This window comes from Andrographis paniculata, unplaced genomic scaffold (assembly GCF_009805555.1).
Source record: "Andrographis paniculata isolate CXL003 unplaced genomic scaffold, ASM980555v1 Contig83END, whole genome shotgun sequence".
Lineage (NCBI taxonomy): Eukaryota > Viridiplantae > Streptophyta > Magnoliopsida > Lamiales > Acanthaceae > Andrographis > Andrographis paniculata.
In genome coordinates this window covers 2,397,991-2,512,500 of record NW_026137621.1, presented here as the reverse complement: position 1 = coordinate 2,512,500, position 114,510 = coordinate 2,397,991, and the positions used below count along the sequence as shown (strand labels likewise).

General features: G+C 30.6%; 8 protein-coding genes across 11 annotated transcripts; 4 read left to right on the top strand and 4 right to left on the bottom strand.

The window, feature by feature from the left end:
• The first annotated feature begins 10,531 nt into the window (after window positions 1-10,531).
• LOC127241693 (uncharacterized) lies at window positions 10,532-13,952 on the top strand. Its single transcript, XM_051260869.1, has 6 exons — window positions 10,532-10,976; window positions 11,080-12,279; window positions 12,362-12,495; window positions 12,575-12,650; window positions 12,745-13,128; window positions 13,456-13,952. The coding sequence occupies exons 1-6, from the start codon at window positions 10,532-10,534 to the stop codon at window positions 13,950-13,952; spliced, it is 2,736 nt and encodes a 911-aa protein (XP_051116826.1).
• A 2,243-nt stretch (window positions 13,953-16,195) lies between these two features.
• LOC127241731 (uncharacterized) lies at window positions 16,196-22,993 on the bottom strand. 3 transcript variants are annotated; one of them, XM_051260906.1, is made up of 14 exons: window positions 22,775-22,993; window positions 22,397-22,554; window positions 22,210-22,250; window positions 21,638-21,909; window positions 21,481-21,555; window positions 21,346-21,404; window positions 21,125-21,260; window positions 19,918-20,014; window positions 19,770-19,836; window positions 19,340-19,438; window positions 17,852-17,941; window positions 17,099-17,253; window positions 16,752-16,853; window positions 16,196-16,649 (listed from the first exon to the last, which is right to left on the bottom strand). In XM_051260906.1, the coding sequence occupies exons 4-14, from the start codon at window positions 21,888-21,890 to the stop codon at window positions 16,520-16,522; spliced, it is 1,263 nt and encodes a 420-aa protein (XP_051116863.1). In that variant the 5' UTR covers window positions 21,891-21,909; window positions 22,210-22,250; window positions 22,397-22,554; window positions 22,775-22,993; the 3' UTR covers window positions 16,196-16,519. The 3 variants fall into 3 exon arrangements, with proteins under 3 accessions (XP_051116863.1, XP_051116861.1, XP_051116862.1); XM_051260904.1 differs by lacking the exon at window positions 22,397-22,554; XM_051260905.1 differs by lacking the exons at window positions 22,210-22,250; window positions 22,397-22,554.
• Window positions 22,994-27,274: 4,281 nt separating this feature from the next.
• On the top strand, window positions 27,275-32,628 carry LOC127241819 (uncharacterized). 2 transcript variants are annotated; one of them, XM_051261043.1, is made up of 3 exons: window positions 27,275-27,384; window positions 29,367-29,722; window positions 30,221-32,628. In XM_051261043.1, the coding sequence occupies exons 2-3, from the start codon at window positions 29,376-29,378 to the stop codon at window positions 32,472-32,474; spliced, it is 2,601 nt and encodes an 866-aa protein (XP_051117000.1). In that variant the 5' UTR covers window positions 27,275-27,384; window positions 29,367-29,375; the 3' UTR covers window positions 32,475-32,628. The 2 variants fall into 2 exon arrangements, with proteins under 2 accessions (XP_051117000.1, XP_051116999.1); XM_051261042.1 differs by lacking the exon at window positions 27,275-27,384 and adding an exon at window positions 27,391-28,485.
• Window positions 32,629-35,756: 3,128 nt separating this feature from the next.
• Window positions 35,757-38,842, bottom strand: LOC127241881 (uncharacterized). Its single transcript, XM_051261136.1, has 4 exons — window positions 38,531-38,842; window positions 36,865-36,997; window positions 36,653-36,767; window positions 35,757-36,116 (listed from the first exon to the last, which is right to left on the bottom strand). The coding sequence occupies exons 1-4, from the start codon at window positions 38,749-38,751 to the stop codon at window positions 36,061-36,063; spliced, it is 525 nt and encodes a 174-aa protein (XP_051117093.1). The 5' UTR covers window positions 38,752-38,842; the 3' UTR covers window positions 35,757-36,060.
• A 3,973-nt stretch (window positions 38,843-42,815) lies between these two features.
• Window positions 42,816-56,657, bottom strand: LOC127241801 (6,7,8-trihydroxycoumarin synthase-like). The gene is made up of 3 exons (XM_051261020.1): window positions 56,056-56,657; window positions 55,152-55,473; window positions 42,816-43,522 (listed from the first exon to the last, which is right to left on the bottom strand). The coding sequence occupies exons 1-3, from the start codon at window positions 56,631-56,633 to the stop codon at window positions 42,905-42,907; spliced, it is 1,518 nt and encodes a 505-aa protein (XP_051116977.1). The 5' UTR covers window positions 56,634-56,657; the 3' UTR covers window positions 42,816-42,904.
• Window positions 56,658-73,703: 17,046 nt separating this feature from the next.
• On the bottom strand, window positions 73,704-81,274 carry LOC127241861 (probable sugar phosphate/phosphate translocator At3g17430). Its single transcript, XM_051261093.1, has 10 exons — window positions 80,971-81,274; window positions 79,018-79,307; window positions 77,565-77,672; window positions 76,574-76,605; window positions 76,443-76,493; window positions 76,027-76,088; window positions 75,662-75,923; window positions 75,029-75,294; window positions 74,850-74,944; window positions 73,704-74,237 (listed from the first exon to the last, which is right to left on the bottom strand). Exons 2-10 carry the CDS (start codon window positions 79,102-79,104, stop codon window positions 74,064-74,066), a joined length of 1,137 nt encoding a protein of 378 aa, XP_051117050.1. The 5' UTR covers window positions 79,105-79,307; window positions 80,971-81,274; the 3' UTR covers window positions 73,704-74,063.
• Window positions 81,275-93,103: 11,829 nt separating this feature from the next.
• Window positions 93,104-102,004, top strand: LOC127241783 (acetolactate synthase small subunit 1, chloroplastic-like). The gene is made up of 12 exons (XM_051260994.1): window positions 93,104-93,434; window positions 93,974-94,187; window positions 94,334-94,417; window positions 94,581-94,649; window positions 96,265-96,348; window positions 96,441-96,593; window positions 98,929-99,015; window positions 99,390-99,494; window positions 99,578-99,700; window positions 100,220-100,372; window positions 101,230-101,295; window positions 101,621-102,004. Exons 1-12 carry the CDS (start codon window positions 93,190-93,192, stop codon window positions 101,702-101,704), a joined length of 1,467 nt encoding a protein of 488 aa, XP_051116951.1. The 5' UTR covers window positions 93,104-93,189; the 3' UTR covers window positions 101,705-102,004.
• Window positions 102,005-103,957: 1,953 nt separating this feature from the next.
• Window positions 103,958-106,593, top strand: LOC127241756 (protein IQ-DOMAIN 14-like). The gene is made up of 4 exons (XM_051260955.1): window positions 103,958-104,543; window positions 104,639-105,037; window positions 105,126-105,320; window positions 105,625-106,593. The coding sequence occupies exons 1-4, from the start codon at window positions 104,307-104,309 to the stop codon at window positions 106,420-106,422; spliced, it is 1,629 nt and encodes a 542-aa protein (XP_051116912.1). The 5' UTR covers window positions 103,958-104,306; the 3' UTR covers window positions 106,423-106,593.
• The last annotated feature ends 7,917 nt before the right edge of the window (window positions 106,594-114,510 follow it).

Genomic DNA, 114,510 nt, shown 5'->3' with positions numbered 1-114,510 from the left:
TTGCATAATCAAATTTAAAATTTTAAAAGTTAAACATAAATTTTCACTATATATATATCAGTGGAAAAAATAAAAACCACTTGTAAGAATATAAGGACTAACGATAAAAAATTTTGTGTAAATAAAATATAAAAGAGATAATTGTTATAAAAAATTTTGTTCACCCCATTGCCATTCGAACATGATGAACGAATTATATGCACAAATAAAACATGAAAAAGATAAGATAAATTTTCACGTGAAAATCCTTTAAGATAAAGAACAAAAAAGCCACGTCCATACTAAAGTAGAAAAATCTCTATAATCAAATTAAATATAAAAATTTTCAAATATGCATGTAAATACGCTCAATCACCACTCAATCAACCAACGAAAACATTAATTTAAGGAAAAATAAGATTAAAAAAACAAACCTAAAAAATTTGTCACGTTCTATAAAATTATAATCGAATTACAGAGACTCAATCAAAAATTTCACCGTTGGATTAAAATGCAACATATTACAAATATTTTATTAAAATTTCATCTTGATTCGACAGTTAACGAAACGAAGATCACTATTTTTCCGAATCTGTGCAGTGTTATCGCATTTTTATTTTTATTGCAGATGATTTTGGCTTGATTATTTGGTTTAATCTCCTAGGTATATATATTGATATACCACACTCTAATTTATCTATTTTTTCGTTATTTATTATCGCAATAAATCTCAATTTTATTAAATTATTTGTTGCAAAAATTAAAATCCCTTATCAAATATATACTATATGATTATGGTGGTTAAACCCCTAAATGTGAAATTATGCCTTTAAAAAATCTGCAATGTTCTTTTAGATTTTCTACATAATAAAAATAAAATAAAATAAAATAAAATAAAATCTTTATATCTACTAGGTTGCAGGCTATTAGGCAATACCGAAGTTACTTAATAAATAATTATCAAAGTAGTATTTTTATTCCTAACTTTTATCTATTTAATATAAATTATATTTTCTTTGAGGGTTTGTTTGATTTACTGAGTTTTTTTTTATGGAATTGAAATTTTACAGTAGAATTGTAATTAAGATTTATAGTATTTATAATTTGAAATCCTATATTATGTATTTGGTGGTAAAATTATCTAAATTTATATTTTTCAAATCCAATTTGTTTAGCGGATTAATTGAAGGATTTCGATTTTTTAGATTTTAAATAACATAATTATCCTTCAACGAATTTTATTTATTGTGATAAATTAAATTTTACATCAATCTTTTTTTTTTGTAAATTATATTTATTTTTTTACTAAATATGTGTTTTAATAAAAAAAATTTATTACGATTTTCGATTAATATTAAAAAATATAATATATATATATATAGATTCATAGAAAATATATAATATAATCTATACACAAAAATTACAACAATTTAACGTAAAATATTATTTTTTATAGTAACGACATTCTTTACCATATATAATATAAAAAAAAGTACTTTAAACTAATTAAGAATACAAAACTAATACATAAAATCGATGCCAGATTAGGATTAGGGTACAATTTCTTATCTTCTTACGTTACGAGAGTTCATGTCTTCTCAACCAATTCCGGCCAGCTTGCGGCGGCGATGATTTTTGGTTTTCAGTTACCAGAAGCCCACCGAAGGTTGTGTTGGATATTTAATAACGAATCTGAGATTGTGGCCATAAAATCAAATCATCAAATCTGATAATAGTTTCGAATATCATATTCAGATAAATCCGACCCTTGCGTGGGACGCGATTTCCTTAAGCGAATTTTGGCCCTCCACTGATCGCCTCCAATGGACGTTCTGTTTCAATATTCAACTACTGTTTCCAATGGAGTTATCGGACTTGGCTGCCGCACTGTTAGCCTAATCAACGGCGGCGAGGTGGACATGGACATTGTAACCGTAGTGTACGCAGGAGCACGTGAGGGGAAAATTCCACAACCTCCGCCTGGCTTCTCTCTGCGCAGAGGAGTTTATAGAGAGGATTTTTTGGTGGCGCTGCTGTCACCGGGGGCGGCCGGCGAGATGCTGCTGGTGAGCGTTTCAGTGGATCGATATGCAATTATAAATGATCAATCACTGTCGTACAAGTTGACGGAAATGGGAGGTGTTGAGGTGCACCGGATTAATCTCCGCCACGGCAGCTTGCCGGAGAAGCTTAGGAGCATCGGGCGGCAGGCGGTGTTCGTTGGCGGAGGTTGCGACGCCGTAAAAATACAATCAACTAGTAAAAATATAAGGAACGATAAAAAATTATGTGTAAATAAAATATAAAACAGATATGATAATTTTCACATGAAATATCTTTCACCCCACTAAAAGAACATGGTGAACCATAATAAATTGTGTGCACAAATAAAACATGAAGACATAAGACAATTTTTCACGCGAAAACCCATCATGATAAAGGAAAAAAAACCACGTCGATACCAAAGTATAAAATTCTTTATAATCAAATTAAATGTAAGAAATTTTCTAATATGCATATAATCACTCTCAATCACCGCTCAATCCACCAATGAAAACCATAATTTAAGAAAAAAATCAAGTTTAAGAAAACAAACTTAAAAAAACTATCACGTTCTGTAAAAATTTGATCGAATTACAGACATCTAATAAAAATCCCACCGTCGGATTGAAAACGCAACAAATTACGAATACTTCGGAAAAATTTCAGCTCGATCCGACGATTGACAAAGCGAAGATCGCCATTTTTCGAATGATTTCATATATTTCACGGGCAAACGGTTATATGCTGACTTCGATCAGCCTCTTCGACGACGTTGATGGCATCTTGGAGGGTGTTTGCCCTGTTCAACAAAGAGGCCTATTCGATGTACGAAACGATGCCCTTTTTGCAGATGCCATGTCATCTGATTTCACTAAGTCCAACCTTCTCGGATGGATTATGCCTACGGTATAGAAAATAATTGTTATCTCTATTTTTTGGATATGAGAAATTATATTAGTAATTTTAAAAAATTATTTTCGGTTGAATTTTTTACTTTTATCAATAGATAAAGTATATATATCATGTGTTAATATATATTATATTTTTTTAATAATGTTCCAATAGTAAAAAATATTAAGTGAACAAACTCACCAATATTGGATTATGTATTATTTTAGTTTTTGTTTTTGTTAAATATTGTACACTTTTATCATATACTATATCATACCCATTGAATATAAAAATAATTATTGTGAGTGATATATTAAAAATTTTGGAAAAAAAGTATTGAAAAAAAAAAGGGAAAATTTTTGTGTAGTGAATATAAAAATAATGAATGTGAATGATATATTAAAATTTTTGGGAAAAAGTATTGAAAAAAAAAACACAACAAGAACAAACCCTTAATTAAATTACAATTTAAATATAATTGTAATTTAATTTTATATGTAATATTTAAATTAAAATTAAAACAGGTGTATGAAATATAAAAAATATAAATTTTAATTATACTAGATAATTTGATATTTAAAAATAATTATAAAGTTTTAAACTAAATTGTAAATACAATTTATTTGAAGCTAAATTATACTTTTTATTTATATATATAGTTACAATTAAAATAAAATCTAAAATATAATTGATTTATTATAGAATTTAGTAAATATATTTTCAATAATTTTAAATTTTCAAATATATATATAATTTGTAAAATTTTCAAATAAGTTAAAAATATTTAATAGAAGTAAATTACACATATTTGCTTGTTTTCTTTAAAAATTTTAACAATTAAAAAAAAATAACATTTTATTGAAAGTTTATTCAAACACAACATCGAACTTCTCGTTGGATGTCCCTCAAATGAGAAATTACAATCTTTTTTATTGTGCATTAGATTCTATATTTTGGGCAAAATATTCAAGAAATTTAGATTTAGTCGAATCAAACAATATAACATCTAAAAACATGGAGTTGTTTTGTACTTTGAATCTGCCTCTTTGGTCAATCTTATAGCAATCCTTAAAGATGCGATCAGCGGACGAAATCCTCAAACAACTGTTCGACCATGAAACATATATAAAATCATTCGGAAATTCTTTGTTATCAAAAAATTCATCACCATCGATACCGCGTCACAATATACACCAACGAATCTCACATAGGACAGAAATTGATGATTTATACTTGTGTGCATATCCATCCATCGTAGCTCACCACCAACGTCGGAATATCGCATCTCTGTGACAACTTGTCAGCAAGTTGCATCCCGTCCACCACGAAATTAGACTCCATCAAACATGTTTTTCTCTTTTGATAACTCTTGAAAGTATGCCCAACAAGCCCACAATATTTGCAAGTTCTTCTTACTTTTTGTCTTGGCAGAGTACCACCACTGACTTTTTTTCTTGTGATAGACCTTTCTCCATTATTTCGTTGGAGTCACGTCTCCCAGCCTTCTTAGGCCTTCCAGCAACTCGTCTGACACTAGGAGGAAGTGGTGGAAGCAATTCAGTTTTTGGTCACATTTTTTGACCATCCATTGCACCAATAGAATATGGATATACTTTATTGAATATCTCAACATTGTATATTTCGTCAACAAAGTCCTCCGGATTTAATTGTTGCCCACATATAGCACTCATCGCATGGCGACACGAGATGCCGCATAACTCCAATTTTCTACAACTGCAAGATTTTTGTAGAATGTCAACAACAAATCGATTCCCATCCGAACAATAAATCTCGTAACGCCAATCATCGACTTTAATGGGTGCGCAAGAAAAAGCCGCATGAATGTTTTTCTCCATAATTCTTACTATCTTCGGGCAAAAGCGCATATCCCCCCATTTTCAATGTGCCATCTCCCTTCGCTTCTGAAGCCGTGTTAATATATATTTTCTAATTTACTTCAACATCGGCAATATCGACAGTTCTCTTGCATCTAATATTATACTATTGAATGACTCATATTTCTTTGCAAGCCACGTCAACTTAACATTCTTTACATTCAAGTCGCACATACAATCATGGTTGCAATTATATGTTCTGAGTTGAAAAGATGTTTGATCATTCACCTTTAATGCGTTCATTTCCCAATTGCAATTCTCAACGGCACATCGGACATAAACTCTTCTTTTATCATTTTTGACAAATTTCAAACTTCTCATTGTCTTGACAGCGTGATTCTGAACTACATTTTTTAATTCTTTTTTCGAGCTAAAAATCGTTCCAAGACTAAAAACGGGATCATACTTTAACATTGGATCGTAAATGGCATACAACTCTATCTCATCAACATCGGACTCGACAAATTTGGTTAAATCTTTCTCTTGAGAATCACCAAGTGACATCTCATCTTCAGAATTTTGGTGTATTATGAGCCTTTGATTTTCATTAAACTCATTCATATCCACATTGCTCTCAAACAATAACTGATCAATTTTATCATCTTCTGAATCTTGTTCCTCCATTATATAACCAGAATCCTCAAAATCCGATTCACTAAGCATTTCATTCCACTCATCTTCTCCTCTAATTTTATTACAATCTATATCTATATCTTCATCGTACATTTTTTCAACACATTTTCCCTTATCGTAATTCATTTCTATGATAATGAATTTTCTCCTACAATACTAGTTATAATATAATACATATTCAATACACTAGTTATAAAATACAAAAAATTATGCATTAATCAATAAAAAAGTACATTATATAAAACTTATCTCTATAATGTTCATTTTTTTCATACAATATAATTCATTAATCACAAAAAAATACATGCTACACATATTATCCTTTTTAAAATTATGAAAAGAAAAAAAGTAAAAAAATAAAATTTACCTCTTTACTCCAAAGAAATAAAATATAATAGGTAGAATGTGGGGTTGGAATGTTGAAATGTAGGAATGAAATGCGGGGTTGGAACGTTGAAAATGTGAGGTTGGAATGTTGGGGGATTTGGAAGCAAAAACGTTGTTGTCCACTGTGTGGTTGTGTTTGTTGGGTTTTGAAGTGGGGACATGTAAGGTTAGGGTTTTTTTATGTGAATGAGGTCAAACACGGCCGTGTAAATATATACACGGCCGTGTGTGAAAAAAGTGAAGAACAACTGGTGTTCTGACTTTGAACACGGGTGTGTTTGTACAAATACGGCCGTGTTGTAACACGCCCACTGAAATGGGTGTGTTCTGCGGTTGAGGCAAACACGGGCTTGTGTTTGTTCAACACGGCAGTGGTTTATGTGACACGGCTGTGTTCGGCTATATATAATGTCAATCTTATAAATGTCATTGTATTTGTATTATAAGAGATTAATAGGGATATTTTGTTTTCTTTTATTTGTACTACATAGTATACAATCATTAATATTTAAAAACCAACATACAAAAAAAGTTAATAGTACAACAGAGGTAGTATTATTTTTATTTTTTAATTTAAAAATTTAATTATAAATATATTATTATTATTATTATTATTATTATTATTATTATTATTTTGCCCTATACACAATTTACACATTCAAAACTGCCGCAGCAGATTCTCCTCTTTATTCTTATTCTTCCCAATTCTTTCCTTTATTATCGATCGTCATGGCCCTCCTCCTTCTTTCCTCCTCGTCATAGGACGAATGGAGTATTAAACAATAAAAAATATATAGAAATATGTATAAATATCTACGTGTCTACCAAGTCAGCACTACGTGGATAATTTTTATTTTTTATATAAAATTAAAAATATATAATATATAAATTATTAAAGGTCAAGTGGCACTGACCACACGGATATTTGATAATTTTTAGTTTTTATTTTATTTATTTTTAATTTTTTATTTTTTATTTTTAATTTTAAATTTTATTTTTATATTTTATAATTTTTATTTTTATTTTTATTTTTTTTAATTTTTATATTTTAAAATAAACATAAAAATAAAAATTATCCACGTGACGCTAAGTTGGCCGACATGTCTCCGCCGATATGTCGTGCAGATGTCACATAGGCATCAATGATTAAATTTGCAAAAAAGATTCATTTATAAAACTATTTTAATATAGTGTCCAATTATGAAGCTAAAATGATAAAATTGGCCGAGAATAAAAAACAATATTAATTTTAGCTATTTTCATATCAAGCTTTATTATAAAAAATAATAATAATAAAATAATTATTATTTAAAATATAAAATCAAAGTAAATATCATTTTATATAATTACTAGTACATAACACAAATTATACGTTAGCATTATAATATATCATTATCCCTTTTTATATATATATATATAGTAGATCTATAGATAAGACCAAATCTAAAGATAAATATATTTGAATCTAAAATCTCGAATATCTAAAGTATCTCTAACATTCCTCCTCAAACTCAAGTGGTATAACATAAACCAACTTAAGTTTGATAAGAAAGTTGAATAGAGACACAAAGAAAAAAACAGTTGTTTGTCTGTCGTTGCCGCCGTCACTCTACCGTATCAAAGTCAGAAACAATGCTTTCAACTAAATTAGAGTAAAAAAATAACATAACTCACAATGGAGCCGAAAACGTATGACTCTCTGCCGGAGCCGGACTCTCTATTGGAGCCAAAAACCACATGACTCTCTACTGGAGCCGAAAACGACTGGAGTATTCTCCACAAAGTTGAAAATAACAAGACTCTTATTGCAATAAAAAAACATGGCTCTGGATAAACGCAGCAGATGGATCATAGAATCGCAAACAGATTTCAGATCGCACGCACACAACAAATAAACAACGAGATCATAAATCTATCTTTTTAGTAATATTTTAAATCTTCTAATAATATATACTCCCTCCGTCCCAGATACCGTGTCTGCTACATTGTAGACACGATATTTTAGGAGGGATGTAATTAGTAGATAATTAAGAATTTTAGGAGTGGTGTAATTAGTAGATAATTAAGAATGTATTAGTGAAAATAATTATTCTATAATATAAATAATTAAGATAACTAATTAGTTTAATTAAAATTAAAAAATAAAATAAAATTTAAAAATTTAAAATGAGATTAAAGTGTGTAATCATTTTCAAAAAAAGAAAGTGACATGGTATGGTACGCGGGACGGACACAAACGGCAACGTGGACATGGTATCTGGTCTGGGATGGAGGGAATAGTAAATTACATATTAGCATATTTTTTTAAGTAATTTTAACAATTAAAAATTTTTAATTTTATTATATTTCAACAATTAAAAAACAAAAAAGAAAACTATTTTTTTAAAGTTTATTCATACACAAAATCGAACTTCTACTTGGATTGCCCTAAAATGAGAAACTACAATCCTATTTTTTTGTATTAGTTTCTATATTTCGGGCATAAACTACCCAAGAAGTTTGGACGTAGACCGATAATACCCTACAAAATTCATGAGAGCAATACCGTTTTGTACATCGAATCTGCCTCTTTGCTGAACCGTGGAGATAGTCTAAACGATGCCATTGTCACTGGCTCCGGTCGAAACCGTCAAATAACCGTTCTCCATGAAATATATGAAACCATTCCGAACTTTACCGTTATCAATATTGTTCACCACCATCGATACCGCGTCGCAACCTCCGCCAACACCGCCTGCCGCCCGAGCTCCAAAGCTTCTCCGGCGAGCTGCGGCCGTAAACATTAATCTGGTCCACCTCAACATCTCCGATTTCCATCCACCTATATGACCGATGCTTTATACTTGTGTGTAGATCCACCGTAGCGCTCACTAGCAGCATCTCGCCGGACACCGCCGCCGGTGACAGCAGCGCCACCAAAAAATCATCTCTATAAACTCCTCTATGCAGGGAGAAGCCATCCGGAAGTTGTGGAATTTCCCTCTCACGTGCTCAGCCAGAATATTTTTTTGGCGGGGCCGAAATTTTTTCATGCAAATAATATATAATAATTTTGAAATTATATAATATAATAAATTTTTTTAAAAATAATTACAAAAAAATAGTTTATTTTATATGATTTTTTTCAAATATTTCTAAATATTTGAAGTATTTTAACCAATTTTTAAAATATTTAAGTTAAATATAAATAATACTAATATTTTTATTAAATTTATAGGGGCAGCTAATTATTTAAATTTTAAAAATTATGCAAATACTACATAATAAAAATACAAAATTTAATTAATTAGGAGGGCGAACACCCTTTAGCCCCTGCAAGCTCCTACGTGCTCCCCCTCAGTACACCATGGTCACAATCTCCATCTCCACCTCGCCGCCGTTTATTAGGCTAACAGTGCGGCAGCCATGTCCGATAACTCCATTGGAAACAGTAGTTGAATATCGCAGATCATTACAGAAGACAATCAGCTTGCCTCTATGAAACAGGACGTCCATCGGGTTTTCATTGACGATCTCCGTATCCACGGCCGTCCAATGCGGATCGTCTGGCGTGCAGATGATCAACCTCCGTTGGGCACCTGGGTACTGAATACCGAAAATCATCGCCGCCGTGAGTTCGCCGGAATTCGTGGAGAAGACATGAACTCTCGTAACGTAACAAGATAAGAAGTTTAGCCCTAACCGTAAGCCGGCATTGACAGCGGTCTGGAGAAATTCCAATGACGACAGCGGAGGAAGATTCCTAATCATGGTTCGCCGGATCGGCCGAGTCCGGTCCGACTCGGCCGATCCGGAACAGGACCGTTCCGGTTCGTCAAAAATATCCGATATTTGCCCAAAATTTTCCCATCCATTCATATCTTATCTATAAAACCCATTATAAATCTTATTCTTACCGATTTTCTACTTTTTATTCGTATTATTCGAACAATTCATCTCAATTCGATCAGATCGGAGAAGAAAACATTTACCAGTGCGCTGAAGAAGAATCGTGGAGGAAAGACCTCTGTTCTGCGTTCGCGTCTGAAGAAGAATTGTGGGGGAGGGGAAGAAGAAGTGGGAGGATTCTGCGTTCGCGTCGGTGAAGAAAATCGTGGGGGAGGGGAAGTTGTTCGCGTCTGAACGAAATCGTGGGGGAGGGGGAAAATTCTGCGTTCTGCGTTCTGGGTTCTGCGTCCTGGGGGAGGGGAAGAGTTCTGGGTTCTGCGTTCTGGGGGAGGGGAAGAAAGGAGGAAGGTAAATTTAATTATTATATTATTTTAATTAATTTAAATATTTATAAATTTGAATTATTTTTTATTAATTTGTTTATTTAATTTATAGGTTTAATTATTTTAGATTTAATTATTTAGAATAATTTGTTTAATTTATTGATAAATTTAGTTTAATTGTGTTGGATTGTATTTAATTTTTATTTAATCTATATAAATTGAGTTCATTAAAATTAATATTTTAGAATAACTTATAATCTTATTATTTAAAATTAATATTATTTTAGACAAAATTTGTATTAATTGTAAATTTATTGTAAAAAATTAATATTTTAACTATATTTTTTATATAAACAAATTAGTTATCTACTTAAATTTTTGTATAAGTTTGATTTATTAATAAACTAATATATAATTTGTCTATTTAATTAATGAATTACTATTTATAAATATTTTAACAATTGTATTATTCAATTACAGAGTTTGTGTAAAATGGCACCGCGAGATATTGGTTGGGATCATGCTACTCCTATCAGCAATGATAGAAAACAAGCAAAATGCAATTATTGTGGTAAAATTGTTCACGGCGGAATTACTAGGATGAAACAACATATAGCACATGTTACAGGTCAAGTTGAAGCATGCACGAGAGCTCCAAAAGAAATAAGAGAGTTATTAAAAAAACACTTGATCCAAGGAAAAAGTATGCGAGCAGCACATAAAAAAAAGTTAGAAGCATTGCAAAATTCTATTCGTTTGGAAGATGATTCTGATGAGGAAGAAGATGAAGTTTTTGAAATAAATGAAGATGAGATAGATGCTCTTGAAAGAAAACACTTAAAAAGAGCAATGGCTGAAAGCAGAAATATGGAATTTATGGAGCAGCAGCGTAGACATTCTGTTTCCGGAGATCTACCAAGCTTGAATTTTAAAGCCGGTATATTTATTAAATTTATAAAATATATTTAAATATTAGTATATTTTTTTTGAGATAACAACCATATATGATCATATGCTTTTTTTTTTTTTTATCTTTGTAGGAGGAAGCAGCTCGAATACAAAAGGAAGTAAAAGAAATTTTTTCGAAAGCTCTATGAAAAAGACAGAATGTTTGCATCAAAAAAAACTTGATCCATACATGTTTCAATCGAAGAATAAGTCTTTGAAAAATATGTTTTCAAAAGATAATGCAAAAAAAGTGGGTAGAGCAATTTCAAAATTTTTTCATTTTAATGCAATACCATTTCACGCTGCCGATAGTGGTCCTTACTACCAAACGATGATTGACACGATTGCATCGGTTGGACCTGGAGTTAAAGGACCTACTGGTAAACAAATTGGTGGTGAATATTTAAACGAGGAGATGCAAGAAGTTGTACAGTATGTTGATTCTTTAAAGCAGAAATGGAAAACATACGGATGTACAATTATGTGTGATGGTTGGAGTACTCGTACAAAACATCCAATCATAAATTTTATGGTGTACTGTGATAGAGATATGATATATCACAGTTCGGTTGATTGTACAAATAAGGCGAAGACTGCGGACTTTGTCTACACCCTAATGGATAAGGTGGTGGAATCAGTAGGGGTTGACAATATTGTACAAATTGTAACTGATAGTGAAGCTAGTATGAAGGCGGCTGGGAAAAAACTGATGAGGAAAAGGAAGCACATTTTTTGGTCTCCATGCGCAGCGCATTGCATTGATTTGATGTTAGAAGACATCGGAGATATATTGTCAATGAAAGATACGATAAAAGAAGCCAGAAGAATTACAGGATTTATATACAACAGTGATAAAGTGGTTAATTTGATGAAAACATATACGAATGGCCGAGATCTGTTGCGACCAGGCATAACAAGATTTGCAACCGAGTTTGTTGCAATGGAAAGTCTTCTGAGATATGCAACCGATTTGAAAAGAATGTGTACTTCTAGAGAATGGGTTGAGTACAATAATACCTCGAGGAGAAGACATGAAGCCGGAGATATATCAGACTTGATTTTGAATGAAAGATTTTGGAAACGGATACGCCGAGTCTGTGGGGTCATGGAACCCTTAGTGAAGGTTTTAAAAGTAGTTGATCAAGATAAAAAACCTACACTACCTATCATTTATGAGGCAATGGATAGGGCAAAAATGGCAATAAAAACCGCGGTGAAAGATTTTCAACAATATTGGGATATCATCGATGAAAGATGGTATAATCAATTGCATCAAGATTTGCATGCAGCAGGTAACTATTCTTGTTATTTTTTTGTTTTTATATTGTGCTAATCGTTTGTTTTATTTTTTAATTTTATATACATTTCATGCAGCTTATTTTTTAAATCCTGGTCTTCAATACTCCGGCACTTGTGAATTTGATTCATCGGAGGTTCGAAAAGGAGTAAAAGAAGTTATCAAAAGACTCGAGCCAGATTTGGATATACAAGTAAAGGCTATGAATGAGGTAAATTATGTGAAATTTATAAATAATATATAAATATATATATTAATTTCTAATAATTTTACTATTATATTGTCTATAGATAAACATATTTGTTAACAAAATTGGAGAGTTTGGAAGTGCACTTGCTATTAGAGCTGTATCTACATCTTTACCAGGTATGTATTATGAAATTTATCATTTAATTATATTTTTAAATATACTTGTTATAAAATGTTGCATTATTAATAATTTTTTATTTATTTTTAATAGCTGACTGGTGGAATATGTACGGTGATGAAGCTCCTAATTTAAGAAAAATTGCATTAAAAGTTTTGAGTCAAACTTGCACATCATTGGGTTGTGAGCGGAATTGGAGTACGTGGGCTTTGATCCATACTAAACTTCGGAATAGATTAGCTATTGAGAAACTGCATAAGCTAGTCTATGTCTACTACAACATGCGTCTTCGGGTAAAAAATTTTATGCAAAGGACAGACACAGACGATTTTTATGACCCAATTGATTTGAATCATATTTTTGATGAAAATGATATTTTAGATGAATGGGTTAGAGAAAATGAATCTCCACTTATTCGTGATAGTGATTTGAATTGGTTGGATGAGGCTATTGAAGAAAGTGGAGATCGAGGTCAAAGTGAGCATAATGATCATGACAGTGATATGCTTTTATCTCAATTTATAGCTGATGAAAAAAAGAAGGCGAAAGAGAAAAAATCAGAAAACAAAAATACGGCCAAGAAAAAAAAAGCAATCATATTGGAATCTTCATCTTCATCGACTAATGGTGAAGATAAGAATAATAACAATGATGATGATGATGATGATGATGGTGGTGGTGGTGGTGGTGGTGGTAGTGGGAGCTACAGGGATAGCCGATACTCAAGTGATATGGGATGGGCTCAAGGAAATGAAAATTATTATGCTACCCAAAACACTGATCATGGATATCGTCCTGGTATAGAAGCTCAAAGAGATTTTCTAAATAGTTTAACAGAATTTTCAAGTGAAGCCGATGCTTCAAATTTTTCAGATACTAGGAGATATTCTGGAGTTCACGAATATATGCAAGACTTGAATATAGGTTATTCCTATGGAGATTCTTCTCATAGCTCGAGTAATAGATTGGGGAGACAGGAGTGGGACCAACCAAATGCATATCATAATCCCTATTACTCAGGATACGGTTTATCTAATCTACCCAGACATCTTCAGGATACAGCCAATCTTCCTATATTTGGATCCAACCAACCAGTTGGAACATATTACGGAGGGATTACATCTGGTTCGGGTAGTATTGATGATCGTAGACAAAATTATGGTTCATCAAGCAGAAGCAATGATAATAGAGAATATCGAGGTTTTGATGTATATGGAAGGGGTTCATTCAGAGAAAATCAATATGGTTCGAACATCTCTCCTTATCCAAGCAATATGAATCCAGAACAAGGATATTCGTAATATAATCGATCAGCAGATGAAAATGATTTTGAACCTCCACGACATTCCACATGGTATTGAATGGTAAGTATAAATATTTAGTATAAACGTAGTTTGAACATTTTATAAAATTTTATTTGTATTTTTTTTCTAATTATTTTTATTTATATAATGCAGATGATAAAGATGAAATCTTGACATTGACGGACACAAGGTACATCATTTTGTTATTAAAATAAATTTATTAGTATAATGACAATATGCAAAACATAAAATTTAGCATTTACATTTATATATATATATATATATCCGCTAATTTAGTTGAAATATTATTCATTTTAAATTTTGATCTATTATAAATTATAATATATTTTTTCAATAATATATATTTTTAAATTAATTATATTTATAATTTGATGTATTTTAATTAATTATTTATTATTTTTTTGAAAAAATATAAATTTTATATAAAAAAATCATATAGGCCGATATTTGACCGATACGCCGCGACCGATACGCCGCTACGTATCTGGAACGGTAAAGGCCGATCCGCGACGCCGATCCGCGACGGCGAACCATGTTCCTAATATCTCCGCACAGCGGATTCCATAGCAGAATCTTCCCAATTTCCGCGACGCTATTGCCGCCGCCGCCGATGAACAGCCATCCCCGGGAAGATCCGCAGCAGCATTGCCCATTCTTGGGATACTCGAAAGTGTATTCTTTCTTGCTTGGGCTTAAAAGTTTAATTTTCTTGGGATTGATTTCTTGATCGAAGCTGTTCGACAGGATCTTCCATGGCGGCTCCGACGGCGGTAATTGGCGCAGAGTAGCATACCATTCCCTTGAAACAGTTCTCACGCGAATTCGATCGACTGTCCATAATTTCTGTAGTATCATCTCGGCGATGTGGTTGGGAATTCCGTCGATGAGAAGAATATCGGAGGAGTAACTTGATGCCATTGTCAATCATTTCTAATTGAATTTCTAGATTTAAATAAACATATATATATATATATATGAATTTCTAGATTTAAATAAACAATATATATAAATATATAGAGGGGAGGTTAGTAAAATTCTAGTGGGATTAAGTTTAATTGTTTTGTATTAAAAAAAATAAAATAAAAATAGAATAAAATAAAATATATAATTAGAGATAAAATAAAACTATTATTAAAATATTAATTTGATCTTTTATTTAATAGTATATTTATATTTGAAAAAAAAATAATGTATTTACAATTCTCTCTTTATTTTTCACAAACATTATATCAGACCATTATATTGTTCACAGAGATTGACACTATTTTTCCATCCAACATACATTCATTTATTGGGATATCATCTTATAAATAAATGGCAAAACTGCAAAAAAAAACCCGTGGTTTACCAAATCTGCTGAAACTCTCCGTAGTCCTAAAACTCCGTTAAATTTTAGCTATCAGACCGTTATATTTCTCTCTCCTTTGTTCTTTCTTCCTCTCTTCTGCACAACTTCTTTCTTCCATCATTTTTTCTTCTCAATTTATCTTCTCTCCGCTTCTTTTTTTTTTCTCAATTTTTCTCTTCTTCTTCTCCAGCCAGTTTCACCCGCTTCTTTCTTTTCTTTTTTTTCCTCCAATTTTTTTTTCTTCTTCTTCATCTCCAATTGTTCTTTGAAGAATGAAGAGCAAAAGAATAAGAGAGAAAGAAGTTGATAGGCAGAAACTGCTGGAGCAAGGAAGAAGAAGGAATAAACAATTTTATTTTTCTTTCTCTATCTCTTTTTCTCCAATTTTTCTTCTGCAAGTTGTTTTTTCTTTTTACATTGATTTCAAATCTTAATGTCAAATTGAATTTTTAAATTTCAAGTATTTCTGGGTTTGGTAAAACAGAAGAAGAAATCGACAGTGAATAATAACTTATGCATTCTCATCTTCATGTCCATGTCCGATCAATTAATTGTGATAAATTTGGTAAAATTTATGTTGCTAAAGTTTAGCAGATTTAAAATAAAAAAAAAATAATGAGAAAGAAGAATAAATAAGAAGAATAAAGAAGAAGAAGAAATATATTATGGACCAAAAATCGCGTGATATACAATCCTAATAGAGGGGGAATTTGTTTGCAACATTTTACAAACCACAAGTAGGTTTTTTGGAGTTTTAGGACTACGGAAGTTTTCAGCCGATTTGGTAAACCACGGGGGTTTTTGCTGTTTTGCCTAAATAAATATATATCTTTATATATATAATTATGAAGATGTTGCACAATGCATTCAATCATGATCACTTTTTAGTGAGTGAGTGAAACCTTCACCTTCCATTTCACTATAACAAATTTACAATTCAGTTCACAATCCAACTACTAACTTATAAGTAAACTTAATTTTTATTCAAAGAAAACATACTTCCTTCACCAAAATGCACATTTCACAACAAACAAAACAACAATGGCAATGTGAGCCTTAATTAGTCACACAACAATTTATTGCACAAACACAACAACGTACCAAGGCCCGGGCCCGAGTCTTACGCCATTCGCTTTGCACGAACGCGAGCGACACCACCAGCCATCATGATATGCCGTTGCTTGTGGGAGAATTATTACTCCTTTGACTTGTCAGAGGTTGTTATTGCTTGGTTACTCCAAGAGTCATCCACAAGAGGTAGCTGATATTCATCGGGTTTGAGGGCCAAAGCAAAGTCCGGCAATGTTGGTGTTGCTTCTGTGTTACTGCACAAAACACACAATGAAGATATAAGCAAAACTAATACCACTGCTCGCAATTCATTTAAGTTAATGCCAAGTGAATTCTAACTTGGAGAAAGGGCTTACTTATCATGAGAGAGAAGATCCTGCTTCGATTGCACCTTGGAAGAAGTATCCTTCGGAATTTTTTCAGACAGATACTTCATTGTACCCCAAAGCGGAGGGCTCCTGCTCAAAACTTACGATATTAATGATCTCCCAGCACATTATACTAATCAAAAGAATGAAGAAGGAAAGGGTAGTGACTGTAAGGTTCAAAAAGTAATGAGTCACAGCTACAAAGGCAAATATACAGATTCCAGTTTAAATGATAGGTAGCCATTATACGAAAATCATGTAATTAAAATGTGGTGACAGTTTGGTGAGATTCTCTACTTAAAATGCCGATAATGTTTCATCAAAACAAGGATTACCTTGAGACAGGAATGGATGAATTGAAAGTTTCAGAAGCTTTCTTGCTTTCTTTAAGATATTCTTCTGCTGCTTTCAAAGAAGCAATGGCCATTCCATGAGACTTCTCTGTATTCCCCTCATCAAGAATTAGACCATGATAGTAGTATGCCGCAGCCTAGGAAAACATCAAAATCTTACGTTGGAGATTTTGGAATAGTACTGAATATTATGCATGCCAACTATAAGAAGTATTGTTATAATTAGGAGATTTCCTTCACGGATCTGTATACAGCTTAGCTACATCGATTTAAACTTGCAGGATATACTGAGGCAGATACAAGGAACTCTTACACTCTATTTACTTATGTTTTCAATTTTGTTTACATGCTATTCATCACCAATTTCCTTTTCGAAAAATATTACATGGAATATACATTTTTCATTTAAAATATTAAATCAAGAGCATATTTTCATTCAAAGCATCACATCCAACGCTTATTTATATTACATCAAACACCTACTTTCTATTCAACCTTTTACTATTTTCAAACCAACTCAAAACTCCTAACTTATCTCATTCGCAACCTTAGGTAAAAAAGGGTATGGAGTCCCTAACAAAAGGCCAGGCTCTGCTTGAACAAAGATTCTAGCAGCCATAATTTAAGGAAGAATCTAACATACACGCAATTTATTTACACCTGTTGAAGAGGGAAACTTGAAACAAAAAAAAAAAAAAGAAAGAGAGAAAAACAGACAGGAAGACTGCTGCATACCTTCGCCTCAACATATTTCCACTTAACAAATAGTCCATGCTTTTGTCCCCAACCATTTGCCAGAGGAAGGTTGGTAATGTTATCTTGTGCCTACAAAAAGACAAAGGCGGTAACCCATCTTCAGATCGATTTACTTTCAGTTAGAAAAAGATGATGCAACTACAAATAATCCATGGCAATCAACAGAAATGATGTGGCAAAGGATGATAACCAGGCAACCATACTGCATCTCTTATGGTTATGAATTACCTTACCTTAAATCAATCCAACTAGAGGTGACATCAAGTTCGTAAGAGATGCCACACCAGTAAATTAGTCAATAATCTAAGATAATTGATTTGTTTTTTGATAAGAAGTGGTCTGAACATCGACGCATCCCTTTGGTTAGACAGTGAGTACTTTTACATATTATTGTCCAATAGAACTTAATAAACCCCTATTCCCTCTTGCTTTCTTGTATTAGATTATCCATAAATTCAATTGCACAGGAATGCCTACTCTATAGCAGACCTCAACTTAGATATCTCCATGGTTCCAGTTCAACAAAAATAAGAAATAAATAATATTACAAAAAAAAAAGGAACCACAAACAAAATGTATATGTACAATTTTTATTCTCGTTCTGGTTGATACAGTTAGCTCTAATTCATATGCTACTATGCTAGTCTAATTGATTTTATTTTTTTTAAACTAGGATATCTACCATACTAATAAAATTTTACATGAAAATAATGCCATAGATAAAAACTCTAAAAATAAAAAATAAAATATACCATAATAGCTATTGATATAAAGCAAAAAATAATTTAAATTGTACTGAATTTATGATAACTATTTTGTAAAGAAAAAATTAGACACAATTATTGGAACTTTTTTTAAAAAAAATAAAATCATATTAGCTATTGAAATGCATTTTAAATATAAAAATTAAATTCATTGAGAGAGTAAAAATCATATGCACATCAATCAACATACAAAACATAATAATATTTATTGACAAATTACATAATATATAAGTATTATTTATTTCATAATCCCAGAACAGGATCAAACATCATGTTCTAATTTCAGTTTTTTGGGTACTGGAACCAAAAAATAATATTCATCTTCAGTTCCAATTCGATCCATTCCAGTTCCTAAATCCAACTTGAAACATGGGTACCGCCATGTTAGTTTGAGGAACATCACCCATATGCCACATTTAAGGTGAGAAACAAGAACGAGAAGTAAGGCGTATTTGCACAGAGTATTACAAAAGGGGGAAAACAAACTTGGCAAACACATGGTAATAATGATATTCCTCATAAAAAGAACAATACCATGCTATAAATCAGGCTTTTTAGCACCAACAGACGAGCATGGTTAAAGCATCTCCGAGCAAAATATTGTCATATAATCAAGGCTACGTGCAAGCCAACTGAGAGAACCAAAATATAGAATATCTATTTGTTCAGCAGTAGGCACAAACAGTAAGGAAATGAGCAATACCTGCTGCCAGTATTTGACCATCTCGCATGCAAGTCTTCTTTTCACAGCAAGTGTGGCCTTTGTACTGTCTATCGCAACCCCAAGCTGAATGTCGACACTCTGGTGAAGAGAGGAATATCATCCAAACAGAAGATAACTTGCTACAACTTAAGCAATCATTACTGGTTTTAATTATCTTGCAAGTAAGGAAAATTCACGACCTCAGATGCTTCAACTCATTTAATAACCTCAATCAACATTTTCACTTTCAATTTCATCAAGGTTGTGTGCACTGGATCAGTCACTATTCCTACTTTTATTAGCCATAAAGAAGTGGTAGACAGTAGTTTAAAATGCATCTTCTCAGAGATACAATTATGCAACTTGAAAATGCTGCATCTATCTATGTAAAGGTGATGTGTGAATGGCTGAGAATGTAATATTTACTTACCTGCCCTATTGCTTGTAGGCAGAGTGCCCGCAGGACTCCTTCTGCAAGGTCCACTGGGAGGTTTGTCCTGGAAAACACAAAGTAGAAAGGAGTGAATCCACCACAGCAGAGATTGCGCAATTTGGTGAAGTAGCTATAAACAAGATACCTAAGTACATTAGGCAACTGTGGGAGAACATTGGAGAGAGCACAGTCAAGGTAGCCAGCAGCCTTTAAGAGCAAATCGATAGAAGATCGCCGACTCTCTGTTGGCAAGGGCAAGATCTTAGCAGAACAATAACTGATTGAAGCATACAGTTGGAAAATTAGCATCTACAAAAGAGGTTCAAAAGCTCGTCTACATCTAAAAATTAACCAATACCGCGGCCCCCCTTCATTGTCAATTCCATCCACATTTGCCCTCATACACCTTTGACTATGGATGAAGCACCCAAGAATCAATGCATGAAAACCAATGTTCCCACTAAAAATACCCTTATTCCACACTTCCAAGTCATCCCACATTTTCTTTACCATAAGCCTCCAAGAGAGTACTTAGAGACAAAGTCAAGCATATCTTACACAATATTCTTGGTTTTACTCAATTCTTAAAAGACACCCCCAAAGTATCACTAGCATAATGAATTTCTCGAGCCCCATATCCATCTCCCCAAAGAGATCTTAAGGAATTTCGCTCTCTAGCTTTCCTTCTGACGCCGGTCTTGCTTAAAATGAGTAATCTACTTTTCATGATCATCAAGCACACCCACTTCAATCTCATTATCACTTGCTACCAGTAATTTACTGGCAAGTCTTCTAACCTCAACTCTCTCATGTGATCTCTCCTTTACCATCCCCTCAGTTTATCTAAGCTGCCTAATTTACATATGCTATGTGCTGGTAAGTGTGGGAAGCAAAACATACGAGGGTCCTCTTATGTAAAAACTTTGTTACAATTAGAAACAACAACCCCCATATATGCTATCAGCTTTTACTAGCAAGGCATAGGGAATAAATGAATCCTAGGGCATGTAATTGAACAACTTAGAACAATCTGGACTCTGTTTGGATTATTTTACCATAATTTTCAATTATTACAGCATTTGTTCAAGCGTACAAACATGCAAATAAAATATTTGATAACCTTCACGTCTGGTCCTAACATTATAAAATGTGCCTTTCAAGATAATTCTTAAGTCTGATTGCAGAATGCCCGAAGATGCATTACTAACAGCAAAAATTAACTTTAGAAAAAATAAAGAGGGAACGAAGCCTTGAAAATTTTTGGGAACACATCAACGGAGAGAAAAACAAGATGCATAAATTTTCGATAAAATATCCGGAGTTAAAATCACAGCTTTTGTCAGTACACCTACCTTCAGATACTTTTGGCTGATAACCATCAGCAGATGCTTTTGGAAGGAGTAAGAGATTTGCTTGTAATAAGGATACTGTTGCCATCAAGTGTAAAACAGATAACACTTCATACCACGCATTAGACATTGAGGTTTCCTGGAGATATACACGAAGATAATGAGATGACAGAATGACTCAGAGGAGAAAGTTTTGGTCTTAAAAGTGGGAATCTTAGCTTCACCTCTGCTTCATCCTCTTGATTGACCCAAACAAACTGTACTTTGTGTTGCAAAATACTGCCTACAAAACAGTTAATGCTCAAAAAATTTGAATTTCAAGGAGATCTCAACAAGTGGAATGCATCGTACATTCTTACCATCTTTAACCAATCCCAGAAGAACAGGTAAATAGTCTTCTAGAGCCTGAAGAAGATCTCCAAGCATGGAATCTCCTGCAGAAACAGATGGAATGTCATCAAATCAGAGGGTATACATATTGTTAAAACATTCAGACATACTACAGATCATACAAACCATGTTGAGTAGCTGTTTTGCGTCTCGTTCTTGTAATCGTTGCAACCTCTTGCCCTACCAATACAACTATTCTGGTTCTAAGAGCAGAGAGGCGTTCCACTAAGCTTTTAGTTAGACAGTCACCCAGCGACTCAGAGAAATCAACAGGCTTGGGAATCCGTATCCCAGGAAAAAATACCGTGAGCTCCCCAATGTATGCTGGTATCCTTCGGTTTCCACTTATTTCTGTTGGAGTAGAGAAAAGGCATCCCATTTCCCTCAAGTTCTTTAATCTGTCAACAAAACCATCTCTTTAAATGGACCACAGTAAGCATGAAGATATATCAATAAGGCATGATCAATAGATGTACATATTCATCCATTTCTTGTCCATGGCACGCGAGACAGCTAGATTTTTTCAGAACCATCCACAAGATAACAATAAAAAATTGAAAAGATTCAATACTATCAACTCAACTCAGGAAAAAAAGAAAAAACAAAAGTCAGCAGATTTAAGGCAATACTTAATAGACAAAAAATCTCAAACAGTGTATTATTTGTATTAAATAAGAGGGGGGAAAAAAAGCGCTTACCAAAGTCTTTAATGATCAAGTGCATATAGTTTAGTCAATCTCTGACATTTCTCGGCATTAAAACCCAATCAGCATCAAGACATTGAAAACAATAAATCATCAAAAAGAAATTAACCAAAAAGAGCAAACAAAAGAATAAAATGTCACAATAAAATCATGTGAAAATGTCATCTCCCTCAGCGCTTACTCTTTTTCAGACACCTCTAAATGCAGTCCTTCTCAATCTAACCGCGACCCTTTTCACCTCTCAACTATTTGAACAAGTAAGACTTCACCATGCTTAAAATTCCTCATTAATTAGAAGCTTTCGAGCCAAGCAATATCATGAGTAAAGAATCACCAATGCTACGCCCAAACAAGCAAACAAAGAATACAAGCGAAGCTACAATTTTCGGTGTCCATAAGAAATAAATACCAAAACAACAATAATTATAAAAAAAACCCCAAAATCACTGACAACAACAATAGACAGAACGGAATCTGCTTCAACTCTTAATAGCTAGGCTTTAAAAGAACTCAGCTGAACGATTAAAGGAAAACAGAAGCCTAGTCAAAATTAGCGAACCTGGCAACTAAAAATTTCCATCAGAACAGCGTTGTTCAAGGGAGAAAACCCAGAAAGCCATGATTGGTGTTGGTGGGGAGAGAAGTTGAATGGAGTCCAGCAAAATTCAAAGCTAGTAGACCTGTGTCCGATGGTAGTGGGAATTACCTACAGAAGAGGGGATTGCAATTTGCAGAGCGATCTGATGAAAATAGCCTTTTTGTTTTTGTTAGGAACTGTGAATTGGAATCAAATTATTCTCTCAGTTGTCAATTTTCATTTTAGTTTCCATAAATTTCAAATTTTGAAAATTATTTCAATCTAAACATACGGATAAATTTTTTATAAAATATTTTAAATATATAATAGACGTTTGGACATAATATATTTTCTCCCTCCATAAACTAATATTCTACTTTTCTATTAGACATCTAACAATTATAGTACTATTTTTTTAAAACATAAATTTTATATTTTTATCTTTTAATTATTTATTATTTTTAATCTCTGTTATAAAACAAATTTGTCAATACAATCACCTAAAATATCTTGGAAATATACTTTAGACAATAAAAATTGAATTGAGGGAGTATTTAAAATATTTTATTTTTTGAATTTATTAATGAGATAAAATCATAAAAACAAATTAGAATTCATCAACGGTTTTTGAATTATAAATACTATTAGAAAATTTTGAATTTAAATTAAATTTTTAATATAATATAATAATTAATCCTATATTTAAAAAATTGAATAGTCAACATAGACAAACACACCCAACTCCAAAAACTATTATCTAAACTAAGAGTGTATTTTTTTAACAAAATTTTTACAGCATTATTTTTTTTACTATCAAAATATATATATATATATACACCCCACAGTATATAATATTTACTTTGTTGGCTCTATTAATTAATAATGTAATATAAAATTATATTGTAAAATTTCAAACTAGAAATATTAGACGAACACATTTTGATAGATATGTTTGGCCAGTGGTTTACAAGGTATTAGACTCGGCCGAGGGTTTACCCAGTGCGTATTTGAGTAGCTGCTAGTTTGCAAGGTATTAGGTTCGGTCGGGAGTTTAACCAGTGCGCACTTGAAAAAAATAATGTATATATATAGTACTTTATTTGTCTCACTTATTATGTCCACATTTCCATTTCCGTTTGTTCTACTTTGTCATTTTCCTTTTTTTAGAAAAAAATTATACACTTTAATCTTATTTTAAAAAATTTAATTTTTAATTTTTAATTTTAATTATATTAATTAGTTATCTTAATCTTAATCTTAATCTATAATTATTTTTATTATACTATAATTATTTTCACTAATAAATTTTTAATTATTTACTAATTATATTCCTTCTAAATTCTCGTGTCTACAGTAATGTGGACAAAATATCCGAGACGGAAGGAGTATGTATATATGTATGTATGTGAATGTATATATATAAATACTACCTCCCTCCTTTTCGAATGGGTTTTTGGAGTTTTTGTAAAAAAAATAAGAAATAATAGTAGTATTTTATTGGTTAGTGGAAGTGTGTAAGAGATTTTGCTATTTTTGTCCTTCGATTTTTTGTATAGAATAATTGTATATGTAACGATATGTTTGTAATTTAAATAAAAGTTAAAGAACATTTTGGTATTAGCGTATGATCATTCTTTCTAAAATTGATACTTTGAAATATGACGGACGAAAATAGTAAAAATAATAGTACTTTAAATTGGAATTAAGAAAATAATATATATCATATATGATATATATATAATGTATATATATGACTTTGTGTGAGGAGAGACCTAATGGGATTTGATAAGGATGGAGCAGGTAGTTTTCTACTATTCAAAATTAAATAAAATTAAATAAAATTAAATATCAAATCAAATACTTCTTTAATTCAGTAATTGCACCTTATATTTAACATAATAAATACCTTTAAACTTACAATAATACAAATTTTATTAATTTTATATTACGCATAATTGCACCTTATATTTAACATAATAAATACCTTTAAACTTACAATAATACAAATTTTATTAATTTTATATTACGCATTATGATATTCTTCTCGAATGTCAAAGGAATTGAGGGCTTTGTTACATCAGCATTCCCAATATGATATAAATAAATGTTGAGGTAATATTATAAATTTTACATTTATTTTAAATACTATAAAAATAAAAATATATATATGTTTAATTTGATATTTTTAGAGAAAAAATATTAATTGAATAATATAAATTCCACGAAAATCTCCAAATAAAATACTAACCTTTGTGACAAGTAAAATCAAACTTAAAAAAAAAGGTAAAATAAAATTGACACATTAAAATAGCAAAGAATAAGGCTATTGTTTGAGTTGTTACAATATAAAACTAAAATTATTTATTTTAATCTTAAAAATATGCATACATATATAGTTATATATAAATCATCACAAAAATTCTACAAATTTCTAAGCTAACACGGTTACTATAAATATAATATATTTTTTCTAAATATATCTTAACACTTTTCTTTAAACTAAAAGTATAATCGAATAGATTTGGATTTGCCAAAAGTGATTGAAAGTTATATAGCTAAGATCTTTTACAAACGAACTTAAATATGTTAAAATGGCCGAAAATGATGTACCCGGGATCATAGACTGGATCATAGTTGAAAACAGAACATTCAACACCTTTAAAATTAAAAACAAGACTCTTTCACTCTTAACAGAGCTAGAGTCGAAAAAAGTGTCCCTCATTCACAACGAAACTACTTAGAGTCAGAAACAAAACGTGTTTGCTCTTAATAGAGTTAGAGTTGTAAACATGACTTTTAACGAAATTAAAATCGAAAGTAGAACTCTGACGGTAAAGATCGAAGTGGCAGCGACGAAGACGGCATGAAGATGATAGCATGAGCGTTGATATAAACATATACATCAATAAAATATATGAAATATAACGGGTCATTGATGTATCCGAAGATAATTTAACTTTAATACTTGTAGTAATATGAAACTAAAATTATCTATTTCAATTATAAGAATATTTATAATGATATATAAATGTCTTTACAAGACAAAAATTCTACAATCTTTTGAATTAAATTATAAATATATCTTAATATGAGTTGCACAGTAAAAAAAACCCCAAATCGGGGTTGCTCCATGCTTGGCCGACATAAATACTGCAGTCGGTAGTTATTTGACAATTTGTTTTTTTTTTTTATTTAAAATATAAATTTCTTGTACGCCATGCAAGAATCCAATAATATAAATAAATATAAACTTCAAATATATATATATATAGATATAATATAAATTCATAATCAAATTATACTATTATTAATTTTAAAAATACACATTTATATTATTATTGTTACGGAAATTTCAGAAAATTAAAAAGAAGCAAGCAATGATACAAATTGGAGGAGAGATGTACTATTTTATGTAAAATTGCACAAAAAATATACTTGAAATTAAAATTTGTGTTATATTGTTAAAATTAAAATTTAATTATAAAAGTACATGGAGTAATAATTTAACGATGATTAGATGTAAAGAATTACATTTTTACGTGATTATTTATTTTAATATTTTATAAAAAATATATTTTAATTAAAAATAATGCAAAATAAATAGTATCAATTCTTAAACATGTAAACACTAGAAAATTAATAATAAAATCTCAATTTCATATCATTAATATTCTTAATATCTAACAATTACTTATGTTACTCCATCAATCCCAACTCTTATGAATATAGTATTTTTCTTTTAATTAGTGACAATATGTATGATAATTTTGATGTTTTTAATTTTGATTTTTGTATTTTCGTCCACTTATATTAATAAGTTGATATTTTTTTTTATATTAATTTTTATATTACAATATAGTACAGATTAAAAAAAAAATATTTCTATTAGTGTCTTATAATACAAATTTAATAATATTATAAATATGAAAATATTTTTAATGTATATAAGTAGAATTATGCAAAAGATAAATATAAACTTATGAAGTGGACAAAGAGAATATAAATTAATTATATGTGTAATGATACGTTTGTCATTTATATAAATATTAAAGAGTATTTTGATAGTAATACGTTACAATATTAATTTTAGTATAATAAAAAATAAATATTTTTTCCTTAAAATGATAAAAATACTAAAAAAGAATACTTTTTTCTTAGTTGAAATTTATGCTCGGAACACGAGTTTTAAATTGAATAAAAAATAATTAAAAAAAAGTTGTAGGAAAAATAAAGATAAAAATGTTTTTATAACAAAATAAATTGAATATAAATTTAAATAATAATAATAAAGTACTACATACTATTTATTATTGGATAATTATTGCATCATTCACACCAAAGACAATTTATTGAAAATATATCAATTTATTTTAAGCGATGAAAATATATTCACAATACAAATAATAAGAGTTGCCATAAGGTCCTTATATAAACCCTAATATTCCAATCCAGCCCCAGATATTTTTGGGCTCCTTTACATATTCAGCATCTCTGCCCTATTTCCCAAATTCCAAATCGGCCCCCATTTCTAGGGTTTTCCTCCATCGCCCCACCAGAACCTTTTTTTCACGCCATTCTTCCATCCTACTCCGGTGAGCTTAGCTTCCTCTGCTCCCTGTATCCGGCCTTCGTTGTTCAATTCAATCTCTTCGTGTAACTGATTTTCTGTTTTTTTGATGAACTGAATGATGTAATTGATGATATATATGTGAAATTCCACTGCCTGCATTTGTCAATTGTGTGTTATGAGCATGTTCCTGCAGTTGCTTCGATCAATTAAAAATCTCATGTTATGGATGGACTTGTTTTGTGGCTCAACGGTAACCAGTTTCATTGTCGTGTTAATGCTTCAATTCTCTTCCTTTCTCTGTTTCAATTCTTTTATTTTTGTGGATTGTACCGTTTTTTCATCAGAGAGATAATTTGATTTCGCGCATCACTGCGTTAGCCTTAGATTTTGAGGCGTGTGTGTTTGCGTGCGTTTCTTTATGGAATTTTTTTGGTGATCCTTGATAATGGTGATCTGGACTATGAAAGAGAATTGATTTACTCTGTAATATCATGATTTTATGATTCAGAGAGACAGAGAGTGCATAACGGACTTATACTACGATCTTAGGTATAGAGTTGGCATTATTGATTTAATTTTGCAATGTACTTGGTTTTGTGTGATCTTACCATGTGTTGTTTCTAAGATATCTTTTCCATTTAATGGTGTTTTGAGTGCAAAATTCTGAAAAAAAAAATTAAATTTTGTTTTGGTATAGTTTTTTATTTTATTTTATATTTCTTTTCGATTTTGATTTCTAGGGTATACGGGCTCGAACGGTAGACCTTTATTGTCCTAAGTGTAGTTGGGCACGACAAAGTTAGGTTATACTTGCAAGTGATGTATTTTAATTTACAGTGAGGTAGTTACAAATTTACAATAACAAACATAGTGATTATTGGTGGATTGGGGATTATGGCACTCAATTGGAAAGTGTTGCACAATGCAGCACGTGCCCGTTTGTTTCACTAACCCTGCAATTAAGAGCCTCAAGCCACGATATATGCCACGTGTATAAAGTTTGCCCTTTATACATATATGTATCATGTTTCTGTTATTAATTGAGGAACTTGTATGATGGAATGCTCGTCAGTTGGATGTCCACCGGTTAACTTTCATGCTAGATGGTGATCAAGGAAGCTTTGTAAGTCAAAAACGATAGATTAGTGTCTGCTTATCCATGAACTTTTTGTATACTAGGTGATCATGCTCATATTTCATGCTATAGCTGTTCCGCTTGTTTGATCTCCCTTAGGGTCTGTCAGAACCGTTCTAAACATATATATTTCTAATTGCATAACAGTCCTTATTCTGGAAATATGAAGGCAGACATTTGCTTTTTTCCGTAAAATTTAATCTAGAAAACACTAAAAAAGGATTAGCATTTTTTATAGGTAGTTTTTTATATTCAAAGCGACCATCCACACACAAATACTATGATAGTGTGGTGGTCCATCTCCCCTTCCCTACTTAACCGTATTGAAGATTCATTTAGTTAAAGCAGCTTCATAGGAATAAGAACAATGTGGTATACTCAGTATTGTTATATCTAACTGCAATTTAATTCACAAAATTTTGAATGTGCAATGCCAATATCATTTGATAGGCTTAAATAGACATTTTGGGTATCATGTTCTCATTGTTTACTGTTGGGTCATGATTGTGTTATAATTACTTGTCAAGTTTGTGTTTTGCTCGGCAAATTACATGCATGATACTTTTTATGATCTGAGATTAATGTGCTCGTGCCAAATTGAGTAATGCTAGAACAGAAGGATCAAACTCTGGTTTTCGTGCGACAGTTCTTCCCAAAGGAAATGAAAAAAATAAAGTCTAATTAGTGCAACAGTCTTTTCCCTTTTTCAGACCTCTCTCTCTCTCTCTCTCTCTCTCTCTTCAGATATATATATATATATATATGTGAATGCCACTCTGATTTTAGTAATGAGTCATGCTGTGGAAGTAGAATACAAGACTGTGACGTCTATTTAGCTGATCGATTCCTTGTTCTTGGTTTTCTTGAAGATACTTTCCATGGCAAAGGGGAAGCTTATATTAATTTGCCAATCTGGTGGTAAATTCATTACCAACAGCGATGGTACCTTGTCTTACGAAGCTGGAGAGGCTAATGCTGTAAATGTCAATCATGACACCCTATTCGAGGACCTGAGGTTGAAGCTAGCAGAAATGTCTAATTTGGATCAGAAAACAGTTTCGATTAAATACTTCCTTCCAGGAAACAGGCGGCATCTCATCACTTTGAGAAATGAAAAAGACCTAAAGAGAATGTTGGGTTTCCATGAAAATTCAGTGACTGCTGATATTTTCGTGGATGGAAAAGAAGGATTCGATCATGATGCTGCAAAATTAGAGTCTAGCAGGTATTTAACACAATTCCATATTTAGTATATAGCAGTAGCTCTTTTTTTGCATTATGAATACTTTTTGGTGTGTTTGTTTGTGGGTTTGAATTTTTTAATAGTAAAAAGTTGAATTTAAATAGTTGTTTGATGTGATATAAATAGATGATGTGGTGTTTTGAATGTAAAATAGATTTATAATAATGGAGAAAAAAGAAAAAAGGAAAAGTAATGGTTTTATTTGATATTTTGGAAGAAAAACAAAATCTGAATAGTAAAAGTTAAAACCCGCAAAAGAACACAACTTTTTTATGTTTTAGTTTGGACTCGATACGTATATTAACAGAAGCGAGGATGGGGAAGGTAATGAAGACTAATATACGCATATCTGTGGCTTTGTAATAATTAATTTTCTGGCTATCTTCTGTTCCGTTACACATTTGTTGGTTGCTATATATGTCAGCTGATTTATTTGTTCTCGGGTACGTCTTCCATAAACACATGATGATATACTTGCAGGGACAGTAGCGTGAAGCTTGCCGAGACAGTAAACCATATTTCGATACCTGCCTCTGCTTCTACTCTGGTCGCTGATAATGTTAAGAGTCCAGATTGCCATACCGATGCTTCACCTGATGATACCGAACCACCTGTTTGTATCCCTGCCGATGTCTCAAGCCATGACCAGCCACACTCTGCTGCACCACTTTCTGAACACGATACTGAAAATGGTGCCGACTATAAGCCACTGTTGTTCGTCAATTCTAACGCTGATCAGAGCCCAGGTGGTGTAGACATGAATGGTAGCCCAGCAGATACTGTCAAGAAGCGGAGGCGCACTGCATCATGGGCACTTGGTTCCCTCGGGACGACGATAGTTTCTGTTTCCGAAAACGACGGCAGCAAGCGAAGGAGGAAAAACAACCAGGAGGACCAAAACGACGACGCAGTTGCAGGAACGAATGATCTCGAAAATCCGTCCACCGTATCTTTCTCGGCCGATTCTTTACCGGAAAAGTTAGTAGCCTCGTGGAGAGACTGCATTACAGGCGTCGGACAGGATTTCAAGAGCGTGAAAGAGTTTCGACAGGCGCTGCAAAAGTATGCTATCGCTCACCGGTTTGTCTATAAATTGAAGAAGAACGACTCTAATCGTGCAAGCGGTATCTGCGTCGAAGAGGGCTGTTCTTGGAGCATCCACGCCTCGTGGGTTCTTGCTTCTCAGACATTTACAGTTAAGAAGTTCAACGATTCGCATACCTGCGGAGGGGCGTCTTGGAAGCACGCTCATCCCGCGAAGAAGCTGTTGGTAAGCGTTATTAAAGATAAGTTACGGGATTCTCCGCACCACAATCCGAAGGCTATTGCTCAAAGCATTTCGCAGGACTTTGGGCTCGAACTAAAGTACACACAAGTACGACGAGGTATCGAGGATGCTCGGGAGCAACTCCACGGTTCGTACAAAGAGTCGTACAATCGCTTGCCGTGGTTTTGTCGGAAGTTCGTCGAGATGAATCCGGGTAGCGTCGTCAACCTGATTACTAATGACGAGAAAAGACTCCGGTACCTTTTCGTCTCGTTTAATCCCTTTGTCCGAAGCTTCCAGACTGCTTGCCGGCCTATTCTCTTCCTCGACGCCGTATCTATGAAGTCAAAATATCAAGAGAGCTTGTTACTAGCGCTCGCCGTCGACGCCGACGACAGATTCTTTCCGGTCGCGTTTACGATAGTCGATTCTGAAAACGAGCACAGTTGGCATTGGTTTCTCGAGCAGCTGAAATCGGAGGTAACGACTCCCTCGCCGATAACTTTCGTCTCGGATATGGAGAAGGGACTAAGCAAATCGTTACACGAGATATTCCCGAATCATTATCACGGTTACGATATTTATCGTCTTACGGAAAGCTTCAAGAGTAACTTGAAGGGTCCGTACCATGGCGAAGGACGAGGCGTCTTGCCTGCGAAATTTCTCGCCGCGTCCCGCGCAGTTCGACACAGTGCTTTCCGATCTTCCATGGAGCAGATGAAACAGATTTCGTCGAACGCTTATGACTGGGTGAATCAGATCGAGCCGAGAAGCTGGGCGAGCTTCGCGTTCTGCGGCGAGCAGTACAATCATGTCGTACAGAATGTCGCGGAACCGTATGCGAAGCGGATCGACGAAATCCAGGATTCGACGATAACGCAGAAAATCGAAGCCGTGGTTAAAATGATTGAAGAAATGATCATCGGTCGTCGGACGGAGTCGAGCCAATGGACATCGAAGCTGACGCCGACGAACGAAAACAAGATTCGAGCGGCGAGCCTCAAGGCTCAAGGGCTGAGAGTGTTCATCTCGTCCGACGTACTCTTCGAGGTTCACGACGACTCGACGCACGTCATCAATATTGAGCGGCGGGAATGCACTTGCCTCGAGTGGAAATGCAACGGGATCCCGTGCTGCCATGCCATCGGCGCGTTCAACTACTTGGGGAAGAATGTGTACGAGTACTGTCCGAACTACTGCAGCGTCGAGAGTTTCTGCCTGACGTATTCCGAGCCGATCAACCCTGTCCCCGATTTTTCGAAAGAAGATTCCGATCTGGGCGAGGTGCAAGTGCTTCCGCCGGCAGCTGTGGCTGCCCCGAGATCGACGACGACGACGACGACTCAACAGAAGAAGGAACAAACGAAAACGACGATGACTGCGGCGGAGGATCCCGACAAAAGGACCGTTACTTGCTCGAAGTGTAAAGAGGCTGGGCACAATAAGGCTTCGTGTAAAGCCGTTTGATTGTGTTTTTTTGGCAATGTAAAGAGAAAACTATTAAGTACAAATTTCATGTACATTACTATAAGTAGATGGATATGCCAATTTAAGAGATAGGGTTTATTGGAATATTATCTAAGAATTAGACAGTGGTTCTTCTGGATAAATGATTTTTTTGTTACATATGTTTTTATATATATATATATATATCTTTTATCAAAATAAAAAAAAGCCTCACACGTACTAAATAAATTTTTTTTTAACAGATCTGAAGAAAAGTTGATAAAATTGAGGCTGTCTATTCTAATTGAGGCTAAGTCCATTATAAATTGCAACGTAATAGCTTCATTTCAGAGATTAATAATAAAATTGGAACAACAGCTACCTTGCTTTTTTATTTCGTAAACCATTTTATTTCATTTTTTTTAATTAAAAAAAATATGTTGACACATCATGTCCACGTCATCTTTCAAAGGCTTTTTTAACATAGGTCATTGTAAATGCTCGAGAAAGAGAGCGTATATATAGAGCTTGTATATAAAATCTTCTATCGTAAATCAAGGTTTCTATTCTTTATTGTCATGAAATTTTATGTGCACTGACTTTCTTTAAGATGTTAAAATAGTGCGACCAATTTTAAGACTTCAATCTGAGTAAATTTTCAGTCAAATCTAATAGCTTGTAAATAAGACCAAAAAGTATCAAAAATTTGAATTTATGATTTTATGATTACGAATTCACTCCACATTAATAGCTCATTTTTTACGGGGATCGCTAGAGTAATAAGTTACCTTCCTTACCTGCACAAAATAAAACAAAGAAGTTAATTCAAAATTCATAACAACTGCAATACAAGATTAAACCCATATCTAAATATTGCTTTCAACAATACTCGTCTCAATAGTGTTGTTTTATCATTTTTTTTTTTAATTTTAGAATAATAGTCTTATTTTTATAAAAAAAATCATATCACCGTAAAATTATTACTATTTTCTTTATTATTATTACATAAATATCAATTTTTTTATGCTTAAATTAAAATACACTTACCAGGTAAATAAAAAAAATTTACTCCTAATTTCCACTCATTATCATTATAATAACATTTCTTAAATCTTATGCCAAAAAAAATATTCATTTTTTTGGGACGAATATAGTATATTATAGTGTACAATCTTTATACACGTCCCAAACCTAAGAAACGATCAAATTATTTTTCTATTTTTCAAATTTGATCAATCATTTTTAATATGTATATGTATTTATGAATATATAAAAAATTAAATTTATGTTAATATTTGGTGTTAAAATTTGTAAAGTAACTATATCACTTCGACTATGTTATATCAGCACACATGATAATACTTTAATACTAAAACAATCTTCAGCAATTATAAATTAGATATAAGATTTGTTTATATAAGCTTCAGCTAAATAATCAAATAATACTTGGAGCTACATTCAGGATTAAAATATATAAATATATATTATCCAAAGTTTGTAGCAAAGTATGTGCTTGGTAGCAACTGCAATGGTTGCAGTCTAAAAAGGCTTCCAAATTTATTAAAAAACTGAATATTTTAATCTTAAATCATCGGCCTCCATTAAAATGAGCATAATGGTTCTTGAATTTTTTAAACGTAGAGAAACTTCATATGAATTTGTTAAGTTCTTCACCACACGATAATGAAAGAAACAAGAGACAATGGGTTTAAATATCCGACGCCTCATGTTATCTGCCACATATATTTCGCCTAATGTGACTTGTCTGTTGGGTCTAATTTATATGGTATTAAATTCGACCGAAGATTTACTCAGATGAGATAGAGGATAGGGAGAAAATTTAATAATAGAAAAACATAGAAAAATTTACCCACTATGCACTTTCGATACCGGTTAATGCCGCTGCCGTCTCTTTTTCACTCTAAAATTAGGCCATTGTGTAGCAATATAGAACCGAATCAAATTCAAATACATATTTAACCAAAAAATAAAAAATCAAATTAAAAATTTAGCAAATAATCTAATGACCAAAAAAATATAGCCCCACTTAAACCAGTTGCGAAGATGAACAATATTGTGGTCACGTGGTAGTGTGGGATTGGACTTGTAACCGTGAGGTCATGGATTCAAACCCCGACGCCTCAGGTAACCTACCACACATGGTTCGTCGTCTAATGTGACTTGCCTGTCAGCCTAATTTGTAGGGTATTAGGTTCAATCAAGAATTTATCTAGTACACACTTTTGAATAGCGACTACAGATTCTCACGTCATAATAATAATAATAAAAAAAAAAGAAAAAAAAAATCGATGTTGTGTGACAGTGCAGCCGCGGGGCAGAAAGATGGCTGGATGGGGTGAAACGAGTTTTAAGGTTTGAGTTGGATTTGAATTGAGCCTCATTGACTAATTTTACTAATAATTATAGATAATAATAATAATAATAATAATAATAATAATAATTTAATCTATACAGCAAAAATTTAAAAAATAATACTCCTTTCATCCTATATTAATAATCTATCCATTTTTCTATTACCCTTTCAATTTATATTATACAATACTATAAGGTTAATTTAGTCTTTCTACATTTATTTCCACTGTGCAAATAGATAAATATGGAAAGGAGGGAGCATATTGTATAAAAATATCCAGTTCGATTAACCAAATCAAAAAAATAATATTAAAAATCGAAATCGAATCGAACAAATATCAAATATACAGTATTTGTATATTCGAACTGAATTTGCTCGTTAACCGAAAATTCAATTTAGTTCGGTTCAGATCTACAATTTGGTTCGAATTTTTTGCCCGCCCCTAGCTCTAAGGGGTGGGCATCAGGTCGGATATTTCTACTTCAGGTAGATCAGGCTGTACACCTGAAATTTCCAGTAGTATTTTATATGGCCTGAACCTGACCCAAACTTTTCAAATACCTGAAAAGGCATCTTTGAATTCAAGTACCCTAATTTTTTTACTTTTATTTTATTTTTGTATTTAAAATATAGTTATTTACATTCGACAAAAATGGCAAAATCATCAAACTAAGTACAAGTCTTGATCCTGTAATGACTGTAGAGAACCTTCAACCTAAGTCTATGAATTGATCTAAGACATTGATTGTAGCCATTGCTGTAAACATCGGGTTTTATTACACATTCTATCAATAAAGAAGTGATACACGTGAATGCCAGATACCCGACTTCGAAGATGAATAAGTATATAGGATTAGGATTCAACTTTCGCATAAATGGGGTATGATAAAATATCGAACCAAATTCAAATTCTATCCAATAACTACTACTATACCAATCAGAATTAATGAATTGAGTCTAACATTAGTTGATCCAATTATAAGAATGTCATAACCAAAGGCATGAAAATCGACTAGGAAAAATGGACAGAAATCCGCAAGAACTTTCTCAAGACAAATAATACTTACTTTAGCGCTAGCAACGACTAAATATGTCCTACACAACATCGCATGGCAATCAGGCAAAGAAAAACAGATAAAAGGAGGATATTTACCTCGCATGTATAACTGAGGTTAAGTTTCATCCAATCAACATTTAAGTGCGTCGTGAACTTTCAGAGCTTACCATTATCGTTCACGCTTCTTCGCCATTCCCTATGGCTTCTCCTGATCTTCTGGCTTCCTCTCGTTCTGCAGATATATGAACTATGATCAGCATAGATATACAGATGAGCAAACCAGACCGTTAACTACAATGCCAGTTAAAGTATTACGAATGTTTTTGTCTTGGAACAAAGTCAATATTGAATACTGACTGGCTTTCTTTCTTGATTCTAATCAAATGCTTGTCAGAAAAAGGGGAAGATGGTAATCTGTAATGAGTAAATTTATGTTCTCGAATATGATAAATCACTTGAGCTGACACATAATTTGAATTAAATAGTTGTTTAATTCATGCCAGCAGTTAGGTTCATCTGAAATTTATTTTCCAGCAGAAGCTTCAAACACCATTAGAAGTTACCCATCCATTCTCACGTAAACTGTTGAAAATTTAAAGGAGTTTCTAATTACTAATGCACTATTCATGAAAACACTGATAAGCAACAAAGTGATGTCTATTCATGTAACTAAGAAACAAATTCATGTCACAAACATCCAAGAAAATAGTTGAGCAGCAATGTATTGGTGACATGGAAAATAATGCAAGTAGAGGCAAATCACCGTACCCATAAGTGTTAACATTGCTTTTTGAGTGCGTCGTTCAAGCTTGTCTAGTCTCTTCTGCACATCCCTCCTCAGGTCCCAATTAGGTTTCTTTGGAGCTATGTGTAGAAAGGGATCCTGGATCATGTCCTTGGCATTTAGAACTCATCAACAATTACATAATATAAAAAGAATAAAAATCAGGAAAGGAAGTCTATAGGGCTCCATTAAGCACCTCTTTCTTCTCTTCTGGAGGAGGATCAGCCACAACTGGATCTTCAAATTTAGGTAACACTGGCGGGGCAAGTTTACCCTCTTGTAGTAGCTTGTCATGAGGAAGGTAATTACGAAATTTCATATTGACATTTCTGCAAGCAATAAAAAGTAGTTATGCAAACTTAAATTATTACAAGCTGTGCTTCATTACACAATCATGAAGGAGACAATAAAGCATTAAGAACAATCCCAACATTTTTTCCAAAACTTCAGACATCAAGCCAAAGAGTGGTTAAGACTAAAGTGACTACAATTTACCTCATTATATTTATGGTGTTACCCTTTTAGCTTGCATATTGGGGTTTGGGGGTAATTAACACATCTATATTCATCACGGAAACATCCAATTACAATACTGGCACAATAACACCAACAAATGTGTGAAACCTTACCACATGATAATAACCTAAACAATTTTGCTAGACCATTAAAATTTCCATGGAAATTGTATTGAGAAGTAATGTATATGGAACTTGTGACGAGTCTATTTCTGTCGGGGGTCCTGGATATGTAACTACTCAAGATATCATCTTACCGCCTTATAGAGAAATCGTCAACAATACACAACATATAGCTAGCTTGACAGAGCCAATTAGTTTGTGTATAGGATTAAAACTCTAGAGAAATCACGGCTATCTTCGAAAAATGCCGCACAACTTGAAAGATGGAAGTTATCCTATAGATGGTGTATTCAATTCCTTAGGAGAATAACTAGAATTGTATTCAAAAGGATAAATCGATGGAATTAGACACATTGATATTATCCCACTGTCTAACCAGCTACATTTTTTGTGAAATTGTCTTTCTTTCGTATTTTTAGTTTTGATGTTTTGAGGTAAATGTAGTTATTGGATACGGTGATTGAATGCAAAATGGGTGTTAGATGTGATTTTTTTCCGAGGATAAATGAAAGATTGAATAGTAAAAGATTAGGGATAAATAGACCCCAAGATTCCAACTTATTTAACTAAATCATTGTAAAGCAGCCTTCAGTCCATCGTTTCTCCCATTGCATCTCAGGTGACTTACATTACAATATACCTTATTGAAAGTGCCAATAATACAAAATCCAAATTGCCTACTTATAAGACGGCATTTTTTATATTCCTTAAACAAAGCCATTCAAGAAACAAATACTGTCAGTGTATCAACTCTTGAAAATCTTACAACCACATTTGTAGCTAAACATGCCTCAGCACATCTCACAAACGTTAGAACAATATACCTTTCAAAATAAACAAAGTTCTAAAGAAATCAAGACAAACACACTGCCAGAAAGACGTAACAAAACTTGTTCATAAGAAACATAATACTATTATCATTAGATCTTAACTATAACATATAAATTCCATGAACAAAAACACGTCTGCATAATCAAATTTCAAAGCATACACGGAATGAAAAAATAAATAAATAAAAAAAAAAAAAAATCGACATCCTTCAGCAAGGCCTATTCCAATCGCGGAGTTTGTTATCACGCCAGTGCAGTCTAGCAAAAGTCGGAGCGATTTCTCGCAACATCACTAACGAAATTGGGTTAAGGGGGTTCAATTCGAGAGAGAAATAGCAGTTGAGAGAAAAATAAGAGAGACCAAGAATTGGGGAATGGAGAAGCAGAAACTTACGTCTCATCTTTATCTTCTTCGCCATTTTCTTCTTCCTCTTCTTCTTTTTCCGGCTCCAGGTATCGTTGTGGCTGCTGATTTTCAGCATCGTGACGAGGTTCGCCAGTTGATGCGTTATCATCGGGAGTGGTGAGGAGTTCCTGAGCAGCTTTTAGCGCACGAAGCCTCTCTCTGCGCGCTTCCGCCGCAGCCTGGACGGAATCCTCGTCTCCGCTGCCCATGAAAGCTTTAACTTCGGCGAAAGGTGAAGAAGGGTTTCTCTTTAAAAATTGTCTCGGCCGCTTCAATTCGAATGCAAAATTGTTAGAAAGAGTCCCCAAATTGACTCTTCAGCCTCAATGCCCTTTTCTTTTTTTTTTTTTTTTTTTTTTTTTTTTTTTTTTTAAGATAAAATTAAAATATAATACTTTCTCCGTCTACTTCTAAAATCACATTTATTTTTTTATTTAATATTAAAAATATTTTTATATATATAATATTTTTTACAAATATCTGTCTTATTTTATAATTTTTTTAATTTATATTAAATTTTGATATAATAAAATGTATTCATATATCATTGTAAAAAAACTAAATAATATCCATAAAACCGAACAGATATAGTAGTATTTTACTAGCATGAATTAATTAATTGTATATATAATAAATTTTTAATATAAAAAAATAATAATTTAAAATGACGCAGACGAAAAATATATATATATTTGACTTCAAGTTAAAATTCTTAATATAAATAATAATTTTTATATAGAATTCTTATTATTATTATTATATGTAAATATGTAGAGGATATATATTATTATTGTGTAATTATATTTATATACTCTCTCATTCCTATAAACATGAGTATTATTTTTTAGTTTTGTCTGTCTCAAAACTATTTTTTAGTTTTGTTTCAAAAGACTCAAAATGTATTTTTTTTAATTTAATAATTATTTAACTTATTTAATATAATAAATATTTTTATAATTTACAATATATTATATAAATATTATAATTTTTATATTATATCGTACTAATAGGAATATTTTTGTATTTTTTTACTACAAATTAATATAATACTAATATTAAAAAATTTTAAATACAAAAAACAAATGATACTTTTGTTTCAAAACGAAAATAGTATTACTTGTTTTATGTTAGATATTAATAAATATATAGTTAATATAAAAAAAATAAAAATTCCACCACTATCTATTAAATTTTTAATTCTTTTAAGAATATATTTTGGTATATATATATATATTCTATTTTTAATAATATTAATCGAAATAGATAGAATATATGTTATACTATATTTTATGATATATGGAGTACATATTTATATATATTTGTTATACTATTAATGAAAAAAAATTGATGGAAAAATACACTTATTTTCTTTTTTTTTTTTTTACTTTTAATCATTAGATTTTATATTAAAAAAAATTCTATAAAAAATATAATACTACATCAAATATTACTCTTTTCACCGGATAAATTAGTATATTTGGGTTTGACACGAAAATTTAAAAATAAATAAATATTTTATTAGAAAAGTAAAAAAAAGAAAAAAATAGTTCAAAATATTTTTTAAAATTTAATTAGAAATAAAAAGAATGAAAAGAAAGAATGCAATAAATATAATTGTATTTGTTGTAACTAAGTATTGAATGAAATATAAGTATTTAAATATTGACTTTGTAAAAATTAATAATAAAATAAATTTAACAGCGGCCAAAAAAATAATAAAAATAAATTTGACGGATAAAAAAATATTTTAATAAAAATTTTCGAATTTTAAGTCCATTTTAATATGAAAAGAAACACATTTGTTAAGTTGAGCTTTGTGGTGTATTCTTTTTGTTTTTTCTTTCTAACATATTTTTCAACAAAAAATTAATATATTACATACTTAATTATTTTTATATTACCTATACAATTATTTATACTTTATGTAAAAAATATATTTTTAAACTATTTTACAAAACAAACACGTGTTTCAGTATATTTGGAATGTAAAAATTTTAAATTTTAATAATTATTTGATATAATGTAAATAGATATTTGTTATAATATTTTAAATAAATATTGTATATAATATTATATTTTTTAAAACACAATAAAATAAATGAGTGTCAATGGTAAATATAGATATGTGAGAACACAATCAAATAAACTTAAATTTTTTGTTTAATATACTTTCTAATAGATAAAATTCTCATTCAAAATGACATGCTATTAAAAATTTATTTCTATCAATTTTAAATCAAAATTTTATTGCTTTTAAATAACAAATCAAAATTCATACCTTAAACAATACACTCTTTTTCAATAAATTTCAATAAATTATATAGATACGTTCTCCAATAAACTAACGTAATTTTGACAACTTGAAAGTGTTAAATATTACAATTGTGAACCTTTAAAGTAGAATTTGTTCATAAAATAAAAAAGAATTACATTGCATACCAGGGCCGGTATTGGGCCCGAGCGGGAATGGCGCCATGGTAAATATGAGTCTATTATATATTTATGTTATATATATAAATTAAAAGGATTATAGTTTTTGATAGTATAGTGATTAATTTTTAATATTAAGATCTTAAGTTCAAATTTTATATGTCTATGATATTTATAAATATTTTTTTATACTATTTTTTATTTAAAAAAATCCTAGAAAATTATTTTATTTAATTATAAATAAAAATATATTATTTATATATATTTAGAGGTCTATATTTTATTTTACCTCAGCCCTTTCGAAAGTTAGGATCGACCCAATGCATAACACACGTATGCATGCATATAAGTGCAAAATAATAGTAATAATAATAATAATATAAAAACATCACACTACTGTAATAAATACACTATTGTAATAAACTTTATGCAAATAAAAAAGCATCACACTATTGTAATAAACTTTATACTGTGAATATATATATATATATATATATATAAAAAGTTGACTATGACGATATGATGAATGCTCCAACATTGCAAATTTAGATGGATTAACACAATATTAAAGTTTTGATTTATTAATCAATATATTTTTCAAGATTGATATAATGCAAGTTTGGCATAAAAATAGTGTAATCAAAGGATGGCCACGACAAAGGGATATTTTTGCCATAATAAATTTCTTATTTCTAGTGGAAACAGATAATGATTCCATGAGAAATAGTGAAATATGTACTAATAATTTCTTATTTCTAGTTAAAATAGATAATGGTTCCACGAAAAATAGTGAAATCTGTACTAACTTATTTGTTTTTTTTGTAGTAAATATTTTATGTACTATTCAACCAAATTACGAAAAACTAAAAGTTACAGCGAACATTTTATATATAGTATATTTCCTATGAAAAAAAAGTCTAATATCTACTATACAACACACTATGATTGACACACCATAAACAAATAGGATCTCTCGATATTTTACTCATGCTTAAGAGCTAATTGAGTGTTCATCATACGTTCGATCAACTCACAATCCAATCGATTTCCGCAAGAAACTCACCGGCATACAACAAGCTCAAGTTCTTGCATAATCCGAATAATATGTGTCACCTTCTAGTTTTCATTTTGATCTCATTGTATTTTGGTTTTTTAGGTCGACCACGAACTTACTTTGAACAAAGCTATTTTCCGACATGACGAATAGCTTCAGATGAGAGAAATCAAAGACACTAACTTTGCTCTCATGACATAGTTCGATTGGAATTGCTGAACGCTACTTGAATCTCAATGCAATGCCGATTCAACAACATTTCGCAAACATCCTTGCTTCAATAAGTATGCCTTTGTCCTTGAGCCCAAGTAATCAATATTCTAATATTCTTCATCTAACCTATCTTTAACATAAATTTAATCATATTATTTTGCACCAATTTTGTTCTTGTAGATTGATCAATTTGAGAGTTCCTTTCGAACGATATCTTCGGAAAAAAAAAAAAAAAAAAGTGTCAATTGAATTAGGTCATGTAGAAGACCAACTTAAGATGGGAAGGTCGTTGGTCTTGTGGTATAGATCACGTAAAAAACATTGTGTACCTATTAGCATTATCCATATTTGCATATCATTATATGCATCCTTTATTTAAAAATAGAAAATAAAAAATATATTGTTATCATGTAGAAATTCAAGATATTGCATCTTACAAGATCCAACATTGAAAAATTCTTTTTACTTTGTATTTTTTTTAGTGGCACAAGATCTCATAAATATTATCATAAATACAATATATGCACACATTAATTTATAAAAAATTAATAATTCAATACAAAATATTATGTTCTATATTATCAATACGAATTTTCATATATAAAATAAAAATATATCCATCCAAAAACACAAAATGAACACACCCATAGCTAATTCAAGAATGTCTAAATAATAGTATATTTCATCGGAACAATGTAAAGAGGATTTTTCTTTTGCATAGAAATTCCCAACAATGGATCCGTATCGATATCTTGAGCGCAAATATTCTCGGGCAGTTCCCAATCGAAAGGGTAGACAAGATTCGCCACCGTGAGCTCCACAGTGGCAAGTCCCATGTGCATACCGGGGCAAATTCTTCTACCCGATCCAAATGGTATCATGTTGTAATTATCTTGCCCTTTTATGTCGACATTCTTGCCCAAGAATCTCTCGGGCAAGAATTCATCGGGGTTTTCCCAATACTCGGGATCTCTTGAAATGGCCCATGCATTAACGTAGACAAGTGTCTTTGGCTCGATCTTGTAGCCTTCGAGAGTACATGTCTCGATAGTTTCCCTAGGCACGAGTAGAGGCGCAGGAGGGTACAATCGGAGAGATTCGCTTATGACTGCTTTTAGATAGGGAAGCTTAGGTAAATCTTCTTCGTCGACATATCCTTTCGAACCAATTGTGGATCTCATTTCTATCTGCAATTTCTTCATCACATTTGGTGTCTTCATCAAACCAGTCATTGTCCAAACTATTGCAGCGGCAGTTGTATCGGTTGCTGCAATGATAATGTTCTGCCATTCAAAGTTCAAATCAATATTATTCATCTCATACAATATTCAATAAAAATATATTATTCATAAAATATTATATTAAAATAATATACAAATAAAAATTTAAAACTGCATCATATTTCAAATCATAGTCAAACAAAACCTATAAAGTGTGTTCTTTGTCGGGTTTAGTGTTTGGGAATATTAGTACTTCTTCCTTCTAGGATAATTATGTGTTTTTATTTGGCCATAAAGATTAAAAAAGTTATATTTTAATATAAAATAGAATAGGTAAATAGTAAATTGAAAATATTATATGAAATTTATTAACGAATTGATAAAAGACAATGGTTTGTATAGAAAAAACAATGACAAATTGAACATTATTGATTAAAGTATTGTATAAATAATTATGCATGAGTTTAGCCGGCAATCAAAGAAAGACGAAGAAACATAAATCTATTTCGAGTAAAGGATGGTCTAGTAGTGTGAGGGTGGACTCGTGATAGTGTGAGGGTGGACTCGTGACCGTGAGGTCATGGGTTCAAATCCCGACGCCTCCAAATCACCTTATTCATCTTTCGGATAGTGGCTGCGGATTTCCACGTAGTCAAAAAAAGAAAAAAAATTGAACAAACATAATTTTGGACATCAAATCTTCTATTCCCAAACTTTTCTACTCCTCCTATTTCAACCAATGAAATGGACATAAAGAAGAAAGATAATATAAGTAGGTATTAGAATTTGTATAGTTTAAAGCTATTCTCTTAACAAAGTATCTATTATTTTTTGCGTCATTATATTTAACATTAAAATAGCATTAAATTTATATGAGTTTGTTCACTTTATATTTTTGCATAAATATATTTTTTTATACTCCCTCCGTCCCATCGGAAGAGTGACATTTGCTTTTTGCATGTAGATTTTTTAATATTAGTATTATATTGGATTGTAGTAAAAAAAAAATAAAAATACCCTTATTAGTATTGTGTAATATAAAATGAATGATATTTGTATAATATAATGTAAGTTGAAAGGGTAATTATTATGTTAGATAGGTAGTACAATTACTAAATTAGGAAATAATAACCTAGTTTTGGGACGAACAAAAATAGAAAATGTTAATCTTTCAATGGGTCGGAGGGAGTATTAGATATAAGAAATTGTGTTGATAATATAAAAATTAATATTTTGGATTGCAATGTTGATTGTTTATAGGTGGATAAAATATCCTCCCTCCGTCCCACAATTCATTTACTATTTGAATCATTGTACTTAACATAAAAAATATCCTTATATTTGTATAATTTTCTGTACAAATGTTATTATATTAGTATTTTAATACACTAATAGATACATTTTTGTCATTTTACCTTAATTTGTAATATGTTTTGATATAATAATTAATATTCTAAGATCAACATGCAAAAAGTAAATAAATACTTAGTTACGGAATAGAGAGAATATATATTATATATATTGTGTTAATTCCGTGCATATTGTATTTTTTAACAATATTTATGAAAAATCGTTCAATTTAAAAATATTAGGTGAACAAACTGATATAAATTATTTAAATTTATTTTCGTATACTCCCTCCAACAGATTAAGGCAAGGTGGATGGAGTATTAGGCAACATGGGTCAATTGATCCACCAAAAAAATTAAAAATAATACTAATTATTATTAAAATTATAATTACACTCTTAAATCGATTTATTAATATTTTGTTTATATTAAGAATAATGACATTTTTAATTTTCACAATCTATCAAAATAAAAATAAAAATAATACTCAATTATCACTAAACTTACATATTTACCCATAATTTAATTCATTACTTCTATATTTATTTTTTCATCTTATTTTTCTTTTATTCTAATTTTCAGCCATAATTTAATTTTATCTGCTCTTTGTTTTTTTCATTCTTGAATCTTCACTTAGGTCTTAATTTACACCAATACCTCCTACAGGTAATTAATTTTATTTATTATTTTATTATTTTAAAATGAATTGAAGGTAATTTGGCAGATGACCGTTGTTTATTAGGACTTTTTTTTTTTTTTTTTTTTTATGGTATGTGAAATTTTTTGTATCATTATCTTTTTTTTTTTAACTTTAAATCTTTTAGAGTTAATTATGGTTTGTGGGATTTTCAAGAATTTATCATTCAATACAATTTGTATTATATTATCAATGATTTTATGTCTTTGTGTTTGTGATATTGTTGTGATATGGTTTGCTGATGTATTATTATTATTATTATTATTATTATTATTATTATTGAATTTTAGCTTTTCAAAATGAAGAGTTTCAACTTTTTATTTTTTTAAAAAAAGTTCACCCAGACAAAGAAAAAAGTCATTTGAAGTAAGTTCTCCAAAATCTTCTCAATTAAAATGAATTTTTATTGGATGAGCACAAAGACATTCAAAATCAAGATGAACAATGCATCAAAGTTGATTCAACTCTATGGCATCAAGTAAGATTTAGTCAATGTAATGTTTATAATCTTCCACATGATCCGGGAAAGAGAAGAAAAATTGTTGATTTTCATCCGAATGATAGAGATATGATTAGAAGAGCATATATTTAAAGGCAACCTTGTCAATTTGAAAATCATTTTTTCCTCAAGTTGTATTTTCAGGTAACAACCATCGCTTTCTCCCTAAATGGTTTGAGAAACACAAATTTTGGCTTGAATATAATATTGAAAAGGATGCAACATTTTTGTGTTTTACTTATTTAAGGATGATCACTCAACTGGTGGAGATGTTTTTGTTGGTGTAGATTGTAGAACTTGGAATAGAAGTGAAGCACTTGTTAAACATATCGGTGGAATTAAGAGTGTTCACAATCAAGCATTGGGAAGATTGTATGATTTCAAGAATCAAAAGTCTTCAGATGTATCTGTTTTGTCTAAATATTTGAGCAATCACTAAGTGCTTATCGTTTGCGGTTAGAAGCTTCAATTGAATGCTTGAAATGATTTTTTCTTCAAGGATTGACTTTTCATGGTCATGATGAGAGTGAAAGATCATTGAATAAAGGTAATTTTTTAGAACTTTTGCATCTACTTTCAACACATAATTCCGATTACCAAAAAGTGGTTTTGAAAAATGCTTCTGGAAATTGTCAATTAATTAGTCCTTCAATTCAAAAGGATATAATAATGCTTGTGCAAAAGAGACAACTAAAGAAATTATTGAAGAACTTGATGGTGGTTTCTTTTTTATTCTTGCTGATGAGTCTGTAGACATTGCTGATAACGAGCAAATGGCTCTTTGCTTGCGATATGTTAGTAAAAGAGGAGAAGTACATGAGATATTTCTTGGTATTGTGCATGTCGGTAATACTACTTCTTTGACTCTAAAGGATGCAATGGAGTCACTGCTAATGAAACACTTTTTAAGTCTATCTAGTGTTCGAGGCCAAGGATATGATGTGCTAGTAACATGCGATGGTCAATTAATGGTTTGCAGACTTTAATTCTGAAAGAATCTTCAAGTGCTTATTATGTCTATTGTTTTGCTCATCAACTTCAATTAACTCTTATTTCTGTTGCTCAAAGAATGGAGATGTTAGTTGGTTACCTTTGTTGAATTTTGTGGGGGGTTCACCCAAAATAAAAGAATTTTTTCAAGAAAGACAAGCTGAAATTTCCGTGCAAGCATTGTCTTTGGGGGAAATAGAATCAGGAACAGGTTTAAATCAAGAGCTTGGATTAAGTAGACCTGAAGATACTCGTTGGGGATCATCTTTTAAAACAATTTTATGTGATTCATTTGTTTCCTTCTATTATTCAATTACTTGATGCCATTGGAGAAGTTTATGACATGAAAGACAAGAATAAAGCTAAGTCACTTACACACTTAATGTTGTCGCTTGATTTCGATTTCGTGGCGCACTTGATGTTGTCAATATTTGAAATTACAATGAACTAAGTTTGGCTTTGTAGAAAAAAAAGAACAAGACATTGTAAATGCGATGTCAATGGTTGATGTAACTAAGAAAAACCTTCAAAATTTGAGAAAGAATGGATGGAACGATTTCATGGGAAAAGTTACATTATTTATGGTTAAGCATGAGATGGAGATTCTTGATATGAAGAAAAAATATGTTGTTGTGAGGAGGAGGTGTTATGGTGGAAATAAGTCTCCACAAGTGATAAATCTCCATCATTTTTTAGTTGAAGTATTTTTCAGTGTAATCGATTTACAATTGCAATAACTTGAAAATCGATTAATGAGGTAAGTAAAGAATTACTGATGTATATGTCTTGCTTTCTTTCCTATAATCATTTTTCTACTTTTGATAAAAAGAGGTTGCGGCAGCTTGCAAAATTTTATCCTACAGAATTTTCAGAAGCATAGTTGATGGTTTTTTAATATTCATTGGGTAATTTCATTATTGATATTCGATGTGATGAGATATTTTGAGATTTGAAGGATCTAAATTAATTTTGTATGAAACTTGTTGAGACAAAGAAGAATAAAACATATTCAAGAGTCTACTTACTAATGAAATTAATGATCAATTATTGAATGACTATCATCAAGAACAAATTACGGAATAACATGAGAGATCAATTATTGAATGATTGTTTAGTTATTTTTTTTAGAAATAGATGTGTTTACGAAAGTTAGTATCAACGATATTGTCCGTCGATACCGGAATATGAGATCTCGTTTTGAACCGTTGTAGCTATTTTGATGTATTAGTGATTGTTAATTTGAAGTTCCACACTTTTTATGCAAATTTTTGTTGATGAACTTTATTCTTTTTAATTTAAATTAATTATATTAATTATCGACCAATCGAATTCAAAATTCTAGATCTGCCACTGGCCTCTGTCCCACATTTTTCATCCGTTGTTTTTATTTCTGTCTGTCTCACTTTATTTGTCAGGAAATATAATAATACATTTTAATTACATTTTAAATTTCATAATTCATAATTTATAATTTTTTAAAATTTTAATTATACTATTTAGTTATCTTAATCTTAATTTATAATTAGTTTTATTATAAAATAATTATTTTAGTAATATACTCCCTCCCGTCCCAAAAGAAGTGTCTTATTGAGAGTTGGCACGGGAATTAAGAAATAATAGTATTTAATTGAAAGTTGATATAAATTAGAATGTAAATGACTAAAATGCCCTTACTTTTTGAATGATTTTAAAGAATATTTTAGAGTAATAATTAGGGATGGTATGAAAAAGTATGAATTATTTTGTTATAAAGTGAGGACCACGGCTACTAAATAAGGAAACAAGACAATTGTTTTGGGACGGACGAAAATGGAAAAACAAGACAAATCTTTTGGGACGGAGGGAGATTTCTTAATTACTTACTAATTATATTTACTCAAATTATCGTATCTACAATAAATTAGACACAAAAGGTAAAACGGAAAGAGTATTATATTTATTATTATTATTATTTTTTATAAAATTCTAATGTAATATGAGATTTTATGAAAAAAATATTACAACACAGTAAACATAAAAATAACTTAATAAAAATTAATTTAAGCGTATTTTTTTTATAAAAAATACTCTTAATTGTTTTGGGGTTTGGATTTTGAGTTGGGATTTGAATAGTAAAAATTTTGAATTTGAATAGTTATATAATGTGATATAAATAGGTGTTGATGTGATGTTTTGAATGTAAAATTAATTTTTAGTATAATATGAAAAATGAAAAATAGGTGTTTGATTTGGTGTTTTTGGGGAAAAAATGGGATGAATAGTGGATTGAAAATCCAATTCCCCAAACAAACACAAAATAAAAAAAAATAATAATAATATAAAACGTAAATTCTTAAAATATTATTTATATTATTTAAATTTTATTTGTACTTTTGAAAAAATATAAAATTATTTAATAAATAAGTTAAAAAATAATGCTAATACAAATTAATTATTTTTATTTTTTGAAGAAAAAAAATTACTTAAATAATAAAAATATTGTTAAAATGGAACAAATGATTTGATCACAATTTTGGGGACATGCAATAGTAAAAATAAAATAATGCTTAATACTGTATAATATAAATAAATACTTGATATAATATATTGAATGAAAAAATAAAATTATATTTTGAAAATTTGGGATTATGAATAGATAATCATTTATTTTGAAAATATTATATAAATATTTATTTTTTATTATAAAATATTATATTAATACTAACATTTTATTTCTTTTAAAATTCTTCAATATTTTGAAAACTTCTATCTAAAGAAAATTTGATAATATACCAAGGGTGTGTTTGTTGGAAGGATTGGATTTTAAATCTACTATTCATTCAATTTTCTCTCAAAAAATATCAAATCAAACACTTATTTTTCATTTTTTATATTATACTAAAAATCAATTTTACATTCAATTTTAACTATTCAAATCTCAACTCAAAATCCAAACCCCAAATTATTGGACTCAACAACATTGTGGGTTTGTTTGTCCAATTATAAAATACTTCAATTATGGATTTTATTTTTTTTACAAATACTTTTATTTTATTATAACACCATTACTTTTATATTAAAAAAAAAAAAACAAGATCAAAATTATATTTAACCATTTTTAACTATCGACTATAATTAAAATGTTATAATTTTTTAAACTCTGCATAAAGTAGATGTATACTTTTGGAATGAACGGAGAAAGTATATATAATCACTACAAAAAAATAATATATTTATAACGGAATTCCGTCCCTAAAGTTCACGTAGCTAACGTAATTTCATTCCTAATTCCGTCTCTAATGTCATTAGTAACGGAAAAAGTAGATTTAGAGACAAAAAAATTTTGTTACAAAAATAATTTTTTTTTGTAGTGAATTGATGTGTTTACTTATTTTTTGAATAAATATATTTTTTTATACTCTCTCCGTACGGCTCTAAAGGTCTCATTTATTTTCTGCGTCATTGTACGTAACATTAAAAATATCATTGTATTTGTATTTTTTGCACAAATGTCATTATAACAATATTATAAGACACTAATAGAATTATTTGTCATTTTCCTTTAATTTGTATTACATAGTATATAATTATTAATATTCAAAAAATAATACGCAAAAACTAAATTGGACCTTTAAGAACCGGACGGAGGTAGTATTAGATATGAAAAATTATTTCATTAATATAAAAAATAATATTTTGTGTTAAATTATTGATTTTTGTGTATGAATAGAATATATATTGTATCATAATAAATATATTGTATTTTTAGTAATATTTATTAGAAATCATACTGTTAAAACATAAGTTAGATGAACAAACTCAACATATATATTTATGTATTATCTCATAAAAAATCAATGTTTAATATAATAAAATATTATTTTTATATTATTGACACAATTTTTTATATTTGCAAAAAAAAAAAAATCTATGTATTTTTAGTATTATGTGATATTATATTCTTAAAAAAAAATTTAATATAAAATATAGATAATTGTATGAATAATATAAAAATAATAGTGTGCTTAGTATATTAATTGTTTTGAAAAAAATATGTTACAAAAATTTTTGGTAAAAAAACCAACCATTGATTTTATTTTAATTTGTATATTTAATCTACTATAAAAACAATCAGGTTTGTTTGTTTAGTGATTTTTTATGAAAGTTAAGGTAAAGTATAGAAGAATATGTTGTTAATATAAAATAATAATATTTTATATTAAATATTACTCTATTTGTCCTATTTATCATATCAATTTTTCTATTTTCTTCTATTCCATTTATTTTGTCATTTTTATTTTTTGAAAAAGAATTATACACTTTAATCTTATTTTAAAAAATTTAATTTATAAATTTTTAAATTTTAATTATACTAATAAATTATCTTAATCTTAATTTATAATTATTTTTATTATACAATAGTTATTTTCTCTAATATATTTTTAATTATTTACTAATTACACCTCTACTAAATTTTCATGTCTACAGTAAAACGGACAAAATATCCAAGACGAAAGAAATAGTTTTTATAAAATATAAAATAAAAAATCAAATATAATGTGAATTTTGGAAAAAAAAAAAAAAAAAAGAAAAAAGTATTAACAAACAAACGCTCATTCTTCATATATTTTAAATTTATTTTTATTAACTATTTTACGCCATATTCTAAAAATCAATACAATAGTAATATTTTTACTAATAAATGTGGTAGTTGCACCTAACACCACCAGGACATGGCAGGACGGCAGTGGTGTTATATAAGTACTCCCTGGACTTTATCAATTTATGTCTTCCTCGTCCTACGCTTCACGTACACGTTGTCGTTTTTGTCCGTCTCATATACTATATTATTTATTTTTTTTGGGAAAATAATTATACACTTTAATTTTATTTTAAATTGTTAATTTTTTTATTTTAATTAAACTAATTATTAAACTAATTAGTTATCTTAATTTTAATTTATAATTATTTATATTATAGTATAATTATTTTCACTAATATATTTTTAATTATCTACTAATTACATTTGTCATAAAATAATGTGTCTACAGTGTACTAGACACGGTATGTGGGATGGAGGTAGTACAATTTTTACTGGTATCTGTCAAATATTTTATATTATTTTTCTAAAAAGAAATTACATGTTTTAATTTTTTTAATTCATAAGTTTTGAAATTTTAATTAAATTAATCGATTATTTTAAAATTAATTTAAAATTATTTATTTTATATTATAATTAAAGGTTTGTTTATTGTTTTATTTGAAAATTTTTTATATGAAGTAGAGTAAATTGAATTGGTAATATTAAAAATATAAAATTTTATGTTAATTTTTATAAGAGGATAAAATATATATATATGTCGAATAAAAAAGAGGTTTCGGCAAATAAATCATAATTTTATTATTATATTTTTAATTATTTACTAATTATAAAATTCTTAAATTTTCGTATTTACAGTAAATGTGACATTATATTTGGGATGAATAGACTAATTATATCACTCCTTCAGTCCCATAACTATGTATCTATTTGTTTTTTGTGCGGAGTTTTAGAAATATTAGTATTATATTGGGATGTAGTAGGAATAAAGTAGAAATTACTAAAATAATATTATTAATATTGTGTAATATAAAAGTAATGACATTTGTGTAATATATTATAAGTTGTAAGAGTATTTGTAATATTATGTAGATAATACAATTATTAAAAAAAATAGATATTTTGTTATGAGACGGACTAAAATAAAAAATAGATAGTTTATTATGAGACACGGGGAGTACATAATTTATATTTATAAATATTTATATATACTACTTCCTTCCGGTAACAATAACTCACTTTTTTTTTTTAACCCAGTTATTTAAATAATACTCAATTTGTCCCTTATCTATCTATATGTTTACTTTTTGCACGAAATTTAAGAAATATTATAATTATATTAGAGTGTAGTATGAATAAAATAGAAAATACTAAAATAATCTAATAAGTATATAAATATAATAATATTTATGTAATATATTGTAAGTTGTAAGAGTATTTTTAGTATTAATAGAAAATACACTTACTAAAAAATGAAATGGATACTTCGTTATGAGACGGACCAAAATAGAAAAATGAATATATTATTAAGGGACTGAAGAAGTATAAATTATTAAGTTATTAATCGTTAATACGATATTATTTTATTATCTTTTACATGACTATAGTTGTTGGTATTTTAAAAATATAAATAAATAATATTATATCTTAATAAAATAAATACAATATTAATATTTTTGTAAATAATAAAATTTTATATAATATAAATAAAATATATATTTATTTATAATTAAGTTAGATTAATTTTATAAAAAAATTGAGTGTTCTAAATGTATATAATAACATTTATTTCTTGAACCATATAAATAAAGAAATTATGATCGGATACGTGCAAGATAATAAATATTTATTTAAATTAATTTATATTTCTTAAATATATTTAAAATATATTTATAAGAAAGAGAGATAGTATATGTATTTCTCCATCAAAAGTTTCTTATATATTTTTTAAATAATATTATGTTTTTATTGTTTTTTTTTTGTTAGGAATTCTTAAACACATTTGTTTGGGCATAAAAAATTAAAAATAACAATATTTTAATATAAAAGTGAAATATTGTGAAAGATCTATTAAAAAGCTGATTAAAAAATATTAGTTAGATAAGTACAAAAAATAATGACAAATAAGTTATAATTGTGATTTTAAATTGAAATAGATATTATTTATTTCACAAAATTTTTAATAAAAATAAATACTTTTCTTTCATAAAACATAAATTTAAAATCAACATTTTATTTTAAATCAATTTCAAATTACAATCAAACAAATTTTATTACTTTGTTAATATAGATCTAGGTAATAAAATTATAAATTGATAAAACTTTTTACTATAATTAAGTCACATAAATTTAAGGTGGGTTTGTTTGAGAGGTTTGTTTGGATTTCCACTATTCATCTTTTTTTTTTTTTTTTTTTTCCAAAAACATCAAATCAAACACTTATTTTTCATTTTTTATATTATACTAAAAATCAATTTTACCTTCAAAACATCACATCAACACCTATTTATATCACATCATACACCTATTTTGAGTTGGGATTTGAATAGTAAAAATTTTGAATTTGAATAGTTGTATGATGTGATAGAAATAAGTGTTGATGTGATGTTTTGAATGTAAAATTGATTTTTAGTATAATATAAAAAATAAAAAATAAATGTTTGATTTGATATTTTTGGAGAAAACAATAGGATGAATAGTAAAAATCCAAACAAATCCCTCAAACAACCAACCCCTAATGGACAATTTTTTTTTTATTCTTACTTTTTAAAAGGACTACGTGATTGTCCTGAATGATTGGAATACAATATTTACATATATAGATTTAATATAAATAATAGTATATAATCTATCCATTTTAAAAATAGATAATTTAATATAAAATATTATTTATATATATATATTTAGTATATATTTCAAACTAGAATCATAAAACAAACACATTCATATTTTGATTATATATTTTACTATTTCAATTTTTTTTAAAAAAAATATCAAATTAAACAAGTATATTATTAAATTTTACATTCAAAACATCACATCAATACATATTTATATCACATCTAACAACTATTTCAATTCAAAATTTTACTATTCAAAACTAAAACTTAAAACTCAAATCTCACAAGTAAACGCACCCGTTCTCTTTTTATTTCTATTCAAAAAGAGTTTTATTTCTCTTTAGTAAATATACGGACATATTGTGTTTACTTGTCAGGTTTTACACCTGATTTTACTATTCTAATTTTTTTTTTTCCAAAAACATCAAATCAAACACCCAATTTTTATTTATTTTACTACAATAAAATTTAATTTTACATTCAAAACATCACGTCAACACATATTTATATCACATCAAACAATTATTTCAACTCAAAATTTTACTATTCAAAATCAAAATCAAAACTCAAAACTAAAACCTCACATGTAAACACTTGTGTTTTTCTTCTTTCTTTTTTAATTCTTTTTATTATAAAAACTTATTATTATTACTCGTATATATTAAAACTTATACTCAGAAGTATGCATATTTTTATGTTAGAAATCGAAAATAAAAAACCTCTTAAGAAGAAAATTACCATCAACAAAGCTTTGATGTGATCCCAATTAAGCTCAATCGACCCCAACTTCTCTTCTTTAAGTTTGATCAACACATCAAGAATATCTTCATCCAAATCGACGTTCTTCGCCCGGTCCGGATCAACATGTTCATCGATGAGCTCTTGGTAGAACAAATCCAACTTTTTGCATGTAGCATCAAGCCGATTTAGCGAGCCATTGAGCTTGTCGACCCAACCAAACCAAGGGAAGTAATCCGACACAAAGGAAGTGGCAGCCACGGCCTCGGCATCGTGCATGAGCTCATTAAACCTTCGCATTTCTCGCCCCTCCTCGTCATACCTTGATGTAAAAGAATTACACGCAAAGAAAGAAAAGTTAAAATAATTCCAGAAAACAGTATATTCCATCTTACTCAAATAAATTTGAAAATTTACATCTACATAGAAACTTCGCATTTCTCGCCCCTCCTCGTCATACCTTGATGAAAAAGAATCACACACAAATAAAGAAAATTTAAAATAATTCAAGAAAACAGTATATTCCATCTTATTCAAATAAATTTGAAAATTTACATCTACGTAGAAACTATTTTATATGCCCTTCCTTTTTTTTTTTTTTACTTTTGTTCGTTAAATTTACCTTATTACTAGTTTGACAAAGTAAGATATAGTATTTAACTATTATCCTTCATTCAATATACAACAAATGTTATGGAGTTATTACATATTATCTATGTTCTCTTTAAATCTCCATAAATATTCTAACTATTGTATACTTTTTAATAAAATATTCATATTTCTTAATCAGAATCTGGATTTAAAATGGGCTAAAATTTTTGGGACGGGGAGGGTAATTACATAATAAATCATAACAACATTTGATAATCTTATACAACTTAGATTTAAATTCAAATAAACATACCTCTTACCAAAAGCGCTTCGATAAATCAAAGTGCTTGTAAGCGCCATGGCCAAATCATTCAAGTTAACAACATGTCCACATGAAGAAGCTACGCGCTTAATCATTCGATGTATAATTTCATCCTTTCGAATCGGATAAAACGATTGGATCTTCTTGACACTGAATAGATGGACGGCTGTGATCTTCCTCATTTCCCTCCAGTACTCGTTGTAGGGCGAAAAGGCTATGTCGACGCCATTGTAGGAGAGCTTCTGCTGCCCCCGAAGCTTCGGACGGCTGCAGAAGACAAGATCGTGAGTTTTAAGCACATTTTTCGCGAATTTCGCTGATGAAATGATGAGCACAGGGACAGAACCCAGCTTCATTTGCATTATGGGGCCATATTTTTTGGCAAGTTTCCATAGAAAGATGTGAGGGATTCCTGCAGTGGCGAATTGGTGAAGGTTTCCAATCAATGGCAGCCCTGGAGGGCCTGGTGGAATTAGGGTTTTGGCAGATCTTTGGCTAATTTTGTGGAGAAGATAAACAAAAATTATTGGCAGAAGAAGAAAGATTGAGAAGAGAATTATTTCCATCATTGCTATGGAAATGGAGAGTAGAGCTTTAATTTGCACAGAAATTGAAGTTGATCCTCTATATATATATATATATATATAGTACTCTTTGACGGGTTACGCATTGTCTGTACGGTACTTTATATATATATATATATTATCTGTATTTTTCTACAATGCCGAATTATTGAATATTATCAATTGAAACAAGGAAATATAAAATAAAAACAATCCACACAACTATAAATAAAAAAAAAAAAAAAAAAAAACACCAAAATTGGTATTATATTATTAAATCCGAAAAGAGAAATACAAAGATAGTAATTTGATATTATATTATTAAATCCGAAAAGAGACATAAAAAATCTCATATATTCTAACATTTTGTTCGGTTTGAAGTTACAGTGTAAAAGTTCATATTTTACTCTCAACATAAAACAAGTATATATAACATCAGACAACGATAAGATCAGAGTAAAAAGCATTATGGTTGACCCTAAATGTGCCCAATAGACTTGCCCAAACGATTTAAACCGTCGATTATGGTTTGCCAAAATATCAAACCGAAATCGAACATTTCAAATGACAATTTCAGTTACGGTTTTGATGGTTTCAGTTACGGTTTAAAAACCGTCGGTTACGATTTGAATGGCCGGCTTATATATATTCATTTTAATATTTTTCTTTTTTATTTTCTATTTTTTCTGATTTATATTATATTTAAAAATAATTAATTTCAATTTTAATATTATTTAAAAATATTTGTTATCTATTTATTATATAAAAAATAAGTAATTAATTAAATTTTTACAATATAATAATAATTAAATTAATAAATTTTGGAAGTAATTAAATTATAGAAATATTGATATATTAGATAATAAAATAATTTAAATTAAATACTATTATATAATAAAAATTTAAAAATTTAAAAAATAAAGAAAAAATAATATTATAACATATTATATTTCAGTATCATTAATAATTATTTATTTTTATTAATATTATATTTATTTTTATTTTTTTAAGAAAAATTAATTATAAATATATTATTATTATTAGTATTATAAATTACATAATTTTGTCATAATCAATTCATTTACATAATTACACATTCCACCGAATTTTCCTTTTTCTTTTTCTTTTTAAGTCTTTCCTTTCTTCCGCATCTATCATCCTTGGTTCCTTCTTTCCTTCTCCTCTTTCTTCTTATTCACCTACCATGTTCTGCATGCGCAGCGGTGTCACGGCGATGGCCAAATTTTAAAAATAATAAATGAATAAATGGTTGAACGAGATGTTTAACCCATTTAAAACAAAAATTATAAATAAAATGGTTGAACAATCGATTCAGCCATTTGCAAACTTTGGTCAATTGTGTTGAGATGCAAATAGATCCAATGTGCGCAATCGGTAATCCCTGAAGAAGCTACCTAATTTTTACCCATAAATAGCATAGAGGTGAGACTGAAGGCAAATCAGTGATGTATGTCATTCCGTGCTTCCTTTCATGCAATTCGCAATCGGTGAGTTTAGAGTTACAACGATCTTAATTTTTTTAATTTTAAATATATTATTATTATTATTATTATTATAAATACATAATTTTGTCTTAATCGATTCATTCACACAATTATATATGTAAAGCCACCGTAGCCGGGTTCTCTTCTTTCTTCTTCTTCTCAATTTTTTCTTTTCTTCCACATCGATCATCCTCGGTCCTCTTCCTTCTTTTTCTTTCCTCATTTTCTTTCTTCTTCTTCACCTACCTTGTTCTATTGCGCCTGTGGTGTCGTGGTGAGACCAGATTTTAAAAAAAATATATAGTTGAAGTTCAGCCAATTTAAAACAATAAAAAGAAAATTATGGACGAACTGGTTAAGCCATTTGCAGACCATCGATCATCTGCGTTGGGATGCAAACAGATGCTTCGCGCGCACAATCGGTGATCCCTGAAGAAGCTACCTAATTTTACCAAAAAATAAGTGAGATTGAAGAAAATCGATGATACAGGACAGGTCATCCCCAATTCGTACGTCCCCTACACGCAGGGAGTTCAAAGTTAGGCGATCTTGATGATTTTTTTTTTTTTTTTTTTTTTTTTGTGCCCAACAAATTTAAGTAGGAATTGACAACTTTAGACACTTCTCCACAATATTACCTCTTCGCAGCGCTTGGCAAAACAACAACACCCACTTGCACTTATAAAAATAAGGGTAGATAAAATAATTCATGCAGTAACCTCTACGGTATTCTTATATATTAGTGTTTTTAGATATATATATATTCTTTTTAAAAAAAATTTACTAAAAATTACTAATATATCTTTTCTAGATTGATGGGCCTACTCCCTTTTTTACTACCCCTCTATACCCAACAATTAAAAAATAATATGTATAATTTATTTTTTATTTTAATTTTATAAATATATTTTCAAATTAGTTCTTAATTTGTAATTTAATACTTATTTATATTAGATAACCTATTATATTAACCAATATGTTTAATAATTAAACTAATTTATATAAAAAATAATTTATTAATTTACACTATCTAAAATAAGGTATTTCTGACCGATTAAAAAATAACATATTGGTTAATATAATAGATTATTTAATATAATAGGAATTAAATTGCAAATTAAGAACTAATTTGCAAATATATTTATAAAATAACTATAAAAAGATAAATCACACATATTATTTTTTAATGGGTGGGTATAGAGGGTTAAGGAAAAGGGGAGTAGGCTAGTTCAACCATTTTTCTTTATTTAGGTACGTTTCATTGGGTGAGTTTGAAAATTCTAATTTGAATTTTAATATTAAAATAATATATGACAATATATTTTGTGAAAAAAAAATATATATTATCTTTTAAGAAAAACGAATATGCAAATAATAAAAATTTGAAATTTAAAGACAAAAGAAACAAATCCTTACTGATTTTTTTAGCTAGATTATAAAATTTGTGTCTAATGAAATTACACATAGATCATTGTTTTAAACTCTCTTCGTCCATCTGTAAAGGTCATATTTACCTTTTGTATCATTATATTAACATTAAAAATATCTTTATATTTGTATAATTTTCTTTTTTTTTACAAATATCCTTCTATTAGTATTATAAAACACTAATGAAAATATTTTTGCAATTTTATCTTCATTTGTATTATATTTTAATATAATAATTAATATTCAAATATCAACATGCAAAAAAATTAAATGAGACGCTTAGGGTCATTAGTCATCTTCTTTCTTTGTTCATATTCTTTTTTTTATTCCCTCGCCCTACTGCTATACGATAGGAAAATAAAGAATAAGATGTGAGGTTCCAATTGTAACTTCATTTATTTTATAATAATAATAATAATAATAATAATAATAATATTAAGCATCACTTCGAATTGAATATTGAAAATTATCATCGGTCCCTCTGGATTTCGATACGAGTTTAATTTGGGACATCTTTCGGTTATTTACGGCTTTGAAGAAACCTATATTTTTTATTTTATTATATTTTATGCGTGTTGCAATTAGAGCCGACAACGAGTCGATTCGTATCGGATTAACTACTTTAAACGGGTTAAATTACTCAATTTTAATCCGACTCGTTTATTATCGTGTCGGGTTCGGGTTGATTCGTGTTGACCCGTATACATAATTAAGTCTAATTTCTTGATTCAAATTAAATAATTTTTTGTTTTGTTGTCGTGTTATGTTAGTTTTTATTGGTTTGAGCGTAAATTAGGTTGAATTATTTAAAATTGAATTTAGTTTAAATTAATTTATGAAAAATTTATTAAATTACGATTATTTTATATATATAATAAATATATTAATTAATATTAATATATTATATTCGGGTAGTCGTATCGGGTTCGAGTTGAAAGTCTCAACCCTAACCCGACCCGTTTATTATCGTGTCGGGTTCGTGTCAACCTGTATACATAATCGGGTTAAAATCTTTGACCCAAACCCAATTATTTCGTATCGGGTCGTATCGGATCAATTTTTGCCAACTCTAATTGCAATATATATTTAAAAGTGTGTTTCTTCAACCCCAAATTATTTGCACAGTAAAAACTGTCCACGGCTTGGGAGACACGTTTTGTTTTTTATTTTTTAAAAAAATATTAAAATGTAATTTAATATTTATTATAATTATAGGGGGAAAATATATACAATATATATGTCATTTTATAAAGAATAAATTTTCTATAATACAAATAAATAAAAATCTAAATATATATATATATGATATAATATAAATTCATAATCAAATCATACAATATAAATTTTATCAATTAAATTTAATAAATATTTATATTATTTTATTCATTATCCATCAAATCAATACACATCAAAATTTCTCAAACCCCATTTAAACTCATTCTAAAATTCAAATGAAAATCAAACTCAAACCTAAATTTCCATAAACCCCCAAAAAAAAACACACCCTGATATACTCCTTCGGTCATTTATCTTTCCATTATTGTTTCACATATATTCTAAAATATTAAAATTGTATAGGTCGATAGTTCACTAGAGATAGAGAAGTCTTTTCCTTACCTCTAAATTTATTTGTTTTTAATGACATTATTTATTTTTTCACATATATTTTAAAAAATTAAAATTGTATAGATAGATAGTTCAAAAAAGTCCTTTTCTTACCTGTAAATTGATTTGTTTTTAATGACATTATTTATAATTTTGTATAATTATATAGATATTTTTTATTTAAATTAAAAAATAAAATTACTAAAAAAATGGATTAAATAACAAAATTGATAGATAGATAATAGGCGGAGGTAGTATTTTCTTTTATATCAGATATTGTTATTATTTGGTTATGTTCATGAAATTATGTTATTATTTTAATTTAGTGAAATTGTATCACGCCTATTTATAGATCTTTTAAATGAAAAATTCTTATATTTTTTATTTTGATATATGAAAAAAAATTCTCTCTCGGTTGACAGAAGAATACAAATACAATAATTTTCTTTTGTATGGTTGAAGACCGCCACAGACGGACAGACAACAGAAACACAACAATTTTGTCTGATCGGTTCAGATATGTAATAAAGGCAAAAGGAATAGATGGAGAAAGTTAATTTGTATATATATGGAGAAACACCTCATGCCAAATTAGTACAAACGGAATTAAATTGTTCGAATTGCATGGTCAACATTGTAGTTGTATAATCAATATGGGACAACAATGGTTGGCCAGTGAGCACATTTGAAAGATATAATTTAGAAAAAGAAATTATTGTTTGTGCTCTCACTCATGTCTCCTTCTATTTTCAAGTTTTGTACTTAGATTTAATTAACTCTAAAACTCACATAAGTTGTTGGAGGACAGAGTTTTCGGAAGTCCAATTAGAGTAGACCAGCTTTCAGCTGCATTTCTCTTTGCTTGTTGTAGACAACTAGTGTTATTAGGGATTAATGACGACTAGTTACATGTGGGATTTGCAAAGTAGGTTGTTATAGAGAAAATACGTTGAAGGAGTTTCTGATTGTTTTGTTTTGTAATCAACACTAATTATACTTGAAGTACTCTTGATTGATATCCATATATAAGTTGGTTTATAAGCGAATTGGGTTAACAAAAACTTGTCTCATTTATTAATTTGGTGTTATTGCATTTATATCATTGACAGAGTGTTGTTATTATTGTGAGTTTTTCACGTTTTAGAGAGTTGGCCTCTTTTAAGGAGTTCAAAGAAGTTTGGTCGAGCCTCATTCTTCAATCAGAGCAGTGTGCTTTAAATCGTTGAATAGATCAACTCACGATTCCAAAAATAAAAGCCATATTTTCTGAGCATATGCAGTTGGTTGAATCAAATGAGAAAAATGTCATTTTTCAATCGAAATGATAAGCGAGAAACGTGCTACCAAACATGGGTATGGAAAATTTCAAAATACAAGTAGTCAATATGATGTAACTACATCAAGCTCACAATGAAGATACATTGAGTAGAAACCAACAAGTTACAGCAAACCAAAGGAAAGTTTGATGATGGATTCAAAAAGAAATTTATTTTTCCTGTTAAATTTGAGACAGTGCAAGAACTTACCTATTATGGATGTAGTGGAGTTGGGCACATTAAATCTGAATCTGAATATGCAACCATAAAGAAAAGAGTGAAAAGAGCTTATCAAGCTACTTAAAGTGACAATAATGATGAAGTTTTGTTGAAGATGAAGAATAGTCCAAGAATGATAAATTAGTTGCTTTCATGGCTAATGAAGGTGAACCCAGAAAAGATGATGATGGTCCTTCTACTAAAGTAGCTGAGGAATCAAGATAACTAAATGTTGACGAATTGATTGAAGCCTATGAAGAGATGGTTGCTGAAACAGAAAAAAAAAATGGTGACATATAAAGAACTCTTCGACATTATCTATCAGTTGGGGGATAAAAAAGAAAAATTAGATAATGAGATTGAGAATTTGAAAAAGGACGTTAAAGAGAAATCAATTGAATCTGAAGGTCTAAAAGCTAAAAATCAGAAGTTGAAATAGGAGAATGATAAACTTTGAAAGAGAAAGAGAAATTAGATGAAGTTCTTTATGTTGGGAAACCCTTTGGAGATTACAAAGGATTAGGTTTCTATGAGTCTTCTCAAAGTAAACCAACAATATTTTTTCGTGGTTGTCTTCTTACTAAGGTCAAAATTCCAAAAAAAAAAAAAAAAAAAACAATTTTAGTTGTGAAGTAGAACTCAAAGAAAAACAAGAACATAAATTGAAATATAAATCTTAGAAGAATACAGGATGTCATACCGTTGTCATCGCGAACTAATGGTTGCAAATATTGTAGATATCCTAGAAATACAACATAAAAATATTTCAGATTGGCAAATGATGTAATAAATGGGCAGAATCTTCAGTTTTGATGTAGATGCCCAAAAAAAGTAAAAAATTAGAAGGCAAATATTCTTACGAAGACATTTGATGCGGATCGATTTGAGAAGGTTCGACGTTATTTGGATATGCATTCGTACCCTAGTTGATTATGCATGCCTGGATGTAAAGTAAATTTTTCAATATATTTATGTTGACAGGGAGATAAAAAAAAATGAAAAAAATCCAAAATGAAAAAATATTGAGAAGAGATTTGATTGAGCAATAGTGAGAACTATGTTTGATATTTCTTTAGTAGAAGGTTGAGTAGTGGACGTCGTGGTTGTGGATTAACTCGACATGGAGGACATTTCGGTTCTACACCGGATTTCGAAGAATTTTCAGGTTCTGTGATTATGGAACAACCCATTGTTATTATTGTTCCAATTGAATAAGAACTTATTCAGAAACAACAATAAAATGTTGTTGAAACTGCAACAACTCAACCTATTGAGGGTCTTGATGATGCTAGAACCATTGTTGGTGATGCTGCGAGTTTGCTACTGCAACCATTTCTCAATAAATTGAAAAAAAATTTGTTTCTTAAAATGGAATCGTGGAAACTAATGTTGAACTTCTATGGATTAATGATGAAGCTTAAGTGTTGCAATAGATGAGCATGTGACAGAACTTTCTTTTGGAATTACTGAAAGTTTGCACTAAGATAAAAAATGATACAATTAAACATGATGCTCCATCAACAGTTGGTGATAAAAGAAGCAAAGGAAATACCAAAAATCCTGCTAGTGAGGATGTACAATCCTTCTGAAAATTTTTGTTTTTTATTGTCCCTGCTCCTACAAAAGGAAGCAATGCAGAAAAGAGATGATCATTTTTTGAGGTGAAGTTGCTAAGTTTTGTTCATTGTTGTTTGTTTTGTTGATTTTTTATTGTTGTTTCATCTGTTACTATATTTCTTGGAAGTTTGTAGTTGTTACAACTATATTATTGTGAAGGCTGCTTGTAGTTTTGTATTTCTGTTGGCACATAATATTTAGACTTATTCATATATTGCTATTTGGATGATTGGGTGCATGAGTGTCTTAATTACTGCACTTTAATTTTGTGACATGATATATCAAAAAAGAAGAGAATGTTAAATAGAAAAAATCTGTGATTTTTTATTTTGGCATATGGACAAAATTTTCTCATACCTACATCGATTGTCAGAAGAACACAAATACAACAATTGTCTTTTTTCTTATTGCATGCAATCACAACAGACAGCATCATCGTAACCATTTAGTTCAGATATGTAATAGAAACAAAATAGATGAATGGAAAAAGTCAATTCATAGTCGTACTTAGAGAAATTTTATATTTTTAGATATAGATGAAATATAAAGATTTTTATTTATTGATTTTTTTATGTGTGAGAACGCTATTCATTTCATTTTTTTCACTCAAAACATCAAATTAAACATCTATTTTTTATTTTTTATATTATATGAAAAATCAATTTTCCATTCAAAACATCACATCAACACTTATTTATATCACATCATACAATTATTCAAATTCAAAATTTTTACTATTCAAATCTCAATTCAAAATCCAAACTCCCAAACAAACACACCCTAGGATCCGCGTAGCCCTTTTGATTTTTTATTTTTCTTATTAAATTTTTTATGTGGTCCTACCACTAAAAATAATACTCCTTCTATTCTATGTAAATTGTTTGTTAGTATAATGACAGAAATTTAGATAAACTATAATTAATACATAATTAAAAGTATATTAGTAAAAATAATTATAGATTAAGATTAAAATAGCTAAATAGTTTAATTAAAATTTAAAAAATTATAAATGATAGATTTTAAAAAGTAATTAAAATGTATAATTATATTTTTAAAATATTAAATGACAAGTTATTTGAGATGAACCAAAATAGACTATGAACATTCTATGTGAAAAAAAAAAGGGGAAAGAAAGAGAGAGAGAAAAAAAAGAGAAATGAGGAAACTGTATGGGAAAAGCGGTTGCATTATTATTACAGATAATTGGTGTGCACTCCCTCGTTTACTTATTTAGTTTAATATTAGTCTCTATTTTAGATTTTCTCCAGTAAAAATTGAATGTACTTCTAAAATATTTTAAATGCTTCCAAATTTATTTTATATACTTACAACACATTTTGTTTAAATTTCCACGTAGTTCCGAATCTTCGGTTTACCAGTTTTCGAACCTCTTGTTACGGTTTATATATTTGTCAAAGTGCAAACTGCTGGTTCAAACCGTCGGTTTACGGTTTCAACCGGCGGTTCGGCCATTATTTTTTTTTTTTTTAATTTTGAACCTGCACGCCGGCGCCGGCTGCGATTGTGGATTATGGAATCTTATGGGCGGGCGGCGACAGTGAAAAAGAAGCAGGAGGAAAGAAGAAAAAAAATTGAAAAAGAAGAAAAAAAAAAAAAAAGAAACGAACCCTTGCAACTGTCGTTGCGGTGGAGCATATGACTTTATATTGCAGGTATATAACAATTACACTATGGTATATCTTTAGTGTACATATGCAACAATATCCTCGGGTACAAACACCGCCGGTAGTCAATGTATAATTTGTGGTTAATTAAATATTATATATAGCTGCAGGTATTTTAGAATGCAGTTGATATCAATCAATTTTCCAACGAAGAAGACAATTAAAGCACTCCGTGAGACCACTACCTCTATCAGTGGGGTATATGCATGAATGTTAAACTGGTATATGCATGAATGTTAAACTGGTATATGCATAAATGTTAAAATGGTATATGCATAAATGTTTAGGATGTGTATTTGAATAATTTATTTTTTATACATATAGTTTTTAGGTGTGTTGTTATAATTATAACCGTTGAATAAGAAAAAAAGATTGACTCTATCTGTTTTTATTGGTTAATTTACTTTTTTTAATAAAATTATATTTATATTTATTTTATTTTCACGTTTTAAAATATTAAAAAAAATAAAAATATTAGTAAAGATTAAAAAAAGCTATACAAAATTGTGACTTGTATATTTAATATAAATCTTTGATAGAAAAAATTATTTAATTTTATTTTCTTGTAAATTTTATTTTCTATAGACTAAGGATTTGTTTTTTTTTTGAAAAAATTTCAACATATTTTTCTACAAAAATTAATATATTTACGCACACTCATGATGTTTATATTATCTATACATTTTTTTTTATATTTCACATAAAAAAAAAAAAATCCTTCAAATCAAAACACAAAACAAACAAACCCTAACCTTTATACATAGTAAGTATTTAAAATGTATAAAATACTATAAATAAATTTTATTACTAGTATTAATATTTAAAAAATTGTATCTTATATATACGATTTTAAATATTTGATAGAATAATTATATAGATAGATAGATAGATAGATATTTATTGTGCTAATATTATATTGAATCATATAATAAAGTTTATATTATGTATAATATTTTTATAATATTTACGTAATATTTTATATTTCCTCCGTTCCAAAAAAATTATCTTGTTTTTCCATTTTTGTCTGTTCCAAAACAATTGTTTTGTTTTCTTATTTAGTAATCGTGGTCCCCACTTTATAACAAAATTATTTCTACTTTTTCAAACTACTCCTAATTATTAATCTAACCTACTTTTTAAAATCCTTCAAAAAGCAAGGCTTTTTAGTTTTTTACATTCTACTTTATACCTAACTTTCAATTAAATACTATTATTCCTTAATTCTCGTGTCAACATCCAATAAGACGTCTCTTTTGGGACGGGGGAAGTATTATATTAAATATAATTATGAATTTTGTACAAAAATAATATAAATTATTAATATCAATTTTTTTCATTTTATAGGTAGAATTAAAATAGTAAGTAAACTAATATTGACAAAATGATATGTATAATCATGGTTGTATTTGAAATCTATATATCTAATTTTCTATTGCAATTTTTTGTTTTAATATAAATTTGTAACTTATATTGATTGAATGAATATATATATATATACACACATACATATATACATATCATGATTTTATTTAAATTCTACATACCAATTTTGGATTGTATTTCAATAAATTAGTCACATTGTAATTTTTACATTATGTACATTTTATTTTACAATTAGATTCCAATAATACAATAATGTTAGTGCAAATTTAAAAATCTCAAAGAATATGAATAAATTTGAGGGAAAATAAGAGCGATCGATTACATGAAGGAGAAAAATTTTCAATATATTATGGTACATAAACGAGAATGAAGGATATAGGATTTTTTTAGGATATGAGAAGTATGTAGTTTTTTTTTTTTTTTTTTGTTTCATCCCATAATAAAACGTAATTATAATTATTTATTATTATTATTATTTTTTATTTTTAAATACACATATAAAAGTACACAAAACGTAAATAAAGGTATAACAGTAGAACAATTTAGGTAGAGTGAGACGTAGTATAGGTAGAGCGGAATGTGCTATAAGTATATAAAAAAAAATGTTAAAAGTATTTAAATATATTTTAAGGGTACATCGTATTTATACTATACTATTTAATGAAAAAATAAAAAAAATTGGGATTAAATTTAAATTAATATTGAAAATGAAGGAGTGCAAATCAATTTTTTAATAATAGGGACTGAATGTAAATTCTACACTACTGACAGGGAGTGCAGACCAAGTCTCCCTTATTATTATTTGTTATCTGTATTTTTTAATTGTATATTATATTTAACTTTATAATATAATTTATTATTATATAAATGGTTTGTTTATTTGTAGGATTTTGGTTTTGTATTTTAATTTTGATTTATTATGAGAATTTATAATTTTAAAAAGATGAAAAAAAAATATTTAGAAGTGTTTGATAAATAAGTATTAGTTGATAGTTGATTCAATTAGATAGTTTAATTAGCATAACATATTAGTTACTTATGCTAAAATATTTGGTAAAATAGTTGTTTACACTAAAATGACAATTAAGACCATTTTATATTTTATTTTTAAAATGATTAATTGCATTCTTTTGGTATATATGATTTTTATAATTTTATTATTAACTTTTGAAAATTATGAAATTCTTATCAAAATATTTATTTTTGCTGTTTTTAAAAATATTTTTAAAGAAAATAAATGTATTTTTATTAAAAAAATATTTCACTAGAAATAGTGTAAAATATAAAAGAGTCTTGTATATGTATTTTTCATTAGGTTAATAATTAATTATTTTTTATTAAAATTATAAATTTAAATAAATTTATTTTGATATAGTCATCTTTAATCAAAATCAATTGTTTATTTAATCAAATTTTATTTAAATAAATTTACAACAAAGAGCAAATCAATTGTTTATTTAATCAAATTTTTATACACGAATATGACAATAATAGCAAAATTATTCGATTAAAACAAAAAATGAATTGAATGTAAAAGAATATAATAAAAATAGAAATGTTCACTTGAGAAATACTATGACAATATTAAAAAGAAACACTTAGGATTTTGTGAATTGTTCAACCCAATTAAACTCAATTTTCAATTACATTTTTTTAATGTATTAATTTATTTATACTATTTTTATATTTAAATTTTATATATTTATTATTTTAAATAATACTCCCTCTATCCCATATATTTTGGGCGCTTTAGATAAAGTATAATTAATAGATAATTAAAAAGTGTATTAGTAAAAATAATTATAGATTAAGATTAAGATAAATAAATAATTTAATTAAGATTAAAAAAAATTATAAAACTTAAAATTTAAAATATGATTAAAGTGGATAATCATATTTCCAAAAAAAAGAAAGAACAAATTACGTTGGACGGACGAAAATAGAAAATAAAGATAAATTATATGAGACGGAGAAAGTAGCGATTAATTTTAATAATTTAAAAATTATATAAATAGTTTGTTAAATATACATTAATACGATATTTTATTAAAAAAAAATCAATAAAATAATTAATTTATCGATTGGACGTGCATATCACGACTCCCCATTAGTACATTGATAAATAAAAAAATATAATACTCAACTTAAATTAATGTTTGTTCAGCTTTTCACTTATATTGTTTAATTAAATTAGTGCACACGGTTTATTATTTTTTTGATCCAAATCCAATAAAATATTAATACGTATCTTTTAGAATCTATCACAAAGATAAGATAGCTACATAAAACTTCATTTAAGCATGCACAAATATATAATATACTTATATATGTGTTAGGAAAATTATGGTTTGTTTGGTTGTGTTTTTTCTTTTTTTTTCTTTTTTTTTTTTTTAGATTATAGTAATTATTTGATGTTATATAAATAAATATTTAATTTAATATCTGGAATAAGAAGATTTTGTATGTAATCTAAGTAAATACACAATGATTGGGAAAATTGCAAAAAAATCCCACACGTATGCCTCATTGTCATTTTTGTCCTGTATTTATCTCCCTGACAAAATATATCTCACATGTTTACAAAAGTCGTTATTTATGTCATTTGACCGCGCATGCGCGCGCGTGATTGCGCGTAAGGGCGCGTGGTGTGAATTTCACGCGTGAGAAAATGACATAAATAACGACTTTTGTAAACATGTGGGATATATTTTGCTAGGGAGATAAATACATGACAAAAGTGATAATAGGGTATAAATGTGGGATATTTTTTGCAATTTACTCCGCAATGATTGTATGATAGTGATATTTGAGGGAGTTACAAATTAACATTAAAAATAGATAAATAATAATAATAATAATAATAATAATAATTTGAAAAAACATAATCAAACAAACCTTTTTTACTAGTGAAAAATATTGAAGATAAACAATTGTATATGGTATTTTAAATATAAATAATTCTTAAATTTGATACCAACTTAAGTTTGATGTAAATAAATATAAGTTTAAAGATATTTATAATGTGTAATATAGTTATATTTACAAGAAAATAAGATGTATATTTTGTGTTTAGAATTGTTGAGATTTTTTAGATATTTAATTTAAAAATTAAAAATAAAATTGAGATATTTTAAATCTTTAATTTTAGATTTAGTAGATTTATATTTAAATTTGTTTTTATTTACTTATATTTGAGTATATATTATATATAGGATCAATTGTATTCTTTAACTGCGAATAGAGAGAGAAATTATATTTTAAAATAAAAATGATTTTAATGTGATGTGAATAAATATTGAAATAATATTTTTAAAATAGAAAAATTTTAATTTTATGCTGAATTCAATTTATCTATTTTGGCATTTTTGATTTGTTCAAAATATATATATCAAAATGTAAAATTGTACATTCATCATATTCAAAATATACATATAAAAAGTAAATATATATATATATACACCAAATGAAAATAATATAATATATTAAATAAAGATATTTATTATATAATTTCTTTTTTTACTTAATATTATAAAGTTGAAAGTAGCTGTTAAATGTTCTTTTGGCATGTTTATGATTTGGAATTGATATTTTAAGTTGAAAATTTTGTTACTATGATATTATACATTGAAAATTAATAATAATAATAATAATAATAATAAGTGTTTAGTTAATAGTGATTTTATTTTATTTTATTATAATTTTAGGTTTAAAAGTTAATATAAAATTTTATGAAATAAAATTATACTCGTATATTTATAAGAGTGCATGATCATTGTATAGTAAAAAAAATAAAGGTACAATATTTTTGTCAAAATCTAAATAAACGTTATATAAAAATAAATAAATAAAAAGTCAAGACTTTGTATAATTATTATTTCCTACTTCCAATAGTAAATTTTTTATTTGTCAATTTTAGTCTATTCAAATAAAAAATTTTCATTTCCTTTTTAAAGCAACTCTCAACTAAATATTAAATTACTTTTGGTTTTTACTTTTCAAAGGTAAAATAAATATTATATTACTTTATTACGCTATATATTTATAAAATATTAATTTACGTTAATCTGTGTGCAAAACTCAAATAAAAAATCTACTAGTGAAAACATAAAATATAATTTGTATTTGAGAAAATTGTAAAAAATATCTCAAGTATATATTCTATTATCATTTTTGTCTTATATTATTTTATGCAATTCTTAATAAAAAAATATATTAATATTGTCAATAAACATATTTTTTTTTTCAAATCTAAAAATTATAAAAAAAAAAAAATCAATATTTTATAACACTTTCACATTTTTTAATAACTAATAAAAAAAATTTTCAAACTCAAAAGAGAAAAATTCAATATTTAATATATATATATATATATTCAATTGTCATTTTACATATAAACCGTTAATATTGAACAATTATTTTACCAAATATTTAAATACAAATAATTAAATACATACAACCAATTGAATCAACTAATTAAATCAATTAATTAAATCAGCTAACACCCTAATTGCATCAATTAAGAACTAAAAATGATAAGTTGACTCTCAAATGCACCTTTTATGTTTCTTTTTTTTATTTCCATTATCTTAGTTGAGTAAAGAAAATCTTGAAAAAAAAAATAGCCAAGAGATACTTAAAGAAAATCAACAAAACTATATAAATTTTAATATTTTTATCAAATAAAATTAAAAAAATAAAACTAGAGGACAAATCAATGGAACAATATCAATTTTTCTTTTTTTTTTACATAAAAAATAAAAAATTAAAGGATTAAATTAATTTAAAAAATACATTATTTTGTTACTTTTTATACACACACAAAAAAAAATATTTGCCTTAAAAAAATATACTCACTTTACTTTAATCTATATACTAAAAGTACTCATATTATATTCACTCTCTCCATCTATTTACGGGAATGATATGACAAATTCTATATTTGTTTTTAGAAAAAGAAAATATTTTTGGTCCCAATATAAACAAAATTCATCAATTTTGATCATAATATAAAAATATTATCAATTTTGGTCTCAATATAACTAAAATTCATCATTTTTTGTCCCAATATAACCAAAACTCATCAATTTTGGTCCAAATATAAAAATCTTATTAATTTTGGTCTCAATATAACTAAAACTCATCATTTTTTGTCCCAATATAAATTTTTTATCAATTTTAGTCTCAATATTACCAAAACTCATCATTTTTTGTCCCAATATAATCAAACCTTATCTTTTTTGGTCCCACCGTTAACAAACCGACTGAAAATGCTGACGTGGACTTGCAAGATTGTGCAATTTCTTCAAATATAAATATAAGGTTTGATTTCTTTTCATGTAGCATTTTCCGTCGGTTTGTCGACGGTGGGACCAAAAAATATAAGGTTTGATTATATTATGACAAAAATTATGAGTTTTGATTATATTAAGACTAAAATTGATAAAAATTTTATATTTGGACAAAAAATATGAGTTTTGGTTATATTGAGACAAAAAATGATGAGTTTTGATTATATTGGAACCAAAATAGATAATATTTTTATACTGAGACAAAAATTGATATATTTTGATTATATTATGACAAAAAATGATTTTTTTTTAATTCTATATTTAATTAAAAACTATATATTAGTCCTATAAGGAATTATGGTAGTGAGGTGAACTTGTTACCATGGTCTATAGAATTATAAGTTCAAAGTCTCAATGTCTCCAACTTTATCTCAATGAATAGACGGATTTCAAGTATAATGATTCATAATTGTCGATCAACAAACAAGCATGCTCGTTGCGGAGCTAGAATTTTTCTTATGATTAACATAATTTGTATGAAATTATTAAGTTTTAAGACAATTTTTAAAATTTTATGCCTCTTTCTTATCTAATGAAGTATATTCTAAATGCAATTTTTAATTTTTTTTTTTGTATAATCCGGTGCTGATCGAAAATTTGGATACCCAGAACATCGGATATTTGAGAATCTTCGGATTGGATTTGGGTATCTGATAATTTTCGGATCAGATATGGATTGAATTTTTTACTATCCGAATGAACACCCTTACAAAAAATTATACTACCTCCGTCCACCGCTAATCTATTCATTTACCTTTTGCATGTTAATATTTGAATATTAATTATTATATAAAAAATAGTACAAATCTAGAAAAAATGACAAAAATATTTCTTATAATATTAACGTAATGACATCTATACAAAAAATTATACAAATATAAAGATATTTTTAATGTTAAAAACAATAACGGCCAAATACAAATGGACTGATGTGTATTTATAAAAAAAAATAATTGAATAGTAAAATTAATTGGCAAGTAAACAAAACTTGATTAAAAGTAGTGTTGAAATTGAATAACCTCAGCACCATGAATATTTCCAAAACTTTGTGGTAGAACATAGGAGGTGATAATGTGACAAAACATTGAGAACACAAGGCTTCACAAACTACTACCTGTTTGCCATCACAACATACAACACCTAATGAAGCTTAACTACAAACACTTTTGCTACATTTGTACGATGACGAATCGAAGAGTCGATCTCCTGCAGTAGACATATTGGTAAAGAATGACAAAATTTCAGGGAAATGATTGAAGCACCCAAGAGCATTCTAACTAGGACTGAGTAAAGAAGGGAAGAAGGAATCGATATCTGATGAGCCGTGGTGTTAGCTGGGCTTTGTCCTCGACGAAAGGCCCTTTGTATAAGGAATAAATGGTGTTTCTTCATCTCCTTTTGCCTCTAGATGGTTTAGATTCCTTCCAATCTTTCCTCCGGTGCTATTCAATTGATTATCGTCTGGAAAATGCAGATCAGATGCCTTCTTGTCCAACTTAAGGTCCTGCAAATAATGAAAAGACAAATAATCAATCATCGTGTATATTGTAGACACCTAAATTCGTGAAAATTTAAGCTTACAGTTATATATATTATAGGTTTTTAACACACCCCTCATGTGCAAATGGAATTCATACATGTGGAGATTCTGATACTACATTAAATGACCATTTCATCTAAAACTTTATAAGAAAATGCAGAATTATACGTATGATAGTCTTCCAACCAAAAGGATTCCGACATAAAATACAGAAAATTTAAAAGAAAATTATGAAGTAAGAATAAGATTAAAATTGTTTTCTGGTGGCTTGTTTCTTCATGCGGATTATTGACATTTTTGTGATGTACAGAGAGAAGTTATTATTTACCCCATCTGCATTCCTGGTAACATAATTTTTTGTTTATGTGAGAAAGACAAAAAATAGCACTTCCCTAGTATTGTATAGTCGAAACAAGAGTCTTTCTTAAGCATGTTAGAGTAACACAATCATCATTAGACAGAAAATGGAACAAAGCAAGATATTTGGCTGCAAAGTTTTTAAAGAACAGCGATCAAACTGTCTTTAGAGATAAAAGGAATAATGGGATCTCATTGAATATAAGAAAGAAGTTTTACCTTTGCTGCTCGATCGATAAGACTCTCTCCAGGCATTTGGGATGAACCTACATCCTTGGCCTTTAGGTAATTATACATCACAACACCACACAAGGCTGTAGAGATAATGAAAATTTTAGCATGCCTTAAGAACTGAAAACTTCGAAAAATAGAGATCAACTGTGGATTGAGAATATTACCAATTGCATAACCAATAATATTTAGTTTGGTGATTGTTGACTCTGGAAAAAGTATAGTTGCAAGGGCAATTAGTATCCAGTCCTTTAAAACTCCAGACACCCGAATGGTCACTGCACTGGTTCTACCAATTACTAGAAAGATCGAGAAATTCAAAGCCAATGCACATAGTGCATTTGAGAAAAATATCCAAATGTTGAACTGGATCTGTGATATTCCCATTTCAGGCATCTCCAAAAGGTACCAGGGAACAAAGAGAAACACGAAACTGCACACAAAAAGGCAACACAAATATTCATACAAGTAGCTTGAAAAAGCCATTCAATATAGCAACTGCAGGGTAGGTCTTCCAAATTTTAAACGCTACAGGAACATAATAAGTTCAATATTCTTCGCCTTATAAAAACATTAGTTTAATACTTTATAAGCGAATTAAAATACTTAGGGTGTGTTCTTTTTGAACTTTTTAGCATTCTTTATGTGATGTTTTGTACGGGAAAATAATTTTTTTTAATATGAGAGAGTTAAATATTAGAAAAAGTGTAAAAGATAAGAAAGCCTTTGCTTTAATTATTTACATAAAATGGCTCTTCATATGTGTGAATGTCAATTTCCAAACATGGAAGACAGCATACCTGCAAGGAGCAATGTAATATAAACTTGTGATGGGATTGAGTGTTAATCCCTTCTTCTGAAGTAGAACTTGTGTTAGAACCAGCCTAAGAGCTTCAGCAAATATTCCTGTAACTTGATAGACTGTGCCGACTATGTTGAAATGAATTTCCCCATATGAAGATATGACAACGCCTAAACTAACCAAGACCATGTTTAGGAAGACGTCACATCTGAGTTTATCAGTGCCGCAGATAACAGCCATCAGGAAAGTAGCAACTGGCACTGTCATTAAGTGATTGCACAAAGACAGAGAGACAGGGGGGAAATTTGTCAGTAAAACTTTGTAGGATAAATTGAATCAAGCTTACAAGATAGGTGGGCATACTTAGGGCTTTAAGCATCTGGATAAATGCCACCGAGATGAACAAGTAAGCAGTATTTCCAAACCTGTAACGCAATATGGTTTAATTAGCAAGCACTTAAATAAATGCCTAATACACTGTCTCTTAAAAAAAAAAAAAAAAAGAAAAGAAAGAGACGAAATTGGACACAACCGTAAGCTTGGGATAAATAAAGCAAAAACTATGAAACATTACTCATTCTTCTAAACTTGGATAAAATATATGGGTTTGTTTAGATAAGGGGTTTTTGGAAATTTGGAAGTTTGGAAAAAGTAAAAAGTTAGTATTTGATTTGATGTTTTGTAAGAGAAAAAAATGTATTTGATGTGATATTTTTCTAAGAATGACTACTGTCAAATGAGTGAAAGTGTGTTGTGTAAACAGAGCATATATTTCTTACCATAGACTTGAGGCAAAGAAGGCACTGATAGGAATAACACATGTTGCATATCTGCATATTCAAGGAGAAAGGACTAACATACACTGATACTAAACGAAATACTGCAAATAGTTATAGCGGAAATTTCTTACATTTGAAAAGTCATCTTCACAGGTGATACAAGCTGCATAAATAAAGTCAGTCAGAATTAATGAGCTTAAAAGACATAGAAATGCAAAATAATTTGTGCTAAGAGAAAAACAAATAGATATTTACAAAGAGAGCATATATGACTCAACACAAGGTTCAAATATAACTATGGCATAAATTCAGCAGGAACTTCATTTGATAAAGCATTGAATAACTCAAACTAGAGCATAAGTACACAACGAATTATGTGCAAGAAAGGGTACTTGTTTAGATCAGAGCTCACAAGGAAAATAAACTTTATAAATAATTACGCAATTTATAAGGATGCTACACTATAAGGGCAAAAAGTGTCTACTTGCATCTCATGAGATTCCTAGATAATTCAACATTGGTTTGGGAATAGACTCACGGATCCAGATTGTCACTGCACTTGTGAAGGGGAAACTTGCACAATAATATTTATGCTAGCTTCAATCCAATAAAGTTAATGCTTATGATTGCCCCCATAAGCTTTATATATATATAGATATATATATATATATATTGTGTTTTTCATATGCAATAAGCAATCACAGACGCAACCAGGTATATTCTATTAATAACCTGCAGCATGTGTCGCTAGAATGCGATGGTCTAGCAGATGTAAAATGTAAAATGTAGATGTACATTTGATCCACAGAGTTAACTCTGAAGCCCTTGAGATATAAGTATAGCCCCAAAAAATGTACAAGGAAAGCACGACTTCTGTCATAAATTATTTGATTATATAGTTTCTAATGAAATATGATAGGCCCAGTTCTGTGAGCTACCTTAAACAATAATAAACTCAGAATAACAAGAAGAGTAAACATGCAAGTTCAGGAGTTTCAGATAATCCAACATCATCACACAAAGATTTTACTGTTCAGGGGGAAAAAATGCAAGATTCAAACCCAGCAACAAAAACTATAATATATTAAGTGAATAGAAGGGGGGACGCAAGAGAATCATTACCTTAAATACACGGATCAGAAAGAATGCTACCAAACCCGAGAAACCCATGTGAATCATGGTAAGTGTAATAGGAAATGGGAAGTTGAAATATTTGGGGGAGAGAACCCACTGCATACAAGCAAAAGATTTAGCAAGGAAGATGGGAGCTTACATGAATTGCAGACACAAACAAGCCAAGAATAGTTTTCAAGATACAATTTACTGCACAGGATAAGAAATCCAAAGTGAAACTTTAAATAGGAAGTGAAAGAAACCTAGTAACTTGTGAAAAAAGCATACTCGTTGTTGTTTGGAAAAAGTTAAGGGTAAATTTCATTATGCTCTCCTGTGATTTCATCAAAAGTCACAATTCTCCACTCTGGTTTAAAAATTGCATAAAGCTTACTTGAGTTTCCTAAAGCTCTACACAGAACCCCAACTGTTAAAATTGAACAAATGATATGTTCCTCCCATTAGGAATTTAGGACTACAACCAAACCAAGAGTTAGTTTAGTCAGATATGCACTATTAGTTGCATTTGTAACCTGTGAAACATATTATCCGCTAAATTTTATGGATCATAGGCTCCATATAGAGTTATCGAGGATATAGATAGGTCTCAAGCAATTTTTAACTTAGAGGAGAGAATAAAGACTTTAGAGCATAATGAAATTTATCCAAAAGTTATGAACAAGTATAAAAGATAATTTAGGAAAATGGCATCTGTATCTAATGTTGAATGTTCTATGCTTTAAAACAGGAGACGTTTTATCTGAAAATCCATTAGCAATCGTGAATCGGACACCAGTTCTATGGCATTGAAATATAAATAAAACTACTTACATATATTTAGCTCAGCACAACAGTGGATATAGAATTAAAGCAGCAAAGTGTCTACAGCAAGAAATGTGTAAGATATCTACACAACTTATGTAAAGGCTCACGTCATTACATAGCTTATATCAGAAACAAATTTATAAGATTTACATGTAACAACTCCTTATTACTTTCTAAAGTTAATAATACCTTCATCAATTTCTTTGAAGAGAAAATTGGTAGCAGCTGACATTCAGCTGTCATATCTAACGAGACAAAGACTCATCTGAATCTAGGGCAGATAGCACTCAAAAAGGAAATTTTATTCTAATAAAACTGAGATTTTCAAGTTAGGCAATCTGGGTAGGCAATTATTTCACTTGAAACCAGGTGAGATTGTCAGAATTAATATTATAACTATTTTCCATTATATTCTTAAACAGGCGATGCTTGCTAGTAAGCCCATATCTTACATGCTCAATTAAAAACACGTCAACAATCAAAAGAAAAAAGCCTCTAGAGATAGCATCAACAAATAGCTAAGAAACAAATATTATCAGAAAATAGGCCGTACTCATATCCAGTAAAACAGAGGGAGACTGTGCAACGGTATAAATTAAAAAGGCTCTTCCACATACATTAGAAAGAGATTACATACCTTGTTATATAGAATAACTCCCGAGGATAGCAAAATATATAATAAAAGATACGCATAGGTCACTAAAACTTGCTGACTGATCATCATCTCAATCCAGATTCCCTTAAGCTTTTAGCAAACAAATGACAACAGCATGTGAAATAGAGAGTTTAAACGTTCTAGCTGAGGAGTTTTCTGAGAAAAAATACTATGGCTTTTATCCACATTTATCATTCACCCCTGTGCACCACGTGTGAATACAACTTGTCCAATGGAAAAGTAGTAACATCGAGATAAAAAGCCGTTGGAGCCTGCAAAAGGATAACATAATTAAGCAATATTAGGTCGTGTTTGATCTCTCCATTTGCATATAAAACACACAATATCAAACTAATAATATATCGACCTAAGACAAAAAACTCAGCCCACAAACAACTAACTTTCCTTCAATATAATATACTTGATACCACGCTGATAGATGCACTGGGAACTTTGCTTTAGTAAATGAATGATGTGGATTTAATCATTCTTTTTGTGAAAGTACTCTTAATAGTTTGATGATCACAAAAATACTAGTAACTAGAACCATTGGCTTTTTGCCCATCCAAAACTATATAACTACAATATAGTCTACCAGTCCCCTTTGAGCTGGAGCATATAATTGCATGCCCAAGCTTGTCACATGAAAACTTGATCCTAGGACTGTTAAGATATTTTTAGAGGGTGTTGTCCACCGACATTGGAAGACAGTGGTAACACATTCAAATAACACGTCCCCTCGGATGAAATGGCAATCAATCTTGATATGTTTTGTTCACTCGTGGAATATAAATTAGAAGCAATATGCACTGCAACCTAATTAGTACAAAATAATTCTGTTAGATTAACACAATCTACATAAATCCATATCTTGACATAGTTAGAATTATTAGATAGATAGATTATCTCCTATACCTATATTATATTAATCTAACAAATCATATCTCTGAGATACTGACAAACTTTAGTTGTAAACGTAGCTACTTGAGGTTCCTAAAGTCAAAGCTTGAGACTCTAGTTAAGCACTAAATTTAGCAACAACAGTTTGCCTCTGCTCTTCCATGATACTATATTACCACCAACAAAGACAAAAATATATGTTAGTGTGCTTATAAAAGCGTGGCCTCATTCACACAAGTAATCATTTCAAAATCTTGTATGGTAGCACTAAACCAGTCAAAGCAAACATGAGAAGATTGCATTAAATAACACAAAAAACATCTAAGCTTACAAACATCGAATCTTGCCCTGAAGGACAAAAGAAGACAAAATTAAAAAGACAGTAGGCAGTAAGGACCACAATAACCCATAACCCAGACATGCAGGGGGATATTTATGGTGTACAGAGAGAGTTCAAGTGGTTTCAATGAGGTGGTAATATTTCCACTCTGCAATCTAATCCTCCTGAGGAATTTAGGCACAAGAGGATTGATGGGTAATATCAAAGTGCACTGTCATTGCGTAGAACCTTAACCAGCAAGCTAAATTGACTTAGAATTTTAACATAAGAGAAATATATATATATATATATATATTCTCATTTCTATTGGTTAGTACATTGTTAGATGCCTTCTACAAGACCTCAAGCACTTCCAAACTTTTAGGGCAAGGAAACCCCTAACTTTTGTTAGCATTTATTATTTATACCCATAGATATATATATATATCATTCACAGTATAAAGAAACTACATTTGTGCCGATGCACCGAGTAGAAGGGCAAAGGTGAATTAATGCACCAAATAAAAGTGCAATCCTGAAGATGCATTTCATATATGACTGACTATAAGAACCCACCAGTAGAACAGCGACCATAAACTGCTATAACACCATAGCAGCAGCATCAGTGAGACAATACATCGAACACATAATGTGCAAAATATATATAATAGTACATCAAAACACAAGGGAAGACACTCAGTAACCAATAGACTTACAAGCTCAACTGAGTCGTCCAGGACTCAGCATACGGCAGTGATAATGATGTGCCAATGGGTCTCAAGAGATCAACAAGAACATTAAAGTTCGAAATCTTGCCACTCAAGTTCGTTCTTGGGAAACGAAGCCTTAGATCTTCAACAAACTGTAGGCCGAGATTTAGGCGAAATGCGAAACTGGTGGGATTGGAAAAAGCTGAAAAGGTGTGGAAAATCTAGCGTCACGGTGATTGTACGAAATATAAAAATTAACTCCTCAGATCGTGAGCTTCACTTTAGCTTTATGTCCTTTTCTTTTTTTTCTTGTTTGGGGCGTGTTTGTTTTGGTTCTGGTGATTTTGAGTTTTAGTTGTTATTACGTCTCTTTGTTTTGTATTTGGTGTATTTTATTTCCGTACTTCCATTAAAAATTATTTTCAGTCTTTTTCACTAAAAAAAATAAAAATACTACACTTACATCCGGTTTGTTTAATCTTTTTGAATATTAATTATTATATCAAAATCTAATATAAATTTAAAAAAAAAAAATTGCAAAAATATTTTCCATTCTTATAATACTAAAGACATTTTCACAAAAATAATTATATAAATATAAAAATATTTTTAATGTTAATTACAATGAAGATGTGACCTCAGAGACGGATGAAAAAACTATTATTTTTTATAGTAAAAATAAAAATACATTAAAAATTTCATACACTTTCATTAGTTAATACTTAGTCTAGCTTCAAGAAATAGTAAATAGTGTTTTGGGGGTTGAATATAATATAAATAAATATATTTGTAATTTTAGTGGTTTAGAAACAGACATTATGAACTTATTCCCAATATGGGCGCGTGTAGATCAAACATCATTAAAAAAGGCAACCGAAGGATTAGATGCGTAGTTGTTTATAAAACCACGAGCGACTTTGACCTAATTTTGAAAGTATAAGAGATTTGGCCAATTTCGTGAAATTATATGTAGGTTTCGTACAATTTTGCCAATTTTTATACTTCCTCCGTCCCAAAACTATAGTCTAAGTTGTGTTTGACACGGGATTTAAGAAATATTGATATTATATTGATAGTAGATAAAAAGTACGGGTAAAAATTTTTTTTACCCTTGTGAGTGTATTAATGTAAAAAGTAATGGCAATTGTGTAATAATAATGAAAAAGTAAGAATAGTTTTGTAGTGATATGATTATTTATGAAAATTAGACCATTGTTTTAGGACGGATAAAAATGGTAAATATGACTATTGTATTGAGACTAATGGAATATTAAAGATGAGAAATTATATCGATAATATAAAATATAATACTAGTATATGATATTAATATGTGTATATATTATATTTTTTATACTCCATCTATCTCAAAAGAGATGTCATATACTTTATAGGAAAAAAATATTAATATTTTGTTTTAAAAAATTGTATAAACTAAATAATTTTTTTATTTTAAATAAACAATAAACACACATATATTGGGTGGGTTTGTTTTGTATTTTGGTTTGAATTTTTTTTTTTTTTTTTTATGTGAGATAGAATTGTGTAGGTAATATAAAAATAATAGGTTAAATTTTACAAAACCAAGTTATGATTTTACAAAATTGTGTTAAATCTTCGTACTTCTAAAACTGCGTTAAACTTTTTCATAATTTATAAATTTTGTATCTAACTCCCTCAATTGTCTTTATTCAACAGTGTTTTGATCCACATGTGTCTAAATTGTGAATGAATTTACAAATCTTAAATCACTAAAATTATGAATATATTCATTCCCCTTTCTTTAGCATCAAAGAACTATAGCAAAAACTTTTAAAATCAAAAAATAAAACAATTATTTCTATGTATATTTTTTGTTTCTTCGGGTCATATATAAAAATAATTAGTATATTTTTAATTTCAAAAGTTTAGAATTGAAGATTGTGAAACTTTGAGTGCATGCAAATCAAAGACCTTTAAATAAGGACGGTTGAAGGATTAGGGGCAGAGTTTATAAAACTATCAGAGAAAGCCCAATGCAATTTTAAAAGTACAGAGAATTTGATGCAATTTTGCAAAATCGCAGATAATTTTTTACAATTTTGCCAAAATAATAAGTGTAATATATTAATTTTTTATTTTTTTTTAAAAAAATGTGAAAATTATGGGTAAAAGAACAAAGCCAATTTACTTTTAGTTTTCAAAAGTTTGTTTGTACTATATATATATATATATTGTATTATCTTACAAAAAAATTAATACTCCGTTTCGCCCGGTCCAAAGGGTCCTCATAGTAAATTAAGAAATAATAATATTTTATTACTTAGTGGAAGTGTGTAAGAGGTTTTGATATTTTTGCTATTTGACTTTGTGCAAAAAGTAATTGTATGTGTAATGGTATATTAGGTAAAAGTTAACGGTATTTTAGTATTGGTTTATGATTACTTTTACTAAAATAAAAAAGTGATATTTTTAAATGAGACAAACAAAAATAATAAAAAATATATTTTGAGTTTGAACGAATAGAATATTTGATATAAAATATTATTTTCAACAAAAATATGCACATTGAATCAAGCAAATCTAGAGTATATGGTTTGTTTGTTTTGAAGTGTAAATATATATATTTTTTCTATGTTTGAGCTAATAAAATATAAATAAAATATTTTCGATGTCTCTAGATTTATTTATCATACATAATTAGTCCAATATGATTTAGGAATATATTATTATATAGTTTTCGAACTATAAGTTCGAACGAGGTTTATAATATATTTGTTATATAAATATAAGGACAGATTAAAAGATTTTATTACAAAATCGAGTAACAAACAAAATATTGAACTAGTTTTTGTTAGGCTCAGCCCTTAACAAACTCGAAATATAAATCGACACATAAAAGCCACACCTAACTAGCGACTATACGGAAGACCGGCCCGAAACCCGCAAAACACAAAGAAAATAACCCTACAGACAACACAACAAGACAAACAAATGCCTACAACGTTGAACAAGCTCCTTGCGGCTATCAACAACAATAAACTGGAGTAATATGTGCCTAAGGATCTCCACAATTTTACAGGAGAAAAAATACCATCGTGAAACGCCGTCGGAAGGTGAGACAATGAGAGATTGGGTGAGGCTAGAGAGAGCGAGAAGTTAGGGTGAGAATGAGAGAGTGAGTGAATGAGGCTGCATCATTACTATCTGTTTGTATATACCTAGAGTCAAAAGGAAGTCAACGACCAAGATTAAAGATCCAGATCAGATGGTCAATGATGAATCTCATAAAAAGATACGGATCCAATGGCAGGTTGGGTCAGGAACCGGGTAAGGGATAAGGTACCGTGAGTGCGGGGTCAAGCACGGGTCACAGCAGGTAAGTGGGAGCGGTTCGGACAGGTCAGTGGATGTGGGTCGCGGGCCAAGGCCAGTGTCCTATTGGGCGGCTTAATTGGTGTGTATGCCTTATCTAGGGTGGATCCAATTGGATAAAAAAAATCAACAATATTATTTTTTATTTATATATATATACAAAAAAGCATTCTATTATCCAATAATTATTACTCTCTCCGTCTCACTTATCATATCCACCTTTCAATTTCCGTTTGTCACTTTTTAAATTTTAATTAGATTAATTAGTTATCTTAATTTTAATTTATAATTATTTTAACTAATACATTCTTAATTCTTTACTAATTATACTCTTTTTAAATTACCGTGTCTACCGTAACATATACATAATATCCGAAACGGAGCTCCCTCAGTCCTATTTACCAAAGTGTTACATCTATATTGTTATTTAAGAAAATAAAAAAACTACTCCCTCCGTTTCAATACAATAGTCTTGTTTACCATTTTTGTCCGTCCCAAAACAATAATCTTATTTTCATAAATAACCATATCACCATAAAACTACCCATACTTTTTCGTTTTTATTACACAATTGCCACTACTTTTTACTGTAAAACACTTACAAGGGTAAAAAAGTCTTTTATCCATAATTTTTACCAACCACCAATATAATATCAATATTTTTTAAATCTTGTGCCCAACCCAGTTAAGATTATATTTATGGGACGAAGGGAGTATACAATTTAATTTAATTTTTAAATTTTTACTTTATAATTCTTTCTAAATTTATTAATTTATTATTTTAATTTATAATTATTTATTATATGCGTAAGGCTCACTCCAACCGTCTCCAATTATAGAGGAATAATTGGAGCAAAATTGTTTCAATCGAATCCATTTTTTTGCTCTGTATTTGAAGAAATGTATAGTGTTTCTTCATTTTTGGATGAACAGTGTAGCATTACTTCAAATTTGGAATAAAAGTTTTTATTTTATTTTGTATATTTTGTATTTTAAATGAATTTTTTATATTTAGTATTATTTTATAAATTATAAATTAGATATAATTATTTATATTATTATTAAAAATTACATAATATAAAATAAATTAACATTATATTACTGTAGGCATTGAAAATTGAATGCCTAAATAAATTAAATATCATGTATTTTGGAGGAAAATAAAATTTCAATAAAAAAATATATTATATTTAATTATGTTTAATTTTTGTACAATAAATATCAACCATTAATGCAAAAATCTGCTTAAAATGAAAGATATTGTAGAAATATTACGTGCATAAATAGAGTCATAATAGATTTGACAGCAAAATAAATTAATCTTGTCAGTAAATGAAGTATATAAATTAATATTTTTCAAAAAAAGACAATAATATAAAGATTTTGGCGAGAAATGAAGGTGCACAATCAAATCCGTCAAGAATGGAAAACAAAATCTGATGGAAAAGGAAATATTATAAAATTTTCGTATTGGCCAATAAGGACACGCCACGTGACACCATTCAAAAAGGAAGCCGAGGCCACCCCTCCCCTATAAATAAGAGCCATGGCCAGTTCATTAGGGACAACGAAGTTACATCGAGGATTCAAACAAAAGGATAAGCCTGTAGACTCTCTCTGTATTGTTCTTCATGTTCTTCGTGTCATTCGAAGCGTTCTTCGTCAAAAGTCACTGATTTGGACAAATGATCCAATATTGGTTGAAGAATCGATGAAGTTAACGTTCTTCGTCGTATTTCCGAGCCGGATGAAGGATCAAAGCTCACAAAGCCGTTGAGGAATTCGTAAAAGCCAATGGAAGGTTTCCAAAGTTCCTATCAAAGCTTCAAGAAGTTCATTGTGTTCTTCAATAAAGCATCAACTAGGCCCTCTTCGATCGAAAAGTCAAAGGGACACGCAACCAAAAGTATTATGGAGCATCAAATCCACCTCTTCAAGGATCAAAGCTCCAAACGTCGTTGAAGAATCCATCAAAGCCAAGGAAGAGCATTCAAAGTTGATCCCAAAGCTTCAAGGTGTTTATCGCATTCTTCACTAAAGTATCAACCAGATCTTCTTCAATCCAAAAGTCAAAGGGACACGCTGCAAAAAGTGTTATGGAGCACAAAATCCACTTCTTCAAGGATCAAAGCTCCAAAAGCCGATGAAGAATCCATCAAAACCAAGGAAGAGCATCCAAAGTTCATCCCAAAGCTTCAAGGTGTTCATCGCGTTCTTCACCAAACCATCAACCAGGCCCTCTTTGATCCAAAAGTTAAAGGGACACGTCGCCAAAAGTGTTATGGAGCATCAAATCCACCTCTTCAAAGATCAAAGCTCCATGAGCTGTTGAGGAATTCATCAAAGCCAATGAAAAGGATCCAAAGTTCATCCCAAAGCTTCAAAGTGTTCATCGCGTTCTTCACCAAAGCATCAACTCGGCCTTATTCGATTTAAAAGTCAAAGGGACACGCTGCAAAAAGTGTTATGATGACCAAATCAATCTTCTCAAAGATCAAAGCTGCGGATCGTCCAAAGAAGACATCAAATCCAAATCCGACGATCGAACCGTCCACACGGAGACCGAAGCTCTCCAAAAGGCGGAAAAGGCAAACCAAAGATCAAAGCCGCGGATCATCGAAATACGACATCAAATCCAAAGCTGACGATCAAATCGCTAACATGGAGACCAAATCCCTCCGAAAAGCGGTAAATCCAAACCAAAGATCAAAAACTCGGATCGTCTAAAGAAGACATCAAATCCAAAGCCAATGATCAAATCGCCCACACGAAAACCGAAGCTCTTCAAAAGAAGGAAAAGACAAACCAAAGATCAAAGCTGCGGATCATATAAAGAAGACATCAAATCCAAAGCCGACGATCAAATCGCCAACATGGAGACCAAAGTCCTCCAAAAGCGGCAAAACCAAACCAAAGATCAAAGCCTCGGATCATTTAAAGAAGACATCAAATCCAAAGTCAATGATCATATCGCCTATACGGAGACCAAAGCTCTCCAAAAGGCGGCAAAGCCAAATCAAAGATCAAAGCCTCGGACCGTCCAAAGAAGACATCAAGTTCATAGCCGAGGATCGAATCACCTACACGGAGACCAAAGCCCTTCAAAAGGCGGCAAAGCCAAATAAAAGATTAAAGCCTTGGATCGTCTAAAGAAGACATCAAATCCAAAGGCGACGATCAAATCGCCCCCCACGGAGACCAAAGCCCTCCGAAAGACGGCAAAACCAAATTAAAGATCAAAGTCTCGGATCATCCAAATAAGACACTAAATGCAAAGCTGACGATCGAATCGCCCATACGGAGACCTAAGCTCTCCAAAAGGCGGCAAGCCAAATCAAAGATCAAAGCCTCGGATCGTCCAAAGAAGACACCAAATCCAAAGCTGATGATCAAATCGCCCACATGGAGACCAAAGTCCTCCAAAATGAGTCAAAGCCAAATCAAAGATTAAAGCCTCGGACCATCCAAAGAGGACATCAAATCCAAATCCAACAATCAAATTGCTTACACGGAGACCAAAGCCCTCCAATGGTTGGCAAAATCAAACTGAAGACCAAATCTCTTCGGAGTAAAGAAGCCATCGAGAATAGGACCCGTTTTAAATCCAAATCAAATATAATTTGTACAAATTTTGTGTTTATTAAAAATAACACAATTTTTTGTCCACAGAGTTTTGGCACGCCCAGTGGGACTTCTCTACCTTTCATCTCTTTTTCTGATGAACTTTCAACAACCAATGGCTTCCTACAAGATCAAGACTTCCAATGTTGCGTCAAAAGTTGCCGCTCAAGCCGCCGCCACTAAATGAGTTGTTGCATCCACCTCATCAAAAAACTCAAGCGTTTCAACAAATGTTGGAATGACAACAAGAAGCATGACCAAAAGAGTATTGTTGTTCTCTGAACACACTCATCCAAAAATCACATAGCAAAGTTCACTCTATGAAGAATACGACAACTTCAAGAGTACTCCCGTATCATTAACCCCTCAACAAACTGCAAGTCATCCAACCACATCAAGCTCTGTTCCGGTGATGACTACCAACGCTTCAAATATTGAGGACCCAAAGACCGCGGATCAAAGTCTGCTCTGCAAGGAAGATCAAAGCTTCAAAGGCACTTTCATGCCACCTACTCATCGGTCAATTTCAAGTCATTCAACCGCATCAAGCTCTACTCTGGTGATAACTATTAATGCTTCAAATATAGAAGACCAACTTGCAACATTGGCTAAAATCGTTGAAGGGATGTCTCAACACATGCAACAACAAGACGCCCACATCAAAAAACTTCTCATAAAGCTGGACAAGCCTGAAGAATCCAATCATGCCATTGAAAAGCAACCATCTTCCCCAACGGTCCAAAATAAAGCGGCAACATCTGTGGAGCAACGTCATGGCAAAGAAAAGGTGGCAGAGCCAAATCAATTTCAAGGACCATCCAACTCCTTCATCCATATATCTCAACTTGACAAATACATCAAGGGGGCAATCAAAAGAGAATTCGAAGGGAGTTCAAGGCCGATGCACACTTACGCCAAGCCTTACACTGGAAGGATTGACGCCCTCAAAATGCCAACGGACTATCAACCACCAAACTTTCAACAATTTGACGGCAAATGTAATCCAAAGCAACATATAGTACACTTTTTCGAGACATGCAACGATGCTGGAACATATGGAGACCTCATAGTCAAACAATTTGTGCGGTCACTAAATGGCAACGCCTTCGACTGGTACATCAACTTAGAGGTTGGTTTCATAGATAATTGGAAATAATTAAAGTACGAGTTCTTGAATCGGTTCTATAATACAAGGAGAACCGTCAGCATGACCGAACTCACTAACTGCTGCCAATGGAAAGACGGATCAGTAATTTACTACATCAACCGCTGGAGAAGTCTAAGCCTCAACTGCAAAGATTGTCTGTCCGAGGCTTCTAACATAGAAATGTGCATTCAAGGAATGCAGTGGGGCTTGAAATACATCCTAAAAGGGATCTGACCCCATACTTTTGAGGAACTCGCCACTCGCGCTCATGATATGGAATTGAGCATGATATCTAGTGGAATAGATGGACTACCTACTGAAGATTTCTTAGAAGACGAGAAATACAACACTTCAAACAGTGGGGGCAGTCATACCTTCAACACTCCTATAAATGGGGGTAGACTTTCTGTAATCTCCTAGAAACGAGGATAAACTTTCTACCCACTCCAAGAAACGAGGGTAAACTTTCTGTAATCTCCTAGAAACGAGGATAAACTTTCTACAGCTTCCTAGAAACGAGAATAAACTTTCTGCAATATCTTGGAAACGAGGATAAACTTTCTACAACCTTCTAAAAACAAGGATAAACTTTCTCCAATCTTCTAGAAACGAGGTTAAACTTTTTACAAGACTCCTTAACACGAGAATAAATTGTTTAACAAAAACAAACAAATTCAATTTGTTTTGAACTACGTTATGACTTGATTCCTTCACCGGATACGTAGGAAACTTGGAATATAACTCCGAGTACAGTCAATTATGTCAAAAAAAAAGAAGTCCAAAAAAAATTGGACTTAAAAAAAAAATCATTTGGACAAAAAAAAATCTTGTCCCAAAAAAAAGAAAGAAAGAAAAAGCCATTTGAAAAAAATATTGGCTAAAAAAACATACAAAAAAAGATAGCTATAAAAAATAAAATTTTAGTCCAAAAGAAAATAGACTGACTTGATATTTCGAGACTTATGCAAGCTTTAAACGCTTTGCGTCAGCTTAAACTAGTTTCGAGGGGGCATTTTGTAGGCATTGAAAATTGAATGCTTAAATAAATTAAATATCATGTATTTTGGAAGAAAATAAAATTCCAATAAAATAAATATATGGTATTTAATTATGTTTAATTTTTGTACAATAAATATCAACCATTAATGCAAAAATCTGCTTAAAATGAAAGATATTATAGAAATATAACGTGCATAAATAGAGCCATAATAAATTTGGCCGCAAAATAAATTAATCTTATCAATAAAGGAAATATATAAATTAATATCATCCAAAAAAAGACAATAATATAAAGATTTTTTACGAGAAAAGAAGATGCATAATCAAATCCGTCAAGAATGGAAAACAACATCTAACGAAAAATGAAAGATTATAAAATCTTCTTGTTGGCCAATTAGGACACGCCACTTGACACCATTAAAAAAAGGAAGCCGAGGCCACCTCTCTCCTATAAATAGGAGCCATGGCCAGTTCATTTGGGACAACGAAGTTACATCGAGGATTCAAACAAAAGGATAAGCCTGTAGACTTTCTCTGTATTGTTCTTCATGTTCTTCGTATCATTCGAAGCGTTCTTCGTTGAAAGTCATTGATTTGGACAAATGATCCAATATTGGTTGACAAATCGATAAATTTAACGTTCTTCGTCGTATTTCCGAGCCGGATGAATGATCAAAGCTCACAAGCCGTTGAGGAATTCGTAAAAGCCAATGGAAGGTCTTCAAAGTTCCTATCAAAGCTTTAAGAAGTTCATTGCGTTCTTCAATAAAGCATCAACTAGTCCCTCTTCGATCCAAAAGTCAAAGGGACACGCCACCAAAAGTGTTATGAAGCACTAAATCCACCTCTTCAAGGATCAAAGCTCCAAAAGCGGTTGAAGAATCCATCAAAGCTATGGAAAAACATCCAAAGTTGATCCCAAAGCTTCAAGGTGTTCATCGCATTCTTCACCAAAGTATCAACCAGGCCCTTTTCGATCTAAAAGTCAAAGGGATACGTTGCCAAAAGTGTTATGGAGCACAAAATCCACTTATTCAAGGATCAAAACTCCAAAATCCGTTGAAGAATCCATCAAAGTCAAGGAAGAGCATCCAAAGTTCATCCTAAAGCTTCGAAGTGTTCATTGCGTTCTTCACCAAAGCATCAACCAGACCCTCTTTGATCCAAAAGTCAAAGGGACACGCCGCCAAAAGTGTTATGGAGCACCAAATCCACCTCTTCAAGGATCAAAGCTCCAAAATCGTTGAAGAATTCATCAAAGCCAATGCAAAACATCCAAAGTTCATCCCAAAGCTTCAAGGTGTTCATCACGTTCTTCACCAAAGCATCAACTCGGCCTTCTTCGATCCAAAAGTCAAAGGAACACGCCGCTAAGAGTGTTATGGAGCACCAAATCCACTTTCTCAAAGATCAAAGCTGCGGATCGTCCAAAAAAGACATCAAATCCAAAGCCGACGATCGAATCGCTAACATGGAGACCAAAGCCCTCCGAAAGGTGGTAAAGCCAAACCAAAGATTAAAACCTCGAATCGTCTAAAGAAAACATCAAATCCAAAGCTAATGATCAAATCGCCAACACGGAGATCGAAGCTCTTCAAAAGGAGGAAAAGACAAACCAAAGATCAAAGATGCGGATCGTCTAAAGAAAACATCAAATCCAAAGCCGACGATCAAATCGTCAACATGAAGACCAAAATCCTCCAAAAGAGGCAAAACCAAACCAAAAATCAAAGCCTCGGATCGTCTAAAGAAGACATCAAATCCAAAGTCGATGATCATATCGCCTACACGGAGACCAAAACTCTCCAAAAGGCGGCAAAGCCAAATCAAAGATCAAAGCCTCGGACCGTCTAAAGAAGACATCAAGTCCAAAGCCGACGATCGAATTGCCCACACAAAGATCAAAGCCCTTCAAAAGGCGGCAAAGCCAAATCAAAGATCAAAGCCTCGGATCTTCTAAAGAAGACATCAAATCCAAAGACGACGATCAAATCGCCCCTCACGGAGACCAAAGCCCTCCGAAAGACGGGAAAGCCAAATCAAAGATCAAAACCTCGGATCGTCCAAAGAAGACACCAAATCCAAAGCTGACGATCGAATCGTCCACATGGAGACCAAAGCTCTCCAAAAGGCGGCAAAACTAAATCAAAGATCAAAGCATCGGATCTTCCAAAGAAGACACCAAATCCAAAGCTGATGATCAAATCACCCACACAGAGACCAAAGTCCTCCAAAATGCGTCAAAGCCAAATCAAAGATCAAAGTCTCGAATCGTCCAAATAGAACATCAAATCCAAATAGGTCAAAGCTGACATTGGAGACCAAAGCCCTCCAATATCTGACAAAATCAAACTAAAGACCAAATCTCTTCGGATCATAGAAGCCATCGAAAACCAAATTGAAAAACAAATCGACCAGGAAAGAGAATCAAATGAGAATATAACCCACTTTAAATCCAAATCAAATATAATTTATACAAATTTTTTGTTTATTAAAAATAACACAATTTTTTTCTCAATTACATATAAAAATATTTTTGAAGTTGATATGTAAATAAATAAAAATTGAATAAATATTATATAATTGTTTAAAAATATAGAATATATCTAAAATATTCTTTTTAGAGAAAAAATAAAGTGAATTTAAATGGAGTTAAAATTAAAAAAAAAAATTGAAAATTCTTCTAATAAAAAATAGAGAAATCGATTGGATTATCTAATATAAAATTTTACTAATTTAAAAAATGTCAAAATACAACTAAACAACTACTTCCTCGTCCGTCTAATTTCTATTGTCCTAAAATATATTTGTAGGGTTTTTTTAGGTAATTTGTTTTTTTTATGAATCGGAAAATTTGCCATTTAATTATTCAGTAGAGATTAAAAGTAATAAATGAATAGATGACAGAGATATAAAATTTGTGTTTAAAGAAAATAAAATAATAATAGTTGAACGTTCAAATAAAAAAATAAAAATATTTATTTTTATTTTTATGTTTTTTTAAGTTTCAGACATCAGATTCCCAGACAGGGGTGTGGTGACTGGTGATACCTAGTTTGAGGAAGCTAGCAGCAATCAGCAGATACACGCGCCAACTCACTCTTCCAATGGCGGCCGTCTCCGCCCACCCTACACCATTTCAGACGTCGGCGCGTTCCTACGCCCTACCCTCTAAGTCTGATGCTCGCCTCTGCTCCTCGCTAAATTTTTCATCAAATCGCAAAAGGAGTGCTGCAATTTCTGCTCAAATTGCTGGGAATGGGGATAGTAAACAGCAAAACGACGCCGCTCTTTCCGTTACAGATTCTCCTCTCGCCGCCGCCGCCGCGACCAATTCAACCGCTGCAACAAAGTGCATTTCTTGTTTGCAGTTTCTATTAAGTTTTTCTCTTTGATGTTTGGACTCTGATGAACATCTGCACTTAAATTTTGTGATTTGGAGCTATATGAATGAATTGATACACGACGAGGGCTTTGAATGTGGCAATTTCTTGTTTTATGTCGTTCTTTTGATAACATCTTATTTCTTGAACGAACTTATTACATTTTGGATGGTAAATTGTCTTGGAATAGTTGGGAACTTTGATTCTAGAATTCGACCAAAGTATTGCTTTTGGGTTGAATAGCGTTGAATTTGGTTCCTGTCTATAAGAAACATTATTGTTATTATATTATCATTTGTATATATATATATATATATATATTTTGGTTAAGGTATAGTTTGATGCGTGACAATGATGATCTTGTTTTCCATATCCCAGTTAAATATGTTTCATTATAATTATTTATTGTTTAAAGTTATTATCTTTGTTCCTTTAAGATATGGTTTTGTTGTGAGATACTTCTGGGACATATACGTAACATTATTTGCTTTCATTTATGTCTTTCCAGGATCAAGCGCCATACTGTTTCAGTTTTTGTTGGTGATGAAAGTGGAATGATTAATCGAATTGCGGGAGTTTTTGCTCGGAGAGGATATAATATTGAATCTCTTGCTGTGGGACTTAACAAGGATAAGGCTCTTTTCACAATAGTTGTATCTGGAACTGAAAAAGTGTTAGAACAAGTAATGAAGCAGCTCCAGAAGCTTGTGAATGTATTGAAGGTCATGATCTTATATTTGATCATTCACAATGCTCTAACTAAGCTGATTGCTGCTCTCTGCTTACTTCAGAATTTTATCAATTATGCATTTACTTTTACTACTGTTTTAGTGGATTGCTTATTTGTTTGTCAATAATTGAGAACCAGGTTGAAGACATTTCAAAGGAGCCACAAGTGGAGCGTGAATTAATGCTCATAAAAATTGATGCAGACCCAAGATACCGTGTTGAGGTGTTCATCATTGTTTCTTTGCATCTTAATTGTTTGATTTCTTCGTTACTTGGGGGGCACTTGTTTTATACAGTAACAGGGGATTGCAGGCTTGTTATATTCATGATCTATTTCAAGTTTCCTTTTTATAGTAAATATTAATTATTTTGCCTCTATTCCTCAGGTCATGTGGCTAGTGGACATTTTCAGGGCAAAAATTGTGGACATCTCTGATTACTCACTAACAATTGAGGTGATAACTAATTACATGAGTCAGAATTTGAATTATTGTAGTAACTTATCTTCTATCTCTTCTAGGTTATCCTATTAATGTGTACCCACAATCTACACATGCACACTCACGCTCTATTGTCCATTTCATATCACTGACTCTCTAGGTTTGTCCATGTGCTCTGATCTTTGGGTCATAGCACAGTCCAACTTATTTATTTGATGCGGATGCTCATTTATTGTAACCAGCTTCTCCTTTGTGTTCCCCTCAACGATTCTATCCCCTGTGGCAAAAAATTTAGTGCCTTAGTCACATAATAAGAAATATAATGTTTTTGTTTACCTTTGGGACACCAAATTCCAACATGTTGATTGACAACTGTCACCTTCCATAACTTAGTACTGATAACTGATTAAAAAATGGTAATTGGTCTTCAAAAATCTAATAATGAATCGGTAAACATATCTGTAACCTTTTAGGTTGAAGGTACACAACGTGTGCATCACCATTTAGTAATCATATGACTTGAGAACATTCCTATAAACTGTCATGTGCAGAGGTGTTCAAATTTCCATTTTACGCCTTAGCCAGAATCAGCTCACAAAGTTCTCTTCTGATTTTCCTGTAGGTGGAGCCATAATTGATGTTGCTGATTCATTTAAGTGATGTTATCTTTTTTAAGTAATTATTGAAGTATAGAATTACACTTAACTCATTAGATTGTTTATTTTGGTATGCTTGAAGTTTCAAATTTTCAACATAATACGTTTTCTTTTAGTATCTGTAATTAATGTCTCACTATGTTTTTATTAAGATGATATTTTGGTTGAAAGGGTCTTATCCGAAAGATTATATTGTACACCATAATATTAGTAATATACAAATAAGTGTCTTGTATATTATTGAATTCATTTAATATATTGAATTGCTTATGTTTTGGATCCATGTAAATTTGATGGCATATAGAAAATATTCATATTGAAAGATAACAGGTATTAGTGTATTTTAAGAATTCATTGTAAAAATGGATTTGTTTATCTATTTGTTTATTTTTAATTTGACACATTCTACAAAATATATTTAATACACTTATCATTTGCTTCCTGTTTTTGGTTGTTGTCTCACTCTCTCTCTTTCAATTAAGATTGTGTTTTTACTACTTTCATTTGTTTAACTTTTCAAAGTTTTAATTAATAGATATAAATTCAATTTTGAAATTGAAGCAGCAACCCTATCTATATTAGAGCCAGAATTTGAACCAGTTGTTCAAAACCTTGATGTAACAGGCACCCTGAAGTTTTCGTTTCAATTCTTCCTTTAAAGTACCAATAATGGTTCTGGAAACTTTACTTACACACTTCAGGTGTCCTTTATCTCGAATCCACAAAGAGTAGAGGGTGACAACAGACCAATCATATGTTTATTCACACCATGCATCCTGCATATGGAAACTGTGCTAGATAATGAAAATGCCTTTGTACATATAATCTAATGATGTTGTTTGATGCATAAGTTTGTGAGCATAGCCTGTTATGACACTTATATTGGAACTGTTGTTGGTATTGTGGACATACTACTAGCAAATCAAATGTGTCACACTGACTTACCGTTTAATTTTCTAATATAATGCACATAGGTGACAGGGGATCCTGGGAAGATGGTTGCAGTGCAAAGGAATTTGAGTAAATTTGGTATAAGAGAGATTGCCAGGACCGGAAAAGTAAATACAAAATGAATAAAATGTCTTTTTTCTTGTAATATTTTGTTTCGTATTCTAAAGGATGCAATTATGCCTTTTTGCTTTCGATTTAGATTGCCTTGAGAAGAGAAAAGATGGGTGAATCTGCTCCGTTTTGGCGGTTCTCAGCGGCTTCATATCCAGATCTTGAAGAAACAAGGCCTGCAAATACTGTCGCAAGGACTATACGACAAACTCCCACTGGAGAGTCTAATACATCTGCTGGGGTATGATAGTTAAGCAGTCTTAAAGCATGTTATATGAAGTCTTTGTCGTATCTTCCTTAATATATTTCTCATAACAACTTCATCCTGAATTTCCTAACAAAATACATTTGGCATTTTGAGAAGTTGTGGAAAGGTTTTGAACTATTTTCCTATTTTTGTTTTGCTTGAGTCTGTTTCTTCTTGCACCTAATTGCCATGACTTTTACAACATCATGTAATATCACAAATGCTTACATATTTAGGACGAAAAGATAAATTGAACAAATGGGCTATATACCTAGTGCTGTTTACATGCAATTCTATTGTCATTGAGCAGCAAACTCCACGAAGAAATTTTAAAAGAGATTCTTATTCCTGGGGCATCTGACATATTTTATTGCTCTCCATTAGTATTGTTTATAACTCTTGCTAAATAGGTTTCTAGCTTTAGGTTAGGATACCTGACAAGAAATGCTTTGAAACCTTAAGTAATTTCTTTTAGGTTTCAATAAAAGTTTATTAATCAAGATGGAAAAATTGGCCGGTCCCAAGCTGCAGCCATTCAAAACACAAGACATAAAGTTAATGAATGCTCACGAATTCTAAGGACCACTCTGAAGTCTAAACCTCCAAGGCTATAATTGGTTCCTTCCTTTCCAGGGGCATTAGCTCTGTATTATCTTCTAATCTAAATTTGTTTTTTCTTTCCTAAGAAAATCCCCCTGGGTAACTGAACAAAATTGGAATGCATTATCCAAACCACATAGGCCTGATAATGAGCTAAGCTAAGACAACTATGAAGCCTAGTTTGTAGTCTTGAGGTTGTCTTGGTGGGTGTAGAAAGAAAGGACAATGGTCAAGTTGCTACACCAGTCTGGATTGTCAGGTGAGTTGGGTGTGGAGAAGTGATGGTGGATTGGACCTTGGAGAACTCCTCCCATAGTGTACATTCCCAGTCAAAGAACCACCGACTAAACTTGATGACTCATTGCCAATGAAGTATGAACATTGACCCAGTGGCTGAAGTCTCATATGAGGCCCAATTTATAAGACCATAACAAATATGCTCTTGAAAGAAACTTTCAAAGGCTTACCTTAAGTTCCTTAATCTAATGTTTTGGCCATTCCTGAGCCGAAGTCTGAAATGTCTTTTGAAAGCACTACCCTAAACCTTACTTATTTCCACCCATCCAATTGCTGTAAGAGTCAAATAGAACCTAATGTAATCATACTTGTTGCAAATGACTATTTTCAAATGCGCCTAGTCTTCCTGAAAATGCCAAGCGTACTAAGGGTTCGCTGATGTTTGGAGCGAACTTCCCAGATCACCAAATCTCCTATTTGAACACATTTTATCCCAACTAGTAAGGCACATTTTTCCACTTGCCTTGGGGATCACCCTTAAATACAACCCTGATCTTGTTTCCAGGCGAAGGACATCTATTGGGATTTTGAATAGAGACGTGACATAAATGAGATGGCTGCCAAAATTGTTTGGGTGAGAGTCGCTCAAACAGTAATGCTCAAGTTTTTGGCTTTCCACTTGATAAGTTAGTTGTCAACTCTAATACTCTTATCAATAATTGTGTTCCATCTAAGTACAAGGATTCAGATTTACTTAATCTTATCAGTTTTTGGATGCTAATATTTAGGTTGTTTCTTTGGTTAGTGCTGCTGGTTTGCCCAGCCTCTTTCTCCAGTTTGTGCAGGGTTCTTGAAGATTGAAATTTGTTGTTTATTATGCATGTGGTATTGCAACCCATTTTAGAAGCTCCTTCAATTGTGGTCCTTAACTAACACTAGAACGAAGGTATCCACTCATTTGGCGTCTGAATAATGCTAACATTCATTTGGACTTGAGTATGTCTATCATTGAAATGTGCTGTTAGGGTGTGACTTAACTTGAACCAAGCCATCTCTAGATGCTTGCTCATATGCAATTTGAAAAAGTAAACCCTTCCATCGTGATCATGTCTTGGACCTGATGCATGTCAAACACTCCCCATGAATCTAGCTTTGTGCAAGCCAACCACACAAAGGTTGGCAAGGTTGCCTAGGAACTAAATCAATGGTTATATACATAACTCCAATTCATGATAGTTAAAATAACCATGACAATTCATGATAGTTAAACTAACCATAGCATTCTTGTGAATGAGGAATAATAATATTCAAGTTTGTCACTGTGTTAAAGCTTAGACTACAGATTGCAATGGCATATTTTGTATCTTGATTCTTGACCATATGCAGATCTTTGAATTTCTGATGTTGTCATTTCTGATATGTTTGATGGTAATTTTTCATCTTTGTCTAGTATGGGTTTCAAATTTACAAGGTATGTGTTTATTTTGTGAAGGGAGATGTTTACCCTGTGGAGTCAGCTTACGATGCTTCTGTGAATCAAGTTCTTGATGCTCACTGGGGGGTTCTGAATGAAGAAGATGTAAGAATTTGTTGACTTTTTTGGTAAATGTTCACATCATGTTGTCCTTGATGATACTATCTTCAGTTCTTTTCTCATATCCTAAATGCTGAATGAGGTAAATATCCAGTTCTTCAACACATGTGATAAGAGTTTTCTGGAGCGGGTTATATCCAAATTATTGGACAATGCATCAATTTACCTACAATTTCAAACACATCTACAAAATGATAATTACCCTTCCCTTTCTATCTAATAAGGAACATATTCATTTGCAAAAATAAAATGAAACATATCCTGGTTGGTCAGGCTACTGTTAAATAAATGGTATTGTTACTGGTTTCCATTAGCATCTTCTCTTGTAGTTCTCTTATGATCATGCTTGAAGCTTGCAGATTAGTGGATTTCGTTCTCACACTCTTTCAATGGTTGTTAATGATGCTCCTGGAGTCCTTAACCTTGTCACAGGGGTTTTTGCTCGGAGAGGGTATAATATTCAGGTATATATTGCACATTACTTTATGCCTTTTAGTCTTCGAGGACTACTTAGTTTGAGTCACCCATCATTTTTTCTTATCCTTAGAGTTTAGCTGTTGGCCATGCTGAAGTTGAGGGGTGTTCACGCATTACCACTGTTGTTCCTGGTACAGATGAATCAATTAGCAAGTTAGTCCAACAACTTTATAAGTTGTTGGATGTTCATAAGGTAAGAGGATTGACCATATTAATTTTGGCAAGATTTTTGTAAGCCGTGTGAATCTAGTATTCTTGAATAATTTAATTTATAAATGTCATCAAAAGGAAGTACAGCATCAACAAGAAGGCCTTAAGAGGGCATTCAGAGTTATTGCAATGAGAAGGATTAATGTGTGCTTTGGTCTACAACTACCTGCTTTGAAGCTTTTCTGATTGGTGCCATATTTATTTCGAACACAATATCTTATGGCTAATTGGCAATCTTGCCACTTGTATCCTGAATGTGATGCTTGTTAATCCACATTCATTTTAAACATCATTATACTATTGAATCCCGTTGTCGTATGAAGTTGTGGTTATAAACAGCTACCTTTATGACACAATCACACAACTTGCTTGCTTATCATCTATATTTTTCTTCACTTAAAAATTAGGGTCAAGTAGCTTCCATCACAATTTGTTTCTACATTATCTCAAAGATTAGTTTGCTTCTCAACACTGACAAGACTGATGAGCTCCAAATCTTCAGGTACAGGATCTCACGCACTTACCTTTTGCCGAAAGGGAACTGATGCTGATCAAGATTGCTGTGAATGCTGCTGCTCGTCGCACTGTTCTTGATATTGCCAGTATATTTAGAGCAAAAGCCGTTGATGTCTCTGATCACACTATCACCCTTGAGGTAAGATTTTTAAGGCTTTAAAGTGTTACCTGAAGCCATTAACGTATTATAATTTACATTTGAAGTAGGATTGCTTATGGGTTGGGTTTGGTGAAGTTATTTGTGATTAATATATTAGGTTATGACTTTCTTTGTCAAAAATTGACAATGTTAACGTTTTAATTTGTGAAGAAAATTTATTTTACTGGCATAGTTGGGAAAAGATTGTGAAATTTTCCAAATTTTGTTACTTCTCTGTAAGAATAATTGGAGAAACAGAATCAGTAATAATATTCCGAGTCCCAACAATATTTAAAATTAACTTAACCTAATGGTAAATCATAGGCAAGCATTGTATAATACTTGTACACTAGTCTAGTTTTTGATGACCTAACAATTATTGTACATTTGTCCTTACACTGCATCTTAGTACAAGAAACTTGATTTGGTGTTTTGAATAAATTAACCTATGTATGAATTGTTTTCTTTTCTTGATGTTGAGCAACTTGATATGTGGATCAGCCTATAATCATATTTAGATACCAAAGAATGAAATGCATGATATTTAAGATTGTGCACTTTAATGAAAGAGGGTTGAAAAAGTTGGAGGTTAGTGCTTGTAAAAACTAGATTGTCCAAGTTTAAGTTTACAGGCTCAATCCAAGTGGTTTTTTAATGAAGATGAACATTCTATAGTTCAGAAATGAATATTACGTACAACTTTGCAATGAGACCTATTGATTTTTATTTACATTAATAGTAGATTTGAATGAGACCTTCTTATGGAGGGAATATAGCTTGTGTATGCCTGTACAGTGCACACTTAATCCTTGCGCCCTCTTGATCTCTTGAATTCCTTTTCTTTACTTTCTCCACAGCTGACCGGTGATTTAGACAAGATGGTTGCCTTGCAAAGGTTGTTGGAGCCTTACGGAATTTGTGAGGTATATTTTTCATACTTAATATTTTGTGATTCTTTTTTCACCTGGCATGTAATGTATCCCTTGCCCGTTAATTTTGCTTGTACTTATCATAATAATGCAGTCTCTTGAAAGTACTACATATCTGTCATTTGTGGGTTAAAGTTTCGGCTCCTGTAGTTTGGGCTATAATATTCTAAATCACATAACTCAATTACATTTTTTTTTTTTGTTATTCTTGTTCCTTCTAGCAACAAAGTTTAATAATTATCGAATATGCTGAAAGCTAGCAAGCTTTCGAGAAAATTTTTACATAAAAACAACTAATGCTCATGATTACTTTTGTAAGGTGGCACGAACTGGTAGGGTGGCATTGGTACGGGAATCGGGTGTTGATTCAACTTACCTCCGAGGGTATGCATATCCGGTGTAGTTATGAACTCTCTGAAGTTCCGACTCTTATCTTTGAGGTGTGAGCTGTTTAGACTGTATCCAATCTATAGCCAAATAAAGCAGTTGAAAAGGTACGAAGAAAAACTTCCAGCATTGTGTAAAGTTTGTTGGAGTTTTATTGTGTTTTTAGGTATAGACTGCTTAAAAATTAAATTATGCTTCATGTTTGGTGACTTATTTCAATAACTATTTGCTTTAGCTTTTTGTGCCTATCTATAGTTTGTACTTTGTAATTAATGGTGACAGAACTCTACTTATTTACTTGGTGTTTGTTTCTTTTGATGAGTTTGGAAAAAAATTAGTTTGAGTTTGGTATAAAAATAATGTTTGATGGAATATTTTGTGAGAGAAAAAAATATATAGTTTTTTTGTTCGGGAAACGCAGAGTCAAAATAATAAAATTTAGAGAAACTCGAGTAAAGAAACATACCCCAAATTTTCCTTTCGACGCTATTTATTTATGTAAAAATTAAGGAATAAATAGGCTATATACATACACATATATATATTTAAAATTGTTGCATTGTAAAAAACTTCTTAGAAGCATCATTCAATATTTTGTACTTTGTTGTATATTAATGTCTTGACTAAACCATTTTTCAGTCAATTCACATCCTTTTTTAAAATCTACTTAATCCATTTATTTCCTCTATAAATTTGACACTTAAAGACTTTGATACATGATAGATGAAATAAATGACCGTCTCAGCTAAAAATTTAATAATCAAACCTTTTACGCGGTCTAAAATATATCAAAATTCCATCAATTCCTAAATTCCCTGTTGGTGTCAAATGACATGGGCATTTTTCAACCTTTGCTTCTTTAATTATTCATTTTAAAAATATATTTAGCAGAATACAAATCATTGCCACACCAACTTAGTACTTTATACTAAGGGCTAAGATAACATACTTAATGAAGAAAGCAAAAGTGAAAGTTGAACCATATATTTATTTGACTTATTATGTAGTTAAAAGTTGGTGGAAGAGTTGGACAATAATACCATATATATATAAATATAAATATATATATATATATATATTTATATTTATGCACATATATTATTATAGTCTTCTTATTGAAGGAAGAAATGTTGGTTGGGTTGAAGGTGACCCTATGGGCTATAACTGGCCAACTTCTTACCTACTAAATCCTCCCTCCTTGTCGAGTTTTGATTATTCTTTATTTTAAGTCTTTTGCTCTTCATATTTGAAATAGAAATAAGGCTACCCTTGTAGGTGTTTTGGATGTTTTGGTATTTTAAATTACTTTCAAAATAATAAAATTTTAAATAAAAAATATATATTTGTCCGCCTCTAACGCTCACATTTACCATTGTATTTAACATTAAAAATATTCTATATATATTTTTTTTACAAATGTTCTTCTATAAGACAATAATGGAAATATTTTTGTAATTTTTCTTGTACTACATTTTGATATAATAATTAATATTAAAAAATCAACAAAAAAAAAATAGATGAGGTCCTTGAAACCGGACGAATATAGTATATATTTTTTTTATAAAAAATTAACAGTGCATGTTTACTTTGTGTATTTATAAATTATAACAAATCTTTACCATTCAATCCCTCGGTCTTTTTAAAATAAAATTACATCAAATTGTAATTTCTATAAATTATCATATCCAATAACTATTTAATGTAAAAAGATCGAAAATAAAAGAAAGAAAAAAAAGTAAACAAACTTGTATTGGATATGTGAATAAAGAGCAAGTTTCATAAGTAATATCTTAAATGAACCATAGTTAAGTTCTCGATATAACTACTAATATAATTTTATACCATCCCAAATTAAATTGTTTGAGAAAACCCTAATTTCTAATGCAAAATATATGTCTTGTCATTCCAAAATCCAAGAATGGAGATGTGAAATTTGAGAGGTGGATAAATGATCAAGAATGTTTACACAAAGTGGGATACAAGGAAAAAGTTTCCTTCCACTTTGAGAGAATTGATAAAATCAGTTGACAAACAAAAAATTGAATCTTGGGGAAATTTTAACAGCCATTGATGAATCTACAGGTTTGTCCCCTCGATATAATAAATTAATAATTAATAATTAAACATAATATGTGTAGTAGGCCAATGTGGTCTCTTTCTTACCCAAAGTAAAATCTAAGCATAAGGCTTCACATCGTCAATCATCATCACCCCCAACTCAATCTTGAATTCAAAACATTCAAAAATAATGACACAAAATCTAAACTTTTTTCTTTTTTTTTTTTAAGGGAGAGAGAGAAGAGAGAGAGAGAGGCCAGAAGGGAAATAAAGTGACACTCTTTTCCCCAATTCAAAGAAGAAATATTTATGGGATTTTTCAAATTTTTGAATTATTTTGGAGAGGGTAGAAGAAGAGATCATAGGATGAAGGCATTCCATTTAATTCAAACAGCTTATTACAGCCTTTTTCTTGTAGGATTTTGAAGCTTGGAGAGACAACTAGCTAGTTAATAAGGAGGTAATAACATGTTTTAAAAGTTTGTCGAAATCGAATTTTCGGCATTGCATTCGACGAAGTTCTTGATCTCTTTCGATTCTCCGGGCGACGATGAACAAGTATGCTTGCTCTTGTTCTTTCATTCTTTGTCCATTTTAATTTCTATCGAAGTTTAAGACACTTTCTCTTTCGGGTTTCACACGGATGCCTTCGATTCGATGAGTTTTCGACACAAGAATACATTTTTAAAATTTCTAAGTGTGTAGTTTTCATTCATATCGAAAAAATAATGGGCAAGAAGGGAGGCAGCTGGTTCTCAGCAATCAAAAGAGTCTTTACAAAGGACAGGGAATCGAACGTAAGTCAGACGATGGAATTTATTGCACACAAACAAAAAAAAACATTAAAAAATCAATCTTGTTACAAGATTAATAATCTCTTGTCCAAAAACAGGGATCATCAGATGACAAATTTTACAGCAGCAAAGAAAGAAAGAAAGGCAAAGGAATTCTCAGCCATGGAGAGGCCAGATCATTCATTCCTCTGTTCCGAGAGCCGAGCAGCGTCGAAAAAATATTAGGCGAAGCCGATCATCTCCTAATCAAGCCTCCGACGACGACATATTTTCATCAATCGAAGAATGCGAATTTCCTCAAAGCTGATAAAGTTTCTTCTTCGAGGATCGATTCTTTTCCGTCGATTTCTGCTCCGCGAGGCGGAACTTCGTCATGGCTGAATAAGGTAACTCAAAGACAGAGGGAAGCTAACCATTTGCAGATGTTTGATCCAATTGTGAGAAATAGGAAAGCTTTGGCAGCCATTAAAATCCAAGCTGCATTGAGAGGTTACCTGGTAATTTGTTCGACTTATTTTCGTTTAGTTGTCGAAGAGGATCTTTACGACGACGGCTTTTAGCGCGAGTACTGTGTCGATTTTTCAGGCGAGGAGGAACTTCCGAGCTTTGAGAGGCTTGGTGAGGCTTCAAGGAGTCGTGAGAAGCGAGAACGTAAAGCAACAGACGATGAACGCGATGAAGCAAATGCAGCTTTTGGTGAGGATTCAAACGCAGATTCGATCGCGACGGATGAGCGCAATCGAAAGCCAGACGCTCTATCGATGTAATGATACTGTCGAGGTCTGTTTTTTTTTTTTTTTTTTTTTTTTTTTTTTTTTTTTTCGACGTAAAGAAATCGAGTTTCGAACATGTCTTGCTTAAGCGTTTCGGTTAGGGTGCTGATTGAGAATTTATCAGCGAATACTGATTTCCCCAATCAGCCAATGAAAATATTATAAATAGCATATGAAAATATAACAACAGTACATGCTGTATAAAACATTAGTATACGCTGTCAGATCTATCCAATGCATTGTTCGGTATACTTACATTAGCTCTCGCTAATTGTCGCGGTGTTTTTTTTTTTTTTTTTTTTTTTTTATAGTCGGAGGCCACGAGTGCGCGCAACGGCGAATGGGACGATAGCATGCTAACGAAACAAGAAATCGAAGCGAGGCGACGGAAGAAAGTCGAGGGGGTCGCGAAGAGGGAAAGAGCCATGGCCTATCAATACTCTCACAAACTATGGAGAACAAATGCGATATCTGGCGTAAATCCTCTCGACGACGACGTTCGATCCAACGGGTTCCCGTGGTGGTGGAGCTGGTCCGAGCCACGGCCGCCTCCAACGAGCACCTCTCAGGCGAAGATCGCTGCGTCGACAACCTCTCCAATGCTAATTCCACACAACAGACCAAAATCTCAACCGAACAATCGCGGCAATCGCGACTCAACCGTGTCACCGTCGCCAATGTCGACAACCATCGTAGACGGAGGCAAACAATATCGGACGCCTCCGCCGGACGACACCCCGATGAGAGACGACGACAGCCTCACGAGCTGCCCGGCATTTTCGGTGCCGAACTATATGAGCCCGACGGTCTCGGCGAAGGCGAAGGCGAAGTCGCGAGCAACGAGCAATCCGAAGGAGAGGCTTCCGGTTGGGACTCCGCTTAACGATTCGAAGAGGAGGTTTTCGTTGCCGTTGGTTTCGAACATTGGCTCGATCAAGTGGACTAGTAAAGCGCCGTTGAAAAAAGGCGGCGCGGAAGCTTCGTCGGAGATGAAAGCGGCGGCGGCGACGGCAGCGAAACATCGGCGTTCGATCGGAGATTTCAGCGTGGATTCGGCGATCTCCATGCCTGCTGCAGTTGGGAGAAAGCCCTTCAACAGATTTGTTTGAGTTCATATGCAGCTGTGTTTATTGATGATCAATCTTTATTTTTCAATTTTTTTTTTATTTTTTTATTTTTTTTAAGGGTGTTTTGATTTTAAATTTGCATGATTTTTACATGCTTTGCGTGATGTTTTTGATTGCTGAAATAATGACCAAACTATTATAGAATACAAATAAAATACTGACGATATATAAAATAGTCTATACACTACCTTATTTTTAATTTTATTTATTTATTTTATAATGTAGTAATCTGCCGCTGCTATTTTTTGAGTCCTTTATAAATAAATTTTCGATCGAAGTTAATAGCTTGTAAACTAGGTCCGACAAAGCAGTCATACTATTTTATATGCACAATACATTGTTATCATATAATAGTTATTTCTTTCGGTCACTTACACACCCACTCACACATCTACACATCCCGACGCCTCCAGGTTTTGCTTGCTCCACATGGTTAGCCTACTATGACTTGTTTTATCGGATTTAGTTTGCAGACTATTATGTTAAATCGAAAAATTTATCCAAAATACATTCATCGAATAGCGACTGCAAATTCTTACATTATATATATATATATAAACTACATCGTAAAAAGAAGTTGAATTGGTATGACAAAAACTGTTAGAAATTTTAGAGGAAAATAATGAGATTGTCTTATTCATCATCAAAATAAGGAGCCTATATATATGCAATACAAAACAGACTCGATGAATTCAAATTTAACTAATTTAATCAATGAATAAGATCAAATCTAAATATAAATCTACTAAATCTAAAACTGAATATCTAAAATATCTCAACATCCCCCATCAAACTCAAGTTGGTTTCTGTTATACCACTTGACTCTCCACCCACCGGAGCAAAAAACGAGATAACTCCACTGGAGCCGAAAACAATATGACTCCACCGGAGCCGAAAACGAGATGACTTCACCGAAGTCGAACACGAGATGATTCCACCGAAGTCGAATACGAGATGACTCTCCACCAGAACCGAAAATAAGATGACTCCACCGGAGCCGAAAACGAGATGACTCCACCTGAGCCGAAAACGAGATGACTCCACCGGAGCCGTCGAAAACGAGATGACTCCACCAGAGTCGAAAATAAGATGACTCTACTGGAGCCGAAAAACGAGATGACTCCACTGGAGCCTAAAACGACATGACTCCACTGAAGCCGAAAACGACATGACTCCACCGGAGCCTAAAACGACATGACTCCACTGAAGCCGAAAACGATATGACTCCACTGGAGCCGAAAACAGACAAATCGCAAACATCAGACAGATCAGATCGCACGCAGGCAACAGACAAACAACGGACAGATGACAGATCATAGACAGATTTCCGGTAACAAATAAGCAACGAAAGATGGCAGATCGCATGCGGGCAACAGACATGCAACGATAGATGGCAGATCGCACGCAACAACAGACAGACAACGATAGATGGCAGATCGCACGCAGCAACAGACAGAAAATGGACATATGGCAGATCGTTTCAGATCGTTCATAGGCAACAGACAAGCAGCGAAGATTTCAGATTACACACAGGCAACAGACAAGCAACAGACAAATGGCATATCGGAGATAAAACGAGACAGATTTGCAAAAAGACAACTTGCAAATACATGATCTCAAAATCACAAGATCTTCTCAAAATCACAAGACCTGTAGCCGGAGAAACACGGTTGGTAGGCTATATCTACGGCATGAGAAAAATAGGCTTTGATATCATGTTAGAAATATTGGGGAAAAATAATGAGATTGTCTTATTTATCATAAAAATAAGGAGCCTATGTATAGGCAATACAAAATAGATTCGATGGACTCAAATCTAAGTAATCTAACTTATGAATAAGATCAAATCTAGATATAAATCTACTAAATCTAAAACTGAATATCTAAAATATCTCAACAAAAACAAATTATAATCATATGGTCATAGGTTCTAAGAATAGCGTATTATTCCTATGTGGTTTTGCCATATAATTATTTTTTTTTAAGATAAAATTTTTAAGAATCGTTATTACATAAGAATACTATGATCCTTGTCTTTTTTCTCCTCCATATGGAGAATAGAAAAATATATTGATTTATTTTTTAAAATAACATATAGATTCAATAACATTCTATATAAAATTATAAATATAGTTTTTAATTATAAACATAATTATTAATATATGAAACTAAATATGAAAATACTAATTAAATACGGTTTGCCCAAATGATTAAATTAAGGGTACAATTTTTCAATAATCCAATTAAAATTATTTATTTGAAAAATACTGGTGAATATTTTTCGAAAGCATTTTATGATTACTATATGTGGATTGGAATTAATATAGAGCACCTAGTTGCTCATGTTCTGAAATCACTTGGCAGAACCACTTATTAAAATATTGCAAATAATTTCTAGATTATTATTAATGAGGTCTTTATTGCCGATTTCAGCTTGGGGCATACAATTTTATATGTAAGAACACTTAAAATCATAAATCCGACAAGCTATCATAGGTGTTCCCCAATACAATTAGTATTTGTTCATGAACCAAATATTTTTCATCTACGTATATTTTGGCATGATGTTTATATTCCTATTCCACCCTTCAAACGTATAAAAATAGGTCATCAACGTAGATTGAACATTTATATCGAATATGAATCTTTGTCAAGTCTAAACTATCTTCAACCTATGACGGGTGATTTATTCACTGCAAGATTTGCATTTGTCATTTTGACGATCATATTTTCCGATATTTATGGGAGATAACAATGAATCGAAAATAGATATTAATTAGAAAATCCCTGTGAAGGTATATGATCCTCATACAAAACAGTGTGAACTAGAAGTTTAACGTATTATAAATTTTCAAAATATTGCAAATCAAGTACCGGATGCATTCAATGACTCTAGTAAAGTCACTCGAACTTATATTCAAGTGGCTAATGCTCTTGCTAAAATAATTGTCTCTGATAAACAAATTACAAGTGCTAATGAATAAGCTACACATTTAAAGCGTAACAGACCACTCAGTTTCAAAGGCAAACATAGTTCAAATAAAAAAGAATGGATGATGATAATCATAAAAATATCAAGATTGACAACAAACTTCAATCTAATGAGGAAATTAACACTAAAATAATTACTCTAGAAGAGAGGTCTTAAAGAACATAATGAAATTATTGAAAACTCAATCAACTATGTTACTTCAATATTTTGGAACCATATAGAGGCAATTAATTGATAATATATTCACAGTAAAAAGGAGAATCCAAAGTAAAAATCGATTCATGAATGTCGGCAAAGAAATTATTGGCCAAAAACAAAATTCTGAGATTTAATTAAAGTTTGACCATTAAATAAAATAGAGTTTAGACCAATCGTTCAAACACCATATGGTATAAAATCAACGCGATACAAATGGTAATTGTACAAAAAAAAATGAGACTAATGAAACTGTAAGATATAAATTTTGTTTTGTAGCTCAGGAAATGTCACAAAGACTTGGTGGATTTTGATGAAACGTACTTTTCTATTATCGATAGAATACTATTTAGATATCTTGTGAGCCAAGAAGTGCGAGAAAATCTCGACACACTTCTTTTAGACGTATTTATTATACATCTTTATGACTCATTGGATGCTAATATTATTTAAATAAAAATTTCTAAAAGATTCAATACATCGATGCATACAAATCAAACCCAAATAAATCATATTTCGTCAAATTGCGAAAGTCACTATGTAGACTTTAAACAGTCACGAAGAGAGTATTATTTATTATATAACACTAGTATTTTTTGCTCTAAATTCGCTCAAAACCAAACAAAAGCAATATCTCAACACCAAGAACACACACAACAACAACAGAGGCAGATTCCACAACTAGACTATAAATTCGGATTAGTTGTTTGTTATTCGATCGGACTGTGAATGCACAGACTGGTGACGATGAGAACAAAAAATAGAGAACAATTGATAATCTAGTCCGGTCATCGACGACTTACGTCTGAAGAGTTCCAACCTAAGCCTAATTCAATTCATCATGAATCAAATCGAGCTTAAAGAGTAGCATTATGAGATTCGACCTTCAGAAATCTTATTTTCCTCCCTCGAAAGATTTTTTAGTCTCTAATCTCACCACCGCTCACCTTGTCTTTGCTAATCTATTATTCTTTGAGATAATCTACCAAAACATTGCTACTATCATCGCATCCAATTCCTCATATTACCTAACAATTACATCATGATTTTTCTATTAAATTTCCCTCACCCTTTTCTCATTTATGCAGGAGCTTCCACCCTTTTCTTGTTTGCTGCTATATTGTATTTATTCCTCTTCTTCATTTTGTATTTTTTTTTCTCTTCTCTCACCTTTAGAATATTCTTCAACCTAACAAACTTTTTGTTACATCATCCACATGAAATCAAATTTGTTACAACTGAATCTTGTTATTCCCTACACATGGGATCAGCCACTCAATAACTCTCAATAAATTCTTCTTGAATCTTCATTTGATTTGATCAATTTTGGGTCATCTTCTTGTTTGATTGGACTCAAATCAAATTGAGTTGCGTCTGTCTATTGAACCTTGTTCATTGATCAAACCATCTGCAAATATGGACCAAAATCAAATACAAACTGCAACTTATTTTTCAACAAATATACATATGAATATGCTTTATTGAATCTTCAAAGCACCAAAGCCTAAAACCAATACAACATTCTTGTATTAAGTCTTGGACTCATTATTCCATTACCTTGTATAATGCAAGAACTCCTTTTGCGTACGTTTGAGTTTTTTTCTCTATCATCTTGTATTATATCAACTTAAAAATCATTCAATTTTTTTAATATATCATAGAACAAAATTTAGTGTAATTCATTTTTTTTACATTAATAAATTTATTATTTTATTTAATAAAAATTTTATATAATAATATTTTTTTAATATAATACATTATGTATATATTAACGATATAAAAAAATTAAAAGAAAAAAATTATAATTGTATAAAATAGTTAGTATTTTCATATTTAGTTTCATATATTAATAATTATTTTTATAATTAAAATATCATATAGAGCACCTAGTTGCATAATATTTAGTTAGTATTTTATTTTATCAATTTATACATTATGCAACTAGGTGCTTTATATTAATTCCAATCCACATGTATGTAATTATAAAATGCATTCAAAAAATATTCATTAGCATTTTCCCGATAAATAGTTTTAATTGGATTATCGAAAAATTGTGCCCTTAATTTAATAATTTGGATGAACAATCTCAAATATTAATATTATGAGTAGATAATAAGCAAACATGAGACTATTTGGTTGATGCATTAAACACCATTAAATACTTGAATTGTCCACATGGTGAGTCTATCGATCCACATATATTTTTCGTGTATTTTTCTAAAAATATAGGTGATTTACTACATACTTTAGCCAGTGATGGTCTGATTATCAACTTTTGATAATTGCATGATATACAAGTTTATTCATTTGAGTTTTTACTGTTTCTGACATTTTAACGAAGGACCATGCAAATTTAATTATCCGCCTCATCACTATACTATTAGGATGCCCAAGACGATTATGTTATATTTGAAAAATCAATAGACTTTTGATATTTATGAGGTGTGTTTCAATAACACATAATATAATATAATATAAACGAATAGAGAGTAAGAATAATCTCTTAATGATTTATTTATTTTTGTCAGAATATTAATGATCAATACAAATTCACGGCTGGTATTACTCATTTTTTCAATGTGATAATCATTTTGTTGAATATAATAAAAGCTCAGTAAATTTCTTCGAGCTTTAGTGACCAACAATGCACGTTGTATCATAATTTTTTCCCAAAAAAAAGAAATATAATAGTTTTTCTAGAGCTTTCAATTAATTTTGTAATTCCACTTATTGTATTGACATTTATCTTTTTTTTTTCTTTTTAAATGAGAAAATATTTTTCGTATTTTTAATATTGTATGTGTTGTAGCACTGTCAATAAAACACGTTAGCATCATTTTGATTGACATCTATTTTTCATTTAAATATAGATAAACGCAATGTTAATAAAAACCAACATATATATATTATAAAATTCAGTACAAAAAGATATAAGCGGTAATATAAAATACAAAAAAGCATAATTAAAAGGCAAAATAGTAAAAAAACCCTGTGGTTTTACAAATTCGCTGAAAATTTCTCGTGGTTTTAAAAATTACAAAAAAATATACTTGTAATTTCCAAAATGTTGCACACTCTCCCCCCTCTCTAAATTTGACTAATGAACGTTAATTTTTTTTTATCAAATTTGACAGTTATACCCTTATTTATATATTTTTAATTTATTTCTCTCTCTTCTATTTTCTTCTTTATTTTTCTTTTCTTCTTGTCTTCTTTCTTCTCCCTAACTTTTTTCTTCCATCTTCTTCTTCCCCCAAATTCTTCACACGCGCAGCTCTTTCTTTTATTCTGTTTCCTCAACTTTTTTTTTCTTTCCCAATTTTTTTTTACGGCCGTAGCAATCCCGGTTCTTTCTTTTCTTTTTTTCCCCAATTTTTTTTTCCTTTCTCTTCATCTTCAATTCTTCTTTGAAGAATGAAGAATTAAAGAATAAGAAGAGAAAGAAGATGACGGGCAGAAATGGCTGGAGCAGGGAAGAAGGAAGGAAGAAGAGAAAGAGAAGAAAGAAAGAGAAGGGGAAGAAGAGGAAGAAGGGGTTGGACAACAATTTTTTTTTTTTTTTTTTTCTTTTCCCCAAATTTTCTTTTATCTCTATTTTTCCTCTCCAATTCTTCCTTACGCCGCTGCAACCAACAACACCAGGTTCTTTCTTTCTTCTGAAATTGATTTCTTAATTTTTTGGGTTTGATAAAACAGAAGAAGAAATCGATAACTTACGCATTCTTGTCTTTATCTCCATGTCCGGTCGATTAATTGTATTATAAATTTGGGATCAATTTCGCATTTGGTTGTGTTTAACGGATTTAAAATAAAAAAAATATTGAATTGGGATTAAATTCTAAAAGTATGCAGAACAAGAAGGAAAGAAGAATGAAGAAGAAGAAGCTGCGGTATTTAGTAATTTTATACAGAAATATATCAATTTATGGACCAAAAATCGCATTTCAGGCGTGTGATATACAACCGTCGTTAAATCCTAACGGAAGGGGGGATTTTTTGCAACATTTTGGAAACCACAAGTAAGTTTTTTTGGAGTTTTAGAACTACGAGGGCTTTTCAACAAATTTGGGAAACCACAAGGGGTTTTTTACTATTTTGCCTAATTAAAATGACATATATGTCTGTCAATGGGGGTTCGCTGGATCTCCGACAAAATATGCTATATCAAAATTCATATTGTCATTATCCAGAAGATCATCATGGTGGGCGTCATAATTATCGACGTGATTAATCTCGACCTTTTTTCTTTTTTTTTTTTGCAGTGATGCTTGATAGAGATCAACTAGGTGTTTGGTTGTTCTGAAGGTATTGATCAAATGTCCTTCTATGCCACACCTATGACAAATGCTAATCTATGTATTTTCCTATTTAGCTTTATTTGAAAATATCTCAATATTGGGGTTTACTCTGCTACTTATTAATGTCAAAATTAAGGTGATTGTAAGGGATTTATCGATCGCGTTGCTCTCACGACCGGGGCCACGTCAACAGCCCATTACATTCTTGGCCATGTTTTTAAAAAATGTCACATTTGCTTCAGGTAACGGGTTGGAACCAGTGGGTCGGAATTGATGGTTTTTTGTCAATAACTTATTATGCTGCTTAGTTAATAAAAGTTCTTCTATGAGCTATGAGTATTTTTGAAATTTTTGGCATGCAACATTAAACGAAAAATTAGAACATGGATTACATGACCGACTCAATACCAATTTGTACACATTTACATTTGACACTTAGCGGAAGCCCCTATATTGATACTTACCAAATGGTCCTTAGGTGTTAAAGCTCGTGGTTTTAAAACATTAGCTACTTATTCTCCAGAGAGGATCAATGTGACCGTGAATGTCGTGCATATGACTTAGTGGATACGAGGTAGTGAAAGA

Coding starts and splice junctions, on each gene's coding strand:
- LOC127241731 (XM_051260906.1), bottom strand. CDS start 21,890: ATGGGATGCCTTTTCTCTACTCCAACAGAAATAAGTGGAAACCGAAGG. Junction 21,556..21,637: donor CAAAACAGCTACTCAACATG/GTTTGTATGATC, acceptor CTGTTTCTGCAG/GAGATTCCATGCTTGGAGAT. Junction 21,261..21,345: donor ATCAAGAGGATGAAGCAGAG/GTGAAGCTAAGA, acceptor GTATATCTCCAG/GAAACCTCAATGTCTAATGC.
- LOC127241801 (XM_051261020.1), bottom strand. CDS start 56,633: ATGATGGAAATAATTCTCTTCTCAATCTTTCTTCTTCTGCCAATAATT. Junction 55,474..56,055: donor CGAAGCGCTTTTGGTAAGAG/GTATGTTTATTT, acceptor TTTTACATCAAG/GTATGACGAGGAGGGGCGAG. Junction 43,523..55,151: donor ACATCAAAGCTTTGTTGATG/GTAATTTTCTTC, acceptor TTTGAATGGCAG/AACATTATCATTGCAGCAAC.
- LOC127241861 (XM_051261093.1), bottom strand. CDS start 79,104: ATGATGATCAGTCAGCAAGTTTTAGTGACCTATGCGTATCTTTTATTA. Junction 76,089..76,442: donor TTCTTTGCCTCAAGTCTATG/GTAAGAAATATA, acceptor ATTGCGTTACAG/GTTTGGAAATACTGCTTACT. Junction 75,295..75,661: donor TATTACATTGCTCCTTGCAG/GTATGCTGTCTT, acceptor TTTTGTGTGCAG/TTTCGTGTTTCTCTTTGTTC.
- LOC127241783 (XM_051260994.1), top strand. CDS start 93,190: ATGGCGGCCGTCTCCGCCCACCCTACACCATTTCAGACGTCGGCGCGT. Junction 94,418..94,580: donor ACCCAAGATACCGTGTTGAG/GTGTTCATCATT, acceptor TCTATTCCTCAG/GTCATGTGGCTAGTGGACAT. Junction 96,349..96,440: donor AGATTGCCAGGACCGGAAAA/GTAAATACAAAA, acceptor CTTTCGATTTAG/ATTGCCTTGAGAAGAGAAAA.
- LOC127241819 (XM_051261042.1), top strand. CDS start 28,459: ATGCTAGATGGTGATCAAGGAAGCTTT. Junction 28,486..29,366: donor ATGGTGATCAAGGAAGCTTT/GTAAGTCAAAAA, acceptor GTTTTCTTGAAG/ATACTTTCCATGGCAAAGGG. Junction 29,723..30,220: donor GCAAAATTAGAGTCTAGCAG/GTATTTAACACA, acceptor ATATACTTGCAG/GGACAGTAGCGTGAAGCTTG.
- LOC127241881 (XM_051261136.1), bottom strand. CDS start 38,751: ATGGGCAGCGGAGACGAGGATTCCGTCCAGGCTGCGGCGGAAGCGCGC. Junction 36,998..38,530: donor GAAGAAGATAAAGATGAGAC/GTAAGTTTCTGC, acceptor TATTGCTTGCAG/AAATGTCAATATGAAATTTC. Junction 36,768..36,864: donor CTCCAGAAGAGAAGAAAGAG/GTGCTTAATGGA, acceptor GACATGATCCAG/GATCCCTTTCTACACATAGC.
- LOC127241693 (XM_051260869.1), top strand. CDS start 10,532: ATGGCACCGCGAGATATTGGTTGGGATCATGCTACTCCTATCAGCAAT. Junction 10,977..11,079: donor AAGCTTGAATTTTAAAGCCG/GTATATTTATTA, acceptor TTATCTTTGTAG/GAGGAAGCAGCTCGAATACA. Junction 12,280..12,361: donor TCAAGATTTGCATGCAGCAG/GTAACTATTCTT, acceptor CATTTCATGCAG/CTTATTTTTTAAATCCTGGT.
- LOC127241756 (XM_051260955.1), top strand. CDS start 104,307: ATGCTTGCTCTTGTTCTTTCATTCTTTGTCCATTTTAATTTCTATCGA. Junction 104,544..104,638: donor CAAAGGACAGGGAATCGAAC/GTAAGTCAGACG, acceptor GTCCAAAAACAG/GGATCATCAGATGACAAATT. Junction 105,321..105,624: donor GATGTAATGATACTGTCGAG/GTCTGTTTTTTT, acceptor TTTTTTTTATAG/TCGGAGGCCACGAGTGCGCG.